At 40.6% G+C, this 144,179-nt stretch overlaps 1 protein-coding gene and 1 pseudogene across 1 annotated transcript; one reads left to right on the top strand and one right to left on the bottom strand.

The window, feature by feature from the left end:
* Window positions 1–23,245: 23,245 nt before the first annotated feature.
* Window positions 23,246–23,363, top strand: LOC126320657 (5S ribosomal RNA; annotated as a pseudogene).
* A 4,000-nt stretch (window positions 23,364–27,363) lies between these two features.
* On the bottom strand, window positions 27,364–94,050 carry LOC126320656 (CD82 antigen). The gene is made up of 5 exons (XM_049994084.1): window positions 93,741–94,050; window positions 73,241–73,435; window positions 50,154–50,333; window positions 49,252–49,464; window positions 27,364–31,630 (listed from the first exon to the last, which is right to left on the bottom strand). The coding sequence occupies exons 1-5, from the start codon at window positions 93,804–93,806 to the stop codon at window positions 31,478–31,480; spliced, it is 807 nt and encodes a 268-aa protein (XP_049850041.1). The 5' UTR covers window positions 93,807–94,050; the 3' UTR covers window positions 27,364–31,477.
* Between the last annotated feature and the right edge of the window lie 50,129 nt (window positions 94,051–144,179).

Below are 144,179 nucleotides of genomic sequence, written 5' to 3' on the forward strand. Positions count from 1 at the left end.
TACAACGAAACCTTCAAAGGCGATGGTGCAGATTGCTGTACACACAGTTATCTCTAACACCTGGTGGCACTTCCTCTTGCATTGATGAATGCCTGTATTCCTTGTGGCATACTATCCACAAGTTCATTACGGCACTGTTGGTCCAGATTGTCCCATTCCTCAATGCCAATTCGGCCTAGATCCCTGAGAATGGTTGGTGAGTCACATCGTCCATAAACAGCCCTTTTCAGTCTATCCCAGGCTTGTCGATAGGGTTCATGTCTGGAGAATATGCTGGCCACTCTAGTCGAGCGATGTCGTTATCCTGAAGGAAGTCATTTACAAGATGTGCACGATGGGGGCGTGAATTATCGTCCATGAAGACGAAGGCCTCACCAATGTGCTGCTGATATGGTTGTATTATCGGACAGAGGATGGCATTCACGTATCGTACAGCTGTGATGGCGCCTTCCATGACCACCAGCGGCGTACGTTGGACCCACATAATGCCACCCCATAACACCGGGGAACTTCCATCTTGCTGCACTCGCTGGTTAGTGTGTCTAAGGCGTTCAACCTGACTGGGTTGCCCCCAAACACGTCTCCAACGATTGTCTGGTTGATGGCATATGTGACACTCATCGGTGAAGAGAACGTGATGCCAATCCTGAGCGGTCCATTTAGCATGTTGTTGGGCCCATCTGCACCGCATTGTATGGTGTTGTGGTTGAAAAAATGGACCTCGCCAGGGGATGTCGGGAGTGAAGTTAGGCATCATGCAGCATATTACGCCCAGTTTGAGTCATAGCACGTCGTCCTGTGGCTGCACGAAAACCATTATTCAACATAATGGCGTTGCTTTCAGGGTTCCTCTGAGCCATAATCCGTAGGTAACGGTCATCCACTGCAGTAATAGCACTTGGTCGGCCCGAGCGAGGCATGTCATCGACAGTTCCTGTCTCTCTGTATCTCCTCCATGTCCAAACAACATCGCTTTGGTTCACCCCGAGATTCCTGGACACTTCCCTTGTTGAGAGCCCTTAATGGCACAAAGTAACAATGCGGACACGATCGAACCGCGTGTCAGCGGCTTGGTTGCAATGGAAAAGCCGTCCGCGGCAGGGCGCGGTGGCTCTGCGTCGCGGTTTGCCCATGTCGAACCGCTTTCGCTGCCGCGTGCCGCGCTCCAGGTCCGCGCCGCCAATCACAGAACGCGCTGAGGTACGGAACCCCGGGCCACACGAACTTTTCGCCGAACCGTTGGCGCGGACGCGGCGGCAGCTATGAAATACATATCATCCGATTCCCAGGAAACTATTCGGTAAAAAATTTGATTCTTGGGCATGTTACAGCCTGATATCTTCTATCGATAAAGGACCGAATTTCTTTTCGTTATTCTTCGTGGTTACTTGCAGTATAGCATTTACGTAAACCTTTACACGAAATTTTAATGAGTGTGCAGAGGTAAAAACGCATTGCGTGGACTTTGCGTACAGTTCATTTTAGGTAATACATTATTGCGTATGAAGTTGAGTCAACATATCGAAATTGTTTTTAAAGCTCAGAGCAGAACGATAGCTATCACCGTTCTAGAGATATTGAATGATATGTCGGCGGACGGGCTGTGCGGTGACCGCGCGCGGGTCGCTCGCGACGCCACCGATACTTCGTCCTGCTCGTCCTGCAACCATGTGGTTGTATCAACTGCAAATTTCGTAAACGGTTCAGGAAATCGAAACGTATTTCTTTTTTTTTTGCAAAGGGTAACTCGTAAAAAGTCATGTATTTCGTCGTATGATAAATATCCAAAATTTGTTTATGTACCGAGATATGAAAGTAACTACAGTTTTTCAGAAGGGATAGATGAATTTTTTTAAACGGCATTTAATAGCATGTGGAATGAGAAGTTAAACCGGGACTAATTTGCTGGTATGTCATAAGATGTAATTTGCTAAGTATCTCCAGCTATTGATTATTTCCTTTGGTAAGTAACAAACATTGTTTTCTTTATCCAGTGTACTTTATTGGTTCAAAACCCGTTTCGCCTTTTACTTTAAGGCATCTCGGTGGAATCTAGAATGATTCAGTTTTGTTTTGATATGTGATACTTACAGATCATAAAACAGTTCACATCATTTTTTAGGTGAATAACTGATTACTTACAGTGAATCGAGTTTTTGGCGGACATCTGCGTTTCCCCTCACCTAGTCACATGCTGGAGGTTGAACTAAAACTTAGATTATGGAACATAAGCACATTTTCATGTTCGCTCTTTTTTCTTCTGACACTAGATGTAGACGTTTTACCGAAAACACTGATTTGAAGTCGTAACTACAGTGTGTTCAAAAAATGGTTCAAATGGCTCTGAGCACTATGGGACTCAACATCTTAGATCATAAGTCCCCTAGAACTACTTAAACCTAACTAACCTAAGGACATCACGCACACCCATGCCCGAGGCAGGATTCGAACCTGCGACCGAAGCAGTCCCGCAGTTCCGGACTGCAGCGCCAGAACCGCACGGCCATCACAGCCGGCTACCATGTGTTCACCTCATGTCCCTTCCTCTATGATTTGATTGTGTACATGTTGCCAACCTAAAGAATTGTATGCTAAAAACTAATGTTTGTTTATTCTGTTCTCCTTATATCTGTATGTGTGTGTGGCTAGTCAGTGATAGTTATAGAACGTTGAAAGTGTCTGCAATAGTTGTCAGACAGTGGTTCAAAGATATGGTGTTCAGCTGATTTCAGTCTTGGTTTAAATGTTTTGTGGAGGAGTGCATGGAAGAGTAAATTCACTGCTTACATTAATAGATAAAAAGGTAGAATAGCATTTCAACAGATGATTGTTATCAGAATACTATCACATTTTAAATTTTTGTCTCGCTTAACAATCTGAATAATCTCTTTTGCCGTACATTGTTTCAATTTGTTAAGAGATAGTGAACAACCATGAACAGTAGTCATGAAATCTCTTTATGGAGAAATGAGAAAATATGAATAATGGAATATGTGAAAGAGTAGGCGTAAGATATAGTTAATCAAACGCACCGGGCATTTCAGTGGGCCCCGCCCCGTACCTCAGTGGCTGTCCGTCATTGGCTACCGCTAGCGTCTGCCGTTTCAAATGGGAACGCCAATTCCGCGAGCCGCCGCGTCAAAGCGGAAAACGCTTGCCCCTGCCGTTGCTGCACGACGCGCTGCCGCGCTCTAGTGTGAACCGGCCTTAATAGGCGCTGCTCATGCATGGTTGTTTACATCTCTGAAAAGTCAAAGCGACTGTGTCTGTGATACAGTATCCACAGTCACCATCTATCTTCAGGAGTTCTGGGAATCGGGGTGATGCAAAGCTTTTTTTGATTTGTATAATTCATGAATTAGGAATCTTGTTCATTTGTCTGAAAAAATAAAAAAGCATGTAAACTTCCACTTTCACAAAAATGCGGATCAGAGAGTAGTGAAAGCTGAAACATTATTTCGTTCTGGCCATAAACTGTACTTAATTGTGTAAAGAACAATATAATCTCACAAAAACAATTATTTCTTTTTTCAGACAAGCTATGCATATTATTACTATTACTGTTATTACTGTTATTATTATTATTATTATTATTATTATTATTGACAGTGCTTATAGTTGCATAAACACATTGATAAGTATAACTGTAATACAACAGATGCTATTAATTTTGCACTCTCCTATTTATCTAAATTTAAAAATTTGTGAACACTCAGGATGTATACCTACTAACAGCAACTGTAAACAGTCTCTATTTATTCCCTTATAAATATTGTTTGATGTGTTTGTATGTACTGTATATAATTTCGCTATCAATTAAATGTCTAACTTTTAAAATGTTGTTTCACTTCTCAGCACTATACCACACAAAACTGACCAAGAACATACGTTATAGTGTTCGCTTTGATCCTGTATAATCTTTATCATTGTTAGTTCCACAGTTCTGGTACTATAATTCGATATTTTGTATCATGGCTAGTGTCTCGTAACCTCACTTTCATCCTTCAGTAAGGTATGATGCTAACCAAACTGACGTGACATGATGTGATAGAGAGCGTGAATACACTCTGACATGATGGTGCGTTGATGTTACACGATTTCCAGTGTGGATTGGCCTTAATGAAGCAATTTTTATTGAATTATATTTTTTAAATGTCGACAAAGGCAGCTCTAATGAAACAGAAAAATTGACCTTTTTTGACATATTAGTTCCCTTTTAGTGCATTATATGTATATTGTATATTATGTTGCATATGTAAAAAAGGTTTGCATGTAGAAATCTACAAAACTTCGTGTATGCAACACATATATCGTAATATTTGTGTATAATTCACGAAAAGCATTCACACTGGCCGTCAGGTCACCTCCCATCCTGTCCCATCAAAACATTCTGCAACGCATTTCAAATGGCAGCATCCACAATGGTCATCCCATCTCATTGTATCATGGCACCTGGCGGAAAGTTTTGATGATTGACGTTATCCAGCCATTGCTGATCATGTAACTCTCGAGCTCATTTCCTCCTAATACACAGCCATGGGGAGAGCTCTCATTTCGTTTTGTCGTGGTTCAAATGGTTCAAATGGCTCTGAGCACTATGGGACTTAACATCTATGGTCATCAGTCCCCTAGAACTTAGAACTACGTAAACCTAACTAACCTAAGGACATCACACAACACCCAGTCATCACGAGGCAGAGAAAATCCCTGACCCCACCAGGAATCGAACTCAGGAACCCGGGTGTGGGAAGCGAGAACGCTACCGCACGACCACGAGCTGCGGACTTTTGTCATGGTTTTTGTGGCCCACACCAGTTGTTCTTTGTTCGTTACTTGCTAAAAATTGTGTTGTTTCGTTATTTCTTTTGTTAAAATATATTACAAATGACGAAGGTTAACTGAAGTAGTGAGACAGTAGTCTGAATTGTACAACATGAGTGTACTAACATTACTTGCCCTCTACTACATTTATAAAGTGGATTTTTATGGATACTAGTGTGCATTTAATATTTTACAGTGAAATAAATTGCATCATGGCTGCAATTTGAAGTGAAAAAAGTACTGTGGTTAGAATCAGATCGATAAGTAGGTGGAATTTATTTGAATGTTGTCAGGCATTTTTAGTGTTACATAAAGAAATGCACTGAAACGTTAAGGCACTGGAAGTTATTTGTTTAAACTTGTATTTGTGGCAGGCCTATTTATTGTTAAGCAGCTCTCTGAGCTGTGTGTGAAACGGTTTTGCAAGCATCAGTGGTCAATATATATGTGGTTTCACTAGCCAATCCCCATACAAATAAGGCAATTGAACTATTAAAAGTTAAACGCAACATGTGAAGAAAACCTGTACATCTTGATGGGAATGGTATTGAGGGAGATATGACTAATTCACAAAAAATTGCACTGGACTAGCAACTACAGTTAACATTAAACCAAATTTTCATGCGATGTGATAGCAGCCATATCACAGTGTTCCTTTTAGTAATTATTGGTGTGGTTTGACTTAACGTATGAAAAAAATAATGCTTCTACTTTCCAAAATATAAAATACAGATTCCTGTTCTTCAAGCTCCTTGTACAGTCTGTGAATTTCCCCCTGTACCACGTAATGAAATTTTTCTGGCCCACACATTAGATTTGTGGTTTTTTGTACATCTGTCTCCCTCCTCTTACATACAAGTTATCCCTGCAAACAGCAAACCATTTGAGTCCAATAAATGTCATTTTCGCACAAATGTGGACTACAGCATCCCTGCCGGCCGCGGTGGTCTCGCGGTTCTAGGCGCTCAGTCCGGAGCCGCGCGACTGCTACGTCGCAGGTTCGAATCCTGCCTCGGGCATGGATGTGTGTGATGTCCTTAGGTTAGTTAGGTTTAATTAGTTCTAAGTTCTAGGCGACTGATGACCACAGATGTTAAGTCGCATAGTGCTCAGAGCCATTTGAACCATTTTACAGCATCCCTGCATATACACTATCGCATTGTGTATGTGCACAATGCATGTAAAACAGTTGAAAATCATATCACTAAAATCGTAATTCCCGCAAAAATAGCAGCCGAGGAGAGCATAGCGAGTTGAGATTATGTGACATGCATTGACTTGATGTGCCATGATGTGACGGACAGTGTGAATACACCTTGACGTGGTGGTTGCATGACGCGATGGTGCCATGACAGACAGTGTGAACTGGCATTAATAAATATATTTGAGACTTACAAGAAAGGAAACACAATAGGTAATATAAACAAGCTTTGTTTATTATCTTATAAATATTTCCTCAGGTGAGTTTGGGTGTAATTTTTCAGCGAGAAAATAAATGTGAGTGTTTTGAAATGTTTTTTTACACTTTGTCTGTTGTTTCACTTCTCAGCAATTAAATTTTATCATTCCTAGTTTATTAATTTTGATACTACAGTCAGAATTTTAATATATGAATGCTATCTTTAAAACTTACTTCAGTGTTCCACACTGGTCTAAGCAAAGTAACATTGTGGTGACGTTTTGTCTAATGTGAACAGACCACCATTTAACGTCGTTCCATTTACGTCTAGTGTGGATAGGCCAGTCCACACCAAATAATATGTCTGCATAGATGCCTGTGCATCCAAAAAAAATTCCCACAAATCTCGCGCTTTTTTTTTAACGTGTCATGGTAAGTTCCCACCTCTCTGTTGGGGTTCTATTTCTTAAATGTATAGTTGAAGATTGAGGATTTACTTTTTTAATTAAACGCTTGACAGGGTGCTTGAGGGACAGTATTTTAGCTCTGCCTAAGTTTAACATTGTAAGCCACCATTATGTATCTATGTGAGGATAAAATTTAAAATATTGGAAGCTTTTAAAATTCAGTCAATTAATGATCTCAGCACATTGAAGTGGTGCCTTGGACGTAGGATCGTAGTGCCTGACATAGTGTGTGAAATGACGGATACTGTCTATTTTCTCATGGTCTGCCATAATCTCGTCTTGATTTGGTCCAGTACCTTCAGCTATCGATGTAGTTCATCATTCCTGGTGAACATGGGTGTTAGTTCTATACACTAGACGCATTTATTTTACACAATCTGGATCTGGTGTAATGTGTAGTTATTGGTTAATCCTGATAGTGAGCTTCCATATAAGATCGTGGGTGGAACTATCGCTTTGCAGAAAATACTTTAGTGTTTGCCTATAACACTCGGCTTTGGAAACATAATAGCTGTGATTTTGCCATGCCCATAGATATTTGATGCTCCTCTTGGACACACTGTTAGAAAGTAAGATTCATGTCAAAAGTTAAGCCAAGGTACGTGGCTGTTCTCCTGTTTGATGGGCATTTAGCTAGAGACATGTTCCATTCGTGGAACGTTTCTCGTTGCAATAGAAAACAGTGAATTTTTGCAGACTGAGTTTAATTTTATTGTTGCTGCACTATCCTTCCGTATCTGTTAACTGATCTTGCAGCTAACTGCATGACAGTAACATTGTTTGTCATGATATCACTTACATAAACATTGATGTACACGAATTTTTGGATGTAGTCAGTATTGGAAAGCAGTGTGTGCTGTTAATTAATATGTGGAAGTTATGTTCATAAAAACAAACCGTATCGGTCTATTTGGTTAGAGAGAGAGAGAGAGAGAGAGAGAGAGAGAGAGAGAGAGAGAGAGAGAGAGAGAGAGAGAGGAAGGGGTCGAGTTTGGAGGGGGGGGGGGGGTTAATGGTGAGAACTGCCAGAGGGACCAGAGAAGGTAGCTCCAGTAGCCCCAGAACTATCTCAGAGAAGAAGGGAAAGGGAAATGCAAAGGTAATAAAGACAAAGCCATTTAGCGCCTACTATGGCAGAAGCTTGGAACAGAAGAGAGAGACTTTCGCAGCTGCTGTTCCTAAGGCCCTCAGTCTCAGAAGTCAGGTGATCCTGGGGCGTGATTTGACTGGCAGGGCGGCTTTGCTGACGACGATTTAGCTATTGCTGCGTGAACCAGTCTATTGCTGTCGTGTCTGTGAAAAGTGGATGGACGAAAAGCTACAAAAAGTTCTAGGTCCACCCTGTTAAAACTCTGCATAATATCGACTTTCTAATCATTTTCTGCAAAGAAAGACACCTGACTATGTTTTTTTCCTTTTCCTACGAACTAGGTGGGGGCCACGCATCCCATTGCCCCAGGTATGATTGAGCTTCACATAGCCTCCCCTCTTCCTGAAAAAAATTCAGCATAGATTAGTTCGATAACCTCAGTGAGGCCCTAAATCTAAGGATAAGAATAAATTATTTTCATTTAACAATGCAAATCTTGAAATGCGAATACAATTGTTACATCTCCATGCAGTGACTACACTTGGTGACACAGGAATGATGGTGGCAACATTACAAGCATAGCCACAGCTGATTTCAGAAATAGTTTTAAGGACTGCAAGAAACTGAAACTCTTGTATGAAAAGGATTAAAACACAATATGAAAATAATCTACTCTTATTTACAGGTCGGTTTTTTAGGATCATTAAATGAAGTTTTATTAAAAGAGGTAACAGACTGGTGTTATTCATAATAGTATAGGGGATGCATGACTTGTAAGATCTCCCTGTGAGATTGTAGTATCCAACGTCCTTAAGGCGACTGGATAATCACCAGACTGGCACCATATGGATGCCAATCTGATCATAAGTCAGATCGAAACCACGGAACATAATTTTGAAGCACCAAACATGGTTTTAACTGGGGAAGCACCACCGATTACATCTTCTAAGTAATGTTGTAACTATTTAGAAACGAATGAAAGATTGTAAAACTGAAAATATATTAATGTGTGGCAGGAACCAAATCATCTACTTCAGTAAATTTTTACGAGCATCAACTTCAACAACATATTAAATTAAATAGACTAGTAACAGAAGTATAAAATCATAAACTGAAAAAAATGACGCTCATCATTGCACAAAGGCATGTTAGAAATTAATAACAAATCATATGCAATAAACACCTGAAGAATGATTGCTCTGACCCAAATTTATGTGACTGTGTTATCAAGGTAATTAAACTCAATTAGACTGAAAAGAAAAAGTGTAAAAAACAACTCTTGGCAATGAAACAGCTTCAAATGAAAAAATAAGCATAACAATAAAGAACTATTGTTTGAAACATTCACAACGGTAAGTAGTTCATGAGTTAAGTACAAAATAATAGTTTTAATTAAAGAACTGCAATTCACGACAGTAGAAAAATTAAAGTTGTCATTAACTTCACACTTTATGTTGGTAGATTCGTTATGAGCTAGGTCAATGCTTGTGATCAGCTGGAATGGCTATTTGTGTTCTACACTCATACAGTACTTGTGGGTGTAATACCAATAATAGCTCACACTCTGTATCAGAGTAGCAAGGAGGCCACAAAGTCATTGTAGGCACAGTTACATTGAGTTAGATATCGTGCTAGTCGAGTACTGTAATATGCTTGTACTGCTGAAGGCTCCTCCCACACCAACTCGATATAGTGTGAATTGTTGCTGCTCCTGTGCCATCGGCTGATCCAAGGACACGAGCAATCCCATGGTTTTTTTAAGATCCAAAAGAACAGATAAAACAATATGTGCACTGAGAGAGAACATACAGTCTGGAATGAGTAACAATAGTGATTCGATTATGCCATTCAAAGCTTCTTTCATTTGTGCATGGAACCAAAAACCAGGTAGCAGGATATCACAAGAGGTTCCTTTGAATAGAAGTCCAATATTATTAAGCGATACTCAGTATGTCAGTGGAGTGAAATTCTGAACTAACACATGGGTGAAACTAGAATGGCCTATGGGGCAGTATATAACTGGCTGGTTCTACAAGCAAAGCAAAACAAAACTCTGTGTTCTGGCCCAGACGGGCCTATCAGGGCTGACTGACCACCATGTCATCTGTCATCCTTTGTCAATAGCTTCAGTTGGTTGTGATATGCAGATGGATCGGAGTGTAGGAAGGGTATCTAAATTTCACTGTTATTAGCAGAACCAAAGAACTGCCTTGTCTCTGACTGATAGTCGAACATAACCTTTCTGGAGGCAGCTCATAATCAGCATACATGGCTGATATATGGAGCGCTGATGCTAGATTTTACTCAGTATCACATCTACACTTATTGTAAAAAGTCGGATCATATGGGGAATTAAGTAAAATTTGTGACTGGATTGAAGACTTTTTGGTAGGAGGACACAGCATATTATCTTATAGACTCATCATTAGATGTAGAAGTGACTTTGGGTGTACCATTAGGAAATGTGTCTGGACCCTTGCTGATCATGTTGTATATGAAGGAAGTTGGAACGCCCTGTCCCGACAATGTTAAATTTAGTGACTTGGCTTCCCTGTATTTCAGTAACCACTGTAGCCATTGACATGAAACTTTTAATCGTGTGTTCTGATTCTACTGAACTACAATAATTGTATTTCAGCCACTGCTTTCGGAAATAAATTTTCAATTACACAGTTAAAATTTTGTATACATTTTTGTACATTATCCTAAATAATTTTAATTACATATAACATTATGTTCTTCTTTTAGTTCCGTAGACTCAAGATATGCTATTACACCCTGAAAATTTGAATACTCCACTCGAAGTGGTTTCTGAGATTTAGGGAAAAATACAACAGAAAATTTAAATTTTCACCAATGGCTTCTAAAGTTTCAAAAGACTGTAACTCAATAAATATATGCTTAATTTTATATTTTTAGTCACTCAGAAGCACCCGGCACCATACTGTATATCGTCCTCTTGATCTTTTTACAAGTTTTATCTTCTTTGTTTCTTTCTGGACTCCTTAGTGGCCAACTCTGCTTTATGAATGCGAACCTTGTTCATCCATTCAAGTTCACTGATGCAGTTTGCTCCAGGATTAATTCCCATATGCTGTAGCACTTTCACCCTACCGATGTTGCCATCATTAAAACAATAACAGGATCACTGATCCCCCCACTTTAATGTCTTCATTCCAACAAAAACATTTTTTGGTAAGCGAGTCCATGTAAGATATTGAATGACTCATTGGGATCCTGTGTCTGACTATGCAGACACCTCTTCAGTAACTCACGATTTGCTAGGTCTCTGTAAATAGGTTTTATGAGACCCATGACTGCTGCTGGGATGGAATGTTTATGGCTATATGAATTGTTTGAGTACTGGGCATTGCAAAAAAAAAAAAAAAGGTTCAAATGGCTCTGAGCACTATGGGACTCAACTTCCGAGGTCATCAGTCCCCTAGAACTTAGAACTACCTAAACCTAACTAACCTAAGTACATCACACACATCCATGCCTGAGGCAAGATTCGAACCTGCGACCATAGCGGTCTCGCGGTTCCAAACTGTAGCGCCTAGAACCGCACGGATACTCCGACCTGCCTGGGATTGCGGTAATGGCACCATGAATCATGTCCAGGAGGGTAAAGGTGGTGTACTGGTTTTTCATCAGTTGACAGTCTGTGGAAGAAGGTAGCCCATACTGCCTGCTTCATTTTCAACTGATCCTCAGTATTATTTCTAATGGCCATAATACTGCTGTGTGTGTGTGTGTGTGTCCAAGATTAAAGCAACAAACGGAAATTTTTCAAGGACGCACTTATTTTATCACAAAATAGTCGATATTAAAGTAGAAACAGTGTGAATAATACATAACATAAAGAAATGCAGCATACACAACGGTAAGCGAAAATGTTCTTCGTTTTTTCAAGCTTAACGGATTTGCACAAACATTCTGACAACTGGTTAATGTGCTCAGTATGAGGTGTGAGCACCTATGGCAGCAATACAGGTCTGACAACGTCGGGGCATGTTGTGAATGATGTCATCAATCTCATATTGACTCAGTAATGCCCATTCTACCTGCATAGTTGCTAGCAAGTCTTGGAGAGTGGCTGGTGGTCGTAATCCGCGTCCCTAGTGCATCTCACATATGCCCTATCGGATTCAAATCGGAAGTGCGAGCAGGACACGCCATCTGTACAATATCTTTCATCCCAAGAAAACATCAACCACCTGTGCTCATGAGTTCAAGCATTGTAGTCTATCGATACAAAGTCTGGGCCCACAGCACCTCGCTACAAACACACATGATGTCCCAAGATCTCTTCACGATACGTGACGGCAGTTAAACCTTGCCAGTTCAGCCATACAATTTCAAGAAGAGATTTTCGAGTAGTCAGCACAATCCCAGCCAACACCATTAGGCATCCTCGTAGATAGTGATTTCTTTCCATAATGTTTGGATCCCGAAATCGTGTTCCATGTTCCCTCCAGACGCGAATCCATAGATAATCACTCTCCGAACGAAATTGGCACTCATCTATGAAAAGAACATTGGCCCATTGTTCGACCATTAATGTGGCATGTTGACAGCCCCACTCTAGAAGTTTCCTTTTGTGAGAACGCCTCAAAGACACACATACAGCAGGTCTCCGACAATGAAGGGCACTCTGCTGAAGCCTTCTGTACACTTCTTGCCTCGATACAATGTTTCCAGTGAATGCTGCAAGGTCAGATGTCAGTTGCTATGCAGTACTAAGGGGGTACCATCCTGCCTTTACATCCAAGCAACAGTACTCTCTTTCTGCGCTACACGTGGTCAGTCCTGACCTGGTCTTCAAGATACTTTCTCGGTCTCTATAAACTAGCGCCACACCTGAGAAACAACAGAAAGATTCACATTAAGCCAGTGGGCCATACCAGCTTGTGACTATCCTGCTTCCATTCTTCCTAGGCCATCCATTGCAGAGAGTCTCGTAGGTGTGTTCTCTGTGTCATGATCACTGTCTAAGACTGTGTACATAGCAACGGTGGACATGGAACTAATTGGCAAGCACTACCATGATTGATAGGTGCCCTGACATCACTGTTGGTGTGGTTGCCCATATCCCAAATGCCATCTTCCATGCAGAACATGATCATATACACATCTGTCGAGAGTTTGTATGATTATATCGTTCATAAGACACAGAATGGGGAAATAGCAGTTTGTTGCTTTAATTTTGAACACCAGTGTATATATCTGTAAGATTTACTTTAAAGTTCTTGGAAAATTTACTTCAAATTTCTACATTCAGATGAAATGATGAACAAAAGTAATGACAAATTAAATGCCTAGCAAACGAAAAATATTGTGGAAAACTGACAGTAATTCCCATTGTGACTAACTGAACAGCAAGCTATGTAACTCTTTAATGCATCAGCATCCAAACTTAATAAAACTCATAGTAATTAGTTGAGCCTTTGTAAAATCTATCATCTTCTTGGATGACTCAATTTAATTTAATAATCAAAATAATTATTATTACTAACCACTTATTTACTAAATCTAGATATAAAGATGATACATTGTTAATCATCTCTTGCTTCACAATGGATCCTGTCGTATAAAAATATGAATTCTGGCTTAACTAAAATACTTTTCAATTCTATGTGAGCATAGACTCCTATTATTTTCTTCTGTTGTTCGTCCTCTAGAAGGTAACTTCCAGCGTGTGGTATTTTCACAACTCGGTATGGTCCATTACATAGACTACAACATTTTCAGTTTAGTTTCTTTTTCTTTGATGATTTCGGATGATTTTTTTACAATACAGAGTCACCAACTTTATAACTAATTACGACACCTAATTTCTTATCAAATTGGATGTTTCGTGTATTATCCTTATGTTTTAACTGTAAATAAGCTTTACGTATACCCTCATTGTGATCCCTTTCCTTATTATGTATATATGGTAAATTACCAAGCCATTCGTCACCATTCGCGAAAACGAGCATCTGAGGTCCAGGGAGGTCAGGAACTTCACCCCATGAAATTTCTGGACGAGTTCTTCTATATTTTCTGGTCGAGTCCTAATAGGCTTAATATTTTTTTTGATATTTCGAGCGTATAAGACTAATTGTATATCACCATTAGGCTTAGTTACTGCTAATATTGGGCTAGAATATCCGAACGTCGAGGTCTCGATAATTCCCCAGTCCAACATCTTTTTTATTTCCTTAGTTACCGCTTCCCTTTTTGACCAAGGAACTGAATATGTTGTATTACAAAATGTGGTATGTGGGTAAGTTTCGATATTATACTCGAATATTTTAATCACACCTGGTTTTTTTATTGAATACTGGTAAATAAAATTGTTGTGTAGATAAATATTCCGATTTCCGGACTTTCTCGTCGATGCTCGACATATCAGCCTCAGTATCAATTGGCTTAACACGGTCATTATTCAGACAATGTAGAGCATTTACCAGAAAACAATTAACAATTAAATGCTGACAATATTTCCTTACATAACTCTTTTCTTCATTAATGTTACCTTCAATGGTTTGTCTTTAACAATCAAAGTACAAACACCTTCTTTCATATCAAGGATTGCACTATAATCATACAAAAAATCCATCCCCCACAAGCACGGTGTAGAAATTCTGGATACTATCAAGAAAGTACATTCCATTTCGACTCCTTGTAGCTCTACTGCTACCCACACCTGCTTAGTTATCCTTTGCGCCTTAGCGCTAAATGCCCCTGTTACTGTGTATCCTGATACTGGCAAACTGGGTAATTTCTGCTTTCAGCTAACCACACTTAGGCAATTAATTGTCATTACACTGACTGTTGACCCCACATCAGTTAGTATATTTACTGGTATTTTATTGATTTTTGCTACCACAATAGCTTGTAAAGTATACCCTCTCTTATTTAATGCAGCCCTTGGTTCATTCATTAAATCTTCTCTTATATCTGATTTATTATTATGCCTAAGGATGTTTACAGACTCGCGAAGCTTGCCTCCTTCCTCATTACCAGTCATCCGAGGAAGGCTTAAAATGACTGGTTCTCGTTTGACAGTCCGTCATACAGTTTCCTGGGTGGTTCATGCACTTCTACCGAATGTTCTTCATTCACCTTTCGGGGATATGCACTGTCTATCACCACACTTCCTCCATTCGTTAATAGTATAGATCTACTAGATTCAAAGGAATTGCCTGTAGTGTTGGTATTTGTCCAACCTACGTTATTCATTTCACATGTCCCTCAACTGGATTTATTTGACGGTTCCATGGGAGCACAGTTGTTTCTTTAGCCATCGTCACAGCATTGATGGTTTGGCTATTGTTACCCCCCCCCCCCAAACTTTTGCTATTCGTTGATACCAAATTCACCCTTTGAAAACCACTAGGTCCTGCCGTGTGATTATCATTTTCTGCGAAAGACCTTTTAAAATAATTGTAGTTCGCCTTCCAATTCTGGTTATTCTTTGGCACGCGATCTATCTGTCCACCACCGTTTTGAGGATTATTGTTATTGCGGTTGAATTCTGGAGAGTGGTTATTATTCTGCTTATTCTGGCTCCATTAACAGTTACCTCCATTATTCCTAGAATAATAATTATTGCTGTTGTTTTGCCATTGTCTCGCATCCTCCATTAGCATATCAATTGAATCTATCAAAGATAGAAATTGCTCTACATCACTATCAGACACGTGAATAAGTTTCTCTCTTATATTGAGCGGTAACCTGACTTTTAATATTCTAATGACTTAACGACTCGAAATTGGGTCAGTCTAACATCTTGTCTTGTTAAAATAACGCTCAAAATGTTGTCTTAAGGTCGATTTCTTTGGATTGTAGAACTCAGGCTGATAAACCTCATTACGTAAACGCCCTTGTCGACTTAATGACCAATATTTTGCTAAGAATAGTTTCTCAAACTCGGAGGATGTATTGCAGGTTTCGCTTATTTCAGCAGCCCACAATGCAGCCTCTCCTATAATTTTAGATACTATGAATGGGATCTTGTCAAACTCGGTCCAACTATGCGGAAATATTCTCTTAAAATAACTGATAAATACCTTTGGGTTAATGTTACTCTTTTCACTAGAGAAAACTGAATTGTCTACTCTAGAAAATACTGTGTTCAACCTTTAATGAAGAAATACGAGTCCGTTGTACATAGGGATCATTCTCTATATCCATTGTGTCTTTATTTCCCACGGTTCACTGGAATACACGCTACGTTGTATTCGTGGACATTTCCTCTCGCAGTTAGATTTTGACTGGCTATATATATTCATTTTCTGGTTTAGAGTCACTACCATATTGTTGCTCGGATGTTCGAGCAAAACTACCCTATGAGTTATGTCTCTGGACAAAATCTTCAAAAGTTTTATTTTTAGTTTGTTTAAATTCATTTAAAAAAGTATTTAACTCTTTACTCTTCTGGGCTTGTTCTTTAACTACTTGCTGTGCGGTCCGAAGTGTGGATCTCACCTTATTGTCAATCTCTACGGACTTAAGCTCTATCCACTGAGAGAGGTCTTCCTCGAACTTTTTTGCTTTGACCTAATAGGTAATTATCTATCTTCTTAGCTGAGTTAATCTCTATTTCACTTAAAGGATCTGCAATATTACTATTAGTTTCTGCCAATGAACTAACCCTTTCTGATACTATTCCAAATTGCTCTGATAAATTACCGACACTTTCCTGTATTTTATTTACAGGGTCGATAATTTTTACTTCCTCGTTTTCCCGTTTACTTAGTCCAGATTCTACATCCTCAATTTTGTTAGCTACATTACCCTGCTGTTCGGCAAATTTATTTTCAAAGATTTGTAGTTGTTCCCTAAAATTTGCTTCAATAGCAGCTTGCTACTGCACTATCTTAGCATCTATGTTAGATAATCTAGTTTCTAAATTTGCTTGTTGTTCAGTTAACCTTTTATCTACGTCATAAGATAAATGGTGGCTGAACAACTGGCTCGTCAAAATACGCCAGTCACTACTGTTGATGAACTGTGGTATCGTGTTGAAGCTGAATGGGCAGCTGTACCTGTATACGCCATCCAAGCTCTGTTTGACTCAATGCCCAGGCGTATCAAGGCCATTATTACGGCCAGAGGTGGTGGTTCTGGGTACTGATTTCTCAGGATCTATGCACCCAAACTGCGTGAAAATGTAGTCACATGTTAGTTCTAGTATAATATATTAGTCAAATGAATACCCGTTTATCATCTGCATTTCTTCTTGGTGTAGCATTTTTAATAGCCAGTAGTGTATCAGTGATTACTCGAATCGAATACGGAGTTTAGTGACTAGCAGTGAATTCACTGTGCAGTAAGTTCCTGGAAGTGGAAGTATTTTTGAGTTGTTTCTCTCCGCTGCCAGATGGTTTGGCAACTGATGTACGAATTGTGAAAGTACTGGCCAGCATCAGTCATGTTCTGTTGTCAGTAGGTTTGAGTTTATTTCCTGCTGAATGCACAGACAAACTGTTCTCTGAGCAGTTCTGCTGTGAGGGTGCATATGCCCTGTCAATCACGTATCACCTCTTAGGAAGCTAGTTTTGGCTTACTCGTGAGTGTTTCCACAGTGACATGTGGTTGTTTATTTGGAACTGTTACATTCCGCCTCCCCCCTCGCGCACAAACCAAGTGGAAAATCAGTCACTAATAGTTTACCTGTTTGGTGTTTTGTACTAGTTATGCTGTTTTGATACTGTTGATTTTGTGGAATCCAGCTGAAATCTAACCTTGGCTCTGTTTATTGTATGCACAGACAGATATTTAAGTGGTTCCCTTGTGTTACTTGTAAGGAACAGTGTACCTGCATTCGTTATCAAGGCTGCCTGGTTTCCTCAGTGGGTGTCCTGAGTTCTCAACAGCAAAATCCTACAGTGAGAGCTGTTCTATTTACTAGCAAGGCTATGGCACCATTTGTGTGTCCTTTTCCAGGAATTTATCAGACTAGTGTCTAATTAACTTCCAGGCAGGTTAAAACTTTGCCTTTCGTGGGCGAGTGCTCATTCTGGAAATATCCCCCAGGCTGTGGCTAAGTCATCACTCTGCAGTATCCTTTCTTCCAGGAGTGCTAGTTCTGCCAGGAGAGCTTCTGTGGAGATTGGAAGGCAGGAAATAAGGCTGCAAGATTGGGCTGAGAGTCGTGCTTGGGTAGCCCAGGTGGTAGAGCACTTGGTCACGAAAGGCAAAGATCCCGAGGTCAAGTCTCGGTCCAGCACATGGTTTTAATCTGCCAGGAAGTTTTGTATCGGTGCACACTCCACTGTAGAGTAAAAATTTCATTCTAGTGTGTATCTAGTTGTGAAGGGGCGCACTCTCTAGTCTATACTGAAAACCTAGATTAAAATATGGCTTGTGCCAATTAGCATAAGAGGGTATACATTCAATACATGAGTAATATTGTATGACTTTCTTCTGTTGACTCTTCTAATCTCACTTGAAGGGCATATTGAAAATCCTTTCTTCTTTCATTTAATCTATCCATACCTATAATTTATTTTCTCGGTGTTACTAGTTTTCTTCATTCTTATGGAGCATTAATGTTTGTTTTTTCCCTTACCAGTCTATGGTAAGCCTGTTTTTTTTTATACCAACCTTGGCTTTTAAGTCCCCAATTACCAGTTTAAAGCGGCAGTCTTGTCCTTTGTTATGTGCATTTTCTATTTCTTTGTAAAATGCTTCTACTTCATCATCTGAATAGCTTGCTGCTATAAGGTGTGAAATGATGGCATTGTTGGGATTGCTGTATCTCATCAAGACTAAGAAAACAAATCACACAAGCATTATTGAACTGTGTACAGCAGATGGTACTGGTATGGAGATTACAAGAGCTGTGATCAGCCACAGAAGATTTATGTTCCTTTTACAATGTATCTGTTTTGACGACAAGAGTACAAGGCAAGAAAGAAGAGTAACTGATAAACTTGCTGCAATAAAGCAAATTTTGGATGTCTTTGTGGTGAACTGCAAGAACACTTAGAGTGTGGAACAATTTGTGACAGTAGACGAAAAGTTGCAAGTTTTCCGGGGTCGCTATTCTTTTGTTCAGTATATCGCGAACAAACCAGCAAAGTACAGGATAAAGATTTTGTTTTAGCAGATGCTAAAACATTCATCATTAGTAATAATGAAGTATATTGTGGAAAACAACCGAAAGGACAATACTATGTTTCTAATTCTCCCTATGATATTGTAGGCAGGCTAGTTACTCACATTGAAGGCTCGGGAAGAAACATTACAATGGATAATTGGTACACTAGCGATTCCTTAGCCAACATCCTTTTTTAAATGCATCGGCATGTTGAGGGGGGGGGGGGGGGGGAAATGCGAGATCCCACAAGAATTTTTACCTAGAAAATGTAGGGCTATCCACTCCCGTTTATTTGGTTTTCAGAATGATATGATGCTAGTTTCGTATGTGCCAAAACAAAACAAGGCAGTTACATTATTTTCAACTATTCCCAATTTGGAAACGTTGACGAAGTTACAGGTAAATGGGAGATAGTTTTGGATTACAATATAGCAAAGGGAGGAGTTGACACAGTCAATCAATTGGGAGGTGTGTATTCTGTCGCAAGGGTGGTAAGAAGATGGTCATTGGTTGTATTTTATGCTCTAATGGATATAGCAGGAACCACAATGCCGGTCCAGGCACATGTGTTTGGGAACACATATTCAGCGCATGTTGCTGAATGTGGACCCTCCACACCAGATGATGTGTGCATGTACCCATGTTGACCGAATGGTATTGGCAACTGTAATTGCAGTGTGCACGAATCATTGAGACTGTTCCATGGATATGTGTCACATGGTCAGACGAATCATGTTTCTTGTTACACAAGATCAATGACCATGTCCAGATACACTGCCATCCAGGTGTACGGTTGCTCAAAACATGTACCACGCCAAGGGTGCAGTCTACCAAGGGCAGGAAGTTTCATATCAGAGCACACTCCCCTGCAGAGTGAAAATCTCATTCTGGAAGAAATGAATGTAAGGTATATATACCTTCCTGGCAGATTAGGGAGAGCTTCTGTGAAGTTTGGAAAGTAGGAGACGAGGTACTGGTGGAAGTAGAGTTGTGAGGACGGGGCATGAGTCGTGCTTGGGTAGCTCAGATGGTAGAGCACTTGCTTGCGAAAGGCAATATAGAAAGAAACTTCCATATGGGAAAAATATATTAAAAACAAAGATTCCTGACTTCCTGAAGAAGCAACCGTCAGTTGCGAAAGCTAGAAATTTTGTGTGTGTGTTTTATTTATTGGGCCTGTCTACCGGCGCTTCCCCGCTTGGTAAGTCTTGGAACCTTTGTTTTTAATATATTTTTCCCATGTGGCAGTTTCTTTCTATTTTAATTACATCACTAATTTGAACCCAACAATTACGTTTGTTATTGTCTCTGTTGGATTTCGAAATCTTTTCTATCATCTTACTTTCTCTTTTTGTTTGTACAAGTAGTTTCACTTCGTATTCATCTTCCCTTTTTCCATAATCTCCCATAGCTATGGCGTCTTCCAGCAATGTAATTGTCCTTGTCATGAGACCAGAATAGTGCTGCAGTGATTTGAGAAGCATAATAGTGAAACCAGATTGAGGTCTTTGACATTACACATACACGATCTGAACCCAACGAAACACATCCAAGGTGCTACCTGGTGCCAACTCTAAGCCCATGAACTGACTTGTAATTTGCAGGGATTACACAATCTGCGCATAGACATCTTGTACTACGTACTTCTGGAAACCTACCACGGACTTGTCGAAAATATGCCATGCAGAATCGACACAGTATTGCATTCCGAAGATGGACCGACACATTATTAAGTAGGTGGTCACAACGTTCTAACTCATCGGTGTGTCTGTTTGTATGTATTATTGGCCTGTTGCTGTTGTGCTTATACTTACAGATACACACAAAAAAAAGTCTACCAGTCACAACTTTCTACACTATATAACTACACAGGTATATAAACTTAACAGAATTCAAACCTGTGTTAAACCAAATTAATAACTTAATTTTGAGGCAGTATGGAAACAGTCTGACTATAACCAAAACTATTAGAAGGAGACACGGAGAACTTTATCATTGATAAATGTAGAAGTAACTTGTACACAGTAGCTCTGGGAAGTGTGGTGGGACTCAGGGTGTTGAGGTATAACAATCACCTGGCAGACAATATTAATAGTAACATCACACTTTTAAGAGATGATGTAGTTAGGTATACTGAAGTACAGTCTCAAGAAAGCTGCACAAATATTCAGTCAGATCTTGATACGATTTTACAGTAATTCAAATACTGGAAACTTGCTTCAATTGTATGGAAATACACAGTTGCACATGTCTCAAAATGCAAAAACACAGTGTTGTATGACTACAATACAGATTGCTTCCAAAAATACATTACAACTTCAATGTATTACAGTATCCAAACTAATCAAGATATTCACATCACAATTGGCTTATGTGACAGACGTACTCACAAAGTTTTCTTTGTGTGCGTTCCCGATTGTTGTGAGTGAAGTGTAATGGCACTGGTTCAAGAAAGGTCTCAGGGTGTGGAATGGTTTGTTCAGACCAAATTGGACATGCAGGTTCAAACGAACTCCCAAACAACAGTACAGATGTCGATGCGCTGCTGGTACAGGAATTTTATGTAGACAAGAAGCATCAATGTGATGTATCCATGCTGGATGACCTGGAACAAGTGAAGCTGACACACAGTCGATACGGTTGACTTTTCAACATTCACCACAGAAGTCTGTCTGGATGACATCATAGGAGCTGTGAATCCCTGAGGCGGCCGTGCACTGGGTCCGTCGGAAACTTTTACAAATGAATCTGACCAATTGCAACAAGACAACAAGTCACAATGTATACAATTTGCTGCAGATGTTTTTTACCATTTAGGGAGGATGGGAATTTTCTAAATAACCTAACTTTTCTGACAAAGCAACATTCCACATGTGTGGTAAGGTAAACAAACGCAATGTTCCCACCTGGACACAACCAATCCACATACTGTGACAGAAGGTGAACAAGACAGCTTGAAAGTGAATGTGCAGTGTAGTTTGATGATTGATCTAATTGTGGAACCATTCTTTTCTCAGAAGAATCAGTTAATTCTAATAGTTACCTTGATATGTTGTTGATGTTTATGTTACCACATCTGGCTGACTGCCAGGACAGTCTTTTCCAACAAGATTGTGCCCTGTGTTTGCTAAGACATGGTGCAAGTATCTTAATTAGTTTGGATGCTATAACACATTCAATTTGCATCGAAACTTTTGAGAAACCCTGTATATTAATAAGTCACAACTAGAATCCACCAACTTTTGTTAACTGGTAGGATACTGTGAAAATAAAGTTGGGTTACAAATGAGATTGCTCACAAAACAGTGCTGCAATCCATCCCATAATATTTCTAAAGAGTGTGGGATCCATACTAGATAGGATTAACAGGGTACATTGAATGAATACAAAGAAGGGCAGCATAATGGACACATGTCTCAATGGAGGACATCATGGAAAACCTTAAAGACGTGAACTGGTAGGCCCCTGAAGACTGACACCAACTAACCTGCAAAATGCTACTTTCAAAGTTCAAGCCCCAGCATTAATAGTGGAATCTAAGAATATTCTACCATCCCCAACATATTTACCCTGTTACAGAGATAGGAACAGAAAAAAACAATTCCAAATAATCATTACACCAATCTGTCTGAAAGTACTAACCAAGCTTATCAATTTGCCTTCCAGAGGTGAGATACGAGGTTATTTAAAAAGGTGCAACAGATTTCAAAAATTTGCATCTGATAAACCACAAAGGACACACCTGCAACTCGAGTGTCCTGTTACAAAGTTATAAGTTTGGAATGGTTCATGTATAATTTCAACTCAAAGCTGTGTTGCTGTTTGTTTGTAGGAAAACGATGATACCATAGGAATGAATGTTTTACGTGCAGCAATTAGTAAAATTTGAGTCCATTGTTAACATGCAACATACATTTTGTTGAGAATTCCAGAAAGAGCCCCTTTTTACGAGCAAATTTAGGAGTAGCATAAAAAATTCATAGATGGCTGCACCTTCAAATGGAAAAGCATAGTTTGTCCAGTCACAACAGAAAATGTTGAATGTATATGTGCAACTCACACAAGGAAACCTTGGGAATCCACAACACAAGCAAGCAATGAATTTAAAATCCATTAACTTATGGTATGGCCAGATATGGAAAACCATCTGAATCAGATGCCATACAAACTGCAGTTTCTTCAAGCATCGTATCCTGATGACCACACAAAAGGTACAAATTTTGCACTGCAGTTCTAGAGAACAACTATTCTGAATGGACGAGTGAAAATCACATGGTAGTTTTTCAACATGAAAGAGAGAAGCCAAAAGGTAACACTTAACACCTTCTGTATCATTTCTGTAAACAAATTTTATGGCCCATTCTTTTTTTTTTACTGCCAATGGCCTTGCTGCAGTGGTAACACCAGTTCCCGTTAGATCACCAAAGTTAAGCGCTGTTGGGCTGGACTAGCACCTGGATGGGTGACCACCCGGTCTGCCGAGCACTGTTGGCTAGCAAGGTGCACTCAGCCCTTGTGAGGCAAACTGAGAAGCTACTCGACTGTGAAGTAGTGGCTCCGATCTCGTAAACTGACATACAGCTGGGAGAGTGGTGTGCTTACCACATGCCCCTCCATATCTGTATCCAGTGACCCCTTCCAAGGCATATTCAGACAAGAGTTTAGTTTTTTATTGTTTTTTACTGATATTGTTCTGACATCATTGTTCTGACTTTGCTGAGTTTCAAAGTAATTGCCCAACCACATCTGATGTTACCTGCATCAAACCACTGCAAAACGTCCAATTGGAGGAGGAGAAAAAGAAAATTAGTTTTATTGTTGGTGTTTGAAACTGCTCTTTTATAATAATAATAATAATAATAATAATAATAATAATAATAATAATAATAATAATAATAATAACAACAACAATAACAATAACAACCCTTCAGTCAGTACTGCCGATACACACATCTAGAAATGAAAGTACAGTACACTATCTTAGGTTTTGGAACTAATAGTTTCTTTCTCTGGTAGGAGAGAGAGATAGGTTGAGGAAGATTAAAAAGGAGGGCATGACACTGATACCAGAATGAAAGTGAATCACCTGTAGTGATGACAAGGCCAGACAGAGATGAAGGGTGGGACACCACATAGCACATTGGTAAGCACTGTGCTAGCTTCAGTTCAATGGGATATTGTGAAGTAAAGATTGATTACAAGAAGAAAAAATACAGCAATTAAAAACTAAGAGGAGAAAATGAAAAAGAGAAGAAGCAGGAGAATGAAAATGAAAAGTAAAAGCAAAGAAGAAAATAGTTAAGTGAAAAAGAGAAAAAAATATACATGTATAAAAATATTAATGAAAAATGAGAGTGGAGTTCTTTTAATGGAGATAAATTCGAGGCAGGTTCACCAGTCCCTAGAGTCATACTGTAAAGTATGTTCAGCTACTGGGTACTGGAGATCCACATGGCACAGTGTTCTATATCCATTCATGCACTCTGACATTATATAGGTTATTTTAACATAAAACACCACACAATGCACACAAGTTTGTTCAGATACAACATGTTGGTTCATTTTTTGCTCTGCCTGTGATACTAGATGTGTGCATGCGTGGTCTATAGGCACTCAATGGTGAACTCATCAGCACCCATACAAAAATTAGCACGAATGAATGTGCTTAAAACGTCTAAAGTATTATAAAACAGTTAAGGGTAAGTCTGACACTCACTCATGGATATCTTCACAATGCAACTGATCACCTACAAAAACATGGATGAGCCTGATAACTCATTGAAAACATCTTCCTAAAATTATAGGGAACAAGTCTGCCATGTTACAAAAACTTAAAAAGTTGTACCCCATCTGTTGGATCATCAGTTAAAACAGAGGGCAAATCTTCCTGTGATATTACAGGAGCAGGTGGCATTGGGTGGGTGCATGGAGGTGGTTGTACAACAGGGATGATTCTGGTGGTAGCAACCTAGTGTGGTAAGCATAATGGTTTGGGAATGTCATATGGTTTGACTAGAATGTTACACAAGTTATTAGGGTGATAAAATTGGGTGATGTTGAGAAAATATTAAGGGGAGAGGATCTCATTTCAGGGCTCAAGGCTAACCATATGTCTCTCTCCCATATAGACACAGTGTCTGATAGGTACAAAAGAAAGGTGCAAGTAGAGGTCAATGAAACAAATAGGCCTTTAAAACAACAGTTTTCACTGTGCGATGTATTATGACTGAGTACGTGAACATCTTTTACCACATTTCCCAAGGATCCAAACGGCAGAAATGCGCTTAAGGAAAAAACATTACAAGTGCCACATGACCACTATTCATGCTAAGGTAGGCTTCAGTACATCTCCTTAATGACACCTGCACACATTAAAAAATCCCACACATTTTTAGACTGAATTGAGAACTACACACAATGTGTTCCCAGTGTTCACTGACAATTTTGACAGGGATGGAATACACAAAAGTTATTATAATAGGAAAAAAAAAACCCGACCATTGGGTTCAAGTTGGGGGTTCTGGGAGACCACAGTATTGGCAAGCAATAGCCCATATGGTTGTTGTCAAAGATTTGTACAATGTATTTCTTAACAGCCACACAAAATTATGCCAGTGCCATCGTGCACATACCATATATGCATCCTTTCCCCATAAGCTGGAGCGTAACTGTAGCCTTAGACATTAACAGTGCTCCAACATTGGCAAGACTGCACTTTTGCATACATCGTTTGGGGAAAACACTGGTTTCTGGAATTATGTTTATTAGGATTATTTGCTTGTTTCACTGTCCTCTACTTGCCCCTTCAATTTGCATCTATAAAGTCAAACACCATGTACATTAAAAAATTCTCTGCGCATAAAGAGTGCAAGTAATGTAAAAGAAAATTACATAAACAGTCAGTATGTTGATAAATGATTACGACAACATGTCCAGCATGAAGATAACATAAATAAAGTTTGAGCATAAATATCTCGGGACAGTATCAGGCTAAGATCAAAAGCTCTCAGCTTGGTGGAGAAATATCGTTTTAGGGTAAAACAGTCGAAATTTTTTTCAACAAATAATTGGTTTGGTTGTTTGGAGAAGGAGACCAGACAGCGTGGTCATCGGTCTCATCGGATTAGGGAAGGAAGTCGGCTGGGCCCTTTCAGAGGAACCACCCCGGCATTTGCCTGGAGTGATTTAGGGAAAACACGGAAAACCTAAATCAGAATGGCCGGATGCAGAATTGAAACGTCATCCTCCCAAATGCGAGTCCAGTGTCTAACCACTGCGCCACCTTGCTCAGTCAACAAATAATTATTTTAGTTCTATGAACTATATCAGACATAACATCTTAAGTGCACTGAAGAAAGTTTTCAGACCTGAAATTTCTTTAGATGTTGGAGTAAATGGAAGTTGGATCTCGATCTGGTGAAGAGTGTGGGTGATCAAACTACTTTTACTTCAGATCCTCCTATTTTCACACTGCCAAAACACCTCTTCGGCAGTTGCAGTGGTCTTTTTAAAAGATTATTACTTTCTTTTGCAACATGTAAGTCATGTAGTTGGTGCAAAAAGACTTTCAAATTATTTTCTTAATCATGCTTTTATCTTTTGGCATACGGTCACAGGATTCCACCTTCTCGCTGAGAAATTAGGTTTCATACTCTTTTGCCAGCATCAAAAAAAAAAAAACACCTATATCTAAAACCTGTCATCTTTAAAAATATACCATATTGTACACTTTCTCAATGTTTGTATCTAAGGGTTACACTTTCATATGGTTCTATTCTCTGCAATTTCTGTATTTTTTTTTTTTTTTTTTTTTGGGCCTCTTGAGAAGAAAAATTTCTTTTAATAAGTTATTAAAACTTGTCAGAATCTAAAGCTGTTTCTTTATATGTGTTATATCGTTAAGATTTTATGAACTGTGCAAATATATAATGTAGCTGAAAAATTTAGCACTCTTTGAGATACTCAGTTGTTAACTAGTCCCAGGTTTGTAAGTGTGTACATGTTGGGTTGTCTAAGAAAACATGTGGTCTGAAAAGCATTCTATGCAGATTCAACTGTCACTGCATCTCCTAACAAATTAGTTTACTTAAAGAAAAACCAACAGACACAGAAAATTCACCACTGAATTGCTCGATAGTAAGACAAATCTCACTGTTCTAGTGCAGGTAGGGAAATATTCACCATTTTGAAATTCCACTTTTAAATGCTGTATCTCTTTTCCTTCTTTGCCATTTTCAGACACACAAACCTATTTCTTTTACTATTTAGAATCTTACAGTTTAAGGTAAAGAAATCTTGCCCACAACTACAGAACATGACTTCTGGTCATACTGCCTGCTGACAGAACAATCCAACCCAAGTTCCTATAAACTCTGTAACAATTTTGCAGTTTCCTTAGCATAAATGTTATAAGGTATAAGGGGTTCTTAATAACTGCACCTTCTGGCAGCTTAAAACCTATATTTGGGCTTAGGATGTTACATCATAAGCAATGTAAGTTAAAATGTTTTATTAAAAAAAAGTCAGGAGGATGACAGGAATTAGCATTTTAATACATTCTTTAAATAATTACACTTAACTACTAATTGATCTTTACTACGTTATTTGGTAACTGTTACAACATGGCGACATTAAAGTTCAACCAGGGCTTAAGCGAATTCGTGAGAGTTTTAATATACAAATAAAGAAAATTAGTCTTCACAATATGCTCAGTATTGCATTTGTGTCTCTAAACAATTAACAATATGCTGATAATTTATGATGTTATTCCTTTTTTCAGTTACTTTTAGCATACTACTTTAGATAAATTAGTTCAAGAAGCTACAAAGTCAATATGAAAGTTACTGTTGATCAAGCAACAGTTTCGGCACGTGACAGCTTTATGACTAGATAGTTACATGAAATGTCATCGACAGTAACTTACAATACATAATAGCATAAAAACACTAATATTTGGCTTAATGGTAACTTGTGAGGAGATTCAGATTATCTGTGTAAGCTGTGTATCATTCCACCATTATGTTTTACATACTTCCATTTCAGTTACCAAGAAATGAGGGGGGAAACAAAACCTGTGCCATTAAAGCTTAAACCCTGGTTTCAAAAGACAAGAATGAATCAATCTCATTCTAAATGGTAATACTAAAAATCTATATTAACAATGCATAAATTTATTTATTAACTTCAGTCTAAGATAGTTTTTCATTGGCATATACTCTGCACATACATGTATTTAACAACACTGCAAAGAAATATGACCAGTGATACAAACACACAGGCAAGGCAGAGCTGTCACTCAGTATTTCCAAATTAAAAGTAAACTTTTTGAGCGTAAGTTTTTAATTTGTAATCTTACAACAACTGATAAATTTGAAAATGTGTGTTATAACAGTGAATTTATATTCAGATTGTTCTCTTATATACTAAAACACACAGAATAAATTACAACCTTCACTGATTTGTGTGCTGCACAATTACTGAAATTATGCCAGTAGACTGGATTTCTAATGTCATTATTGTCTATTTTCTCATTTATATGTTAATAATGCTGTACATTCCTTAGAAGCTTCTTTACCAAAAGTCTTCCAATGTTCCTGGACTTTCAGGGCACTAGATATTGCATTTTCGCCCATATTTCTGCGTAACATAAAAAGTGTTTGGCAAAAGTATTTTGGTTGGAATACTTTAAGAAGTATAAACATAAAATTCTTAACTTGCATATAGAAAGATGGTTTCTGAACACATTAGAGGGGCATTACTGACTAGCAATACAAATAAGACTCAACATTTATGTAATGATTACTTCCCAATCTTTATGTTCACTTAATTAACTACCATTAGCATTCCAGTATTCCATCCGTTTCCTTTAATATGAAGTACAACTTAATTCTTTTTTTTTAAAAGATGTTTTCTATTTGAGTGAAAATATTTGGCACATCTTTGTGAATCAAGAGAGCAATAAATTATGAATTTTTTTTTTACAAAAATATCATTCACATTTGTAATTAAACAAATATAATTGAACTAATCGAGTGAGGATGTAACAAACAAAATTACAGTTGGAAAAATACAATCATGATTGAATCCAAAGCTACTCTTCACTTTAACAAATTGGCTTTAGATACACTCTCTTTTATAAATGTCAAGAGATTACCATTGTCAACTTAAGAGAGCATATCATGCATAGCCTTATGAGTATCTAGAGCAAAAAACCCTTAACAGTTTGACAGTTAAGTACTTCTAGAATTTTGATTTGAAGGGTATTCAAAGTAGGTACCTGTAAGTTCAGCACATGAGAGCACCACCATATAAAAATAGAATATATTGGAAAAAACTGGTCCCAAGCCAAATTTGTAACTTGGCATAACATAGTAGTCCAAACTGCACAAAATTAATTTTCTTTGGAAATAGGAGTGACAAAAAAATAGCTCCCTAAGAATGAAGAACTACATATATGGCATTACACTTAAGTGTTCTCATTGAAAATTTTAAAGGAAGTCATGACTTATTCACAGCTATATTAATGAAAATGCATTAGTATTATAGCAAAATTTCTCATGACAAGCCCTAACTGCAATTTCATTGTTTGGTACTCCACAAGTACAAAGAACTGTTAAACTGCAGTGGTGCACAAGTCTTTCAAAATTATAAAGATTAAACTAATGTCCATAAATTACAAAACTGTACAAACTATGTTACTTATGCAGATAAGTATTAGAGTGCTTTATGGCACTTATACTGGATACGTCCAAGAAATAAAAAAACTTTTTAAAAATATAAAATAATCATGACAATCATCTTATGAGAATAAAACTTTTATCAAATGTATTTGGTCATAATATTTAAGCAGTCATATTCATAGCTGTATACATTACTGCCACCCACATACTTCAGTAACTCTCATATACTGAAGATTTTTGAGTACTGTTTGAAAAAATACAATAAAGCTTTTGAGTATTTTATGTCAAATGAAACATACAGAGAGTGTGTGTGAGAGAGTGTGAGAGAGAGAGAGAGAGAGAGAGAGAGAGAGAGAGAGAGAGAGAGAGAGAGAGAGAGAGGGGGGGGGGGAATGATAAAAGACGAAATAACTTTTATTAAAACAGCCTCCCCCCCCCCTCTCCTCCCCCCCCCCCCCCCACCCCCAGTTGAAAGTTGCTGAACTTCCAACAAGCACTCATCGTACACAGAAATATAGTTTCCTGTGCTTTGTATGTCAATGAACTTTAAAATTATATTTGCAATTCATCACACACAAAATGTTGTACTAACAAATTATGGCATTACAAAATTGTGCTGTATTTTTTCACAACGGCTTCCACTTCATCTACAATTTTTTGTCTCTCAATGACTTGCTACTGAACAATTGATACTGATACGTATAAATTAAATGACTAACATCAGCATATTAAGCTACCTTTTTTTTTCATCTCTTCCAACTAACTCAGAGAATAGGGCCGAAAACTGAATTACAGATAACCTGTGACATTGACTGCTAGCAAATTCCTTGCTTGAGTGCTCTTAAGTTTTGTGACAAATTTTAAAGCCTGAAAAAGTTTAAAACTTAAAATTTCTAGTTACACATTTACTGCTAGATACTTTAAATTCTTAAATATAGTACATCACTACAACAGATTTTGATTCTAACCAAACAACTCAACTTTATCTAGTGTTACAAGCAGTGAGACCTCTTCCTGTAAGTGCCACAATTTTAAGACATTTTGCTTCAACCAATAAGTCATTTCAAAAATAATAAAAATAGACTTATATCAACTATGCTACAGTGCATTAGTTGTTAAAAACAGTGTGAAATTAAAATGCAAGTTACTGTGCATTAATGACTGACAGATTTTTCTTTTCTAGTGCAAATATGTTATGAAACTTTACTAATCCACAGATCTTTGCAGGAAGAAGACTGCAGGCCACAAATATCAAGCTGCTAGGAGGAAAAAGGTTCAGACATTAACCAAAGACAAAATTATGGCTACCCTTAAAAAAAATAAAGACTTCAAATATTTATGAATGTCGAAAACTAAACCCATATAAGAAATACTGTGTGAGTGTGTGTGTGTGTGTGTGTGTGTGTGTGTGTGTGTGTGTGTGTGTGTGAAGTAGTTGACAGACAACATGTAACAGCTAAGTACTACTGTTCTGGGAACAAAAAGAACATTCCCAACCCAGCTATCAACTTTAAACTTGTATAAGGTGAACTTGCCTATTAATCTATGACAATACTTCATCACAACATACAAATAAATTAGATTGTCATGACTTATTCAAGCAAATAACAAAAAATCTGAACATTTGCACATATAAAAAGTTTATGAAATTCTATAAACAATGATTTAAAAATCTTACAGCAGAAGTGAGAAGTAATTATAAATGATTCAATGCTACCTCCAGATCTAACAAATAAGACAACATGCCAAAAAACAGGCAGGCTGAGAGATTCAAACTTCTTGCACAGTATAAGTTTCATAAAAATATTCTGTATAAATGTACCATGAAGTATGTAAGCGCATTATGGTCCTTTATGTTAATTGTGTGCATTGAGAAAGAAGTTGTTTTATATCTCATTTAACAAATAAAATAGCTGTAGAGGAAAAAATTTAAGCTTTGTATCTGTCCTCTGAACGAACAGCACAGCACAGTATGAGTGAGAATATAAGACCCAGAACTTCAACTGTGGCAAGTGCCAGGCCAACACCCATCAAAATATTTGCATACTGCTGAAGGAGTTCAATCAGTTTGTCGACACAGCCCTGCAAGAAAATAAACACAAATCAATTTGCACAGAATGCATAGCAATTTCTACAAATGTCTGACTGCAGCTCAAACAAAACACCATTCTGCAAACCTGTAAAACAATAGTAAAATATACTAGCTGTGGCATTTCATTCTTAAATCTCTAATGCTTGGAAGTTACACAAATACACTAACTGTATTGAATTAGAGCGGTTGTGTTTGAGATAGAGCACTCCTGTCACAAGGGGTGGTGCCAGCGGTTGGGCCAGGTCCCGCCCAAATAAGATGGACCAATTTCAGAATCAAAGTCCTAAGTAAAATTTAATTTTATAAAATTGAAATAAAATATATACAGTTATAGGCATATGGCAAACCACTGTCAGTTTGGTAAACAATTCTGTATTGTCTCATATTAAAACTGTAAAATAAAACAAATACATTTTAAATAGATTTCATTACAAAGTTAACATTGCCTTATCCAGTGATCTGCTCATGTTGAACAAACAAACAAATGAAGCAGTCTATCAATCTATTGAATGAACAGTTCTTCCCCAGTTTCTTGTGGGTGTTCACATGTGTTTTATTGTTTCTACTGATGCTAAACGATAAAAGAATATTATCACTGTGGTCTTTTGTATTGAACTGTACATTTTCTTTAAAGTGAACTTGGTAATTTGGCAATACTGCCCAGCATCTCATTTCTTCAGTTCACAGCAAACAGTTATTAAAATGAACGAGTACATTACATCTCTGTCTGTAACTGCAGAGGTTAGTTTCCACGATTCAGGAAGTGAAGTAGAAAATATTGTGTTTGGTGGTGTTGGTGATGAAACAGAAGTAGGAAAAGAATTAAAACAGTCTGAAAATAACATCTCAATGAAAATAAAGGTAAAGATTTATTTTCTATTTTCAGCACTAGCACCAGCAGTACTAATCGGTCTGCTTCAGTTCGTGATATATCTATCAAACTGACTGTTGAATCTGAACAACCTGTATTAAGGACTTTTCCTTTTCGCTTGTTTGGGGACAAAGAAAAATTTCCACCCAGGTTGGTACAACATTTATCTGTGGCTAGAATATACTACTACAAATGATGATGCATTCTGTTTTGTCCCCAACTAAAGTGATAAGAAGCCAACAACTAAGTTTTGTATGTGGTGGTTCCACTAACTGGAAAAGTGCAACAGAACCTAATTCCAACTTTAATCATTGTGAGAGCAGCTCCACATACAAACTCCATATTTGTCTCAGAGTCTCTCAAAAACTTGAAAAATAAGTTTGGTGAGAACACATCTGTTGCTACTCCACTACATGAAACATGCTCTAGAAATTCAAGAAAACACAGAATAAATACAAATGACTGCAATATGCTTTGATACATAGTTTTTCAAGGATTAGTTGAAAGAGGTCATAATGAATCTAACGATAATGTAAATAAGGGAATATTTTTTAGAGTTAATGAAAATTATGTGGGAAAAAGATCCAAGTGTTAGGAAAAAACTTTAAAAGGGAAAAAACACACACAACATAATATACAGAAAAAAATCTTAGCACCATGCGCAATATCATGCTATAATGTATCTCCAATGCAGTGAAAGAAGAGCACTATTTTGCTCTACTTATTGATGAGTGAAAAAGGATGTTCAAAAACTGAGCAACTATCAACTATGGTTCAATACTGTTTAGATGATGACACACAAGAAGGTCTAAACTCTGAAACTTCAAAAACAAATTGGATGCTGCTGTGGAGTTAATTTAAAAAACTGTTGCCCAAACATATTATGTAACTTCAGTTATGAGTGGTGCTTGTGTAGGTGTTCAAGGTCTTTGAAGAAGGGAACCCCCACACAAGTTATATAAACCATAAGTTTAGTATTGTCATAGTAACAACATGTAAAGGAATCAAATTGACTACAATTTTTTTTATGGCACAGCAGGGGGGCCTTGCTTTTTGGCAGTGCATCAAATGTTTACTAATACACAAATAAAAATGAAAATTGGAAAACTGCGATTAAAAAAGTTAAGTGACAGCAGATGGGTCTGTCTGTATGCTTCATGTTTTGCTGTGAAGAAGATAACTGATGCTATTGTTGAAAACCCAGTAAATATTCAAAGCAGGAAATTCAGAACAAGCTGCAGATGCACCAGGATGATTTAATGCAAAGTATAACTTTCTTTTATTTTTTACTTATACCTTTTCATATACAGAGTGTTACAAAAAGGTACGGCCAAACTTTCAGGAAACATTCCTCACACACAAATAAAGAAAAGATGTTATGTGGACATGTGTCCAGAAACGCTTAATTTCCATGTTAAAGCTCATTTTAGTTTCGTCAGTATGTACTGTACTTCCTCAATTCACCGTCAGTTGTCCCAATTGAAGGAAGGTAATGTTGACTTCGGTGCTTGTGTTGACATCTGAACGTTTGGGCAGGCATTGTTGGTGATGTCTTGATTAGGCCCCATGTTCTTCCACCTACGCTCAATGGAGCACGTTATCATGATTTCATATGGGATAATCTACCTGTGCTACTAGAGCATGTGCCTTTACAAGTACAACAGGTGGTTCATGCACGATGGAGCTCCTGCACATTCAAGTCAAAATGTTCGTACGCTTCTCAACAACAGATACGGTGACCGATGTATTGCTAGAGGCGGACCAATTCCATGGCCTCCACACTCTCCTGACCTCAACCCTCTTGACTTTCATTTATAGGGGTATTTGAAAGCTCTAGTCTACGCAACCCCGGCACCAAATGTAGAGACTCTTCATGCTCGTATTGTGGACGGCTGTGATACAATACGCCATTCTCCAGGGCTGCATCAGCGCATCAGGGATTCCATGCGACGGAGGGTGGATGCATGTATCCTCGCTAATGGAGGACATTTCGAACATTTCTTGTAACAAAGTGTTTGAAGTCACGCTGGTACGTTCTGTTGCTGTGTGTTTCCATTCAATGATTAATGTGATTTGATGAGAAGTAATAAAATGAGCTCTAACATGGAAAGTAAGCGTTTCCGGACACATGTCCACATAACATATTTTCTTTCTTTGTGTGTGGGGAATTTTTCCTGAAGGTTTGGCTGTACCTTTTTGTAACACCCTGTATATGCTAGGAAAGTGCAAATCTATCTGATTTCCTTCCGAGCAAAGATCGTTGCTGCAATCAACTCAGATGCTCAAAGGGATCATTTCACCCAAATAGTGTGGCTCAGACTATTTTCACTGAATGGAATGAATGTGTAGATATGGCAACAAAAACAGGTGCTGATACTTCTGCGGACTTCTTGCTTCTTCATAGAATTTTAAATTTCCAAAACACACTGGGGAATATGTTTGTGACTTGCCAAATAAATATAGCCTGGAACATGTACAATCAACCAGTTTCAAATCTTGAGCATTTTATAAAGTTTTACATATAATGAAGAGCAAACTTTAGAGACTTGGTGCAAAAACTACAATAATTAAAGAAATCACTGCTTAAACCAAAAAGTGAAACTTGTGGACCAACAAATGTTACTGCTACTGGCAGAAAATTATTCATCCAATACTGAATCGCTGGAAGCAAAAATTCAAGCTATTAAAAAAATGTTATCACACGACATGAACAGCAAACCAGAGTAACTGACAATTTACATGCATTGCTCAAGTTGTTAAACAAGATAAACTTGTTTTACATTATTTGTAGAATTTAAGTCAAATAGCTCTGACTATTCAACCTTCCTCTGCATTACATGACAAAGCTTAATGTATACAACATGTGAAATGTTATTTAAGGAACCCATTGAGTGTGAGGTCTCATGTTTAGTCTTTAGTAAGTATCATTTGGAAGTGTTACATAAACAGTCATGACAGGAAAAATATTAGCTGCTAATGGCTCACCATGTGCGCCAGGAGGGCAACAGAAAATGAGTGTCCGGGTGGTGCTGAGATCAACCTTCTATGGAGTGAGTGTGTGTGTGTGTGTGTGTGTGTGTGTGTTACACGTCACTAAACTGAATCGCCGATATTCAAAAAATGTTCAGAACAAACCATTAACTTTATGATGAACACCAAATGAGAAATTGTGTGCCATGGTGATAAAAGAGGTACGACCCATCAATATCAAATCAGAAACTCCTTAGGCATTATGTACCAAACTGGACCATCAGCTAGGTATCCACTCAAAGAATGCTTTTAAGAATCATATTGGTGTAATGAAGTGACAAGAACTTATGGAATGTGACAGCATGCAACCAAATACGAAACAGTCTGTTCTGTTTTGTGGAGCTCATCATGAAACTATCCTTTAAGGCACACCTGCAGATAGTTTAATGTTTTATAGGCTCGGGGGGGGGGGGGGGGGGGGGGTTTGGGGGGACAACCAGTTTTTGTGGTATGAACTGCAATGTACACTTTTACAGGAGAGAACGTTTGCTCTACAGGATTATGATTTTTATATGCCGACCCGGAATCGGGCATCAATAGTTTTAGTTCTCTTCTGCCCGTTTTTCCCCACTCTTGATTGCTGTGAAAAAAATTCCCTTCTACAGTTGCAAGGTTATGCACACGAGAAAGAATCATACAAGCAGAGCACCTCCAATTTCTTGCAACACAATAACTTTCCAACCAATTTGCGATCCATATTAACAGTTGGCATAATTGTATATGAATGCATTAAGGCACTGATGTTAGCTAATCTTGATACACCTCTCTTATACCTCTCATTTCCAGGATTCTTTCCGAATGGATTTCCTCTTCAAATCCCAATTGGTCAGAGTTGAAAACAAATTTTGAGGCCAATTCCACAGTTGGCTGTGCATAGTCAAGTTGACACTTTGTTTGAAATTTCATTATCTTACGTCTTGTAGTTCTATAACACTGTCTGAAGTTCTGCAACCATCCACTACTTCCCTTTAAATCACTGTAATCTAGGTCGCTCACAGTTTCATGTACATAACACAGTACGTCACTATAATGCACATCTTGAAAATTGTATCCAGTATCCTTGAAACACGCTAACACCAATTTTTGTAACAAGTGCGTCTTGTCCTCCCTCAAATATCCACATTTTTTTATTCATTGCATGATCATATTGCTGCAGAAGTATTCAAAATCTGTATGTAATTATGTTTAGTACCTGCTCCTTGGACAATGATTGTCCTTTACTACATTTCAGTGGAAATGGGATTTGTGGCTCCCTGGATAATGAACTATATGGCTTGACACCTGTTTTAGTATAACTTTCACTTAAGCACATATCGTTATCATTGCACTCCTCATGTACATTGTCTGCAAAGTAAGACTGTATATGACACCATACATTCCACGGACTCATCTTGCAGAAACACTAATATTTCATCTGCCACTTCTTTCTCACTCTATGAAATTCTTTAGGTTTCTTTCTGGTAAAATGTTAACTTCAGCAATTGTTGTTGTAGATATACTGCAATGTTTTCTATGTTTATTGTTGCCACTGCCCTGCTTTGTAACACCACCACTAACACTGTTATGAGTTATTCATCGACTTAGCAGTTCAACTACAATAATGTTGGAAGGTGAAGATATGAATTAAAATTTGTGCCGCAGTCAGGACTCTAACCCAGGTCTTCTCAGTGCAAAACGTGTTTACTCTTTGATGCAGTGCATAATGTGCTCTGTTGTTGTTGTACTGCATCTGCCTAAATATCTAAAATTCAGATAGCAAACACATGTTAAAACAAACAGTTATAAAAGCAGCACTGGAGCAGAAAATGGCACACTGTCAATGGTTGGCTGTGGTAAGCACAGAGAAGTGCAGGGTCTCCACTTAAATAATGGTAACTGAAACGACAGCACCCAATATGCAGTCAAGCTAAAGTAGCTCCTAGTAATGAGAAGGGTGAGAGGAAGTTCTCCCAACTGTTGGGAGGCATTTAATTTCCTGGAGTTCGTTCCCATATAAATATGACCAGTGTTCATGCCAAAGGGACGCTATGCTCCTATGTGCAGCAACACAGAGATCTGAAGGGAAAGAATAGCTAAAAGGCCTGGGTAGTCTGACTGCAGCCTCGGCAGCAACATCAGAAGCTTCATTCCTCAACACTTCAATATGACCAGGGACTCATATGACCATCACGGTGGCTCTATCATCAGTGAGTGAGTGAGTGAGTGAGTGAGTGAGTGAGTGGAGGCATTCATGGATTCGTTGCACTAAGGGACGGTGCACGTATAATACACACGGTCTCTGGAGGGCACTAAGTGAATCTGAACATAATACTCAATTGAGAAGCCTGTGTACAAAGGGTGTACAAAAAGTTTTGCACAGTCGTCTATTTTTTTTATTTTTTGCACGAGGAGAATGAAATTTTTTGTGAACATACTGGGAACATTTCACTGTACATTGAGCATACTCAATGTAGACCCCATCAGCTGTGATGCATCTGGCCCAACGTTCTTTCCATGATCTAAATGCACTTTGGTAATATTCTGGGGATTGACTTTTACACCATCGCTTGACACAGGAAATAAGGTCTTTCTTACTATCAAAAGTTTTGCCACAGAGGTGGGCCTTCACACGATCAAAATACTTATATGTACCAACTTCTAGATGAATGTTCCAAGTGTGTTCACACAGTGGTCTGCAAAGTTTGAGAAACTTACAGTGATAGGTTGAATCCAGGGTAGTGTCCTTGGGAAGCAAGCTAAGTCCAAGTTGAATGGGAATCTCTACACACAGCCAAGGCGGTGAAGGGCTCTCACACATCAGCCATGTGGCAGGGAACATAAGGTTAAGTTTCCGAAGCAGTATATGAAAGCAAACTTCAGAAGGCAACAAAGGAGTTGTGCTTACCCTATATTGGTGGTCAAGGGAGTTATCAAGAAAGGATGCAGAGGATGGATGGTTGGGTATAGAGAACAAAAAGCACACTTATGTGCAAAGGAGAAAAACATGCCAGTATGACAGCCGTAGTTCAGCAGCGTTTACGTCGAGACTCATAACTGGGGTAGTGCAGAAAGCTCCAGTGACCAAACGTATGCCTCAATGGTGGATTGTGTTGAGAAGGCAGAAAATAGATGGTCATGCAGATGAGTAAATAAGACATCCATAGTCCATTTTTGATTGCACAAAGAACAGCTCTACGCAGGAGGATTTTTTGATCCGTTTGCCCATGAAATGGGGTTTATAACACAGGTACATCACACTGCCGGATAAGATATGTGGGAGACCAACAGAGTTTCCTATCAAGTGGGAGGCCACAAATTTTGTGGTTTCAACAAACATAAGAGCAACAGAACAGAGACGTAAGGATGGTGGAAGTAACTCCTTATTTTGCCAGAAGTTCAGACAGATTTTTCTATGGAAAAGGAAAGCTGTTGTAAATGGTCCATGAGACAAGATGATTAAGACACCACTGAAGTCATCACTTGAATAAAAAGGTCCATTGAGGGCTGCAGTAGATCACAAAGTCGTTGACAAAAACAGAGCCCGAGATGCCTGGTGGGAGACAATCCAAGATAGGGTTAATTGCTATGGCAAATAGGTCTACGATCAGCACAGAGCCCTGTGGCACCCCACTCTCCTGAATAAAAGTATTCAACGAAGCTGAACCCATACATACCCCGAAAACCCGGTCTTTTTAAAACTTCCTAATAAAATGGGGCAAGTGGACTCTGAAGCCCCACATGTGCATTGCATGGAGGATACTTACTCCAACAGGTATCAAAAGCCTTATCCAAATCAAAAAAAATGCAGCTACAGTCTTATTTCCACAGCAAATTGTTCATAATATCAGAATGACAAGGTGATCAACTGCAGAGTGGTGCTCACGAAATTCACATTGTGCATTTGTTAGCAAATTCCAAGACTCAAGTCACCATACCAGCTGACCATTGATCATGCATTTCATCATCTTACAGACACTGCTGGTGAGGGAAATTGGGTGGTAGCTGGATGGAAGATGTTTGCCCTTACCAGGCTTAGGGCTTAGTGTGGGGATTTCAGTGACTTCAGACCAACGACTGGGAAACGCGCCACCCAACCAGATGAGATTATACATACGAAGGAGAAAGTGCTTTCCATCGAGAGATGTGCTACAACACCTGAACGAGTATTGTCCAGTCCTAGAATGGAGGATTGTGATGAGGTGAGAGCACATTTGAGCTCCCTTACAATAAAAACAATGTTGTATCATTCATGATTCGAGAGAGGAAAGGTATCTTCCAAGCTTCCTCTGCTCATTTCCGACATAGAAATGAGAGATGGTAATGGGCAGTGCTCCAGGGCTCTTCACCCCAAGTATCGACCAACGTATTGGAAATATCAATAGGGTCCACAATGACATCATTCACTTCGGTCAGGCCAGGTATCAGGAGATATACCTTGTTTTCAGAAAACTGACGTAGGTTATCCCAAACAATGTATGAGAGAGTATAACAGCGAAAAGCATTAATAAAAGAGATCCAACTAGTTTTTTGCTACCTCTGATAATGTGTTGGCACTTTGTGAAAAACTGTTTATAACAAAAACAGATCTCCTTTGTGGGATGGTGTTTAATGACACAGAGAGCATATTGCACACAAACTGTACCATAACATTCCTCAGTCCACCATGGGACTATGACATGTTGCAGTAGGGAAGATGTTTGGGGGTTGGAACACTGCAGCAGTAAGGATAACATTCATAAGGTACTCTACCTGGTCTTCACTACCATGGACATGTTGTTCGTTGAAGTTGCCAGTGAATGGAAGAGCCTTCAGTCAGCTTTAGATAGCTGTCAGGTGGTCTTGTGCACAGATGGGACACACGTTAGAAGACAAATTATGCATGGGAAATGATCACTCACATATGTGTCCAAGAGGATGGACCACACTAGATGGCGGGTAAACTGTGTAGAACATAAGCAGAGATTCAGATGCGAAGAAGTGTTTGTGGAATCCGAAAGAAATTTGGGTTCATCAGTGCCAAATGAAATGACAGTAACCTGCTTGAGAATATCTGCCAGGAGAGAGCCTCTTGGGCAGGTTCTGAGAGAGCCCCAAATGGGATGGTGGGTGTTGAAGTCACCAAGTAGCAGAAAGAGTTGAGGAAATTCAGCAATATGCTGCAGTATGTCTGCCCTGGTGAGATCAGAGGATGGCGGGTGTAGGTATTACAAAGAGAAGAGACATAACTGGGAAGAGAGATACTGCAAGCGACAGGGCCGAGTGGGGGGGTACGGGGGACTCTTGCACTTTCTGACAAATTTCCCTTTTAAATACTTAATAAGCATTGCTTACTGCACACCATATACTCATACTTAGAGATATACTCAAAATAAACTACAATTTCTCTTATTTCAAGACGTAAAATCCATGTCAACTTACCATCAGAATTTTTATTCATAAATGCCACACTTATGGTGCTAGTTTTAAGTAATTGATGCAGCCTGGTTCACAGATAAATCAGGTGTATAAGAAAACAGAATATCTTTCAGTGCTAATCTTTTCTTCTCCTCTCAGATTACATGGCTAGAACCTAATTCCAGTGGAATATTGTCAGTATTTTTCATAAAAAAACAAAACTGCATGCATGTAAACTAACCCACTAACGCACTACTGTTTTTTCTTTTAACAACCCGAAGTTCAAATAGAAGGTGGATCAGTAAGTATAATTTTTCACTGTTTAATGAAGAAAAAAAATCAGAGAGATTAGGTGTGATTCACTTGCAATATTTTGGGACTGAGTAACAGGTGTCAACATGCCTTGCTATGCAGTAGTTTATGTGGGTCACTACGCGTGATGCCACACAGCTGCTGGCAGGCCTTGTATTCTCTGACATATCTAAGCAGCCCACGGAATAATCTCCAATGGCTTAACTACAAAAAGTGTTATTGGCAAATGCAACACCCCCTCTCATAAAGAGTTCCAAGTCTTCAGTTTCTGTCAATCCCTATCCTTTAGGAACTAGAGAAATTTTAATGGTACAGAACCCCTGAACTACCTCCGTTACCACCCTGAATTACTCCTACTATGCAGTACCAATTTCTAACATTCCATCTTCCAAATAGAAGTCCCTGCTGGCTGTCCAACAACTGAAAGATCATTTCAAACACCACCTCAAGAAGTCATCCAATCTATTGTCTTCCTAGTTCTCCTGCTCTCTGATGAAAACCACTATTCAACAAGACAACGCTACTCTCACAGGCACTCCCTCACCTTCACACCAGTCTCTTATAAGGCCCAGACTGTCTTTTCACATTCCCTCAGACTCACCCGTCAACATCTTGCAAGATGCAAAAGGCAAACAAACCTGCACCATGACTGCTAACATAACCACTAAGTACCTTAACTTGTAAAGCTTCAGTCCATTCCAAAGCCATCACCTTCAGTCCTATGCCCAAATTCAATCATGCAGTACTTGAGAAGGAAAAAACACTTTTCTCCCACTAAAAACAAAAACAATGAACAAAACCTCTCTCAAACTATGCCTTCATGTAACTGTGGCACTCCTCCATTCCCAGTCCAACCACTGCCCGATTACTTCCCACGATTTCCTCTCCTCTGACACAACCTTGCTTTCCTTTCCTAGCTTATTCCAAAACACACAAACCCAGCAACAGCAGAAAGAGCACTGATCCACAATCTTAAAACATACCCTACAAATAACCTATATCGTCTCGTGGTTAGTGTTGTGGGCTATTAACAAAGGAGGTCCCAAGTTCAGTTTTGAAAAGGATCTTCGAGTTGTGCCATAGGGTATTTGGGTTTCAGGTTCCGCTGAATGGATTAGGAGTCCACTACAAGCAGGAAGCAGCTACATGGGTAGCAGGGGCCCTGTGGCATGGACTGGGCAGTTTTTAGGTTAGAGGGGCTCGGGGAAATACAAGAAGGGCTTCAGTCACAAAGGGTACAGGTCAAACATAGGAAAAACAGAAACAGAACCATTGGTATAACATTTTTAAATTATTGTTGCTGTGTTGGCGAAGTACCAGAGCTCCAAGCACTAATAGAAAGCACTGATACTCAAATCATTATAGGCACTGAAAGCTGGTTAAAGATGGAGAAGTTCAGCTGAAATTTTTGCAAAGAACCTAACAGCATTCCGAAAGGATAAGCTAAACATAGTTGCGATGGCATGTTTGTTGCTGTTAGGCGTAGGTTATTTTGTGGCGAAACTGAAGTACACAGTTTCTGTGAGTTAGCATGGGCTGAAATCATTTTTGGCAACCGGAATAAAATAATAATTGGACCCTTTTACTGATCTCCAAACTCAGGTGATGTAATTGCTCTAAGGTTCAAAGAAAACTTGAGTTTAATTTCAAGTACGTACATGATTCATACAATTATAGTTGGTGGTGATTTTAATTTACGCTCGACATGTTCACGAAAATACATTTTTAACCCCAGGGTACACATAAAACATAATCCAGAATAGTGCTAAATTCATTCTCTGAAAATTATTTAGACCAATTAGTTTAAGATCCCGTGCAAATAGTAAATGGTTGTGAAAACACATTTGATCTCTTAGCAACAAATAATCCTAACTTAATAATGAACATCAAAATAGATACAGGGATTAGTGAACAGAGGGTTGTCATAGCAAGACTGATTATTGTAACTCCCAAAATCCTCCAAAAATAAATGAAAAGTATACCTATTCAATACAGCAGATAAAAATTCACTTGATGCTTTCCCGAGAGACAATGTGCACTCCTTTCAAATTAACAAAATAAGTGAAGACCAGATTTTGTTTCAATTCAAAGAAACAGTATTGACAACAGTTGAGAGATTTATACCAAACAGACTAGCAAACAATAGAGCTGATCCCCCTTGGTACACAAAATGGGTCAGAACTCTTGCAGATACAATGGAAAAAGTATGCCCAATTTAAATGAACACTAAGTCTCCAAGACTGGCGACCTTTTACAGAAGCTTGAAATTTAGCGTGAACATCAATGGGAGAAGCTTATAAAGGTTTCCACAGCAAAACTATATTGAAACCTGGCAGAAAATCCACAGATATACTGGTTGTATGTAAAGTATGCTAGCAGCAAGACACAGTCAATGCCTTCTCTGCACAATGGCAATAGGAATACTATCGACAACAGTGTTGAGAAAGCAAATTTACTAAACATAGCCTCTCAAAATTCCTTCACCAACGAAGATTAAGCAAATATTCCAGAATTCGAACCAAGAACAACTGCCAACATAACTTAGAAGTAGATACCCTCCGAGTAGTGAAGCAACTTAAATCACTTAATAAAAGCAAGCATTCAGGCCCAGGCAGTATATCAGTTGGGTTCCTTTCAGAGTATGTTGATGCAATAGCTGCATATTTAACAATCACATACAACTGCTCACTCGACAAAAGATCTGTAGCCAAATATAGGAAAGTTACACTGGTTGTGCCAATATTCAAGAGAGGTAGTCAGAATAATTCACTAAATTACAGGCCCATATCACTGTCAATATGCAGCAGGATTTTGAAACATTTAGTGTGTTTGTACATTATGAATTACCTCGAAGAGTATGACCTATTGAAACACAGTCAATACGGTTTAGAAAACACTGTTCTTGTGAAAGACAACTACTGCTTTACTCACATGAAGTTTTGAGTAGTACTGACAAAGGATTTCAAATTGATTCCGGATTTTTAGATTTCCAAAAAGCTTTTGACACTGTATACCACACATACAGCTTGCAGTGAAATTGTGCGCTTGTGGAATATCGTCTTAGTTGTACTGGATTCACACTTTCCTGTCAGAGGGGTCACAGTTCGTAGTAACTCATGGAAAGTGACAGAGCAAAATGGAAGTGATTTCTGGCGTTCTCCAGGGTAGTGTTATAGGCCATATCCTGTTCCTTGTCTATAGGAACAAGGAAAGACACAATATGAGCAACCGTCTTAGGTAGTTTGCAGTTCATGTTAACATCTATTGTCTAGTAAACTTATCAGAGGAGCAAAAATATTCGCACCAAGATTCAGGAAAGATATCTGAATGGTGCAAAAATTGGCAATAAACAATAATGAAAAGCACGAGGTCATCCACGTGAGTGATAAATGCAATCCGTTAAACTTCAATTACACAATAAATCATGTCTAATCTAAAGGCCTTAAATTAACATAAGTATCTAGGAATTACAGTCACCAACAACTTAAATTGGAACGAACATGCAGAAAATGTTGTGAGGAAGGCAAACCAAAGATCATTTTATTGCCGGAACACTTGGAAAATGTAACAGATCTACTAAAGAGACTGCCTACACTTGTCTGACCTCTGACCTCTGTTGGCGTGCAGTCTGGGGTCATTACTAGATAGGATTAATGGAGTACACCAACGCAGAGGAGGGGGCGGGCAGGAGGGGGGGGTGACAGCACGTTTTGTATTATCGTGAAATAGGTGAGAGTGTCACAGACATTATACAGGATTTAGGATGTACAGCATTAAAACAAAGGCGTTTTTCGCTGTGGCAGAATGTTCGCATGAAATTTCAATCACCAGGTTTATCCTCCAAATGTGAGAACATTTTGTTGATGTTGGTCTACACAGGGAGAAGCAATCATCATAATAAAATAAGGCAGACCAGAGCTCACACAGAAAGATATGGGTGTTCGTTTGTTCCGCACACTGTTCACAAGCGAAATTATTGTGAAGGTTGTTCAATGAGCCCTCTGCCAGGCACTTGGGTGGGATTTGTAGAATATCCATGTAGATGCAGATGAAGGCCTGGAGTGGGGTCCAGTCAACCTTGTTAGACCAAATGACAGGCTGATTGTTGAAACAAACTGGACATGCAAAGCACTGAAGTGGAGTCAGATCTGTGGACTAGACCCTAGACCCACATGACATTCACTTCACCTGTTCACCTGCAGATGAAGGCTCCACCACTATACTGATGATTCACTGTTGCTACCTCACATGAGATTTCTGCTATCTGACTTTTTCCGCCCTCTAGCTTTGCCATAGCAAAGCTATTCCCCCCCCCCCCCCCCCAACCCCCACCCCGATGTGAAACATATCAACAAACACCCCCCCCCCCCCAAAAAAAAAGAAACTCCTAACTCAAACCCACATGTTTATCCCAGAACACAGCCCCCCCTCCTGCAAACAAACAAACAAAACCCACCCTCCTCTCCCCAGCAACTTGCTACTCACTCATCTTTATTGTTTACCACACATCTTCCTACATGTCTACACAGCATCCTACTGGCCAATGTTCACACTACTAACACTATCGCTCCCAATGACCTGCTAACTGAAAAACCACTGTCTCCTTCCTATATCCCCACTCCCAAGAGATGAAGCTGTGTGAACCAATCCTCAACATGGCCTTGGGCACTGAAATGGCACCCTTATATGCCAAACTATTTATGGGGCAACTAGATGTATCTTTTCATGGCATCCAACCCCTTCTCTGGTCCCAGGTTCATTGACAATATCTTCAAAATTTGTACTCTGGTACCATGACACACTTCTCATTTCTCTCATCTATTCCAGCTGGTCCTACAACATCCTTCCCAGATGCTGACCTCCACCCTCTACATTAATACGAAGGTTGGAATTTTAATAGTGACAACTATTTATTTACTGCTCATACAAAATAGAAACATGTTTCACCTTCAAAGTAGTCACCAGCACAGTGTATAACCCGTTGCCAGCGATATGGATGTTGTAGGTTCAAGGGGCACAATCTATTGCCCGATGAATTTGTAGCAGTTCTGAAGCGAATGTCGTGAAGTGTTTCCTTCAGTTTAGAAATAGAGTTGTACTCACAAGGGCTTAAGTCAGGGGAGTGCAGAAGGTGGTATAGCACTTAGCAGCCCATAAGTCAAACAAATCAGTAACAGCTGGCACTGTAAGTGCTTGAGCATTAACCTGCAGAAAGTGTTATCACTTTCCCGGATGAACAGCGTCACTCCCCATGAGATGGAATGCCATTCGCAGCGGGGGAGGGGATGGAGGTCAAAGTGGACCAGGAAGAAGTGGGAGAGCCCAAAGTGGTCATGAGGACGCAATTTTGTTTTTGAAGGCAGATAACTAGCAGATGCTGTGCTTCCAAGAGCAGCTGTGAGTCCTCTTTGTTGGATTGAAGGCCATGAATGTTCCATTGGAGGACAATCATGAAAAGGAAAGTGGAGGATGGAAAAAATGAAGGGGTGTCACTTCGGCAGCTGCCGAGAGCCACTCTTCGAAGACTCACTATTACAGGGCGCAGAGGCTGGAGGATCCTGCTCCACAAGATCTACAGAGGCTTCAGCATTCTCCTTCTGTGAGTCTGCAGAGTCCAAGTCAGAAAAAGGGTTCGCTGCATGCACTGGTGACACGGAGGTCAGCTAGGTTGAGGGTATATCATATGGAGACACCGTTTAAGAGGAGCTCCGACTCAGCGAAGGAAAAGATCATTTGCCTTTGATTCATTTCTTGGAGGCTTTCTGGTTGGCGAAGGAAGACTCTGATGTTTGTTGGCTGGAGGGATGTAAGAAGTCTTCACAGGAGTATTCCTTCTGTCCTTTCCAGCATGCTGGTTATGTAGCAAGTGACTTTGCCCTGCGAGGCAAATGTTTGATGGCCTGTTGCACAGGTAGAGTAAGAGACAGAGGCACTATGATGACACTGGATCATTTTACAACTGCAGTGGTGAATTTGATGTTGCATGTCTGCATGGCCATGTCCTTCATGGAATTAGACGTAGCAAGAATAGTGCCGTTAGTGCCAGATGGTAGAACACCCGGTTTCCAACTAGCCAACAACTTGTGAGCAACCAGTTAAGGAATGCACTTTTTCCTTCATCTGGATCTCCAGGACAGCCCCCTCATCAAGCTACATGGAAAATCTTGGGAGGAGGCAGCACGATCACCATTGCAATTGATACAGCATGGAGAAGGAGGCAGACAATCACCCACATGATCATCCCTACCACAGGTTACACATTTTGGTGGCTGTCAACAGGATATTCAAGTGTAGCAGCACAGTGTTCAGAATGTATGGTCTGACTGTGATAACTTCATAGCATGCTTTGATCTTTGACGGAAGCACCACTCTGTCCAACATAAGAAACAGAGTGCATGTGGGCACTAAGGATGCATCTACCTTTTTCATCAACTGATTGCACCACCCTGATCAAAGAGGTATGTTTGGATTTCTGCATCGGCCAGACCATCTAGCAGCCTAGTATAAATAACACCACAGGAAGAATTCAGTATTTGATAGGCCTCAACATGAACAGGATAGCCATGGAGGAGCGAAGCAGTAAGCAGTTGTGCTCGAGAATCAGAAGTTGTCTCCACACGCAAAGTACCATTGCGTAACTGTGAGTAGGATTTCACAGGGCCAGCAATTGAGGCTGCTAGCTGGTCTGACCGATGCAGAAATCCAAACATATCTCTCTGATCAGGGTGTCGTTGCAGTCCATCAGTTGATGAAAAAGGTAGATGCATCCTTAGTGCCAACATGCACTCTGTCTGTTACGTTGGACAGAGTGGTGCTTCCGTCAAAGTTGAAGAAAAGGCAGATGCATCCTTAGTGCATCTGTAATTGTCCATGGCAAATACTTCATATTTTCCTTTCATACTTTGCTTCTGAGGGTGTATAAAATGCCTCAAAATTAATCAAGGAAATTTTGAGATGCCTCCATAAATTATTGGGAGAAATTATACTCTACATTGACGATGTACATAGCTGGTAAGTCCCTTAACCACAATATAATCTGGGATTAACGTGCAGATTTCTTAGTTAAGCTTGATCTGAGGTCATTTTCTGTGTTACTCTAAAGGTTTGCTTTACACAATTGGCCCTTAGTATCATGACATGCACAGCCTACCTCTAGCCTATAAGAAGCAAGGTCAACTCCTCTACAGTGTTATTTGGAAAAACCAGGTATCCAACCAAATGAGTAGGCTCCATCAGTGCATGCCACTGAGCAAAATATGTCCTGCTTCAATGGCTGCTGCACAATCCATACTCTCTGGATCAATCCTATCCCTTTACATCAACTTCTGTAAGCTCCATACATGTGATCTGTCTCTACAACAGATTCTTTGAACCCTTATTCCCACTGCCCTCAAGTTCTACTAGCTTCTATCCCATACCCACCTTCAACTCCCTCCACTCATTGTCCCCTCAATGTATACCACACATTCAATTTCCCCAACCTGCAACCAGGACCATTTCACCGGTGCCAGATCCTCATTCTGTTCTCTTGTTGCTCCTCCTTTCCATAACCCTTACTGTTACTTCTCTTTATATGTTCCTTATCTTTCTTTTTGTTCTTCAAACATGCTCCACCCACTCAATGCCTTACCCAGGTCAAAATATATATAGACACACAATGGAAAATCCAGGATGGAATGTAGCAATATTATGAGAAAGATAGCTGCTAATCACCATATAGAGTCGCAGATAGGCACAACAAAACAGCTGTCACGTGATCAGGTTTTGGCCAACAAGGCCTTTGTCAAAAATAGACAACAGATACACACATAGCTGCCAGAGGCTGTGGTCAAGCGTGTGCGTGTATGTGTCTCAATGTATTACTGTATTGTCAATGGTTACTTTGACTTTTCATTACATGTTACTGTATATGTACAACTGTACCAGCAAAGTAAAATTACTCTGAAGGCGAAAACGTTCAATATGAATCATACAAAAATATGTTCAATACTATGCAGAAGCTACATGGTGATTTTTCTTTTTTACCTCAGAATAAATTTGTCTGTTTATGGCAGCAGTTAATACCACTGTGCGCCCTTCTTCACATTCCTTTTTTGTAATTCCATCAATGCAGCAGCTAGCAGGAATGTTGTAAACATTGACAGCCTTCTTAATTGTCAATTCCACTATATTTTTGTCACGCATATTGAATTTACTATTAGCCCAATCACCTGGACCAGATGCCCCGCAGCATTTCAACTGTGGACAGAAATATCACAATCATTATTTGAAGTATGAAAAATTCACATGTGTAGCATATATACATTAGGCTCCAATCTATAAATATCCTGCCTGTTCTACAAAACAGATGTCAAATACAGTTTTTAAAAAAATTTGAATGTATATATTCAAATTTGTTTTTCACTGCATTGAGAAATGTGAACGCCTTCAAAGCTTTGAAAATGCATACGTAAGAGCACTAAAGGAAAGAAAGTAAGTAAGTATATTCCCCAGTTTGGGATCTATTAACACTATGTTCTGAACTGGGTATTATACTTTTTTTTACAAACACAGCAGTAAGTAAATAGCTGACAATTACTTCCTGAACCAAATCAAAACATTGATAAATTAATGACAGAACCTTTTTTGAAAAATTGCTTATTTCATTGGCAATGTACCAACATGTGCAGCAAATCGAGAAATTCCATCCACACAGACAGCTATCATATTTTCAGTTTTGAAACTGATTACTAGAAATTTTGATTTGAGTGAAGTCTGCTCACTTTGTCCCAAGTGATCCTAAAATACAAAAATACGATCTGAACGAAGAAATGTGCATATGTATTTACCTACACACACACACACACACCTCCACACTTTTTTTTAAAAAAAAAGGCAAGAAATTGCTGGAACACTATGTAAAAAAGAAACTACTTTAAAGAACTTACTCCAGACTGTATAGCATCAAATGTAGCTGTGCGTGAATCAGCTCCTGATGTTCCATAATCAGCTTGTACGGTTGCAGTAACACTCTGACTGACTAGTTCCTTTAAGCGGTCACTATTGCTATAAGCCCATGCCCCAGCAGCAATTTCCGCAACCAATATTATGAGAAGGAAACAGAAGAACTGAAAAAGAATGCATACTATCATCTTCACAAGATCTTAAACCATCCTTTCTAATAGAGAAGTATGTCACTAGACAATATGCTGGAGTGTAAAGTAATTAAGAATATTGGCATGTAACATCACAACACACACAAACTGAAATCATAAAATGGGAATTTTGGTGAGAGACTAAGTATAATAAAACTGTAATAATTTTGCAAGTACCTGTTCCCATGGTGGAAAACAGTAAATTAATCACAAACAAGTACAGAACTTTACAAGATTGTCACAACTTGACTACCTACCTGTTTAAAAACAGAAAGATAACTCTTCATAATAACTGAGGAGTGCTTATTAATGACACTGACACACACACACACACACACACACACACACACACACACACACACACACACACACACACCCCTGCAGTACAGTAAAAATAAATTATTGAAGAAGAAAGACAAATACAAACATAATGTCAGACTATGACAAACCAGATGTTTGAGGGCTTTCGAAAAAGTCACGTGACTTTTCAAATTGCAAGCTATGTACATTCGATTATCGATCTTTTTGTTGTTACACATGTACCAAACACATGTTCACAGTTTCAAGTGTACAGCACACTTTGTTTGTTCTTGACAGATAGATAATTTAAATGTGTTTTAGTGTGCTCGACGATTTTTGATTATGACGGTGGTTTGAAAAGTTCTCGGAATCACCACCAGAGGTCAGCGCTAGCACAACGAGTTGTTCACGTGATATTCATTGAACTGTTGCCTGTTAACACATGCCATGTCAGTGCTCTTAGAAGAGAGCTGTGGCGGTGACATGGCTCTGTTGTCTGTTGTTCCCGCATGCTGATTTGCTAAGATGGGGCGGGGGTTTAGATTCGAGCAGTGATTTCAGTACTTCGTAGAGGAAAGTATGAAAGCAAAGGAAATTCGTGCCGATTTCCAGAATACGCTGGGGGACTCTGCTCCTTCATGTTCAACTGTTGCCAAGTGGACAGATGAATTTAAATTTGGTCAAGAGAGCTTAGATGGTCCATGCAGTGGTCGGCTAAGATGTGTCACTACTCCAGAAATCATTGCAGAAGTGCACAAAATGGTCTTTGAGGATCACCAATTGAAAGTGCGTGAAATTGCTCACACTTGCCAGATGTCATCTGAAAGGGTATATCAGATTTTAACTGAAGAATTAGTAATGAAAAAATTATCTGTGAGGTGGGTGTCACGACTAAGCTGGATAAAAATGCATGAGAATGGACATATGTGAACAATGTTTGGCCCGTTTTAGGAGAAATGAACAAGATTTTTGTGACCACAGATGAAACTTGGGTGCACTACTACACCCCAAGAGACAACACACCAGTCAAAGTGGTAGAAACATGCTGATTCTCTGCCACCAAAGAAAGCAAAGGGAATTCCTTCAGCGGGAAAGGTTCTGGTATGCAAAGGGGATTCCGTTTGTAAATTATTTCCCCACTGGGCAAACAATTACTGGAAAACACTATGCTCGCCTCCTGGACAAATTGTAACAAAAGATATGCAGAAAAAGTCCAGGTTTAGCAAGGAAGAAAGTCGTCTTCCATCAAAACAATGCGTGCCCACCCATGTGCCGTCGTCATGGCAAAATTACACAAACTATGGTATGAATTGTTGCCACACCCACCTTATTCACCTGATATGGCTCTGTCACACTTCCATCTCTTCCCAAAACTGAAAAATTTTCGTGGAGGACAAAGATTCACTTCAAATGAAGACTTGATAGCCGGAGTTGACAACTATTTTGCAGGCTTGGAGGAAACTCATTTTCAAGATGGGATCAAGGTGCTGGAACAACATTGGACCAAGTGCATTAATCTACAAGGAGATTACATTGAAAAATAAAAGAAGTTGCAGTGATGTAAGTACTTTTTTCCTATTCCGTTCCGAAAATTTTTTAGACCACCCTCGTATTATAAAAAAATGGAGCAAAGAGTTTGCATCAAATTGTGTGTGAAAAATGGAATCGAGTGCTCTAAAACACTTGAAATGTTGACAGTGGCATACGGCCAGTCTGCTCTAAGTAAAAAAAAAAAAAAAAAAGAAAATTTAGAAATAGTACAAGTTATTACAAAGTGGCTGAGAAGATGAAAATGATGAGCCTCACTCTGGATGCCCCAGCACATCAACAACAAATGATAACATTGAAACTGTGAAGAAAATTGTTTTGGAAGATCGTCAAATTACAGTAAGAGAAGTTGCTGAGGATGTTGAAATATCTATCTGCTTGAGTGCTACAATTTTTTCGGATGTTCTGGTCATGGGATGTGTCAGCAAAGTTTGTTCCAAAGCTTCTCAATTTTGATTAAAAGAACCGTTACATGAGCATCACTCAGGAGGTCTTGAATGATGTCAATGATTATCCCGATTTGCTCAAAAGGGTTATAACTGGTGACAAAACATGGGTTTACAGTTATGATGTCGAAACCAAAGCCCAGTCATCCCAATGGAAGCACCCTGAAGAGCCAAGACCGAAAAAAGTACAATAAGTTCGATCAAATGTCTAAGTTTTGTCTAGTACCTCACGCCGCAGAAGTCTAACACGCTCCAGAACAAATGGACGTGGTCAACCCATAGAGGGCTCCACGTCCGCGGCAGCTACTCCGCGCAGCGAGGGCGCCACCGCTACGTCACATGCAGACAGCGGCCAATAGCCGCTCCCTCTGGTTTCGTATATATGGACCTGCTCTGCCCTAGTCCAGTCAGTCAGGTACTCGCTCTGGATTGAGTTTCTATCTCAGCAGTACTGTGTTCTTGTCGTTGCTCGTTGTTGACTTTTGCCTGGCTCTGGCTCTGAGTGGATTTACTGTTGGTGTTTGGTGTTGTGGTTTCTACAAACCTTCGTTGTTTATCTCTTCCTTGTTGTGTCAGTCATAGTCGGTCATGGTCGGTTGTTGTCTGTTGTCGTTGGTCTGTTATCCGACTCGTCTGTGTTTACCCGGTGGTGCGTGCTCCCCCGCCTGGCGGCTCCGATCCACAGCCCAAGGCATTCCCGCAGTTGGTTGTGGTTACTACATTTTGCTCACTGTTTTTTTTTTTTTTCAATCATTGTGGCATAGTACATAATGAATTTTTGCCTCAAGGTTGTACGGGCTATAAGGAGTAATACCTTGACGTTATGCACCATTTGAGATATGAAATACGAAAAAGTCCGGAATTGTGGGAAAACAATTCATGGCTTTTGCATCCTGACAATGCACCTGCTCATTCATCGTTGCTTGTGAGATTTTTTGGCCAAAAACAACATGAAATCATGCCCCAACCACCATTTTGAATGGATTTGGCCCCCTGTGACTTTTTCCTATTCCCAAAACTGAGTAGACCTATGAAAGGAAGATGATTTTCAATGACTGAGGAAATAAAAACTCTGGAAGTACTCAAGGCTGTACAAAAAAGTGCTTATGAGAAGTGCTCCAAGGATTGGAAGAAGCATTGGCGCAAGTGTATTGTATCTGAGGGGGATTACTTTGAAGTATCTGTGTAGTATCCACCACTATTAAATCTCAGCACCGAGCAACAGCACGCTCCATTACGCACGGCCAAGAAATGCGTCACTGGCTGAACTTCTCCGTGCACCACCCACTGCCAACATCACAGTTCACCTTTGCACGCACACACTTTAGAACAGTGATTGGCCACCTGTAACACTCAGCGATTGGCTGCGCAGAATACACAGTGACCCCAGTCACCAGCTCCGTTAACTATGGAGCCTTATTTAATGCCGCTCCTGACTCTACAAGCCAGTTCTCATCACGCTATGTTTCTACTCCATGCTTTTAGATGTTGATTCGGCTGTACTGGAATTTGGACTTCAACACTTGCAATCACTAGATATTGGTATAACCATCATCAATTTATATAATTTTCCATAAAGTGTTTATCTTCAACTTGGCGCTTGGGAACAGAATTACTTGTATCAGTGTTTTGTCAATAAACCGTAGAATGGTGACATATTTTTTTCTGTTATTTCTAGTTATAACACAAGAAAATGCCGCCAAGCCATCAACCATCTACACTGGAAGCTCTACTCACACAACTTATTCATCAGCAGGACAAGAACCAGATGCTGCAACTGAACACTCTCCAACCAGTTTTTCAAAGCTTCCTACAGATGCAAGCAACACAACAAGTGTCTGCTTTTCCTTCCTTTGCTAAGGCTTTAGAGGACTGGGAAGCCTACAAACCGAGATTATTGGAGCATTCCCCACACATTCCAGGTAATGCCAGACTCATGAAATCTTTGTTTTAGTTGTGGTCAAAATCTGAGATTTACCACCTTGGCTCTCAGAATTATAAGGAGTCATATGCAGAAGGAAAGATCAGAGACATGATCATCCGGGGTACTCCTGACAGATGTCCAGCATGAGGAACTCCAACTCTAAGACTTGTCATTAGACAAAGTTTTCAACTTAGCACAAAGCTTTGAAGTGACCTGAGCAGCAGATAAGAAACAGGAGTCATGAATCAACATAGCAGCCATTAAGGCAAACACATCTGAGCCAGCAGCCAATGCCACACTAACGCAATTTGGATGTAGCAACTGTACAGGCAGACCACTGTACCATAACCATCCACGTCCTCCAGCCTGCTCGTGCCGATCGAACTGGTCTTGGGTACCGAAATGGTTGTTGTCATGTCCGGATTATTTTAAAAAAACATCAATGTGAAGACTGTCCTGACAAATGGACCAGTTGCCAAAACTGTTCTGTTAATGGCCAGTTAGATTCCGTAAGTCCTATCAGGCAAGAGAGCCTCCTACCCAACAGATGAATTTTTATCTAGTAACCACTACAGACCTCCAATACGCTTTTTGTAAAAGTGATAATTACAAAGAAACCAGTTCAATTACAAGTAAACATCGGCGCAGCCATGAGCATTCTCAATTACGGTACATATTTAAAACTTGCAAGAAACAAAGAGACATCTAATGGCTTACGATAATCATATCAGTATGTTATCATCAAGTTAAGCTGCCAGCGACATATCATAAATTCATCAGCCACATTACCTTCTTAGTCGTTAACAGTGATTCTGCTGAGAACTTGTTTGGACCTGACTCTCTTCAGAAATTTGAATTTCAGTAGATGATTATGTGAATTTGTTAGCTGAAGATGTTCTGTACTCTGACTTAAAGACACACTGACAGGATTACGAGAATCTGTTTACCCCAGAACTTGACACCGTAAACAATTTTGAGGCACCCGACACACTGAAACGTAATGCATGGCCTCAGTAATTTCGAGCTCGCGTCATTGTGTTAGCTGTCAGAGACCAAGTAAAGGAAGAATTTGAACATCTAATTGCAATTTCAGTTCTAGAACCTATTCCTTCTAGTCAGTGGGCTACCCCACTAGTCATATTACAAAAGCCATCGGAAAAGATCCACCTGTGCAGCAATTTTAAAAGAACTGTCAACACCCAATCAGAGATTAAGACATATCCTATTCGAAGCCAGAAGAATTATTGTCAAAATTAAAAGGTGGGACCCACTACTTTAAAATAGACCATCAGATTTGTATCTCCAACTTCCCCTTGATGCAGAATCTCAACAGTTTTGTAACACTTAACATCCTGCACAGGCTTTATCGTTTGAAATGCCTAATGTTTGTTATAGCACGTACCCCCGCCATTTTTCAGCGGTATTTGCAACAATTATTATTCAAAGTGAATGGATGCATTAACTATTTAGACGACATCATTGTAACAGGGAGAACCTTCACATTCTGAAATCTTTATCCAGTGTCTTAAGGGAGGCTGGCCTAAAATGCAGAAGAGAAAAAGGTTTTTTTTTTTCCAGCCTGAGGCTGAGTACCTCAATCATCTCATTTCCAGCTTGCGAGCGCACCTTCCACAGGTTGAAATCCTAGTTGTTGATGTCTCTATACCTCAAATGTTCTGATCCAACAAAGAAGACAGTTATTGCAGCGGATGCATCTGATACAGGTGTCTGAACAGTCCTGGCACACACGGAGGTGGATGGCTCTGAGCAACCTGTGGCCTATGGATCGAAAGCATTGATTGACATCCAACACAGATAGTCACAAATAGAAAAAGAAGCACTGGCTATCATCTTTGCATTAAAAAAATTCCATGTGTTTGTTTATGCCACTAAGTTTTACCTGAACACAGATGATAAACCACTGATCTTATTCAATCTAGCAGTGAAGATTCCAGACAGGACTGCTAACCACCTCCAGTGCTGGGCTTCACTTTTGGCGCACTACCAGTATGAGATTCACTTCTACAGCACAACTGAGCACTGATGCCCTCTCCCACCTTCCATGGAGACCCAAACCAGAGTTGGGCAAAGAAGAAATTCAGTGTTTTCACATTGAACAAGCAGATGCCGCCGTAGATTCTTTACTCATAACCAGCTCCCGAGTTGCAGACACAACCAGTACTGATGAGGTACTCCAACAAGCCCGGAAACACATACTTCATGGATGGTCTAGACAACAACCTCCCAAGGCTTAGATGGCATTCCATCAGCTTTTTAATGCCCACCATCAACTCATGCTGATCGATGGAGTAATTCTACATTCTACTCGTTTCCAATGACTAACACCCACGAGTAATCATTCCTTATTCTTTACGTAAGCACATCCTGCAACTATCGTACCAAGGTCACTGAACTCTTTGCTCGCAGTTTCACTTACTGGCTGGGCATGAACCAGGAGATTGAATGACTCACCTAAACATGTCCATCCTGCCAAAACCAGCAGGCAGCCCCAAGACACTCATTTGCTTCTTCGTCACCATGTGCTCGCCCTAGGGAGTGGGTACACACTGATTTTGCAGGGCCAGTGTTTAACACCATGTTCTTGATAGTGGTCAACGCTTACTCCTGATTTCTGAACATTGTCTGATGCAATGCCATATCAACCACCAACACCATCACAGCCTTGGGGGAAAAAAAATTTTGTAATTGAAGGTCAGCCAGAAGTACTTTTAACTGACAACGATTGGTAGGTTGGTTGGATGGATGGATGGGGGGGGGGGGGGGGGAGACCAAACTGTGAGGTCATTGGTCCCTTGTTCCCAGTAACAATTACACAACAGGAAAAGAAGAAAAGAAAGGAGACATACAGCACAATAACAGGAGAAATGAAGAACCAGAAGAATGACAGAAGGACAACCAACACTACTATGGTCACAACAGGAAAAGAAAACCACAGAGAGAAGCAAGAAACATGTAGAATGGGTAAAAACAATAGAGCAGATGACCATGGCTGGCCGACCACGAGAATAAAAAGGAAAAGCCAGCCACTCTGCGACACATTAAAACATCCACACTAAAAGTATTGTGTGTGAAAACTTATCTAGAATGATAAAACACACCGTCACGTATAAAAGGTAAAACTAAATTAGCCGACGAGGCATTGTCAGCTAAAATTAATGGCAATGAGTCCGGTAACTGAAGAGTTCGTTGCAAGGCAGCCAAAGGAGGACAGTTCGCCAAGATATGGGACACTGTCAGCCAGGTGCGACACCGAAACTGAGGTGGATGACCATGGCACAGGAGGTAGCCATGTGTCACCCAAGCATGGCCAATGCGGAGCTGGTAGAGAACCACAGAGTCCCTGCAAGAGGCCCGCATGGAGGACAAACACATTCGTAGTCTCCTTACTGGCACACAGTTTGTTGTGCGTACTAAGGTTATGCCATTTCATCTCCCAAAGCCACAAAACCCTGCAGCATAGTACTGAACACAGGTCAGATGCAGAGAAGCCAATCTCAGCAAGCAGTTTCCATGTAACTTGTTTGGGCAGCCTGTCGGCAAGTTCGTTGCCTGGGATTCCGACATGACCTGGGATCCAGACAAACACCACTGAACGACTGCACAGTTTCAGGGGAATAGATGGACACCTGGATGGTCGCTACAAAATGATGACAAGGGTAGCACTGGTTGATAGCTTGTAGGCTGCTCAAGGAGTCATTACACAGAAGAAACAACTCCAGAGGGCATGAATGGATGTGCTCAAGAGCAGAGTAAACCACAGATGGCCTCGGTGTATGTTGAGAATCGAGAGGAAGTGGCACTGGAGTGTTGCGTTGTTAAGCGAGTCCTTAGCGCCATGTGAAAGGTCCAGGAAAAGCCGCGGCTTAGGTGTACACAATGGAGGTGTACGTGGATGGACCTCAAGTATAGGTGGTAATGCAAGGACTCCAGTTTGGAAAGAAGGGATCGGACACAAACTGCAATTGGAAGCACTGACTTGGGCCGCCGATGCAGGAGACGAACCGGCGTGGGTGGGAAAAGGAGACGGTAATTCGAATGTGTAGGAGAACTACAAATGTGAGCAATGTAACTGGCCAGCAGTTGTGCATGCATAACCTGCAACAGAGGGACTATGGCTTCCACAAGGATGCTGGTCACCGAACTCGTTCTAAAAGCTCCTGTCACTAGGCAATCACCGTAGTGGTGCACTGGGTAGAGAAAACGCAAAGCTGAGGGCGCCGCCAAACCATAAACCAGACTCCCATAGTCAAGGTGGGATTGAACAAGGGCTCTGTAGAGCTGCAACAGCGGAGAGCGATCAGCGCTCCAATTATTATTGCTCAGGCAGCAGAGAGCATTGAGGTGCTGACAGCACTTCCACTTAAGCAGATGAAGGTGAGGATGCGAAGTCAATTGGGCATCAAAAACCAGTCCTAAGAGTCGATATGTCTCCACTACAGTGCGTGGATCATCATTAAGGTAAAGTTCTGGTTCTGGATGAATGGTACAACACCGACAGAAGTGCATAACACATGACTTTGCAGCCAAAAACTGAAAACCGTGGGATAGAGCCCTTGACTGCACCTTGGGGACAGCTCCCTGTAGGCGCTGCTCAGCAACACCAATACTGGTGGAGCAGTTGAACATGCAGAAGTACTCTGCTTACGGAGAAGGTGAGACAGATGACGCAACAGCTGCTGCTAGACCATTAATGACCACTAAAAAATCAAGAGACTCAATACAGAGCCCTGCAGGACCACATTCTCCTGGATATGAAGGGGGAACTACGGGAGGCACTAACTTTGACGCAGAAAGTACAAAGCAACAGGAAATTTTGGATAAAAATTGGGAGCAGGCATCAGACCCCACTGCTATAATGTGGCACAGATAGTGGTGTATTACACTTTTCATAACTCAAAGAAGATGGCAGCAAGGTGTTTGTGTCTGGGAAAGGCTGTACACATGGCGACCCAAGATTATTAGTGGTAGATCAACCCTGGCGGAAGCTGCCCTGACATTGAACCAGTAGGCCATGTGACTCCAGGACACGACCCAACCCAACCGCTGACACCACATGTTCCAGCAGCTTGTGAGGCTGATGGGACAATAGCTATCCACATCAAGTGGGTTTTTACCAGGTTTGAGCACCGGAATGATGGTGCTCTCCTGCCATTGTGATGGAAAGATGCCATCACAACAGATCCCGTTGAAGATGATGAGGAGATGTGGCTTGTAGACTGTAGATCCGATCTGGCCCAGGAACTGTGTCGGGGCAATGTGCAAGGGCACTGAGGAGCTCTCATTCTGTAATGGGGAATTTTTGGGTTCACTGTGGTGTGTAATAAATGAAAGGACTGTCCCTTCCAGTCACCATTTGAGAGTGCAAAAGGTTGGGAGGTAATTCTCCGATGCAGAGGGTCAACCGTAGTGCTCAGCAAAGTGCTCAGGAATCACATTTACGTTGCTTGATAACACGTGATTTATGTTAACACCAGGAGCACCTGTTGGGGTCTGGTACCCGAACACATGTTTGACCTCTGCCCAGACTTGGAAAGGTGACATGTGGCACCCAATGGTGGACACACATCTGTCCCAACACTCCTGCTTCCATTGTTTCATAAGTTGGTGAACGCAGGTATGGAGCCATTTAAAGGCTACGAGTTGCTCCAGGGACGGGTGTCACTTATGCCGCTTTAGAGATCACCAATGCTCCATAATTGCTTCAGCTACTTTCGGCAACCACCAAGAGACTGCCTTTTGTCAGGGGCACCCTAAAGAGCAAGGGACTTTGGGCAGGTGACGTCAACAATTGTTTGTGGCACAAAACAACCATTATGTCGATGTTACCGTGTGGGGGGTGGGGGGGATTCAACAGTAACTGCAGAGGTTAAAGTTTCCCAGTCCGCCTTGTTTAAAGCCCATCTGGTCAGGCGTCTGGGAGTCTGATGCCGGGGCAGTGACTGGAAGATGGGGAAGTGGTCACTACCACACAGATCGTCATGTGCTCTCCAGTGGATAGATGGGCGAAGTCCTGGGCTGCAAATTCAGAAATCAATGGGTGAGTAGCTACCATGACACACACTGAAATGTGTAGCAGCCCCAGTATTTAAGAGGCAGAGGTTGAACTGAGAAAGTAAAGTTGTGACATCTCTGCCCTGGCCAGTAAGCATGGTGCCACCCCTCACGGGGTTATGAGCATTAAAACCTCTCGAAAGTACAAAAGGCTTAGGGAGTTGATCAATCACTGCAGTTAATACATTCAGGGATACTGCTCCAGCTGGAGGAAGATATACATTGCAGACAGTTATTTCCTGTGACATTCTTATTCTGACAGCCACAGCTTCAAGAGGGGTTTGAAGGGGCACAGTTTCATTACAGACTGAGTTTAGGACAAAAACTCAAACTCCACCTGACAGTCAATTATAGTCACTACGGTTCCTGTAGTATCCCTTATGGCCACAGAGGGCCATGCAGAAAGCAGGCGTAAATCTTAACAGTTGCCATAGCTCAGCCAGGTGGTGGAAAAAACTGCCCCAATTCCACTGGAGGATGACGTCATTGTGAGACTGAGAAGGCATGGAACATTCAATGAGGCAGTTTACTCCTCAGGGTCACCTGTTGCCATCTACTTTATACCTGAGCAGTCTATATCCATTGTGTCTGAGGGTCTAGCGAGATATAGGTCCTCAGCGGACACCAGACTCTCCACCTCGTCCGCAGACTCAGAGCTTATAGGTAGCGGTCGTGTGGGTGCTACTGCAATTCCCTTGGTCTTAGGGACCTCCTTTCTGGATTTCTCTCACTACTCCTTGTGTTTCCTTGGCTGGGAGGACTTCACTGATTCAGTCTCCAGGACAGAGGATGAGCGTGAAGCCCTACAACCAGCTGCTTTTGGGCTCTTCAGCAAACTTGGTGGGGGATGAGGGGGCACTCCCGAAGTAGGTGGTGCGGGAGCAACAGGAGGGAAGTGCCCCCCACCATCAAGGGGACAGAAGTAGTCTTCTGGTTCTGAGAGGCAACAGGAATGTGGGGAACTGATGGGGCAACAACTGTTCCCATAGCGGCGGCGTAAGAGGATGTCATAGCCACAGAATGTAGGCACGCAAAATTCCTCAGTGTAGGTCAATTGGTCCAGTATCTTTTATTCCACGATTTTCCTCTCTTTCTGTAAAATCCTACTGTCTAGCGAGCAAGGTGAATGATGCTCTCCTTGCAGTTGACATAGATGGGAGATGGGGAACACTGAGTGTTTGGATGTGACGGATGCCCACAATCTCAACATGTGACGCTGGAAGTACAGCAGGAAGACATATGGCCGAACTTCCGGCACTTAAAGCACCGAATCGGGGTAGGGATATATGGCTTGACATCACAGTGGTAGACCATCACCTTGACCTTCACAGGCATTGTGTCATCCTCGAAGGCCAAGATGAAGGCACCGGTGGCAACCTGATTACCCCTCAGACCCGATGGATGCACTGGACGAAATGGACACCTCACTGCTCTAAATCAGCATGCAGCTCGTCGTCAGACTGCAAAAGAAGGTCCCTGTGGAATGTAATACACTGGACCATATTTAGGCTCTTCTGGGAGTGTGATGGTTACAGAAACATCCCTCAACTTGTCACAAGCGAGTAATGCCCTTGACTGGGCAGAGGATGCTGCTTTGATCAAGATTGACCCCGACTGCATTTCAGACAAGGCCTCCAGCTTCCCAAACTTGTCTTCCAAATGCTCCACAAAAAAACAAACTTCACTGACATAAAAGATTCCCCATCAAGTCTCGTACGTACGAAGTACCAGGGCGAATAAGCTGCACTGCCATCCTTAGCCTGGCATTCCTCCCATGGTGTGGCCTGGGATGGTAACGATTTGGGGTTATATTTCTTAGCACTGAAGTTGGACACTGCATGCTTAGAGACTGCTAGCGGCAGACCACCAGCAAGAGATGACGTACTACGCTTCATGGCGTGTCATCCGCCCTGATGCCACCCACTCTGACCACCCAGCCTCAGCAAGGTTCACCTGACACGATTGCCATTTTCGGGTGTTCCGATGCCCAGGGAGATGGGCATCCACTCCATGGCATACGTGGGGAGTTAGCCGTGCAGCCATCAGCAGAGTGATCACTGTGTGGTCAGGGGCTACAACCAACAGGGTACATGGCAGCCCCACAACAACATACTGGCTACCGTGCTGGATATGAGGTGCAAAGAATTCCATGGTCCTCGTAGGCACACAAAATGACACTGCATAGTGGGTGGAGGAAAACACAGTTAGGAAAATGTCCTCACTCAAGAGATGAAGGATGAGCGGGACTGCAATGCCACAACGAGAAGTGGGCTAAAGATCCCAGTGCACGATGGACACACTGCACCATGTAAGGCATACTTCCCCAATTGACTCGCTCTTCGGGAAAATATTGAAAAATGGAGGTCAATACCTACAGGGGACCACCACATAAAGGCCGAAAGGTGAGAGACTCCTTTTAGCCGCCTCTTACAACAGGCCTATTCTAACCCCCATGCCCGCAGGGGACAACGGTCCACTATTTTGCAGCAAGGAGTATGGTAGTTTCTGTATCCAGCATGGCATTTGCCACATTCCAACACCCCCCTTCCATTCACAATCAAATGGAGAAGCCAAGAGAATGGTTCACACTTTCAAAACTTAGATGAAGAAATACCTCCAGGATCACTCCACCAATGCATCATTAATTAAATTTTTATTTATTTATTTATTTTTTTGAGCAGTTACAGGTCCACACCCATCTGAGACAATAGCCCTGCAGTGCTTCTCCACGGATGGCAGCCCGGACCATCTTCAGCTTGTTCATATCAACACCACAGCCAAGCATCACTGCTGCCTGCACCCAAGTTCAGCCCTGGGACCTTGGTTTGGGGGAAAGGATTTCACCAGCGACCAGCCTGGATTCCGCGAACAATCATCCAGCACCAGGGCTAGAAGGTTTTTGGGGTGCAGTTTCCAGACCAGGAGGGTCTGTGACATGCTAATCAACTATGTCCCTGACTAGTTTCCCTAACAGTCATTTCCGTCCCCCACCATTACCAGTCACCTAGTTCCTGTCCTATCCCAAACCATACAGCCACAGAACACCAGACTTATACATGCCTTTTGCCCACAGCCAGCTGATCAACACCTCACCCCAACAAGAGCGACTAACCCAGATGTCGTCCTACCCCAGAAGCTGCCCTTCCCGGACCACAATTAATTCCAGATGAAGATGAAGACATGCCACTGGTTCCTCCTGCTCCAACAGCTCCACTGTCAAGGCCCACACCATACAACCTTTGCCCCGGCCAGGGCACTTTTGTCCATATGCTCCTGTGCCTCAAGTCACCAACGCCACTGAGGAGGATCCCATTAATGTGCCGTTCATTTGCAGCAGATGCTTCCCCAAGGGGGAAGGGGTGTGATATCCACCACTATCACATCTCTGTACTGAGCAGCGGCACACTCCATTGCATGCGGCCGAGAAATACATCGTTGGCCACACTTTTCACTGCGCGGCCCGCTGCTAACATCCCTGGCTGCCTTTTTGTGCACACACTTCAGAACACAGCGACTTACCACTAAAGATATACAGCGACCTCAGCCGCCAGCTCCATTAACTATGGAATCTTACTTAACACTGCTCCTGATGCCTACAAGCCAGTTCTCATCATGCTATGTTTCTACTCTACAACTCTGAAGCGCTACTCTGTAGTGGACCTGCTATTTGATGTTGATTCAGCTGTGCTCTGGACTTTGAATCCAAGTGCTCTACTGGAACTTTCATTTCAACATTCCCTTGGCTTAGTATGTCAATGGACTTCTTATTTCTGCCACTTCCTGGACATTTGTATAACCACCATCAATTTATATAATTTTCCATAAAGTGTTCATCTATAACTGACACTTGGTAACAGAATTATTTTTATCAGAGTTGTGTCAATAAACCATAGAACTGTGATGTATTTATTGTGCTATTCCTAGTTATAACACACTGGTTACAAGCTGTTTAAAAGAAAGAATTTGATAACGATATGGTATTCTGGTTAATTTAAAATAGGCACTAGCAAAATAATTACTTTAAGTAACCGTGTAAACAAATTATTCTGAGAATCAAGTTGACACCAGTATAGTTCCTCCCCCCCCCCCCCCCCCCCCCCGAGTAAGACTTACTTTACACTTTGCTCGTACAGGAAAGACAGCCGTCATGCAGGTTCTACTTGAGTTAGATTATAAGAGTACCTACTGAACTCACTTTGGAAACAGATGATTACTCTCCTACTTCCAAGAAACCAAACCAGATTTCCAATTCAACATCAGGCTACACTGTGGTAACTTACTGAAGCAGTAAAAATCTTCCCTGATAATTGAAGGACACTAAGATTACTCTCTTTGAGGATTTTTGTACAATGGCAGAAACTGGAATTCTGTGCACCACTAAATGTTAGTCATCAAATGTCTCAATTATCAGAGCTGCTTTACTGGGATAGGTAAACAACACTCTCCCTTTGGTAAAGCAGTAACCATCAGTTACCTGGCTTTGCCGAATATCCATCCAGTTGACTCATGCGTTGTGGTTGTTGAAATGAAAAGACCAAATGAACTCCAGAACTTCTGCCACTATCTCCAAATGATAACTTACAACAACAAATCCTTTTCCCTTGCTGCAATATTCCCATTTTGCAGAGGCTCCTGAACTTACACATTTTACTTGCCATTTGACTTTGGTTTCATTGCCGGCAGTCTGTAAAAATTTTCTGGCACCTCCATGTGTTAATTTGTGGGTACTTGTGTAGGAGCAGACAGCATTTGCTGCAGCAGCACCGTATCTCTGTTGGGCTATATAACTTTACAATAAGTTTATTCATGACTGAGGAAAACACTGCAGCTAAAAGTGGAAATATATTGCTATAATTATCTTCACTGCTTCATCATGATACATTTGCTTGTTAACCTTTGGTTCTTATTTTTACCTCTTAAGTAAACTCAGGACATCCACTACTCCACACAGTTTGGCTGTAAGGGGAATTGAAGGCTAGCAGATTGGAGGAACAATTTCCTTAGCTGGTGTGCAGCTGATTCATCAAACAACCAACTATGATGTGATGCATGTAAATACACTGACTGTCACCAAGTTACCTCTGATGACTCTTTAATCAGTCGTCTATCTAAAGCAGTGTAACTCTGTATTATTTGAAAAATACAATTCTGGGGAAGTCATATCAGAATGAGACCTACTGGAAAATTGCCAAGAAAATTAAATTTATCAGTGATGGTTGATTTGTGGGATTAAAGGGACCAGACTACTATGGTCATCGGTCCCTGGTTCCATAAAAACTAAAACCACCCGAAGAGAATAAAAAACGAACAACAGGAAAGACAGCAGACGAAACAGGACATGAAATACTCCGACAGAGACCAGACAAAACAAATTAAAACACACTGTGTGACGGTGGTTGGCCGACTGTAGAGAAAAAGAGGAAAAGCCAACCACCAAGAACACTTTAAAAACTCAGTTTAAAATCAGAAGCTAAGAGCCAGAATCAACACTAAAAAAAACCACTCAGATTAAAGGATAAAAAAACCCCTGCCTGAATAAAACAAAACCAAGTCCACCATGGCAGAGTCATCTGATAAAAGAGCAGAGAGCATGTCAGGCATTGCAAAACTCTGCCTGAGCACGGTTAAAAGGGCGCACTCTGACAGAATATGGACCACCGTCAAGGACACCCCACAACGAAAAAGAGGAGGATCCTCACGACACAGTAAATAACTGTGCGTGAGTCGGGTGTGGCCAAAGTGGAGCCGACAAGGGACGTCTGAGTCCCTGCGGTTGGCTTGCATGGATGACCGCGGCACAGTCGCCGTGTCCTTGACGGCACGGAGTTTGTTAGGGATGGTCAGACCGCGCCATTCAGCATCCCAAAACGAGAGAACTTTGCGGCGTAAGAGTGCCCGCAAATCAGCCGCCAGGAGGCCAATCTCCAGAGATGGCGCACTGGTGGCCTCTTTCGCCAGGCGGTCAACAGTTTCATTGCCGGGTATACCAACATGGCCTGGAGTCCAAACAAAGACCAGACCTGCCGCTACGGGCGAGAGTATGCAGGGACTCCTGGATAGCCATCACCAGACGAGAACGAGGGAAACACTGGTCAAGAGCTCATAAACCGGTCAGGGAATCGCTACAGATAATGAAGGACTCACCTGAGCAGGAGCGGATATACTCTAGGGCACGAAAGATGGCGACCAGCTCAGCAGTGTAAACACTGCAGCCAGCCAGCAACGAACGTTGTTCAGAATGGTCCCCTAGAGTTAGTGCATAACCGACTAGACCAGCAACCATCGAACTGTCGGTGTAGACAATGCCAGAGCCCTGATACGTGGCCAGGATGGAATAAAAGCGGCGGCAGAAGGCCTCCGGAGGGGCTGAGTCCTTTGGGCCACGTGCCAAGTCGAGCCGAAGGCAAGGGCGAGGCACACACCACGGGGGTGCCAGGAAAGAAACTGTTTGACACGTACAGCGATCGGAAAACCCAACTGGGGCCGACGTTCTGGAAAATGAACGACTGACTGCGGGAAGAGGACACGATAATTTGGATGCCCGAGCAAGCTAAAAACATGGGCAGCATAATCAGCCAGTAATTGTTGGCGTTGTAACCGCAGTGGAGGGACACCTGCCTGCACAAGTATGCTGTCCACAGGGCTGGTTCGGAAGGCACCAGTGGCATGGTGTATCCCGCTGTGGACGATTGGGTCCAGCACCCGCAACACAGATGGAGATGCTGAGCCATAAGCCAGACTCCCATAGTCCAGACGGGACTGGATTAACGCCTGGTAAAGCTGTAGGAGAGTAGATCGGTCGGCGCCCCACCTGGTGTGGCTCAGGCATCGCATAGCATTTAGATGCCACCAACACGCCTGTTTAAGCTGCCGAATATGAGGCAGCCAAGTCAACCGGGCATCAAAAACCATCCCCAAAAACCTATGTGACTCCACCACTGTAAGAAGCTCGCCGTCAAGATAAAGCCGTGGCTCCGGGTGAACTGTGCGTCACCGGCAGAAATGCCTAACGCAGGTCTTGGCTGCCGAAAACTGAAAACCATGCGCTACAGCCCAAGACTGCGCCTTGCGGATTGCGCCCTGTAGCTGGCGTTCAGCAGCTGCAATGCCAATAGAGCTGTAGTAAAGGCAGAAGTCGTCAGCATACAGGGAAGCGGAGACAGTATTTCCCACGGCCGCAGCGAGCCCGTTAATAGCTATTAAAAACAGACACACACTGAGAACAGAACCCTGTGGCACGCCGTTCTCCTGGACTTGGGAGGAACTATATGAGGCCGCGACGTGCACGCGGAAGGTACGACATGACAGAAAATTGCGGATGTAGATCGGCAGAGGGCCCCGAAGAACCCATCCATGAAGCGTAGAAAGGATGTGATGACGCCATGTCGTATCATACGCCTTCCGCATGTCGAAAGAGACAGCGACCAGATGCTGACGGCGGGCAAAGGCAGTACGGATGGCCAACTCCAGGCTCACCAGATTGTCGGCGGCGGAGCGGCCTTTACGGAACCCACCCTGAGACGGAGCCAAAAGGCATTGAGACTCCAGTACCCAATTCAAGCACCGGCTCACCATCCGTTCAAGCAACTTGCAAAGAACGTTGGTGAGGCTAATGGGACGGTAGCTGTCCACCTCCAAAGGGTTCTTCCCTGGTTTCAGAATGGGGACAAGACTTTCCCGCCATTGCGACGGAAACTCACCCTCGACTCAAATGCGTTTGTGAAGATTGAGGAGGCGTCGCTAGCAGTCCACTGAAAGGTGTTTCAGCATCTGAGAGTGGAAGCTATCTGGCCCAGGAGCAGCATCAGGACAAGCGGCGAGGGCACTTCGAAATTCCCACTCACTGAATGGAACATTGTACAATTCAGGATGGTGAGTGCGAAAAGAAAGACTCCAATGTTCTATCCGCTCCTTAATGGAGCGGAAGCCCAAGGGGTAGTTGGCAGAAGCGGAATTCAGAGCAAAGTGCTCTGTCAAGCGATTTGAAATGACGTCGGAGTCAGTACAAACTGCTCCATTCAGTGAGAGCGCAGGGACACTGACAGGGGTCCGATAGCCATAGAGGCGGCGAATCTTGGCCCAGACCTGCGATGGAGTGACATGGAGGCCAATGGTGGACACATACCGCTTCCAGCACTCCTGCTTGCGTTGGCGGATAATGCGGCGGGCTCGCGCACACAGCCGTTTGGAGGCGACAAGGTGTTCAATTGACGGATGTCGCTTGTGACGCTGGAGCGCCCACCGGCGAGCTTTAATCGCTTCAGCGATCTCAGGCGACCACCAAGGCACAGTCCGCCGCCGAAGGGACCCAGAAGAACGGGCAATGACAGATTCGGCGGCAGTAACGATGCCGGTGGTGACCAATTGAACCACTGCATCAATTGCATCGTTAGAGAGAGGCTTAATAGCGGCAGTGGAGGAGAACAAGTCCCAGTCAGCCTGATTCATAGCCCATCTGCTAGGGCGCCCAGAAGACTGACGCTGTGGCAGTGACAGAAAGACCGGAAAGTGGTCACTACCACACAGGTCGTCATGCACTCTCCATTGGACAGACGGTAAGAGGCTAGGACTACAGATGGAAAGGTCAATGGCGGAGTATGTGCCATGCGCCACACTGAAGTGTGTGAAGGCGGCACCATCATTTAAGATCGAGAGATCGATCTGCGCCAATAAATGCTCAACGATGGCACCTCGACCTGTTGCCACTGACCCACCCCACAGATGGTTATGGGCGTTAAAGTCGCCCAGTAACAGGAAAGGTGGAGGCAATTGAGCTATCCGAGCAGCCAGGACATGCTGCGCGACGTCACCATCCGGTGGAAGGTAAAGACTGCAGACGGTAACAGCCTGTGGCGTCCACACCCGAACAGTGACAGCCTCTAAAGGTGTGTGGAGAGGCACAGACTCGCTGTGAAGAGAGTTCAGGACATATATGCAGACGCCACCAGACACCCTTTCATAAGCTGCCCGGTTCTTATAATAAGCCCAATAGCCACGGACCAAGTTTCCTGCAGAGCAATGCAGAGGAAAGTGTGAAGGCTGATAAGTTGGCGGAGCTCAGCTAGATGGTGGAAGAAACCACTGCAGTTCCACTGGAGGATGGTGTTGTCCATGGCTGAGAAAGACGTGACGGGACTGGGAAGGGAGATAACGCTGCTGGGTCACCTGCTGCCTCCGATTTAGCACCTGTGATAGTGCTTTCCATGGCGTCTGATGGACCGGCGAGATCAAGGTCCTCAGCAGACGCCAGAATCTCCACCGCATCCTCAGACGCAGAGCTGGAAGTTTGCGGTGGGATGGCTGCCAACGCGAGTTCCTTGGGCTGAGAGCTCTTCTTGGGTTTCTCACGCCGTTCCTTGGGTCGCACCGGCTGGGAGGGCTTCACCGATTCAGTCTCCGGGACGGAGGAGGATCGTGAAGCCCTATGACCAGCTGATTGCGGGCACTTACGCCATTGTCGGTCGTCAGGCTTCTCGCTGGCGGAAACCTGGGAAGGGAGGGACCCAAGGGGCCCCTTGCGAGAGTGAGAAGCCGAAGAAGTTGGACACTTCTCCGGCTTAGAAGTGGGGACGGACGTCCCCGATGGGTGGGATGGTGTTGCTCCTGAGGTAGGTGGCGCAGGAGCAACCCGGTGGGTAAAGCCCCCCACTGGCGAGGGGGCAGGAGGAGTTTTACTACTCGTCGATCCGGCCACAATTGGAGAAACAGACGGGGCTAGCACAAGTGTTGTTGCAGCAGTGTAGGAATATGTCATTCTCACAGGATGGAGTCTGTCGTATTTCCTTTTGGCCTCAGTATAGGTTAGTCGATCCAGGGTCTTTTATTCCATGATTTTACGCTCTTTCTGGAAAATTCGGCAGTCTGGCAAGCAAGGTGAATGGTGCTCCCCGCAGTTGACACAGATGGGAGGCGGGGCACATGGAGTATTGGGATGTGATGAGCGTCCGCAATCTCGACATGTGAGGCTGGAAGTACAGCGGGAAGACATATGGCCGAACTTCCAGCACATAAAGCACCGCATCGGGGGAGGGATATAGGGCTTAACGTCACATCAGTAGACCATCACCTTGACTTTTTCCGGTAACGTATCCCCTTCGAAGGCCAAGATGAAGGCACCAGTAGCAATCTGATTTTCCTTCAGAACCCGATGAACGCGCCGGACGAAATGTACACCTCGGCACTCTAAATTGGCACGTAGCTCTTCATCAGACTGCAAAAAAAGATCCCTATGGTAAATAACTCCCTGGACCATATTTAAACTCTCATGGGGTGTGATCGTAACGGCAACATCCCCCAACTTGTCACAAGCGGGTAACCATTGTGACTGGGCAGAGGATGCCGTTTGTATCAGGACTGACCCAGAGCGCATTTGTGACAAGCCCTCCACCTCCCCAAACTTGTCCTCTAAATGCTCGACGAAGAACTGAGGCTTTGTGGAGAGAAAAGACTCCCCATCAACCCTTGTACAAACTAAGAAGCGGGACGAATAACTGCTACTGCCATCCTGAGACTTACGTTCCTCCCACGGTGTGGCCAGGGAGGGGAACGTTTTCGGATCGTACTTCTGAGCGTTAAACTGAGCCCGAGAACGCTTAGAGACTGCTGGCGGCTGGCCACCAGCGAGAGACGATGTACCACGCTTCATTGCGGGTCATCCGCCCTGATGGCACCTACTCCAACAAAGGGCCCTCCCCACGGGCCCCACCCAGCCACGGCAAGAGCCACCTGGCAGGATGGCCGTTGCCGGGAGTCCCGATACCCCAGGAGGATAGGCATCTACTCCTTGGCATACCTGGGGAGTTAACGGCGCTGGCATCAGTAGAGCGATCCCTGTGTTGTCAGGGGGATACAACCAACAGGGTACATGGCGGCCCCACCACAACAGACTGGCTACCGTGCTGGATGTTAGGTAACATGTGGTCCATGGTCGCCGTCGGTGCAGAAAGAGGCACTGCACAGTGCAAGGTGTTATCTGCACGCAGAAAAAGAGTCATGCCCAAGAGATGGAGAGCGGACAGGACTGCAGTTCAACGGTGTATAAGCTGGCGAAAGGTCTGATCGCAAGATGGACACAATGCACCAAGTAAGGCGCCCTTCCCCAATCGGCTCGCTCTTCGGAAAATTTTGAGAGATGGATGTCAAACCCAACAGGGGACCATCATACAAAACCGAAAAGTTTGAGACTCCTTGTAGTCGCCTCTTACGACAGGCAGGAATACCGCGGGCCTATTCTAACCTCCGAACCCGCAGGGGGAAAATTTATCGGTGAAGGTCAGATTCTCAACTTCTATCCCACCATCTTTCACAGCACCTGGAGACTTGTCCACTTGGCTACGGTGTGCATCAGAGCCAGTTTCTGCTATTCGAGAGAAAGGGGCTTTGTAAAACCTGGAGACAATGGATAGCTTTTTCTGTAATCCTGTTGAATGAATTGTAGTGACTGCCTATTTTCCTGGCTTAATAGATTCCTCATGCTGGCACGTTTTGCAGCACCTATTGAAAATAAACTTATCAAAAGTTCAGGCCGTAAGCTCCACTTTAAAAAGAATTCAGTGGAACTACAGCGAACTCACAAAACTGAGGATCCTGTGCAAAGCTGTTTGGAATGAATGAAGCAAGTAGTGGGGTGTTTGGGGAACAAGTGATGCTTCAAAAGTGATGAGCTTATAAAGTTCATCGTGAGTGATCAATAAAGTTGTTCTCCCAGTACGGGAAGCTTTCAAGAAGTTCTAATACATTACTCTGTGCGAGTGTGAAGTTCTGCTTAATCTGCCAGTTTTCCAGGCAAGTCTTGCAGTTTAGTGGGCGTGCAAGTGCTCAATAGGAAGAGGACACGCTGCAGAGCATAGAGCCGTTAGGTAGCTGAAGATAGGGTTTCTGTGGATACTTTAAGTGTGGCTTTTTTCTTGTCCTTATGCACTTTTTACTTTTGAACTTATCTTGTTTTGTTTTTGGAGTCTATTATTGAGTTGATAAAATCAGTTGTGTGTAGTACAGAGTTACTTCGCAGTGTATGTTTCCCAAACTAGGCAGATGGAGGAGAGTGTCTCAAAATAGTTTGACTGCTAAAGGGCATTTAGTAGGAGTGACAACTTTAACCCAGTCTCGTGGATCGAAGCAAAGTTCGTAACCCTTATTTAGACTGACTTAATAGTGTAGCAGAGCAGAGGATTAGTCAGGTCCACCAATAAATGTTACCAAGTTAATCTACGAAGTAACACATCACACACTGTTTAATAGTAAATGGATTCTGGCCAAAGCCATGAGTAGGACTTAGCATGAAGCCGTGGAAATTCTGTACTAACCAACTATTGAGAATTGCCTGTCAAACTCTGATCAATCAAAGGGGAGACATACGTTAACAAGTATATTTGTTATAGATTTGTTTTATTTATCAATGTGAGCATCATAGCGATGTTTAATATACTCCGCCAACAAGAAACTAGTTTTTATTTTTAAATTTCATTATATTAGCATAATCAACTGTGACTTATGGGAGAATATCCAGCAGATCACATTATAGTGAAACAAAAAGGGAGGGAGGGAGAGAGAAAGAGAGAGAGAGATGATCAAAAACAGATCTAACTTACCGATACAAGCATACAAGGAGATTCCCTGTATGCTCCACAACAGCCCAAAAATGCAACTATAAATATTAGTGCACCAGCTGCAAGTAGAATGTATAAGCCTGTATAATAATTTCCATCATCTTCAGTTATGCTCAGGTATGATGTCTTGTCAGTGAGCAGTAAAATAGTAAAAACCAAAACTGTCAGTCCCACCAACTGGAAACAAAATCAAATTACACTCTTTACAATAATAAAATGACATTCATAAGTACACTGTACATACTACTTTACATTAGCACAATGATAACTGTCAGCTTCCTTTCCGTACAGTTCTATAAAATCTGAAACTTTTTCCCACAGTTAACATACTGAGCTGAAAGTCTGTTACTACATTATATTGTATTGCATTAAAATATATTACATTATATATAATATTATACTACATACTGAGGTTCAAAAAACACTCGTTTAGAATTTTTCTGGCTCACTAACAGAACAGATTATCATTCTCAATAGTCTTTAAAAAGGTAACACTATTTTTCTATGACTGGAGCATAAAAAGAGAAATTTCCTTAAAAGGGTCTAATCTAATCCCATCTCAGTCATTAAATAAGAAAAAAATTCAACATATCTTACCTTTCTTGGGGACAGGAATTCTAATAAAAGAGCAGATGTCAGAATAGTAAAGAAAGCACCAGAATTCCACACATTATGCCTACTCTGCCATGTACTGCAAAGTAGGAGTATAAAGACTAAATTTCTTACAATATGAAGCATTATATTCAGCTTCTGGCACATAGTACTGCTATTAGTGATATCTTCCCCCCTAAAATATTTACTTGGGATACTTTGATTTTCCCAGCACATTATTTCTGATCCACTGCCTCTCAACTATCACATTCGTAAGATGAATGCCACTATTCTTGCAGTAAAAAGTTCGGACATTTCATGAAAGTGGTAGGCAAATATTACATTGCTCCCAGTCTAATGTCATGAGATACATTCATGAGAAATTCATTTCAATCATTCACAACAATTTTTGAAAAAAAGCATCAAAGCTTCATACAATAAAACTTTGCTAAGGTTGCGTTCTAACAGACATCCCCACATATTCATTCCCTCATGTAATTTTCTGGTATAAAAAATTCATAAAAGTTTGCAGTCATGAGGAGTAAATGAATATTATGAATCTATTAAGGGTTTATGCTGCCCTAACCATGTAGAAAAGAGTAAATTACTAGAAATCATTGTTTTTTACTTTAGTGGTTGTAAGAAGTAACAGGACATTATGATATGTTGTCTTTACTCTATTGCTTTTAAATTTACTCTTTCATTCTACAGATTAACAAGTACAATGATTTCATGTAAGTATATTGAACACTTTTGCAACTCAGCCTGAGTGTCTCACATACTGGCTACGAGTCAGTGGGATCCAGGCTCCATCACAAAAGTGTTATGTTGTGATACTCCTATGGCAAGTGCTGACAGGCAGGAGTATTACTAAATTATCAGTTAATAAGTCATGGCTGCAAAATACTAACACAACTGGCTACAAAAGTATGGAGCAACTGGTGTTAGCCAACCTAGGGGATGATTGCTCCAAGTTCTAGAAAAATTTCAGAACACAGAAAGAAATACTGACTTATCGAAGAAAATAGGTTGATGAAAAGTGAACTCTCATTTATAGCATTTGTAGATTTAGAAAAAGACCTGACAACGCTGAATACACTCTACAATTCTCAAGTTATCAGGGATAAAAGGCAAGTAGTAAAATGTTATTTACAACTTGTATGGAAACCAGATACTATTTCTAAGAGTCAAAAGACATGAAAATAAACTAAGGAAAAATTTGGAAAGAATTCCAGTTCAGGGAGAATAAATAAAACTAAGGTTAACCAATGACATTGTAATCATGTCAGAAATGGCAAAGGACATCAAAGATCAATTGAACAAAATGGATAACGTCTTGAAAAGAAGTTATAAGATGGACATCAGTACCAAAAGTAATAGCAGCTTTTTGTTATTTGAACGGCAAGATAGCTGACAATAGCAGAAGAAGAGTGGACACAAAATTTAGATTGAAAATATTAATCTTTTTCAAGAAATTTTTCTTACTATGTTAATAATGAATACAAATATTTTAGGAAGTCTTTTCTATAGGTATTTGTTTGGAGTGCTTCATTATATGAAAATGAAAAGTAGACAATAAATAGTACAGACTAGAAGAATAGAATTGTTTCAAATATCTCAAAAGAATGCAAATAATTAGATATATTAAAAACAAAGATTCCAAGACTTACCAAGCGGGAAAGCGCTGGTAGATAGGCACAATAAAAAACACACAAAATTTCGAGCTTTCGCAACCGGCGGTTGCTTCGTCAGGAAAGAGGGAAGGAGAAGGGAAGATGAAAGGATGTGGGTTTTAAGGGAGAGGCTAAGGAGTCATTCCAATCCCAGGAGCGGAAAGACTTACCTTAGGGGGAAAAAAGGATAGGTATGCACACGCACACACACAGGAAGTATCCTGTCACAAATGGGGCACTTTTGGGGTTCTTCTGTGAGAGGATGAGGAAGTGGCTCTGGTTATTTGCTTCCGTACCAGGTCGGGAGGGTAGTTGCGGGATGCGAAAGCTGTTTTCAGGTTGTTGGTGTAAGGGTTCGGGGATTCAGGACTGGGGCAGATTAGTTTGCCACGAAGGCCTAGGCTGTAGGGAAGAGACCGTTTGATAGGGAATGGGTGGCAGCTGTCATAATGGAGGTACTGTTGCTTGTTGGTGGGTTTGATGTGGACCGATGTGTGAAGCTGGCCATTGGGCAGATGGCAGTCAACGTCAAGGAAAGTGGCATGGGATTTGGAGTAGGACCAGGTGAATCTGATGGAACCAAAGGAGTTGAGGTTGGAGAGGAAATTCTGGAGTTGTTCTTCACTGTGAGTCCAGATCATGAAGATGTCATCAATAAATCTGTACCAAACTTTGAGTTGGCAGGCTTGGGTAACCAAGAAGGCTTCCTCTAAGCGACCCACAAATAGGTTGGCATACGAGGGGGCCATCCTGGTACCCATGGCTGTTCCCTTTAATTGTTGGTATGTCTGGCCTTCAAAAGTGAAGAAGTTGTGGGTTAGGATGAAGCTGGCTAAGGTGATGAGGAAAGAGGTTTTAAGTAGGGTGGCAGGTGATCGGCGTGAAAGGAAGTGCTCCATTGCAGCGAGGCCCTAGACGTGCGGGATATTTGTGTATAGGGAAGTGGCATCAATAGTTACAAGGATGGTTTCCAGGGGTAACAGACTCGGTAAGGATTCCAGGCGTTCGAGAAAGTGGTTGGTGTCTTTGATGAAGGATGGGAGATTGCATGTAATGGGTTGAATGTGCTGATCTACGTAGGCAGAGATACATTCTGTGGGGGCTTGGTGACCAGCTACAATGGGGCGGCCAGGATGTTTGGGTTTGTGAATTTTAGGAAGTAGGTAGAAGGTAGGAGTGCGAGGTGTTGGTGGGGTCAGGAGTTTGGTGGAGTGACGTGAAAGGTCTTGTAGGTGGCCTAAGGTTCTGAGGATTCCTTGAAGCTCCGACTGGACATCATGAATGGGATTACCTTGGCAAACTTTGTATGTAGAGTTGTCTTAAAGCTGACGCAGTCCCTCAGCCACACACTCCCGACGATAAAGTACCACAGTCGTGGAACCCTTGTCAGCCGGAAGAATGATGGATCGGTCAGCTTTCAGATCACGAATAGCCTGGGCTTCGGCTGTGGTGATGTTGGGAGTAGGATTAAGGTATTTCAAGAAAGATTGAGAGGCAAGGCTGGAAGTGAGAAATTCCTGGAAGGTTTGGAGAGGGTGATTTTGAGGAAGAGGAGGTGGGTCCCGCTGTGATGGAGGACGGAACTGTTCCAGGCAGGGTTCAATTTGGATAGTGTCTTGGGGAGTTGGATCATTAGGAGTGGGATCAGGATTATTTTTCTTCGTGGTAAAGTGATATTTCCAGCAGAGACTACAAGTGTAGGACAGTAAATCTTTGACAAGGGCAGTTTGGTTGAATCTGGGAGTGGGGCTGAAGGTGAGGCCTTTGGATAAGACAGAGGTTTCGGAATGGGAGAGAGATTTGGAAGTTAACCTTTCCTCCAATAGTAATAGTTATAGCCTTCATCCTAAAACAAGTAGATGTAACAGGTTGCAAGTCCAGTTTTGTTTAAGAGTCTACAGTGAATTAACAGCTCAAAACAGTAAAGAAAAGCTTGTAAAAATAAGGCAACATGTGATTAGAGTGAAGAAGTGTTGCATAAAGCCTTCCTCTGGGGTGTGTTAGGGCAAGTAAGCATCAAAATGATATTTTATATCCACCATCAAATATAGCAGTCAGAATTTGAGGTTAAAGTGAAATTACAATGAAATGAATGCCCTTAGCTGCATACAGGTGTTTATATAATTTAACGGGGACAGTTGAAAATGTGTGCCCTGAGTGGGACTCGAACCCAGGATCTCCTGCTTACAAGGCAGACACTATCCATCTGAGCCACCGAGGACACAGAGGATAGTGCGACTGCAGGGACTTAGCTCTGGCATGCCTCTCATGTGACCCACATTCCCAAGTGTCGTCAATCGAGTTTCAAGTAGGGTACAACCATCCGAGTTGAGTTTAGAAACAACGACAGCCGAGTTTAAAGGTTAAAAGATTTGTATTCAGTACGTAACTTTATGCCACATACTGCACTCAGATGAAGTTCTGAGTTCAGCAGAAATGGATATGTCAAAGAATATTAAACCACTGACTGGAGAAGTGGACTGGCAAATTTAAAGAGGAAAATACGAGATCGGCTGGATTACCATGAAGGTGTATTCAATGTCATTGAGAGGAGATCAGTGAAGCCCAAACCACTAGAACACAGGGCAACAGTGATTTGTATTGAAAGGCCAACAGTTACGTAAACTGCATAACTAGTGCAACTAGTGATTAAGTATATCAGAAGGTGAGGGACAAGGAGACAGTGATACATGGGATACCTTAAAGCAGCAGTTTGAAAATCATTGAAGAATCAGTTGTTCAAAATCTGTACAGACTATTTCTCCTTTAGCTGGAACCAAAATGAAAATGTTTCTACCCACATAGGGAAACATAAAAGTATGTGGAACAAGTGAAACATGCTGAAATCTAGAGACAAAAGTGTTTTACCAGATCTTATGCTAGTCTGCAGAGCCTTGCATATTTTAGCAAGTGAATTCGAAACTTTTCAATCAAGATGGATGTTGCTGACAGTGGCTGAAAAATAACATCTGATGCACTGTCAGTGCAGTTATGTATGCTCAAAAGGAATCTCACGAAGAATCCAAACAGTGACAAAAATCCGAAGGAAGCATTAATGGTAAATGTTAGTAAACAAAAACCAGATGGTAAAGGCAAGTTTGTTAAGAATGATTCAAGAAAATGTGACAATTATTGTAAACAAATGGGCCACTTATGGGAAGGGCTGCAGAAAGTGGATTTCCAATCGAAAAATAAATAAAAATCACAACAGAAGGCAGGAAATTGTGCACTTTCAGGTTCTCTGCTTATGCCTGTCTGAAGAGGGCCATTCAGGGGAAGTAGATTGAGCATTCTGGTGGGTGGACAATGAAACTACAAGGGATGTGACAAACCTTTCAGAGCATTTCACAGATTTTCTGAAATCTGACAGACTACGTGATGTAAAGGCAGCAGGAAAGAACACTAATGGAAGTAGGAAAAGGTAATACTGAGTTGTCATCTTTGACTGATGGGCAGAATATGATGCTGCTGGATGTGTAGTATGTTGCACAGATGTCTAGGAACTTTTTTTCAGTGTTAGCTGCTCAGGACCAGAATCTTAATAGCGAAATTAAGTAATCAGCAACAGAGTGTTGGCTTAAAATTGATGACGAGGTGTGTTGCAAGGAACCAGCTGAGCTCTTTGGAACCTTATACAAGGCAGCCATTCAACCAACTTTGCTCAAAGATAGTGCTGTAGTAAATGTCACTGAAGAGACTTCATTACTGCACCAGTATCATGTGACATGGGGACATCAGGATAAACACCATGCCAAATGAATATTAGAAGGTATGTCAGAAAGGAAATTAGGCATAAGCATTCCCATGGAAAATTCATTTTGTGAGCCCTGCATTTATGGCAAAGCGCATCACTTTCCATTTGGTCAGAGAGAAAAGACAACCAAACCATGTGAACTAATGTCAGCTGACACGTATGTAGACCTTGTAGAACTTCCAATGTGTCTTTCTAGAAAAAGAGCAATAAGGTTGCTTTCGAAGACAGTTACATAAAATTCAGTATTGCTCCAGCATACAGCAAAAATTTGAAGGCAAGAATGCTTTGAAATTTGTTCTTCAACAGTCAAAGAGCTACTAAGTGACAGTGGTGGAGAACTCCATAGTACGGAAGTCCAGGCCTTACTGCATACAGAATGTGTTACTCAACAATCTGACAGCACCCTACACAACACAGTAAAATGGTGGAAGTGAGCAAGAGACGTGAACTACAGTTGAAATGGCAAGAACCTTCAAGAACTCAAAGCAGCTTATATCCCAGTAGCCATGTGGGCAGAATCGGTTGGAGCATCAGTGTACATTCTATATCTAACTGCATAATCATCTGGGAAGGAACCACTCCTTTTGAGTTGAGTTCAGTAAGAAGCAGAGAATAAAACCTTTACGTATGGATGAGAAAGCTGTCCAGGATCATCTCATGGGGTATGATGGAGATCAGCATTACAGAATTTGGATGAAAGAAGAAAATAAAGTCACTCTTAGCAGAGATGTTATCTTCCACGAAAGGCCTGCAAGTTGTGAAGAACAAGCCAAATTACTGCTGCAGGATGTTGAGCAAAGTAATCAGGGAAAGTACGCAGCTGAGGAAGAAGGTGAGGCAAACACCAACAAAGAAGAGAATGAGATTTTCACTCTGCAGCGGAGTGTGCACCGATACGAAACCTTCTGGCAGATTAAAACTGTGTGCTGGATCGAGACTCGAACTCGGAACCTTTGCCTTTCACGGGCAAGTGCTCTACCAACTGAGCTACCAAAGCACAACCCACACCCCATCCTCACAGCTTTACTTCCACCAGTACGTCGTCTCCTACCTTCCAAACTTTACAGAAGCTCTCCTGCAAGATGGTAGGGCCGCGAGGAGGTCGCCCAAGCCGCTGAGAGAGCGAGCCGAAGCTTATTCCTGTGAAGGGAGGACCATTGGCAATGCTAAAGGGACACCACCTCCTGACAGACAGAAACACAGGGATCATCGGAGGGAATATAGGAACTCACGGGCTGAGCTATGAAGACTGCAGCCTTGGCAGCAGTGTCAGCAGCCTCATTTCCTGACAGACTGACATGACCAAGATACTACATAAACATCATACTGGCTCAACCAAGAGTGAGCAAGTGACAGTTTTCCTGGACCCGCTGCCCTAAGGGATGAGCAGTGTACAGTGCACATAGACTGAAGGGTGCGAAGTGAGTCTGAGCAGAGGACACAATTAAAAAGTCTATGTCACCGGATGTACTCTGTGGCATGATACAGGGTGAAGATCTCTGCTGTAAATACTGACAGTGTGCCAGAAGCCAATGCCAGGTGCCAATGACGAAGGCACATTTGACCCCATGGTCAGTGCGAGAGTCATCAGTGTATATAAAGGTACTATCGCGAAGTGCCATGAGATGGTTGTGAAACTGAAGGCGATAGAGCAAGGCTGGAGTAGTATCCTTAGGAAGCAAATGAAGGCCAAGGTTAACATGGGTCGCTTCACAAAGCCAAGGTGGTGAAGGGTTCACATCCACTGGGAAAGTTGGAGGTAGTGTGAAGTTAAGCCGCCGTAGCAAATACCAAAAGTGGACTCCAGGATGTCACAGAAGAGGGGGCGCAACCCATACTGGTGATCAAAAAAATCGTCGAAGAAGGAGGCACAGGATGGGTGGCCACACATGGCAGACAAATGGGATGCATACCTGCTGAGAAGAAAGTCATGGCGGTAGGACAGTGGCAGTTCAACAAACGGATGCCACGATGGTGGATAATGTTGAGACAGCGTAAGAGGGATGGACATGCAGATGCATGAACAAAGCACCCATAGTCGAGTTACAAACAGACAAGGGACTGGTACAAACAGAGGAGGGTGGTCCCAGAAATTTCGTAGTTCCAAGGAACAGAAGGGAGACAGGTCCATGGAGAACTGCAATAGATCACAAAATCGTCAACAAAAAGGGAGCCGCAGATGCTCAGAGGAAGACAGGCCATTATACGGTTAATGGCGATACCAAAGATCATGACACTCAGGACAGAATCCTGAGGCACACTGTTTTCCTGTATAACGATGTCCAACAAGGCAGAACCCACATGCACTTTGAAAACTGTCTTAAAAATTCTTGAAGGAAACAGTAGGTGGCCACGGAAGCCCTATGTGTACAGAGTATGGAGGATAGCAGTTCTCCAGAAGGTGTCTTAGGCCTTCTCCAAATCGAAAAACACAGCCACAATCTGCAATTTTCACAGAAAACCATTCATGACACGAGTTGACAAAGTAATGAGATGGTCAACTGCAGAACGCCGCACTCAGAATCCGCACTGTGCATTTGTCAATTAATTGCGAGACTCTAGCCACCATACCAGCTGGGTATGAATCATATGTTCATCACCTTGCAAAGACAGCTAGTGAGAGAGATGGGGTGATAGCTAGAAGAGTTTTTGGTCCTTACCAGCCTTGGGTATGGTTATGACGGTGGCTTCATCCAATGTCCAGGAAATGTGTCCTCTGTCCAGATGCAGTTTTACATGTTAGCAGAAAGTGCTCGGCCACAAGACAAAGAATCAGCAACATCTGAATGCGGATGGCACCTGGCCCTTGGTGGAGGATCGGGATGAACAAAGCACGATCTAGCTTCCTCACTTACAATTCTGAGAAGAGAACTGTATTGCCCGAGCCGCCTCCGCTCGTTTCCGATGGAGGAAGACAGGGTGATAGTGGGAATAACTCAAAATGTCCTCAAAATGGCGGCCCAAGGTGTTGGAGATAGTAATAGGGTCCACGATGACATAGTCCACTACTGCCAGGCTGGAAATTGGTGAATGGACCTTGGTGCTAGAGAGCAGTTGGAGGTTGCCCACACAACAGAGGAAGAGGTCGAACTGTTAAAAGAAATAGTGAATGAAATCCAGCTAGCTGTCCTGCTATCCTGAAGAATGTGGAAACAGTTTGCATGCATCTGTTTATAATGAATGCAGTTTGCCATTGTAGGAGGACAGTTAAAAAACACACAAGAGCACATCTCCGGGCACAAATTGCACTGTGGAATGCCTCCGCCCACCAAGGCACCAGGACATGACACTGTAAAGAGGTGCGAAGAATGGAACATTCTGCAACAGTAAGGATAATGTTTGTGACATATTCCACCTGGTAATCGCAACTGGGGAAATCTTGTTCTTCGAAGGTCACCAGGGAGGAGTAAAGCTGCCAGTCAGCTTTAGTAAGCTGCCATTTGGGTGTGCACGTCGATGGGGTAGGAGTCAGCAAACTGATAGCACACGAGAAATGGTCACTCAAGCTTTAAGACAGAAGAGGTTAAGTTGGTTAAGAAGATCAGCCAAGAGGGCACCTCCCTGATAGATCTTGGGAGAACCCCAAAGGGGATGATGGGCATTAAAGTCACCAAGTAGCAAAAATGGGGGGGAGGTTGCTGCCCAGTAAACTGAAGGAAGTTTGCCATGTTGACATTGAATAATGGAGGGACATAAATGGTACAGAGGGAAAAAGTCAGGTGGGGAAGGAAAAGGCAAACTGCAACAGCTTCAAGATGGATAGTCAGGAAGATGCGTTGACTGTAAACCTCATCCCGTATGAGCAGCATGATGCCCCCATGAGATGGAATGCCGACCTCAGGGGGAAGGTCAAACTGAACTGGGAAAAAAATGTGAAAGTTCAAAGCGGTGGTGAGGATGAATTTTTGTTTCCTGAAGGCAGAGTACAAGGAGGTGCTGTGATGCTAAAAGCAGCCATAAACCCTCTTTCTGGGACTGAAGGCCACAAACATTCCATTGGAGGAGAGTCATGATGAGGAAAAAATGAAGAGGTGTCATCTTAACAGCTCCCGAGTGACAGCCTGTGAGGAGTCGCTGCTACAGCACACAGAAGCAGGGCGATCCTGCTCCACGTGATCCATAGAAGCATCGGCTTGTGCATGCTGTCTGTCTGTCTGTCGAGCCCAACACTTAAACACAGTTGGTGGTGCACATCGGCAACATGGAGGCCAGCCGAGGTAAGGTATCATGTGGCAACACCGTCAAAGGGGATCTTCGAGTTGGCGAAGGAGAAGACCATTTGCCTTTAGTGGACTTCTTCGAGACTTTCCAGTTAGCACAGGAAGACTTAGTCTTCACGAGAGTACTCTTCCTGTCCTTTCCAGTCTACTGGTTGTGTAGCTGGTGGTTTCACCTTCTGAGGTGAGAGTTTGAGGGCTTGTTGCACAGCTGGACGGGGATGGTGATGCTACCTTGACACTGGGCGATTTTACAACCTCAGAGCTGAATTTGAGGTCGCATGTCTGCACGATATATCCTTCATGAAGTGCGATGTAAGAAGAACAGTTGTATAGGTGCCAGACGGGAGAACGCAGCATTTGTGACTAGCCAATAACTTGCGAGTGACTGGGTAAGGCAATTTTTCCTTTACCCGGATCTCTTTGACAGCCCACTCATCAAGATAAATGGGACAATCCCGAGAAGATGCAACATTTGCACACTTGCAGTTGATACAGCATGGAGGAGGAGGCGGACAATCGCCCTCATGTACATCCCTACCACATGTTACACGTTTGGCTGGGTGTCAACAAGACAGTCTAGTGTAATTGTAACACTGACACTGGTAGCAGTGCATCGGACTTGGAATGTACAGTAGGACTGTGATAATTTCATAGCCTGCTTTGATCTTGGATGGAAGCACGAGCCTATGAAAGGTGAGAAAAAGAGGGCAGGTGGGCACTAAGGAGGAATCTACCTTTTCCATCACCCGATGGATGGGATTGACACCCTGATCAGAGAGGTAAGATTGGATTTTGGCCTCTGTTAGACTGTCAAGCAGCCTAGTGTAAATAACACCATGGGAAGAATTCAGAGTTCTATGGGCCTCGACACTAACAGTGTAGCCGTGGAGAAGCAAGGTGGCAAGCAGTTGAGCTTGAGAATCAGAAGTAGTCTCCAAAAGCAAAGAGCCATTCCGTAAATGAGAGCAGTATTTCACAGGGTCACCAATTGCATCAACAACTTTCTGAATAATAAACGGATTTGCTGTGGTGAAAGACTGACCATCTACAGTATGTAAGACCACAAGGAACCGCGGTGCAGCATGAAGGGTCTTTGAATCGTTAGCCTCATTACGTTTACATTTCGTAGACACTGATTGGGAAATAATTGGCTCATCGCAAGAAAATCCCCCGTAATTGCGAGCATCTCCAATGGCGCGTTCCTTGGCAGGGCCTTTACGGTTCTTATTGTTATTTATTATCAAAAAGTAAAGTCTTATAGTGCTGGTATGCCAACTGCATTGTCTAATTCGATTAGTGATGTTGCTAGTTTAATTTCAATTGCTTGATTGTTATATTTTGGTGGTTGGAATTATATTTATTATTATAATTTTATGTCAAGTTCTTTTGAAATAAAGTTTATTACTGTATTAAGTGTTTTAGCTGCTATAACTAAGATAGCTCTAATTCCTTTTTTTTCTTGACTTCCCGCTGCTATAGCTGCCCCTGGGGCACACCCACCTTAGGTGATTGTTCACACATCCCAAACACCTGACAGGGACCAATTGACAATTTGGGAAGGTTGCAGCTCAGGCAGTCGCCCCTCCCTGTGCCTGGCCTGTACCAGGGGGTACGTGCAAACCCTACCTGTCAACCTGGGGCTGGGAATTTTGCACTACCCAGTCACCTGTTATGCATCATATGCGTGGGCCGACCTACAGGAGCACACAAGGAAGAAGAAGAAAAAGAGGAACCTCAAATGCCGAAGCAAAGGAATGAGAGGAACGAGAAACAGTGGTGAGACCTTTCTTGTGTCAACGACAGACAACGCAAAACATTTCCAATAACACCACAGACAAGTTCCCCAAGGGAGGGGGAAAAAGAATAGCAAGAAGCTCAACATGCAGTACAGAAGGGAAAAGATGCTGCTAAGGCTGGAGCCCCGTGGCAGCCAAGCATGAACCCGCCAACGAGTGGAGAGCCCTCTGGGAGAACAAGTCAATGTAACAGTGTAAAGGCATCCTGTGAACAAACTTGTGGGTGGGCATACCCACATGTTGCCAAGGTTGCTTAGACTATGCTGCAGAAGTTTCACTGGGAAGCCCTTAGGCATCCTTCACATACCCCCAATACCACCCAGTGCGATTTCGATATTTTTTGAAGCCCCGAAAGAGAGATCTGTGCCATCAATTTGCTTAGGACAAAGAGGTGCAAGCCTGGGTACAATTACGGTTCTGTAGGTAACTGTAAACATTTTGTAAACAGTTTACTTTTTCCCCACATGTCTCATCTTCATTTGACTGCTGCTTATATCATCGATAAGTTGCTGAGCTACATGATCATCTGCCAGAATCTGTAATAATTTGTTTACCAACTTTATCAAAGTATCGTCTGATGTCAACAAAGGCAATGCGTGTTTCTGAATTGAATTTTCAGTTTTTCTATCAGCAATTTCAATGAAAAATAGTCATCACAACACCTGCTTGTACAATTTGATGATGTTCGCAGAAATGTTACATGCAGACTTCAATAAGCTTATTCCTTGGTTGTTATTACAATTTTGCATACATCCTTTTTTGGAGCTAGGACCAACAATTGATTTATTCCAGCTCTCAGGTGTATCATTTCTTGGCCAAACCACTTTCTAAGAGGTTTAGGAATCTGTCTATAAATGACTTGCTTGAATAGACAAACTGGTCTACATTAATTGAATCATCTCCTTGGGTTTTATTAGTTAGTTTGTTGGATTTGGGGAAGTCATGGAAAACCTAAATCAGTATGGCCAAACAAAGGTTTGAACCATTGTTCTCCAAAATAGAAGTCCAGTGTGCTAACCACTGTGCCACCTCACCCTGTATTAGTTAGTTCCATGTTATTTTTTAGTGTGTTTAATACATCCTTAGAGATGATTTCTCTTGTATAGCTTCCTGGGAGCTGAACTGCTAGAGGCTCTGAAGTCTGAGCAAGCTGTGAAGAAAGCAAGAAGAAATTTGGAAAGGAAATTAGAAGTTCAGGGAGAAGAAATAAAAACTTTGAGGTTTACTGATAACATTGTAATTCTGTCCGAGACAGTAAAGGACTTAACAGAATGGACAGAGTTTCAAAAGCAGTTACAACATTAATATAATTTTTTTTTTAATTGCAGGGGTAGAGGAATTAGTCACATTAAACCAGGCAATGCTGAGGGAATTAGATTAGGAAATGACACTCTAGGTAGTAAACGAGTTCTGTTATTTGGGCAGTAAAATAAGTGACAACATCTGAAGGGGAGAGGATATGAAATGCAGATTAGCAGTAACAAGAAAATCATTTCTGAAAGAGAAAAATATTATAACATCTAATACAAATTTAACTGCAGCCTTTAACACAACTGAAATGTGGAAGGCATGAAGTTCAAACAAGAAGAGAATTGAAGCTTTTAAAATGAGGTGCTAAAGAAGAACACTGATTAGCATAGTTTAATAGATGGGTAGATTATAGAACTAATGAGAAAGTAAGGAACTGATCTGGGAGAGAAAAGATAGTGATTGAACATCTTGACAAAATTAAGCAATCTGCTTATAGGACACAGCCTCAAACATCAACAAATTGTTTACTTGGTAACAGAGGTAAGTTAGCAGATAAAAATGGGAGACTGAGATAAAGGTTGGGGTGTAGCAGACCAATTCAAATGGATGTGGGCAGCTGTAGTTAGGGAGAAATGAAGTTGCTCGAACAGGATACACTAGCATGGAGAGCTGCATAAGAACATTTATCAGACGGAAGATGGTAACAAGTCACATAAGGAGAAGGGCTGTCACCAATCCTGTACAATATGGCAATGGCTGAAGTGACCAGACAGTGAAGTGTGACAAACAACAAACTGATTATAAAGACACACATGAGGCTCAAGGAGGTCAGTAGGTCAAAAGTGGATTACTCTTTTTTTTTTTTTTACCGTAACGAAGTCTAACTGAAGAAAATGCGCAACCTGAGCAAAACTGCTACAAGAATAGGACCTTTTTACCCTACTTAACAACATACATAGACGCACGGGTTGGATTGCTTGTAAGGCACTTCAAGAATTGCTGCAGAAGTGGAACTTCCTACCATCTGGAAATATCGTTGACTAGTGCCTTCTTGATCCCACACAGCTCAGCATAAATACATCGAGTGGCAGATCAGTAAGCAAATTCTAATGATAAAATGAGGTGGAAATACAACAGAACAACCTGCCTTAGATTAAGTTTTCGTTCCATAGACCCAAAAAATGAGATCATTCTTGTGGGCGTGGAACATGAAAAGTCTGAAAAACATAAAACATTCGAATATAATACTTACTAGCTTGATCATTTGTCAGGAGATAGTCTAAAATAAGCTAATACAATGCAGTAAACTGGAACAGCTAATATTTACAGAATTAACACACAGACAGAATGAAACACTGTTATCCGCTATTAATAAATTTATCACATGCAAAATACCTAATCTTGACTGTTGTGACGAAGTGTTGTCAAAACTGAAATCTAACTGATATTTTTACTTAAGCTGACTTAAAAGTCTCTGTTAAGATATTCATCTATGGAGTAGAAGGAGTTGCCTATCAAAAAGGCTTTCAAATTCTGTTTAAACCGTGCTCTATCTGAAACCAAGTTTTTAATGGTTACTGACAATTTATTAAAAATGTGTGTTCCTGAATATTGGACATCTTTTTGGACCAAGTTACATGATTTTAGACATTTATGTAGATTCTTCTTATTCTTATTATTGATAATGTGTACTGAGCTATTAGTTGGAAACAGACGTATTGTTCAAACAAATTTCGGGCTTGCAGCCGGTCGTCATTCAATACACACAATAGTGTGGTTCAACTATCAAGTTTTCGACGCATGCGCAGAATAGTTACAGTACGTTATATATTGTGTAACGGAGGACATTTTCGCCAGTCTGCGACGGCTCACCTGAATATGTCTGGCAGGTGCCCAGTATTGGACGACGACCGGCTGCAAGCCCGAAATTTGTTTGAACAGTCAATTCGCCAGGAAAATTGTAAAATTAATAACAGGTGTATTACTTGCAACAAATTTCATTAAGGAATAATATACTGAGAAGCAGTGGTTAGAATACAAAGTTCCTTAAACAGATTTCTAGAAGATGTTCTAGAATTTACACCACAAATGATTCTTATGACACGCTTTTGCACCCTAAAAACTTGAGCTCAGTTTGACGAGTTGCTCCAGAATAATGATCCCATATGACATAACAGAATGAAAGTAAGCAAAGTATGCAAGTTTTTTTAAATATTTATATCTCCTACATCTGACATCATTCTCACAGCAAGTACAGACTTGTTTAGGCGCTTTAGCAATTCTGTGGTATGCCCTTCCCAACTGAATTTATTATTGAGTTGTAATCCCAGAAATTTAATACTGTCAACCTCATCGATCTGCATGTCTTCATACATTATACTCACACTGGAAGGAAATCTCTTACAGGTTCTGAACTGCATATAGCGGGTCTTCTCAAAGTTTAATGACAATGAATTAGCTTTAAACCACTTATTAATGTCAGTGAAAATTTGATTAGCAGCTATTTCTAAATCTGTACTTGACTTGCTACTTATTGCAATGTTTGTATCATCTGCAAACAACACAGACTTAGCATCTGGAAATGTGACAGAAAATATACACAAGAAAAGGCAATAGTCCGAAAATGGAACCTTGAGGAACACAACATGTAATTCCCAGTCAGATGAAGACTTACTGCTTACTGCACAGGTATTTCGCAATGACACCCATCAGTATACAGAACTAAGTTTGTTTTGTGTTCAGATAAAATGCTTTTAAAAACCTCCTTACAAACAGAACACAGGTTACTTCTCAAGCTGTACCCCACCATGTCTAAGTCTACTCTTAAGGTACTTTGTTATAATAGTGTTTTTGACCCAATAGAAGGAGTACCATCTGGCAAACAAGGCTCGCAACAACATGGGGAAATGACTGTACCGTTTTCATTTTTATATCTGATAGATGTTATGTTACCAGAAGCTACTACATGTTTTTGTTAGTTAAATAGGCAAAGTGAATATATGGTACAATTACATTCACTACACGCTCAAATCAGCAGACCAGCTATCACTGACAGGGAAGCATCAATTAAGATAGAAAGCTTATTTTGTAAATACTGATTCATGTGTTCAGCAATTCTGCTGTCATTGACATGACAGAACAACATGCTAAAATCAATTTCTGTTCACTGTCAGGATAATCCGTAGCAGACACCTCCACACTACTTTGGCAGGCATACAGGGAGGAAATGTTGCACCTTGTGCTTCACCACTATGACTGGAGAAAGCAAACCAGGTGAGAATCGACACGAAAACCATGTAAAGTTGTCTTTCCGAAAGTTTCTTCGGAAAGAAAACTGAGGGATTAAATGCAACAACAAGACAATCAGACAAAATAAAGCCTTTGTAAGATATGGATGGGGAAGAAAATGGAATGCATTCTTTTCCAAGGAACCCTCCCCAGTTTCACCTTTATCGGTTTAGGGAGAACTACAAAGAACCTAAATTGGAATTAACAGACCTACCATGATTTGAACTCCACTCTTCCCAAATGAGAGTATGGTGCACAATCACTTCAACATCACATTCCATTTCTTGACCCAGTGTCATGCAGTTCACTGCTGGAAACAAAATGAGGATGGTTTCACACCTATCCTATTCACCAGACCCGGCCAATGTGACTCTCGTGTTCACCAGAACAAAAACTAACATGAAAATATCTTCTAGTACATAGAGAATGCTAAGCCACTATTGTGTGAGATGTATTAGGTCTTACAGATACTACTTTGAAGGCAAGGCAATTATGTAAATGTGTTAAATACAAGATGTGTCTAAACAATTCTATTTAACGTCCCACCAAAGTTTCATACTATTAATCATAATGGCTCATACTGATTAAACAAATGAAACACGATATCTTGCATTACTAAAGAACTATTTGTCATGATGTATTAGGGGGAAGATTTCTCATATTTGCAACTATGTCCATATGTGTGACAAGTTTAATCAAAATCTTGAGAGACAATGGCAGCAGATGAGCAGTTTACTCCAAGACTTTTGTTGCATACAGCCAACAAATTGAATGAATGTGATCCAACATACAAGAAACTCTACTGATTGTGCAAATTTATGCACTTATCATATATGATCAATTAAGAGTGATCACTTTCAAAGCAGGGCCCCCTCTGAGTCCACAAAATATCTGCTGTGGTTCTTTTCTATATTGAAAACATTTCTTCTTCAATGGCATTATTCAAGAGTTCCACCGTCTTTGCCTTTTTGCAGGATATTTCGGTACCTGACTATTCACCCATGGTCAGCAAGTCTACCAATTTCAATTAGTCACAGCATCATGACATCCTTCAAGGATTAACAGATACCTTCAATATCATTTCACCAACTCATACCCAAACCGTTCCCTTTGAATGTGATTGAGCTACAGCACTAGTCAAAATGTCATCACACCTAAGATTTCATATTCACATTCATTTTCTTTTCCAACTTTCAACCAAATTTTCAACTTCCAACCTGACCTATAACTTGGGTTATGTTACAAATCAGTCTAGTCACAACCTACAATACAAAAAATACACACAAAAAGTCAGTGCTCTGTTTTCTTCCCATTAGCATGTGTACGACACCAAATGCCACATCATTATTACATCACAAGATGAAGCAGACATCCGCTATTGGTAGGCTCAGTTCACCCAGTTCAAGGTATCTAAAATGTTGCAGACTAGTACTTTAAAATGTTGTGGATCTCTGGAATGTGAGCAGCTTCACATATTTTGGTTGAAACTGTGTACTGCAATTGCTGCTGTTTATGACTTGGTGGTGACAGTGATGTGTGAATAGATAATGAACACAGTCAACACTACCATCTGCTCATTGCAGTGTAATCATACTACTTTGCATATATAATTGTTTCTCTAGAAATAACATAATTGCACCACAGCATTATATGTAGGCCTAAACTGAAATTATGTCTACCTGAAGGCAAGTGGGCATAGGAGTTTCAAGTACTAATAATGTCAATTTGTGCTTGGTGCATGCTAAAAATATGCAAAAAGTTGTGTGTTAATCATTTTGTGCCTCTATCATCACCAGAAGATACACTTTCAGTACCTATGTTCAAATTAGTACACACCATATGACTGGAGTCCACTTGGCAGTTTCTGTCTGACTCGTCACATGTGAATAAAACTTGTATAACTTAACTGCTTTTAACAGTCTTCTTTAAGCAACGTTTATAATGTTGAATTTCATAAATAGTTATCATGGAGGTCAAAAAGAGATTTTACCAAATTTTCTGTGGAGGGTACAGACTATTCTCTCACTAATGTTTCTTCATTCAACTGTTTTTTTTTTTTTCAAATTCGTATTCATACTCAGGCAATCAAGAGCTGTGATGAATGTGATACACCACTAAGAATACATTGAGCTAATGTATTTAATGTTTTTCTTTATTTATTTGCTAACAATTTTGAATCAACTATGGCTTTATCTTAAACTTTAGCTCAGTGAACACTGCAATGTACAATGACTAGTATATCCTGTTAATGTTCTTGCTGAGAATGAAGCCACTGTTTTGAAATCTATACAACTAAAAAAAACAGCTAAATGGAGTACAAATTAGTAACAGAGAGGCCTTCATTCACCACAAGACACATTGACTCTCTCTTATCATCGGCACCCCAAAACGTCCAGATAATATACTAATCCACTGTGAAACAAATATGTCACTGACGAAATAAATCTCGGGTGAACAGCCTGGTGTGAGTGTGCATAGGACACACTACTTTGGCAATCAACCATGTTGCCATCATCAGATGCGCTGGTGTACTGTACATCAGCACACCTGATGATGGCAATATGGTCTATTGCTGAAATATTGTGTCCTACGCACACTCACACCAGGCTGTTCACCCGAGATTTATTTCATCATAAATTACTCCTGGAGAAATTGAAGAATCACAAATACGTCACTGATGGAGCACCTTAAAGAAGTACCACTAATAGTCACAATCACCAAACATCTGTTTGTAATACTGCTAGCCAAACTTAGTGATATAATGAAAAAATGTATGTATAAACTTCAGTGGCACTGGAAAGAGTACCTTTTATCCTTTTCAGAAAAACTATGACAACTCTAAAACATGAGAGTTAATAATACAACAACAAAGCATGAAACTTAGCATACTAGAAGTCCCTCTCTGTAACATCAGGAACATGTGAAGAAGCTACATTAATAGCAGTAATTTCTTTGAATACATTGCAATATCCGGCTGTTACAGTTATACACAAACAGAAATGCCACAGACATCCCCTATTAAACAATGGTACTATACTTCTGTAAGGCACTCCACAAAATGTGTCTTTTAAAGTATAAATGACTTCCATCTTATCCCTAGGGTAAAAACGAAGACCAAAACCGATGCTTACAGTTTAGGACAGAATGCATAATTTGAACAGTAAACTGTTTCTGATGATGTGTATTAATGCTACATCAGTTTAAAAACTGTGATTTCTGTTTACATGAATTATGTCTCACTGTCTCTGCTGTACGCCACTGATTTATAACTTCAGTACAGTCTGCTTGCCGTACTGGTTATTACTGCTTACCTGTACAAACATATTACTCTAGTAATTAACTTTTTTTTTAATTTTCTGTATTGTGGTAAATTTTTAAGCAATTTCTGTTTAAAAACCCAGTGTAATCATTATGTACATAATATCATTAAAGTCATGATTCATTAATCAAAAACTGTTATTATTATTATTAATTATTATTTAATAATATCACTACCGAACATGTCAAACGCCGTAAGCATTTGTATCATTTATGTTTATTAACAATATGACAAGTAACCAATTATCCAAGAAACGTGGTTAACAGCACCATGTAGAACGCTATTTACATACCGTATCTTGTAATTGGATGTTGTCCTCGAGATAAAATAGGTACAGTCTCCGATTTTACCTCCCACGCTATTAGCCTGCCTATCCTGGATGACGTATGTCTAAAAATGGTGTCTGTCATGCTACCTTTTCCCAATTCTCCCCAAATTTTAATTTTTCCTATAGGCATAGTTCCTACTTGCCAGATACCAAGTACTATATATTACCAAAAATCGAATATAAAAAAAAGCTTAATTTGAGAGTTACCACATACTGTATATAAATACTACCTTACTTTCGAATGTCAACAAACTAAACTCACCCAGAATACGAAGTTAAAGATAAACAAAAGGAACTTCAAAACGGCGTAACATCCCGTTAACGCCATTTCTGAATGTTATGCGTGGACTGCCTACACAAAACACAACCACACAATTGTCTCCTTTAACTGTTCTACCAAACAGTAACCCTCTGCATCAATTCTGATAACTACGCCCCCACTTCAGATCTCTGCGTTTCGCACACCTCTGTTCACAGTTCCTATTTAGGAATTGCCTATACTACATTCGTAGGAACTGTCGTTCTTGTAGTACCAACTTCTAAACGAAAACTGTCTATTACCAAGGAATATCACGATATTTCTGATTATATTTTGCCTAAATACGTTGCATCCTTCCTGAGAGGATCTTCCCTCATCTATAAAATGTAAATATACATCTTAAAATAATAAATAAAGATGGATCACATATTTTAAATAGCATAAAGTGATAAAGGAAAATTTAAAGGGGACAACTAAAACGTACTGTAGACCTGTCCACACGCTAGTGTTGTAAAATTAACAACTGCAACATTCTCTTAGGGCTAGATGGTAGAAAGCAGCATAATGAAATAAAGCTAATGCTCTCCAAGTGCTATGACGTGTTAACTAACACTGGAATTACATGCAGAACGACACAAGCATCTGTACCATTCATGTTGATTAAAACGCTGAAAAATTAATAATTATCAAGAAACATATTTAAGCCCCATACCAAAAGCAAAAAAACACCGGCGAAGCAGGTAACGTACATAAAAAAACAATGAACATGCATTCAAGTGGAATGTCAAGAATGGTGCAGACAATTGTCACAGCAAGCAAAGTCTTCCATCCACGTAACAAGATTTTGGTGGCAGTGCGCACTCTTTGATCTGGCATCTAGTCTCTTACACCCTTCCAGCTGCGCTATACTCCTCAAATATAACAGGTGTGTACACAATATGTTTCTCAGAATTAGTAGGTGTTACATCTTACATATTTCCAAAATATTTAATTTTACCCTCTGCTGTGACATTTTCACTGCAGTGAACAGTTTTTAATGGTCACTTCTCTGGCGTTTTCAGTCAGTCATAAGACTGCAAATGCGTGCAGGGCATAACACCAGTAGGGAGCGCTCACTGCAACGGACTGTGTGCATTAGCAGCCTCAGGACTGATGAAAATTGACGAAGAAGCGACCATTAACAGCTGTCCACTCTAGTGGACGCTATACGCCACACGGTTACCAGTTCTTATTCTCAAACTTCCAGGCAGATTAAAACTATACACCACAGCCAACTGCGACAGTTGCCTTTCGTGGGCAAGTGCTCAATCGACTAAGCTATCCAAGCACAACTCAAGAGCCCTTCCTGCTAAAGGCAAAGGTCTTAGGTACAAGTCTGGTGCATAATTGTAATCTGCCACGGAGTTTGAATTTAGTGCACACACCAATGCAGAGCAACTATTGTTGTAGGTGGTTGAGAAGGGGTTCAGGGTGGGAAATCAGTGAGATAAATAACTTCATATAAGCCGACATCTCCTGTAATTTCTTCTACCTGTCAATCTCTCTGCTAGTATGAAGCATGTATATTCCTGCAGACTGAGAGAGTAGGGAAAATGGAGAGATTATGCACATCCACAATTTTCAAGTAGTGTGTTAACTGCAAGTATGCCTTTTCTATTGAAATTTACGAGCTCACAAATTTGTTTTCATTTGCATTCGAAGTAAGATCGTGCATTTAAACACATTATCTCAAGATTTTTTTCTTTTCTTTACCAGTAATACACCTCAGTAAAGATCGTGACAATGATGAGACTTTTGATTATTTTGAATGAATATTGCAACAGAGCACTGAGCACTAGCGTGATTATTTGTGAATAATATGTGTAATACGATAAATTATAAATTAAATAAAGCAGTATTTGCTGTTACTGGTAAATTTTGCTTAGTGCATCATGTTGGAGTAAAATAAAATACTGGACAAATCATTAAATAAATGTTAGTATTATGGAAACACTGTAGACAATAAGAGTTGTACCTTTGCTTAAGAAAGGTAATGCAGAAGACATAGAAAATTACTGGCCCATTTCCCTGCTGTCAGCATTCTCAAAAATAATAGAAGCAATTATGAAAGACAGATTAATGAATTATCTGAATAAATACAATCTTTTAAGCAAATCACAGTTTGGTTTTCGAAGTGGCAAAAATACGGAGTCAGCCATAGTAGAATTCACAAAAGTTGTACTTAATGCTCTTGATAAAGATGAGTGTGTCACAGGCATATTTTTGGATCTTTCTAAGGCTTTTGATACAGTCGACCACAAGATTCTATTAAATAAATTAGAAGCATTAGGAATAAGAGGGGTAGCTAATGACTGGTTTCGATCATACCTAACAGATAGGGTACAAAGAGTAGAGATAACACATACTTCAAATAGATCTAAACATTTAGTAAAATACTTATCAGAACCAAAACATATTAATATAGGGGTTCCACAATGTAGCATATTAGGACCAATACTATTCCTGATATACATCAATGACTTTCCCAGTAGTGTTACTCATGGTGAGAAAATTCTCTTCGCTGATGACAGCAATATTATAGTCACTGAGAGAACAAGAGAACTCCTTACCGAGAAAGCAAATGAAACTCTCAAGGAAGTTTACGATTGGTCAATAAGCAACAAATTGACATTAAACATAAAGAAAACTAATGCCATGAACTTCAGTTTGAAGAGGAAAAATGACAATGTTAAATTAAATGTAGATGGCACCTCTATAGACTGTGTAACAAATGCAAAATTTCTAGGAATGAATATTGACTCTCAGCTGAAGTGGTGCGAACACACAAAGGTACTTGCAAACAGAATGTCATCAGCATGTTATGCCCTTAGAATTCTATCATCTGTGTGTAACATGCAGTGTCTTTTAGTTACATATTATTCATATGTACACTCAATTCTTAGCTATGGCATTCTATTTTGGGGAACAAATCCACAAAATATGAACACAATTTTCAAACTCCAGAAAAGAGCCATAAGAATAATAACCAGAAATAGTAGTCGAGCTCATTGTAAAGATCTGTTCAAAACACTGGGAATTTTAACTGCTCTATGTGAACACATTTACCAGTCAGTTGTACACATCAAAAGTAACATTGGCAATTACTGCACAAACAGCTCTGTCCATGACCATGCAACAAGAGATAGACTCAACTTACATTTACCAAGAAAAAATAAACATAAAACTCAAAACAGCATTTTCTACCAAGGAATAAAACTGTACAATAAATTACCAAAAGAGATTAAAGAAATTTCAAAAATACACTTATTTAAGAAGGCAGCTAAAAAGTACCTGTTATCCAATACATTTTATACATTGAAGGATTACTTAGATAAAGCAGAGTAGGGGTTTGATAAAAAATGTTATACAAACAAATAATAATAATAATGATGATTATAAAACATCCAATATTCCACATAACACCTTCACTTTATTATTTTTCTTCTTTTTTCATTTCTAGAGACACTCTCCCCTCAAGCTATGCATAGCACAATACTAACACCTCTTCCTCTTTCTGAGCTCAACATCTCACTCATTATGAAGGGATGCTGACTCAGTTTTTCAGGATAGCAAATGGGAACTTGCAGTACAGAAAATGGCCCAAGGATCACCTGTGTGTGTGTGTGTGTGTGTGTGTGTGTGTGTGTGTGTGTGTGTATGTAGTGAGTGAAGTGTTATGAAACAATGTGTGTATAGTGTGTGCAGTGACTGATAGTGAAATATGAGTGAATAGTGTGGCATTACATTATTTAATGAGTTATTTGTAAATAAATTATTGTATACCAGGAGTAAAATCTAATGATTGTCTCTAACTAGAAGTCTGTAAATATATGTGTATACGAATTAGCTTATTGTAAATTGATCTAAGCTTGTAAATACTTTGACATGTCCTATATCCTTGTAAAAAGAGATCTATGGATGAATAAAACTACTACTACTACTACTACTACAATATGTTTAGGCGCCTATTATGAAGCCACCATATTTTGTCACATGTATGGTATACACTCTGTGTTTGTGAAAGTGGAATAGTAATCTATACTAATCAGAATTTAGTGCCATCTACAGTTGGTGGCTAGTGAAATCAACCATTACTTAAAAAAACTTCTAAAACTGCGAGTTCCAGTTTTTTACACACCTTTTCTTGAATATTGGGTGGAATAACGGAAGCTGCTCCACAAATTGCTCACAACACTATCATCAAATTCAGCGCATTTTATTCTGAATATAGTTATTTTATTGTACTAAATTGTAGTATGTAGTAAGAAATCAAACCGTTTTACATTTTGCTCCCAAAATATAGCACCACAGAACAAACGAAAATTACATTTTAATGTTTTAGCTTCTCTCAGTGTACTTCTTGAGCAAATAGTTCGCAGGTGAACTGCCAGATGTCAGTGTCCAACAGGAACAATATTTTTCAGAGTGAAAATCTCATTCTGGAAACATCCCTCAGGCTGTGGCTAAGCCATGTCTTCTCAGTATCCTTTCTTTCAGGAGTGCTAGTTTTGCAAGGTTCGCAGAAGAGCTTCTGTAAAGTTTGGAAGGTAGGAGACGGATACTGGCAGAAGTAAAGCTGTGAGGATCGGACGTGAGTCGTGCATCGGTTGCTCAGTTGGTAGAGCACTTGCCCGCGAAAGGCAAAGGTCCCGAGTTCGAGTCTCGGTCAGGCACACGGTTTTAATCTGCCAGGAAGTTTCATATCAGCGCACACTCCGCTGCAGAGTGAAAATCTCATTCTGGAAACATCCCCCAGGCTGTGGCTAAGCCATGTCTCCGCAGTATCCTTTCTTTCAGGAGTGCTAGTTCTGCAAGGTTCGCAGAAGAGCTTCTGTAAAGTTTGGAAGGTAGGAGACAGATACTGGCAGAAGTAAAGCTGTGAGTACCGGACGTGAGTCGTGCTTCGGTAGCTCAGTTGGTAGAGCACTTGCCCGCGAAAGGCAAAGGTCCCAAGTTCGAGTCTCGGTCAGGCACACGGTTTTAATCTGCCAGGAAGTTTCATATCAGCGCACACTCCGCTGCAGAGTGAAAATCTCATTCTGGAAACATCCCCCAGGCTGTGGCTAAGCCATCTCTCCGCAGTATCCTTTCTTTCAGGAGTGCTAGTTCTGCAAGGTTCGCAGAAGAGCTTCTGTAAAGTTTGGAAGGTAGGAGACGGATACTGGCAGAAGTAAAGCTGTGAGTACCGGACGTGAGTCGTGCTTCGGTAGCTCAGTTGGTAGAGCACTTGCCCGCGAAAGGCAAAGGTCCCGAGTTCGAGTCTCGGTCGGGCACACAGTTTTAATCTGCCAGGAAGTTTTATATCAGCGCACACTCCGCTGCAGAGTGAAAATCTCATTCTATATACAGGAGCGTTAATCTAAGAAGAGGACCTTATGGACGGGCTATGTTCGCATTCCTTTACTCATATATCTAGGATTTGATAGTCTGTTCCCAGACATCAATTCCCTAAAGCATTGCAACAAAATTTAAAGAAAAGCATAACCTTAAAAAGTTGCATTTAAAAGTGAAATGATTTCCAACCACTCTTAACTGCTAAATATTTTACACATGCTTCATAGATGTTTGTAACTGAATACACAGGGCCGACGATTTGTGATGAAAGACTCTCAGGTTTGAATCTCTTTTGCACATTTTTTTTTTATATATAAACTCCATATTTTTGTCAAATGGAAATGATAATAAAGAAAGGCTGAATCATAATTTTCTAATGCAAATAACATCATTTTATATTCTGTTATGGGTTACATGAAACAAATTAAAATTTGATGCAATCTTATATATATTAATAACACTGCAGAATGAATTTCAGTCTATATCTCCACTCTTTCTACTAATGTACACTAATTACTTCTTTTTTAAAATTTATTTATTGTTCTGTGGGACCACATTAAGGAGAAGTCTCCATGGTCATGGAACAAGTCAGGCGATAAGTCGTTAGTTTAAATAAAGAAAATCAAGAATGTAACACTGGAATTTGCTTAACTTTTTAGTTGTTGCAGGAGCTCCTTGACAGAATAGAAGGAGCGAGCCACGAGGAAACTCTTCAGTTTAGACTTAAAAGTGTTTGGGCTACTGCTAAGATTTTTGAGTTCTTGTGGTAGCTTATTGAAAATGGATGCAGCAGAATACTGCACTCCTTTCTGCACAAAAGTCAAGGAAGTGCATTCCACATTCAGACTGGATTTCTGCCTAGTATTAATTGAGTGAAAGCTGCTAACTCTTGGGAATAAGCTAAAATTGCTAACAACAAACGACATTAAAGAAAATATATACTGTGAGGGCAATGTCAAAATTCCCAGACTATTGAATAGGGGTTGACAAGAAGTTTTCGAACTTACACCACACATAGCTCGAACAGCAACCGTTTTTGAGCCAAAAATAACCTTTTTTAATCAGAAGAATTACCCCAAAAAATAATACCATATAACATAAGCGTATGAAAATATGCGAAGTAGACTACTTTTCGTGTTGAAATGTCACTTATTTCAGATACTGTTCTAATGGTAAATAAGGCGGCATTTAGTTTCTGAACAAGATCCTGAACATGGGCTTTCCACAACAGCTTACTATCTATCTGAACGCCTAGGAACTTGTACTGTTCCGCCTCGCTTATAATATGCCCATTCTGTCTGATTAAAATACCAGTTCTTGTTGAATTGTGAGTTAGAAACTGTAAAAACTGAGTCTTACTGTGATTTAGCATCAAATTATTTTTCACAAGCCACGAACTTATTTCATGAACTACGTTATTTGATACTGTTTCAATATTACACACAAGATCCTTCACTACCAAGCTGGTGTCATCAGCAAACAGAAATATTTTTGAATCACCTGTAATACTAGAAGATATATCATTTATATAAATAAGAAACAGAAGTGGCCCCAGCACCGACCCTTGGGGAACGCCCCATTTAACAGTGCCCCACTGGAACTGAACAGATTAGATTAGATTAGATTAGATTAATACTTGTTCCATAGATCATGAATACGACACTTCGTAATGATGTGGAACATCACTACCACTCTCAATATTGCGGAGAATTACCTTCTGATTTCTGTTCTTAAAGTAAGAGGCGAACCAATTGTAAGCTACTCCCCTTACTCTATAATGGTCCAACTTCTGCAGTAATATTTTGTGGTCAACACAGTCAAAAGCCTTCGTTACATCAAAGAAAACACCTAACGTTCGCAACCTTTTATTTAATCCGTCCAAAACCTCACAGAGAAAAGAGAATATAGCATTTTCAGTTGTTAAGCCATTTCTAAATCCAAACTGTACATTTGACAGCAAATTATGTGAATTTAAATGCTCCAGTAACCTTGTATATACAACCCTCTCGATAACCTTAGCAAACACCGATGGCATAGAAATAGGTCTATAATTGTCAACATTATCCCTGTCTCCCTTTTTATAAAGTGGCTTCACTACCGACTACTTTAATCGGTCAGGAAACCGACCACTCCTAAAGGAAAAGTTACAGATATTGCTAAGTACTGGGCTAACATACATGGAACAATACTTCAGTATTCTGCTAGATACCCCGTCATATCCATGAGAGTTCTTGGTCTTTAGTGATTTAATTATTAACTCAATTTCCCTCTTGTCAGTATCATGGAGGAGCATTTCAGGTAACAGTCTCGGAACACTTTTTTCTACGAGCGCTATATGATTCCCTGTTGGGAGTAGGTTTCTATTTAGTTCACCTGCTATATTCAGAAAGTGATTATTAAATACTGTACATACATGTGACTTATCAGTAACACGGACATTCCCACTACGCACTGATTCTATATCCTCGACCTGCCTCTGCAGACCAGCCACTTCCTTTATGACTGACCATATGGTTTTAGTTTTATCCTGAGACTTAGCTATTCTATCTGCATGCCACATACTTTCTGCCTTCTTAATAACTTTTTTAAATACCTTACAATACTGTTTGTAATGGGCTGCTGCATTTAGATTTTGACTGTTTCTAACGTTTTGATATAATTGCCACTTTGTTCTACAAGATTTTCTTACCCCTTTAGTCAGCTGCCTGTTTGTGCTACTACACTGTTTTGAACGTTCTAACAGAAAGCAACTTTCAAAGAGCACGAGAAAAGTCTTGAGGAAAGCATTATATTTATCGTCTACTGTATCAGCACTATAAACATATTGCCACTCTTGTTCCTTGATAAGGTGTACAAAAGTCTCTACAGCAACTGGATCATCTTTCCTGAAAAGTTGGTAACTATATTTAACATGTGTTGCAGCATAAAAATCTTTTTGACTTAAAATTTGTGCATCATAATCTGAAAGTCCATTCACCTTTTTGCTAACAGAATGCCCTTCTAGTAATGAGGAATGAACAAAAATGTTGTCTATGGTTGTTCTACTGTTCCCTTGCACTCTCTTTGGAAAGAATACGGTTTGCATAAGATTATATGAATTAAGGAGGTCTACCAGCATCCTTTTCCTTGCACAATCACTTATACAATTAATATTGAAGTCACCACATATAACTAACTTTTTGTATTTCCTATAAAGTGAACCAAGAACCTCCTCTAGCTTTAGCAAAAATGTTGTGAAATCGGAGTCTGAGGATCTATAAATAACAACAGTAAGAAGTTTAGCTTCACTAAATGTAACCACACCTGCACAACATTCAAACACCTTTTCAGTGCAGTACTTTGAAACATCAATTGACTCAAATGGGATACCGATTTTCACATACAGGGCTACTCCCGCACACCGCAAAGAGCTCCTAGAAAAGCTGCCAGCCAACCTGTATCCTGGTAAAGGAAGCCTCTTCATTCCATTGAGAAACAAGCATATGAAAAGTACTAGTATCACTAATGAAGCTTCCTGTCTGATTAATATGATTTTAAACTGTGAGGAAATTTCATTTATATGCACACTAGGCTAAAGAAAGAAAATTCATCTGCAGTATCATTGATGTATAGAAATCATTTCACATACCTGCATAAAAGTTTAATTTGTTTCATACAACCCACAATGGAAAATAAAATGATTTTATTTTCGTTAGAAAACTGTAATTCAGTATTAATTTAATTTTTACTTTAGAAAAATATAGAATTTAAGTAAAGATAAGAGAAGTCCTTGTAAAGGAGATTCGATCCAGGGGCTCTTCCATCACTTGTCTTGGTCGTTATGATATTCAGTTACAGGGATTTAAAAAACATCTTAAAATGCTTTGCAGTAAACAGTGGTGGCAAATAATCTCGTTTTTAGAGACACTTTTAATGAGTTTTTCGTTTTTGACAGCAAGTGATGATCGAAAGGATCACTGTGTTAAAAAGAAATCAATGGATACCAGTCATTGACCCTGTTTTGACTGCACCAGAGGTGGAATTCCTCCTACACGTCCGTCAGGGACGTGGTTGCTCAACTGAACTAACAACTGTGAGTTTAGATGGCTGTTTCTCTATAATGTATCCTACGGTGAACTAGGGAGATTGTTGGAAGGTTATCCCATTCTTGGAAAATATGAAAATAGCTGGGTAAAACTGGTGAAGTTATTTCCACACCCTCCAGTGAAAAATGATTTAATTTAGTTCAAATGGATCAAATGGCTCTGAGCACTATGGGACTTAACATTTATGGTCATCAGTCCCCTAGAACTTAGAACTACTTAAACCTAACTAACCTAGGGACATCACACAACACTCAGTCATCACAAGGCAGAAAAAATCCCTCACCCCGCAGGGGATCGAACCTGGGAACCCGGGCGTGGGAAGCGAGAACGCTACCGCACGACCACGAGCTGCGGACCTTTAATTTAGTAAGCAGCTCTTGTTCGATTTTGTTCGAGTGCTTCGTCAGTTGATTTCTTCACACTGTCATTAGGTGGACAATAATTTACTACCCACACGTCTTGCTTCTTGGGGGGTACTTCCATCATATCCTGTGGAGCTATGTTCAACACTGGTGCAACAATAGTTCCTCACAGCAGTGCATTACTGATGTTTCTCTATTTTCCACTTGTTTCTTTTTACTGACACTGACAGTTCTCGCAACATAGGAATGCCTGTGGTCTAGCAAGCCACCATTTGCTGTAGGCTCTGAAAACAAATTACTCCCCTGGTACATTGGCATCAGCACGTAGATATACATAGTTTTTCCTGTTCCTGGCGGGATGTGCTCGCATTCAGTCAAATATTTGTTGCAACCAGTGTTCACTCAGGTACGAGCAGCCCTTAGCGTCTCGCCATCTTATCTTATTTGCAACTTTTCATGACGTCTCCTTTCCGGCTTAGATTTTTTTTTTAGAATGTGACTTGTAAGTACTGCATCTCTTTCCAGTCAGTACACACTTTAGTTATTAATGTCTTATATGCCTATAATGTTTCGAATGGCGTAATTGCGACACTACTCAGCATGCATATTACCTTAGTGGCGCTAGCATTCCCTTGAGTCTGACCTCTAGAGTTCCCAATGTAGTCATAATCGTTATAACCGAACCAGATTTCTCTTCCTACAACAATGATCTGAGCATGGTTAGCTGTCAGGAAATCTAACCTCAATATAGCTTTGTAGCGTTCTCTCTGCTTCTTATCACTTGCATTTTTACTACGTATCCATCTTGGCTTATTGCGATGTTATTCAACACTTTTCTGTAATTGTGCACCCCATTGCCACTTAAACCTTTATTTGTACACCTCGGATGTCACATACTTTCTACCTTAACTATATGGCACCATGTCAAAGAAATTTGAGGCCTGGTATCGAATACGAAATGGACATTTTGTTCATGGTAAATTGTGTTCACGAGCACACCTTTGGAACTGTCATCAGTTGAGTTCGCAATAACTAGCGCTTCTTGGGGGGGAAGTAGTGATGGCCCTTCCATCTCCTCTGTCATATTTTAATGTATTCTTCTCAGAGCTCTCCACCTTAGGACTTGGATTCCCCTTCTTACAGTTTCGCGCAATGTGATCTTCAACTCCAGAGGTGAAACATCAAATATTTTTCCTACAAGAAGTTGTGTTTTGTTGCCTGTTCTCATGAAGCCTGGTTTCCAAGCAAACTTCGTACATATGATGATCCGGTTTGCCGATCAGTCTGACGTCTCTGTAGCTCTTTAACAAATCGAACTGTCGTTTGTAATGCTTATTCAGATGTCTCGCTGCGCACCGGTCTTACTGCTCTGCCAGCTTCACTCTGTAGCCATTTCAAAGACGTATCTAGTACCCTTTGTCCAGCTTGAAACAATGTTGCCTCATGTGAAAATCGTTCTCACTGAGCTAATGTGTATTAGAATTATCTTTCCAATGTGATCTGCAAAATGCTCGATGGATTCTCTGCCGGAAATATGCATGCTGTGTAGTTGCTCTCTGTTAAACCTTGCTGTGTTTTTGGTCTTGTACTTTTATACAAAAGTCGTTTTAAAGTCGTTGTAAGTAGCTGCACGACTGCATGAGGTATCACACTTGACGAAATCGAGTGCATCATCTTGGATGCACAGTTCTGCCACATTACTTTGTCCGAGTCACACCAGGATTGTAAACTTGCTATATTTTTCAGCTTACTAAAAAAACATGTGAACATTCTCGTCAGATCTACGGTGGAAGACTGGAACTGTAGGGATCAAAGAGCAGTTCCTAACTACCGCTGAGTCCATTGTATTCTCATCGGTTATACTCTGAGGGCTGCTATGCACTTCACCTACGTTCTTCATACGTTCTACATTTACATTTAAAAGACGAATTTCTGTTTGTAATTGCGTTATAACAGTCTGCAAATCCACACACTGCTGTGTGTCCATCATGATTGATTAACCAGTTACTCCAGTAATTAAAATTCGCCATCTTTGTCATTTGCGTGCTCATCAAGCAGAGCCAGCATCTGCAGCAATCTTACCTTCAGTGCTGGGTCTCGCTCCACTGCATCGCCGGAGAGACGTTGTCTGACAGAAGAATAGTGTCTGCATCAGCCTTGTGTCTGTTCCATTGCTCCACACACGGATACCACACACTAACTTCCATGAATAATGCCGATCACTGATACATCTCATGAAAGACTGTAGGTTTTTTCCCTCCTCTCTGAGTAAAGGAACACTGAGGATCCCACTGCTGACCATACATTTTAAGGTATCTAGTCCAGGATGAGTGATAGCGAGGTATGGGTTCATCAGGGCGAGGAGGTAATCAGTATATACATACACTCTAGTGGTCAGTGCCCTGGTGACCTTCTGACAACAACCCAGCACAGATGAACTGCAAATTGTGATGACACAACCTCCAGCTGACCCAAAAGTCCCACATTCATTCTGCATGCCAAGATGTATCTGTGGTCAACGACCCATGTATCCAGAATCATCAGATGCGGGAATAGGTGTACAGCACTGGGAGGTGAATGTTCGAGTATCCTACATCTATGCTCTTACAAAAGAAACAGATGAAGATAAGTAATGCCATATCGAAAATGTTTTGACATATTTTTAATATTTTCAAAGATGTCAAAGATATAGTATAGAATTGCCTAAAAATTACAAAAAAAATGGAGGTAGAAAACAATGGTGAACATTGTTGTCTGATAATTGACTTTTTGCTGATACCTTCAAAACTTATCGTGATAAGGCAAAACGCTTTACATATTAGAAATCACTATAAAAAGCTACAGTAGAGAAAGTAAAGATCATGCCAGATATCTATAGCAGTTAATGAGGGTAGAAAGAAATTACGAACACAAAAAGGCACGAAACCATACTGATTGATGACAATGTGTTTCAAGAAGAAGAAGAATTTAAATATCTGGGGGTTGGCGTATCTAAAAGAAAGGATGAGAAACAAGAAATAGAAGCGAGGATAAAAGTGGCATCCAGAGCATCATATTCACTCGACAAACTACTGTCATTCAAAATTTTATCAAAGTAAGGACATATAAAAGTACATGGTCTAGTCACATTAATGTGACCACCACTTATGTTTGATGTCAACATGCAATAATAATTCACAGACTGGAGATGGCAGCAGTAGCAGTGAAGGTATATAATGTGTGCCAGGGGGAATAAGAAAATCGTGTAGTCGTTGACATAACACAAAAACAGAGCGATTTATCTGACATTATCCAAAACTGAAGCTGAGGCAGCTGTGGTGCACCATGGGCCATAGGTGACAGGAGTGAATGATGGTTGTGGACATGTGTATGGATGAATAGATGTGCAACTACTGAGAAACTGACTGCCCAAATGAACCAAGGAGCTTATCAATTACAGTTCAGTACAAATTGCTGCATATGGGACTCTGCAGCAGTCAGGTGACTCATGCACCCATCCTGAGTGCTGTTCATCAGCTACGAAGGCTGGAATTTGCACGCCAACACCGCAACTGGAAGTCCACTTGTGGCGACAGATGGACTTCTCAGATGAATCACGTTTTATGCTCCATCGGACACATGGCCGTTGTCGTGTACAGTGGTGCAACTATCTTTGGAATGTGCTATGCTGGAGGAGGGGGTGTTATGGTGTGGGGAATGTTTTCGAGACATTCCCTAGGTGATTGCATGTTTGTTGAATGCACAATGAATCAGCACAAGTATGTACCTATACTTGGGGACCACGCCCACCCTTACATGCACCTTGTTTTTTCTTGGCACAACGGCATCTATCAGGAGGACAACACACAGCTTGTGGTGTACGTGTGTGGTTCAAAGAGCGCCAGGATGAGTTTACTGTACTCCTCTGGCCACCAGACGCCCCAGATCAATACCTAATAGAGAATCTGTGGGACCACCTCAGTTGGGTTGTTTGTGCCATGGATCCTAAACCAAAAAACCTAGCACAGCTGGCCATGGCACTGTAGTGAGCTTGGGCCCACATCCCTGTCAGTACCTTCCAGAATCTCACTGACTCTCTTCCTACACGTCTAGCAGCGTCCTACACTGCAAAAGGTGGTTATTCGGACTTTTGACAGGTGGTCATATTGATAAGAGTGGACACTGTACAATCAAATCAGTATTATTATAGGGGCAAAAATATGGAGAGCAGATAAGTACACAAGGATGAAGATAAAATTTTTCGAAAACAAAATCCTGCAGAAGATATTTGGACCAATTTGTGAGGGAGGAGAATAGCGAAGAAAAAGAAACAGGCAACTCAGGGTGGTATATAATGAACCAAATATCGCTGCAGAAGCCAGGACAAGGAGGCTGAGATTGACCAGGTACATCTATAGAATAGAGGAAAGACCACAATTGAGATAAGTGTCGGAGAAGAAACTTAATGGGCGAAGATATTTAGGCAAACCAAAAAATAAGATGGAGAGGCCAGGGGGGCCAAGGACCTTCACATACTTGGAGCAAGGGAAGACGATACCAAGGACAGAATGCAGTGGAGGAGGCTACTTGCGGAGGCCAAAAGCCGACTGTGGTTGGTGGAGCCAAGAGAGTGAGAGTAAGTACGATATTTATTAGTAACTACATAGGATGAGTCAAGAGGAGACGTACATGCTTTGAGGGCTGATAGCATTAGTGATTCTGAACAAAAAACGTGTAGGAATATATGTCCTACTCTTAGCAGTTTCTGAGGAAACTAATGAAGACAATGGAGAGCAGGATAAATGCAGGGGATAGCAAATGAAACATTGTGATTTGATCTTAAACCAACTCCACAAAAAGTAGATTAATGAAATAAGATTGGGTGACCTCGGTGGCCAAGAAATGGCTACACGGTGACCGATCCAACATCCAGGATACGTTCAGTGAAGTGCTGTGCCACCGAGCGAGGTGGCGCAGTGGTTACACACTGGACTTGCATTCGTGAGGACGACGGTTCAATCCCGCGTCTGGCCATCCTCATTTAGGTTTTCCGTGATTCCCTAAATCACTCCAGGCAAATGCCGGGATGGTTTCTTTCAAAGGGCACGGCCGACTTCCTTCCTCGTCCTTTCCTAATCCGATGAGACCGATGACCTCGCTGTCTGCTCTCCTTCCCCCCCCCCCCCCCCCCCAAAAAAACAAACAAACAAAACAAAGTGCTGTGCCACTGGCCACACAGAATGTGCACATATCAAACCCTCCTAACAAGGCAGATTATAAGAACGGATTATGGGTAGGCGTCTGATAACAGTAGAAAGTAATGAAGCAGGATAACAAAAGCTTGTTCCCAAGAGATAAGTGGGAGTCTTTGCCACATATGGAATAGCTCTCTGAAGCAGGGTATTTTCCCAGATAGTCTGAAGTATGCCATTGTTAAACCACTGCATAGAAAAGGGGAAACGTCTGATGTCAACAACTACTGCCCAATCTCTCTTCTGACTGCCTTATCCAAAATTCTTGAAAAAGTAATGTGTTGTGGAGTAGCTTCACACTTTTGTAAAAATAAAGTTTTAACAAAATGTCAGTTTGGTGTCCAGAAAGGTTTTTGAACGGAAAATGCTATATATCATTTCACTAATGAAATATTAAATGCACTGAGTAAGTGGAAGTCACCCGTTGGGATTTTTTGTGATCTCTCAAACACTTTTGATTGTGTAAATCTTGGAATACTTCTAGATAAGCTCAAGTACTGTGGTATGAATGGGACAGCACTCAAATGGTTTAAACCATTTCTAACGGGAAGAGTGCAGAAAGATGAAATAAGCAGTTCACATAATATGCAAAAAACTGGTGATTTCTCAAACTGAGAAACAATCAAGAATGAGGTGCCGCAAGGTTCGGTTCATTCTCTGCTTTCGTATGGCATCATATTCTGGGGTAACTCATCATTGAGTAGAAGAGTGTTCATTGCGCAAAAGCGTGTAATCAGAATAATATTAAGTGTCATGTAATATTTTGTGTAATGTAATATCTTGTATAGACATCTTTTATTAACCTGGCACGTTCCACATGATTACGAAGTGTCGTATTCATGATCTATGCAACAAGTTCGAATCGAATCGGACGCGATCAAATGCTGTCTGTGTAAGAAACATCCAGGAGGAGGAGGAGGGACACCAAAAGAGTGAGGAATTTCTGGCGAAAAATGAGCAGTAAGTACCATAGAACAGAACATGCGACAAAGACTGAAGTAAAGCAACATGCACCTACAAAAAGCAGGAACGAAGTTTTTGGCGAAAATTGATAAATATGTGGTATAACAGAGAAAAAAGGTAAGAGACGGATTTAGGAGTGACATATGATATAGGCGAACAGGATTTGGTGACACAAACTGCGACAGCACACGTCCTGAGAAACACACTGCACTACCTACAGAATTAAAAGAAGATCAACAATTCAGGAAGTGAATCTACAATATAAACAGTACGAGACTCAACGCCAGCTCGTACAGGAAACAAACATGTGCTACAAATAAGTAAATAATGAAACACAGACTAGAAAAGATCCGAGACAGATTTCTGAAAGCATACAGAACATTATACAGTTCACTGTGCTGGAAGAGCCGATGACGCTTACTACAGCGTTAAGACATCTAGTAAGGTAGAAGCATCCTTGATTTCGTAGTAAGTATCCATCTCAGAGAGAACAGCATCCCAACAGAAGTGGGAAACCTTGAGAAGTTACTGAAGCAGGTTTCTGCCAGAAGAAATGAATAGTTCTCCTTAGATACCTTGTACAATCACTTTGTGATGACACATGGTCGTATAGCATTCGATCACAGGCGAGTAGGGCAAGACTGTTGAATATATACTCGTCACCCCTATGTCACTTAACAAGACCATAACAGTGACAAAAAGATCACAACACTGCTCAGAACACTGTGTGGAACTGTTAGATCGACGAGTACCTGCTAAGACAATAGGATATTAGTCATCTAGGATAAACTAACGTGTACTCCATCGATGCAACTGCAAAGTCCGTATTGTGGCATATCCGCCTTACTAATGACGTGAAAGACAACAAGAAGAAGCCATTATGGAACTCAGCCTATGGGTATTGAATGCACCCTACAACCTGCAATCTACAAACAGAAGGTTGGACCAACGTCAAATACTGATGTCACTTGAGCAAATACGGCAGCGGCGCGGAGTGTGAATGGCTGGAAGGTTGCGACTAGAATGACATCGAGTGACTACAGTATCACACACTATACCACTACTGCAAGGGTTTTCCAAGATGACACAGAAAACGTGATATATAACTGGGAAGAACTAAGCAGAGTGTTTCACTGTCCAGGAAGTCCATCGCTATGTGATAATGTAGCCGTTGCTGGATGATAATATAGATGCTAAAGGGCAAGAAGCGACAGTGGCAATACATAGAGCTATGGAGGCATCGATAAATATCATCAGATGTCACTCTAAAGCAGTATTTTGCATCGAGCAGGGCACAGATAAAATTAAGATGCAAAACATGAAGAGCCAAGAAACTATACCAGAGCCACGTGACCCAATGAATCTATCTTGCAAGGAAGGATTCCTGCAGCGTGGAAGAATGCTGAAGTGGTAATAATTAGTTACGGGCAAGATAAAGATACAGTGATACACAAATCCTACCGACCGGTTTGTGTTTTCAATTTCTTGGGTAGATATTTGTGTGCCTATTATTCAAAAGATTACAAGATCACAAACTGCTACACAGGATAAGCCCTCACTAGTATGGATTTAGAAAACGGAAATCAACTAGACGCAATTAATAAGCCAATTTCACTAGCGACAAATACTTATTCTAGGTACACTCTAGCGATGATGATTGATATTGCTGGTGCCTTCTATAATCTATGGTGGCTACCTTTCTTTGGTTGCCTTAGGGATTTGGAGTGTCTAGAAGTGCTGCATAATTGCCTGAGAGACTGTTGTCATGCACGACATGCTTCTTTATCATACCCAGGAAAGAAAATAACGAAGACAATAACACATGGCTGTCCACAGGGATTGGTGTGTGATCTGGAGTTTTCGGATGTAGCACTGGAACCCATACTATAGAAGTTAGGTGACAGCAGTAACATAAGTGGTGGCATTTGCAGATGATGTGCTGTTCATTGTAAGTGGTGACTCCAGAAGAATTATAGAACACAAATGTAATGCACCTCTCCTCGAACCTGAGGGCTGGTGTTGAAGTGTTAAATTGTCATTAGCACTTCACAAAACAGCGTATTTCCTGCTGAAAAGTAACCTAATAAGAAACCCTAAAATAAAATTAAGTGATATAATGGTTAGGAGAAGCGCAATAATGAGATATCCAGGCGCATTTCTGGACGAACGACGTAACTTTGCACATCACGTGGAGGAAGCAGGCATAAAAGGTACCATAGTAATGAATAAAAGTATAAAGATTGCAAATAGCCTATTTTGGCTTCCCTTGAAGACAGCCAGAGTATACCAACAATCTATGTTAGCATCAGTCGTAGTATTTGGTGCAAGCGTCTGGGCTCATAGACTGTAACCAGTGAAGGCAGCCTCAATAGTGAGAAGAGTCGAATGAGGCGTGCTACTAAGGTCGGAGTGTCTCCCGACAGTATGCACTTGCCTGTTTTGACGTTTACTGACCGGAAGTTGGTTTAACGTGACAAGGCATCCTGTTCAAAGGCGTCATTCATGTTGATATTTGCCTTGTGCTCCATTTAACTGCTTCCGTTGTTTGTTGCTGCTTCTTGTTATTTCGTTGCTGCTGTTAAGTTTTGTTATCGTTTCTTGTTATTGTTTAGTGTGTTTTAGTAAACATGAGTGATTCCCACGAAACGCTCTATAAGTGTGAGGAATGCAGTTCAGAGTTTCAAATGCGAAAGAACCGCTAGGCCCATATGAGGAAAGTTCATGAACTTGATATCCATGTGTCTAAAAAAGGAAAAGGCAGTGAATTGTGTCCCCAGTGCGGAATTGCATTTATGAGATGCAGTTCATTAAAACGTCATCAAATAACTGTGCATGACATGAATTCGGAGGAAAACAGTCGGAAATGCCGCATTATTTGCCCACAGTACTCTCTCTCGTTTCACACCTATGACACACTGAGAACACATATTCAAGAAAACCATGACGTTAGTTTTGAGTGCCAGGAGATAGAATTTGGTTGTCTTGCAGGTTTGTTTTTATATTTATTGTGTTAGTCACGTTTTAGTAAATTTTGTTGGTCCCAAGTACATGAATTAAAAATACTGCCTTAACATTTTTTTCAGACTTTGAAGAGTGGAAAATTTCTTACGAAAAAGTAAATCATGTTCGTTATGTAATGAATTGTTCGGAGCAGGAGCGACTAGAAAAACGTGTTCGATATTTCCACTGCCATCGCTCTTTCAATTTCAATTCTAAAAGAAGAGGTGCCAGGTGTGTCAAAAGTATGGGCACGAATAAAATAGGCAGTTCTTGTCCGTCCAACATGCAAGTGACAATAACAGAGGACAAATGCCGCTTAAAATTTTTTTCAAAACATATGGGACACACCCAAGATGTTGGAAGAACATTTCTGCATAGGAACCATAGGGCAAAGTTGGCAGGTAAAATGGATTATGTTATACTTATGTACATGAAACATGAAATTATCAAATCTATTTGTGTGAACAGGCGTAGGGTCTATCAATGTTCTTCATTTTTATTTCCTTTTTTTCTTTTTCAGGGCGGCTGTCACAGGGTGTTCCTGTTGGACGAGTTTTACAAGATGTCCAAAGTGCACCAATCGCTGCAAGTGTAGAGAGAATCCATCTCCTTGAGAAAAAAGATTTGCATAATATAAAAAGGGATTTTGATATTGGTTATGCAACGAAGAAGCATGAAAATGACGCAGTGAGTATGAAATTGTGGGTTGAAGAAATGAAGAGACAAAGCGACAACCCAGTAATGTATTTCAAGCACCAAAAACAAGTGGATCCTAATTTTCAAGCTGAAGACTTCATTCTTATTATAATGACAGACTTTCAGGCCGAACAGCTTCTAAAGTATGGAGAAGATAAAATATGTATGGATGGCACTCATGGCATGACTGCATACGATTTTCAACTTTTTACTATTGTCGTTGTTGATAGATATGGTGCTGGAATGCCAGTTGCATTTTGTTTTTCAAATAGGGGAGACATGTGCTTACTGTATTTTTATTTCAAATGTGTGAGAGAAAGGGTGGGCACTGTAAAGTCCAATGTGTTTATATCTGATGATGCACCAGCATTTTATAATGCATGGTCAGCAGTAATGGGACCTGTGCCAAACCAGTTGCTGTGTTCTTGACATATACAACGGAACTGGTCTCAGAATTTAAGGAGAATTTCTGGGGGTAGTGAGAAAAAAATCAGCAGTGTTTTGTTCACAAAAAGCGATTCAGACTGAACTGGATATAGATGTTTTTATTTGTAGTCTGGAGAAAGTGGTGGAAGACTTATTGAATGATCCAGATACTGCAGAATTTGGCAGGTACTTTCTTAAGTTGTACTGCCAGTGAGTGGAAAAGTGGGCGTATTGTTTTAGGCACCGATTGAGCATTAATACAAACAATTACTTGGAGTCCCTACATAAAGTTATTAAATACAGTTATCTAGAAGGGAAAAAGTGCAGAAGGCTGGACAAGTCATTAAATGCTTTGTTATGCTTAGTGAGAGACAAAGTATATGAGGACTTAGTGAAGCTCTCGCCGGCCGCGGTGGTCTCGCGGTTCTAGGCGCGCAGTTCGGAACTGTGCGACTGCTACGGTCGCAGGTTCGAATCCTGCGTCGGGCATGGATGTGTGTGATGGCCTTAGGTTAGTTAGGTTTTAGTAGTTCTAAGTTCTAGGGGACTAATGACCACAGCAGTTGAGTCCCATAGTGCTCAGAGCCATTTGAACCATTTTAGTGAAGCTCTCAAAACGTAAACAGTGCTCTAGGGCGTCAAGAGTGAAAGCAAGCCACAACGATAGCTCAGATATAACAAATGGGATGATTTTATGCAGGGGTGAAGGGTTGTGGGAAGTGCTTTCTTCCACTGGTTGTGACATGTATGTTGCTGTAAAAAATTCAGAACTGATATGCGAAAGAAAATGTTCACCTAAGTGTATCATCTGCAACATATATGTGCATTCGTATAAATGCAGCTGTTTAGACAATATTTTAAATTTTAACATACGTAAGCATATACATGCATGTGCCAAATCATTGTTTGGTGCTGTCCAGGAGAGTGAACAGTGTTCCTTGCCCTCTAGTGCAGACAATGAATATGTGTCGGCATTGCTTTCTGGCAATTCAGAAAAATCTGCTGACACATTTGAAAAGGATGTGACGTCTCACTGTGAAACTATAGTTGCACTCAGCAAAGGAACACAGTGTGGACAGGAGACTAAGGCCAAAATACTGAAGGATCTGAAGAAAATCATTGGCAATCTCACAAGAAAACACAGTAAATGTGAATGCCAAGATTGAATCTCAGGATAGATTTTTTTCCGCAATGTAGAGAAGGATTTTGTGAGGGGTGATTAACTGTTAAAAAAAGTAAACTCCAGGTTGGAATATCAACAATATTAGGAAAAAAATAGTTTGCCACTCACTGTAAAGGTGACATGTTGAGCTGCAGACAGGCACAATGTAAAAAATGTTACATATTTAGCTTTTGTCCAAAGCCTTCTCCAGAAAACAAAACACAAACAGATTAACACTAGCAAGCACACACAACTAACATCTCCCACTGCAGATAGTGGAGATGTGTGCAGGGAGTGTGCTTGCATGTGTTAATCTTTTTGTGTTTTTTTTCTGAAGAAAGCTTTGGCCAAAAGCTAAATGTGTAACAGTCTTTACATTGTGCCTGTTTGCAACTCAGCTTGTCACCTTTACAGTGAATAGGAAACTATCCTTTTCCTAATATTGTTCATGCACATAAAGGTGGTCTTGTACATTATGGCAATTTGTGTGTGTGAGTGATAGAGAGATTCCATGTAGTTGAAGGTGAATAAAAATTTAAATTTACTTGTGCATTTTTTGAGTTTTGTTAATCATGGTGTACTAAAATAATGCTGTCCCACCATCTTGGCTCATTCAAACTGTATTGTATAATTCAGCGATATCTAATTGTGTAAATAAAACTGAATTGCACAATGAAACATTATAATTGGTCTGAATCAGTGTTTGGTAAAGGATTTGAGTTAACAAAAGACAACAAAGAAAGTAATGGAATTTGTCATGATTTTACTACTGTGTTTGAGCACAAAAATCAAGAATTTAGTGTCATGCTACAGCAAGTCTGAGTTGCTATGTAAAAGAAAACTGGCTGAAATTCTCAAAAGTGCTTAAATGTCATGTCTGCTATGACAAAATACTTTACCATACACAGAGTTTGCCTGTGTTGCGACATTTTTTGGTCTTATGTGGATAGCTATAATCAAATGTGGTTTTGATGGTCTGAAATAACTCTTTAAATGCATTAATCACAGCCATTTCTTGTAATACCACCTGTGAGTCTACTGCAGATGGTGCTCTTTGAAAATAGTTTAATGTTTCCTTGTTAATGATCCTTTTTGTGAATACATAATTAGAATGCTAGGAAACAGCTGGTTGATTATTAGTTCTCTTTGTATAAAGTCCCATGACTAGTGCTCTGTTGGCAGATGTCATTGGGTCAACTAAAGTCATCTCATAGTCCGATGTATTTAGATTTGGGATAACAGTGTCAAGGCAGGCATCACCTCTGGTTGGTAAATGACATGCTACAAATGGTCCACAAATTGTTAATAGATTCATAAATTTTCCTCCTTAGAACTCTCCTTGCAAAAGTGTACATTGAAATAAACACCCAGTGCAATTTATGATTTCAAGTGCATAAAATAATACAGCCAAGATTCTATTTAGATGAGAAAATTTTCAAAGTTGCCATCTGGAGAATGGTATACTAGACAACAATTATTATAATAAGGTTTAATAAGTCCCAAGCAGCCAACTCAAAATCTAGGTCCACACAGTAGCTTCTTAAGTAAATTTCTTTAACACTAGATTTTCTGTTGGTATATTTAGATACACCACCGAAGGAAGCAGGTTTTCTGCACCATGCTCTTATTGAATTTAGACATTCAATTCAGTTATACTACCCTGCTTCTTGTGCTGATAACCAATCTTTACACAGACATAGTAAAATTGGCTTCACTTCTATAAAATGTGATAACACATTTAGTTCTAAGACACAGGCATTATGAAAGTAACTTTCTGAGCAGTATGTGACCCGTTTACACTTAATTATTCTTTCTGTTTGTCACAGAAAAGATTATTTCACAGCAATATTGGCGACACTCTGGAATAAAAAAACGATACATCACAATATTTTGCGCCATGTAGCATTATCCATTACATTATATCTAAGCTCAGGTTAAACACTTTCAAGATTTTCAGCTGTTATGTTGTTATGTTTAGGGAAGTTCTTTTTTTTCGCTGGAAGCTAATGACGTTTTCTAGAGCTGTACAAATTATGACTCTGTTCAGGTGTAGTCATGATCTTTTTTCACTATACAGCAATCCTTATGCAGGTTTTCAACAGGGCTGGAACTGTACTATGGCTACTTATAAGCCGCTTTTCGTCGTCCAAAATATTAAAAATACTTCATATTTCCCAGTTTGGTCCCCCTACATGTTAATGCGAAATAAACCGAGGCAGCAGACTTATGAGCAGTATAGCCCTGTGTTAACCTTTTAACCACATTTATTTCCCATATTTTACGCACATTTCGTTATAACAACTAAGATCCACAAAAAGGAAGAAAGAAAGAAAAAAACCTGACACTAATCGGCAGAATATTTCGGCGTATCTGTACGCACATATATCAATTACGTAAATTTCAGTATGGGCCTACTGCGGAACTTTTACACTATTCTGTTTATTGAACATGAAGGACTAAAACATAAGATGGAAATTATTTCGTGCTTAACTAATTCCTTCACTATCCACGTGAGCAACTCAGTGATCTCCATACTGATGCAACTGTATGAAAATTGAAAACCGTCCTCGCAGCAAAGTGTTTACTGAAGGTACAGTCACGTGACTTCCGGCAGCCAAACGTCAAAACAGCCAAGTGCGTAGTGTCGGGAGACACTCCCCTACTAAGGTGCCTATCACACTACCCCGAACGATGCTTTGTTTGTATTTCTAAGAATATGCCCACCAGACCTGGAAATTAGGAAAAGGGGAGCCTTGTACTGTTTAAAGAAGGGCAATCAAATGGAAGTACCAAGGTTCCGTGGAACTGAGGCCAATTCGAAAACGGCAATAAAAGATGCATATTTTATTTATTTTATTTATTTATGCATTTATTTTACCTGGCAAGATTAGGGCCTTCAGGCCCTCTCTTACACCTAACCAGGCATACTCAGATTGAACGAGTTACAGTTTCTAAATAACATTAAGAACATTTAACGTATTATGCAGTATTGATGTCAAACGAAAAAAAATTTGAGATTATAACAGTAGTACAATGATAGTTATAACAATAAAAATAATTATAACAATCAACAATAATAATGATAATAATAATGATAATAGTAATAATAATAATAATAATAATAGTGACTAAGTATATGAAAGTAAACATACATTTCTTTTGTGAATGTCAGTTAGTTGGGAATTTTCTCGTTATATTCTTGCAGCTTGTGAGTTATTCTCATCGAGCAGAGACATAAGACGATAAAATGGGGTGAAAGAGATATATAAGAGGTAGATAGGTTAGAGGAAGAGAAAAAGAATGGTAAAATTCGAAGCTGTGATGGAGAGAAGAAAGAAAGAGATGTTAGGGGCACAACAATGGTGGCTATACCGTCCCTAATATGTAAGTTTTGAGTTCCCTCTTGAATGTTGAGTAGTTCTGGATAAGACGCAGATCACAGGGGAGTGCGTTCCATAGTCGTATGGCTGAGATGGAGAATGACACGGAGAAAGATTTTGTGTTATGTAAAGGTACAGCCAAGATGATAGACGTATCCGATCTGGTATTGCGATTGTGGAATGATGATAGATGTTTAATGTGAGAAGATAAGTATTGGGGGCACCGGTGGCTAAGAAATCGATGAAGTAAGCACATCGTGTGGAGATCGCGTGCCTTATGTGGGCGTATCCAACCTAGCTGGGAGTATGAAGGACTGATATGATCATACAACCGAATATTGCACACGTATCTGACGCAAGCATTCATCACTAGCTCGAGGCATCTAGAATTTTCACTATTTGTGCCGTGTTGAACTACATCGCAGTAGTAAAGATTAGGCAAGACTAGTGTTTGGACTAATTTTTGTTTAACATGGGTTGGAAATATTTTTCTAAATTTTTTAATTGCATGTAGGGAGGAGAGCGATTTCCGGCAAGCTGTGACTGTTTGTTCTTCCCAGTTTAGGTGTTCATCCAAGATTATTCCAAGGTCTTTTACTGTTTTTTGGTATGGTAGTTGGGTACCATTGAGGAGTATTTTAGGGACCGTTTCGCGAAAGTACCGGCTGATTAACTTTGGATGAGATATAAGTGTGACCTGGGATTTCTTGGGGTTTAGTTTCAGACCTAGGTTCTGTGCCCATCGAGAAACAGAGCAAAGATCTGCGTTCATACTCGCTACTGCGCCAGCAATGTTTTTGGGGCTTGCACTTATGTACAGTTGGATGTCGTCAGCATATAGATGGTATCTGCAGGAGTGAATCACTGAAGAAATATCATTAATATACAGTGAGAAGAGTAGTGGACCAAGGACGGAGCCTTGGGGAACTCCAGAGTGCACGCTTTTCCATGATGACTTTTCCGACCCACAAACGACTTGTTGACTTCTGTTTTTGAGGTAGCTGTCGAACCAGTGTATTGCGCTGATTGAGAAATTCAGCTGTTTCATTTTAATTAGTAATATATCGAAGTCAACTGTGTCAAAAGCCTTGCTAAAGTCAAGCAGTGTTAGGATAGTAGCTTCATGTCTGTCCATAGCATGTTTAATGTCATCAGTTACTTTGATTAATGCAGTTGCTGTACTATGTTGCTTTCGAAAGCCTGACTGATATTCGTCATGGATGTTATGAGTTTTGAGGTAATCCGTCAGCTGTTCATGGACGATGTATTCTAGGGCTTTAGATATTGCAGGTAGTATGCTTATCGGCCTGTAGTCACCTGGCGACTTAGGGTTGTCAGTCTTGGGTATAGGCTGAATTAAACTTTGCTTCCACTCAGTAGGATATATACTACTGACAAGAGACAGGTTGAAGATGTCTGTGATAACTGGAATAATAGTGGCTACGACGTTTTTAATCATGCCAATGCTCACTCCATCATTTCCTACTGCCTCGGAAGAGATTCTCATAATTGCCTTGTGTACTGTGCCGGTAGTGACATGTTTTAGGAAAAACTTGTCTCTCAAGAGATTGATATCTTGGGGCTGGTAATTTGTCGCTGCGTGGCAGATTACAGCTGTTGAGAAGAAATCGTTTAATTCTTCTGCAGACGCTTGATAAACAGCGTCATATCTTCGCTTCCCTATACCGAAACTGCGCAGCTTTTTCCACAGTGCAGCAGGTTTTGATATGCCGCATACGACAGAGCGGGCATGTCTGATTTTGGCATTTCTCACGCTTTGCTTCGTTCTGTTTCGGAGTTTCCTATAAGCTTCGTACGCCTCGGGAGTTGGGTTACGCTTGAAGGCCCTGTGTGCAGCATCACGTTTATTCATTAACTGGCGTAATGCAGTGGTGAGCCATGGAGCAGGAGCTCTCTTTACCTTGGCAGTGCGTTGAGGAGCATGTTTATCATACAGTGCAATAATTTTGCTACATAATTGCCGAATTTTTCCGTCTAAAGTCGGTTCATTGCTTATATCATGCCAAGGGATGTCTGAGCAATCCTTTTGAAGAGCGTCATGGTTAACATTTTTTAAGTTTCTGTAGGTTACCAAGTGAGATTTTTCTTTGGTAGTATGCACTGAGTAATTTAAGAATATCACGTCATGAGCAGAGAGTCCCGGAGCGGATGTCTGATTGGCGCGGATTATTTTATCTGGTCGCTTTGTTGCTATTATATCTATGAGTGTGTGGCTGTGTGACGTGTGATGAGTTGGGTCCAGCGGTGTTAAACTCATATCATTGGAGTGGAACAGTCGCCTTAGTTTTTCGGCAGAGGGAGATTTTAACTGTAAGTCGATGTTTGTGTCGCCCATAATGATTATGTGTTCATACTGTGTCACGAGTGAGGACAGGGCAGACTGAAAGGAGGACATGGCACCGACGTTATGAGGTTTATAGATTACTCCAATTAGCAGTTTCTGATTTGATGTATTTATTTCGAAAAATAAGAACTCTGCTTCTCCTTCGCCCTTTGCATCCGATGTGCATAGTACAGTAGGTGTCAGATCAGAGCGAACATAGGCACCCACACCACCCCCGCGTCGTGTTTCACGATCTGCCCTTAGGAGAGAGTAACCAGCGATTCGGATAGCGTCGGAAGAAATGTTTGGTTTCAACCAAGTTTCAGAGACGAGGATAATGTGGAACAGCGATTGGCAGAACAGGTCACAGAACTCGTCGAAGTGAGCCGTTAGCGACTGCGCGTTCGCGTGGGCAACAAAGAGCCCGCCGCCTGAACCGGTCCGTCCCATTGTGGCCGCCTGTAGGACCGAGCGTGCTCCGTTTACCTGCTGGCCGGAAGAGGGACAAAAGCTGGATTTTGTGGGGGAAAACATGTTGACAGGTGTCCAAGGTCGTGACTGACTCAAGCGTCTGTGAACTAAAGGTGAAAAACACGCTGGAAGTATCGGAGAAGGGAGCGAAAAGAAAGATGGAAAGTGGCAGTAGTGGTTACGAAAAAGATAATAGTAGTAGTAGTGGTAGTGGCGAAGATGAAAATAACAGATATAGAAAGGCGGTTGTAAAGAGATTCCTGTTAATGGAGAATGTTAATTCCCATTTAACTGACAATATGAGTATACATGAGCACTTATGATAGACAAATAAAGAAGCAATATTTATGTGAAATAATTGACTGATTTTAAATAGAGTACTTATGGTACTTATAGAAATAACGGAGCTATATTTAAGCTAAAACATGAAAAGAAAGAATAAAAATTAACTTATATTAGACAGATTACAATATGAGACTTTGTGTCTCGCGAGATTTCGCTCAGTCTTTCAGTTCGAACATGTTCGTCACCGTTTTCCTCCCTCCTTCCGTCTTGACTACGATCCTGCCGTCCTGGGTCCATACATTTTGAAGGCCGAACTGTGTGATCGCAGCGTTCAAAACTTTTAGTCTTTCGCGCGTCAGATCTTCCCTCAGGGTAACCCCACTCTTGGCGAGTTTTCTTTTCTGAGCAAACACTTCAGCTCTTTTCCGGTACGACACAAATTTAATTATTATAGGCCTGGGTTTCGTGGCGCCTGGTATCCTGCGCCCAACACGATGGCTTCTGTCAATATCGGCCACGTCGATCTGCACGCCAAGTTTCTCACGCACGAGGCTAATGGCCAGGTCGTCGGTGTTTTCGCGATCCTTTTCAGCTACCCCGAACAAGCGCAAGCTGTTCCTTCGCTGATACTGCTCAATTTCATCGGTGGCAGCAGACAGTTTAGCTTCTAGCTCGGCGGCTTTCTTCTCTTGTGCGGCCAGGGACTTTCTAAGAGACTGGATTTCGGTGCTGTTGCGCCCGACAGACTCTTGTAGTTTGTCCATGACCGCGGCCGTCACGGAGTCCGTGATGGATTGGACGATTACGTCTAGCGTGTCTTTGCTGTGCAGCGCCGCACTCACCTGGGACCGGACGAGCTCCCCGATGTCGGGAAGCGGGGCCTCACCTGCCGCCGGAGACCGGGCGCCCGCGCTGCCTGCGCCCCTGTAGCCTCGCCTGCTGCCGCTTACTCGTGCTCTTCCCATTTTTCACTCACTTATCACTTATCACATGTGTTAATCGACGGAGAACAATACACCACGGCAAGTAACACTTGTTTAGTCAGATGCACACGTTGTGGACTGTCGCACTTCTCTGTAACACCTTCAATGAGCGCAAAAACTCGCGAGCCGAAGAAACGCGCGTCACTCAGTGGCCGCCATGTGCATATTACAAATATGGCAAAATTAATGGAACACTTCAGCCACTGGCCAGAGAACATTTCTTGCTAACATCAGGGAGGGATTAAAAATGAAATTTCTTAACTCATCGAGTGGATTGATACGTTACCTGGCTGGCCATGATGCTTACGCCATACGTCTATACAAAATCAGAACACAGATGAACGATAGCTGCGCCTGTGGCAGTGTGGGCACACCAGAAGACACATTGTGGGACAGCACACTCTATGAAGATGCAGCAGTTAATGGACGTCAAGTATTAAGAATGTGAGATACCAAAGCAGAACTAAGGAGCATGTCGACTTGGGGCGTCTTGGCCGATACTGCAGCAACAGTATCCAGGAAGGCCATGGAAGACTTCACGTGGCATTCAACTATAAGTCATCATGCTGCCTTCCAGGCTAGACACCATACTCTGTAGATGGAGAGAAGATGAATGAGTGAAATACTGCCACAAGAATCTCTACTACGTTGGTGCAAGTGATCATGGAAATGTGGATTTTAAGAAGCGACAGTAACGGGTGGAATTACTCGTTAAAGTGGAATCGCTACTGATGTGCTGGCCGACGCCAAAGGAATCCAGCAGACTATGGCTGCTGACCAGGGTACCATGACAGAAAATCCAGTAATGAAAACAACAATCTACAAGTTAAATGCACCAAAATAAAATGAACAAGCAAAAGAATATATTATGTAGTGTTCATAATAGATTAGTAGCTGAGTAATTGTTGTCGTGGTGGTCTTCAGTCCTGTGACTGACTTGCTGCAGCTCTCCATGCTACTCTATCCTGTGCAAGTTCCTTCATCTCCGAGTACTTACTGTAAACTACATCCTTCTGAATCTGCTTAGTGTATTCATCTCTTGTCTCCCTCTACGATTTTTACCCTCCACGGTGCCCTCTAATGCTAATTTTATGATCCCTTGATGCCTCAGAACATGTCCTACCAACCGGTCCCTTCTTCTTGTCAAGTTGTGCCACGAACTCTTCTTCTCCCCAATTCTATTCAATACTTCCTCATTAGTTATGGGGACTGATGACTTTAGCTGTTTAGTCCCCCCTTAAATATCCCCCCCCATTAGTTATGTGATCTACCCAGGGCGGATCCAGGATCTCGGTCGGGGGGGGGGGGGGGCAATTTTTTTGGTACCTGCCTTCAAAAAAATTAATTCCAAATAAAACCATTAATACTCCATGCGCGCGCGAAAACACATAAAACACACACACACACACACACACACACACACACACACACACACACACATATGCAGCAATGTTGACTGTGTTAAGGAAATCATCTTATATTGTTAATTACGTCATTTTATGCGCATAATAAGCTGTTTTTCCTCATGAATGTAAATATTAACAATAAGAATTTTCTTTCTTTCTTCTTGTAAAAAAAATAAGAAATAAAATAAAAATTCAGAAGTATAAAAAATGAAATTTAATATTAAATATGTATATTCACAATACTGCTCTTAAATATTAAATTCTAATCTTCTTCTATGCCCACTTTTTAAAAAATCTTGTAATTACTTTTTCTACATCTACAGGAATCTGGTAATGAAAATGCATAAGTGTAAGACCAAGGAGGCGGTTTTCATTCATCGATGTTCTTAAATAAGTTTTCAGGCAGGGCAACGACGAAAACGATCTTTGAGCAGATGCAGTTGTCACTGGAAGCGTTGCTAGGACCAATAAAAGCTTATGTATTATAGGACATGCATCCTTATTACATATAGCCAATATGTCAAGAGCGATGTGAATTTTAATACCTACTCCGAACGTTTCTTTTGTTTCCTTTACTGCTTGCTCAATATACAGATTGAATAGCATCAGGTAGAGACTACAACTCTGTCTCACTCCCTTCCCAACCACTGCTTCCCTTTCATGCCCCTCGACTCTTATTATTGCCATCTGGTTTCTGTACAAATTGTAAACAACCTTTTGCTCCCTGTATTTTACCCCTGCCACCTTTGGAATTTGAAAGAGAGTATTCCAGTCAACATTGTCAAAAGCTTTCTCTAAGTCTACAAATGCTAGAAACATAGGTTTGGCTTTCCTTAATCTTTCTTCTAAGATAAGTCATAAGGTCAGTATTGCCTCACGTGTTCCTATATTTCTACAGAATCCAAAATGATCTTCCCCAAGGTCGGCTCCTACTAGTTTTTCCATTCGTCTGTAAAGAATTCGTGTTAGTATTTTGCAGCTGTGGCTTATTTAACTGATTGTTAGGTAGTTTTCACCTCTGTCAACACCTGATTTTTTTGGGATTGGAATTATTATATTCTTCTTGAAGTCTGAGGGTATTTCGTCCATCTCATACATCTTCCTCACCAGATGGTAGAGTTTTGTCAGGACTGGATCTCCCAAAGCCGTCAGTAGTTCTAATGGAATGTTGTCTACTCCCGGGGCCTTGTTTCGATTCAGGTCTTTCAATGTTCTATCAAACTCTTCACACAGTATCATATCTCCCATTTCATCTTCATCTACATCTTCAAGTACATCGCCCTTGTATAGATCCTCTATATACTCCTTCCACCTTTCTGCTTTCCCTTCTTTGTTTAGAACTGGGTTTCCATATGAGCTCTTGATATTCATACAAGTGGTCCTCTTTTCTCCAAAGGTCTCTCTGATTTTCCTGTAGGCAGTATCTATCTTACCCCTAGTGAGATAAGCTTCTACATCCTTACATTTATCCTCTAGCCATCCCTGATTAGCCATTTTGCACTTCCGGTAGATCTCATTTTTGAGACATTTGTATTTCTTTTTGCTGCTTCATTTACTGCATTTTTATATTTTCTCCTTTCATCAATTAAATTCAATATTTCTTCTGATACCCAAGGATTTCTAATAGCCCTCATCTTTTTACCTACTTGGTCCTCTACTGTCTTCACTACTTCATCCCTCAGAGCTACCCATTCTTCTTCTACTGTATTTCTTTCCCCAATTTGTGACAATTGTTCCATTATGCTGTCCCTGAATCTCTGTATAACCTCTGGTTTAATCAGTTTGTCCAGGTCCCATCTCCTTAAATTTTCGCCTTTTTTGCAGTTTCTTAAGTTTTAATCTACAGTTGAGGTCAGAATCCACATCTGCCCCTGGAAATGTCTTACAATTTAATACCTGGTTCCTAAATCTCTGTCTTACCATTGTATAGTCTATCTGATACCTTCTAGTATTTCCAAGATTCTCCCATGTATACAACAATCTTTTATGATTCTTGAACCATGTGTTAGCTATGATTAAATTATGGTCTGTGCAAAATTCTACCAGATGGCTTCCTCTTTGGTTTCTTTCCCCCAATCCATATTCACCTACTAAGTTTCCTTCTCTCCCTTTTACTACTCTCGAATTCCAGTCACCCATGATTACTAAATTTTCATCTCCCTTCACTACCTGAATAATTTCTTTCATCTCATCATACATTTCATCAATTTCTTCATCATCTGCAGAGCTAGTTGGCATATAAACTTGTACTACTGCAGTAGATGTGGGCTTCGTGTCTATCTTGGCTACAATAATGCGTTCACTATGCTGTTTGTAGTAGCTTACCTTGCACTCCTATTTTTTATTGATTATTAAACCTACTCCTGGATTCTTGTTCCTCCTGCCACCGAACTTCACTAATTCCCACTATATCTATCTTTAACCTATCCATTTCCCTTTTTAAGTTTTCTAACTTACTTGCCCGATTAAGGGATCTGACATTCCACACTCTGATCTGCAGAACGCCAGTTTTCTTTCTTCTGATAATGACGTCCTCTTGAGTAGTCCCCACCCGGAGAGCCAAATGGGGGACTATTTTACCTCCAGAATGTTTTACCCAAGAGGACGCCATCATCATTTAACGACACAGTATAGCTGCATGCCCTCAGGAAAAATTACGGCTGTGGTTTCCCTTGCTTTCAGCCGTTCACAGTACCAGCACAGCAAGTCCATTTTGGTTAGTGTTACAAGGCCGGATCAGTCAATCATCCAGACTGTTTCCCCTGCAATTACTGAAAAGGCTGCTGTCCCTCTTCAGGAACCACACGTTTGTCTGGCCTCTCAACAGCTACCACTCTGTTGTGTTTGCACCTATGGTATGGCCATCTGTATCGCTGAGGCACGCAAGCCTCCCCACCAACTGAAAGGTCCATGGTTCATAGGAGTAATTAGTTAACTGTAATTAGTAACTGTCTGATGTAGTTTTGTAGTAGTAGAAGGAGTTGTAGTTTTTTTAATCTCTTTCTTTTTTAAGAGTTAATTATCAGAAATAAAGAATTATTACATAACTTATAACTAACCAAGGAAGTGTGAGTTGTATGGACTATTTTAGCTGTTTAGAAAATATACTGTAATAATGAAGAATAAATAAATAAGCTCCATCATACTGAAAGTATGTATGACATCGTATTGCCAAAGGAATACCCTCCATGTATTCTGGTAACTCATTTTGAAGGAAGTCATGATGCCATTCTCCATTAAGACAGTTATCTAAAACAGCTGGATGAAAGAGTTGGTCATCAGTAATATCCATCAGACATGGCCCATAAAGACAATACTACACAGGTTAATGTCGCTTTGGTTATATCTTCATGTAAGTGTTGGTGAACTATGATGTGTGACTCATGCCCATGATTTTCCAAAACCTGTTGGTATATAAATAACTTTAAGAACTAATGATAAGAATAGAGATAAAAGCATACTATGCAAATGGAAGGTGAAGGGGGTAGGGGAAGAAGGAAATGAAATGGAGGGAATTATTGATGTCAGCTGCATAGGGACATCATGCAGAATCAGTGGAGACAAGTGAAAATGTGTGTCAGATTGAGACTCGAACCCAGCGTCTCCTGCTTGTTAGGCAGTTATGTTAACCACTGCGCTGTCTGCACACAGTGTTTATTGCAACTGTATCCGCTATTTTGGGATGGCTCCCAGTTGACCAAACACCCTCAACAAGCGCCACCTATCCCCAGGTTCCATCCATGTCCTCCATGCTTGTTACTTCGCGATTCCCGCAGGAGGTCGAGTGTAATTGTGCTTATGCAATGAAGGTGCATATACAACATTACTGTTACGTCTGTCTTTTGTTGTTTTAGATTTTAATTTAAACTAAATGTTTTTAGACATTAGATTAAGCTAAATTTTCCTGTGTTGCAAGTACAGTGTGTGTATTTGATGTGACCAAATAACATTCAATAAGTCTATGGAAACATAGCACATTTATATCAAGAAAGTTCTAGAATGAAGTTTGTTACAGAATTTTCGTGTATGTAGTGTTGCCTGTAGAATGTATACATAAGTAGAGGAGAAGAGTTGGCATGTCAGACTGTTGAGAGTATTCACTGTTTAAAGATTTATGTATCTGAATTATTATTAATAAATTCTTAACATGGCAGCAGCCAGCAGCTATTCACTGAAAGAAGATTGTATTTCAATAAAATAGTGATTTATAAAATTGGATGTGGCTGACTTCACAGTACCAGTGTTTGATGGAGAGGACTGTGGCAATTGGAAAAGGCGAATGGAAATGTATTCTGAAAAGGAAAAAATGCCATATAGTGGCTGCAAGAACAAAAACGAGCACTGACATGGTGGGTAGAAAATCTAATTGCAATCAACTATGTATACAGAGAGATTATGAACAAGCAACTGGAATTTGCGAATAATAAGGAAACTGTGTCGGAGATAATGAAAATGATTGACAAATTATACTCCAAGGAATCGACAGTACTATAAATTATTTGCAGAGACATGTTGGAAAAAGAGGTTAAAATACTATAGTGACATGGCAACATTCCTCTGTGTTTTTTTAAAGAACATGAATAAATTAAAGTCAGAAAATGAGAAGCTAAACTAAAAATTGGATTGCTGCAAGACTGTGAGCTTTATCAGATATTTCGTCGATATTTGCAAGAAGAAGAACCAACAGTAGAATACATTAAAAGTAAAAATCGAATGATGGGTTTGAAAAACAAGGATGGAAGTCGAAGTGTAAAATCCAATGCATTCCATATTGCAAAGAAAAATAGTATTAGCTACCAAGTACAAGCAGTGTAACAGATATAGCAGATGAGGGCATTTCAAGAATGAATATCACTAGTTAGGAATATGCAGAAGTTAATGGAATTGTGGTAGGCATCACCAAGGAAGCAGCCAGGGTAGCTGGCAACATGGGTAAAACGATCAATATAGCGGCAACAATAAGTGGTCACATGTCAAAGTTAACAGTATAGTTCAAGAGATGTTCAGCAAGGAGAAGGCAGAGACTATAAATGAAACCCAATCAGAAAGAGCAATTTTGCAATGGAAATATAATCCACAATGGCATGAAATAATCTTGAGTCACCTAACAACAAACAGAATTGCAAACTGGAGAGATGTTACATAGGTCATGAAAATATTTCCCTGATTGCATAACTTTTAAAAGCCTGTAATCGAAAAAAATCGTGGATGTTAAAGTATTGGGAACTACAAAAATTGAAAATATAATTAGTTGTTTTCTTTTTTACAACGAAATGATTCCAGTTGAACGAAAAATGTATTTTATGTCAACAGTATGGACAGAACTTTGATTAGTTATTCTAAAGTAACAGAAAATGTGAACTTGTATTTGTTGGCAATATCTCAAAAGTTTTTGATACAAATAGTAACTTTATTGTGATTGCTTTGAAAGAAAATAAGATGTATAAAACGACAATCCGATTTTATAAGAAAGCGCTTAATATAAATAGTGTGAGTAATAAGAATACATGACAGGAATAGAGATGTGGCACCATACACTGAGACATACAAATTTTAATGATTTGAATGTGTTGTGTAAACATCAGTTAGGAGATGGATTGCAAACAAATTTAATTTCTTTGTGGAACAGTTTGAAATGCACGCATTGGGCTTGGCACCTTGTAAACCTAAGGTGTGGTACAGATATATCGATGACACTTTTGTTGTGTGGTGCCGTGGTGAGGAACAGCTCAGTGACTTCCTAAGACACTTGAACAGCCTCCACTCCAATATAAACTTTAGCATGGAAGTAGAAAAGGACAAACAGCTGTCCTTTCTAAATGTGCTGGTCACAAGGGATGGTGAAAACCTCGTACACAGTGTGTATCGAAAACCGACACACAAGGACCGATACGAGCACAAACTGTCAAATTACCACCCAAGCCACAAAAGAGACGTGATTAATACGCTCGTAACGCAACCAAAAAGAATATGTGAGCCACAGCACCGCAGACGCGAGATGCTACATGTGGGAAGCGTTCTGAAGAGCGGTGGGTACTTTATTAGTTAATAAGAAGTGTAACAGAGACAAACATTCAGCGAAGTGACACACCGGGGAAAAAAATATCGGTACGGCCTTTGTGACATACATTCCAAGAGTGACGGACAGAATCAGCCATATACTGCGCTAACACGTCGTTAAGATTATTTATAAACCGAGAAAAAAGATTAATAAGTATCTCAGATTCGCAAAGGAGAAAAGGGAGCCACTTGCAATGACGGTAGTATACCGCATATCAAACACATGCGGAAAAGTTTATGTTGGAATGTCTGTACGATCAACAACACCAGGGTTACAGAACATAAGCGGCATTGCAGGTTGGGGCAGGTGGAGAAATAGACCATGGCAGAGCACGCAATGTGTGAGGCCGATCACTGAGCACTGATTTCTCATATTGGTGATGCATATTGCACCAAGGTGGGCGATCACTGTTTCTGTGTCCTAGGTGCTCGTCATTATGACCTCCACATTTTGGACCGTACACTTTCATTTTTATGGCTTACAGTGCATAACCACATGTGAAACAAAGGGGTATTCTGCAGCACTTAAACACATAGAGCATGGATAGTATGCACCATCAGTTGTCAATGACACAGGTGGAGAAATGGAATGATTTTCATACACCCAGGCAGGCAAATAATGCGTGGTGCAGCTGGAGATGAGCACGACAGTGTCAGTGTGACCGATGCATGTGTGAGCCCCTCCCAACTAGCCCCCATGTGAAGAACAGTGCCATAATGGGTGCGGCTTCCTGCACACTTGTACTTGGCGCGCATTTCACTATTGCAAGTGTGTGCGATAGAAGGTTTTTTCCCCAAATTTGTTTAGCATAAGATAGAAGTGTTCGGGTGGAGTGAAATATGCTTCTAAATTCTTCAATTTATCTTTTAGCCACTCCTGTTCAGCCATTTCGCACTTCTTATCAACCTCATTTTTAGATGTTTGTATTCCTTTTAGCCTGCTTCATTTGCTACATTTTTATATGTTCTCCTTTCATCAATGAAATTCAATGTCTCTTACGATATCCAAGGATTTCTACTAGGCCTTGTCTTTTTACGTATCTGATCCTCTGCAGCTTTCACTATTTCATTTCTTAAAGCCACTCATTTGTCTTCTACTGTATTCCATTCCTGTGTTGTAGTCAACTGCTGCCTAATGCTCCCTCTGAAACTCTCAACAACCTGTGGACCTTTCAACTTATCCAGGTGCCTCTCCTTTATTTCCTACCATTTTACAATTTCTTGAGTTTTAATAGGTCATAAAACAATAAATTGAGGTCAGAGTCCAGATCTACTCCTAGAATGTCTTAAAATTTAAAATCTGGTTCTGAAATCTCTGCCTTACCAGTATAAAATCAATATGGACCCTTCCGGTACCTCCAGGTCTCTTCCACATGCCAGCCATGGTGGCCGAGCAGTTCTAGGCTCGTCATTCCAGAATCGTGTGACTGCTATGGTTGCAGGTTCGAATCCTGCCTTGGACATGGATGTGTGCGATGTTCTTAGGTTAGTGAGGTTTAAGCAGTTCTAAGTTATAGGGGACTGATGACCTGAGATGTTAAGTCCCATAGTGCTCAAAGCCATTTGAACCATTTCTCTTCCACATATACAACTTAGTGTGACAATTTTTTAACAATGATTAAACTATGAACTCATAAATATTTCTAACAGACAGCTTTTTCTCCACAGGAGAGTTTCTGGAAAGTAGGAGGCGAGGTACTGGCAGAAGTAAAGCTGTAAGGATGGGGCGTGATTCGTGCTTGGGTAGCTCAGTTGGCAGAGTACTTGCCCACGAAAGGCAAAGGACCCGAGTTTGAGTCTCAGTCTAGCACACAGTTTTAATCTGCCACGAAGTTTCATAATAGTGGATACTCCGCTGCAGAGTGAAAATCTCATTTGGCTTTCTCTTTCATTCATTTCCCCCAACCCATACTTATCTACAATTTTTCTTTCTCTCCATTTTCCTCCTATCGAATTCCAGTCACTGATCACAATTAAATTATTGTCTCCCTTAACCATCTGAAAATTATAGATTAGCCATAGGCGCAATTAAGAATTACCACTAAAATCAAAGACTTATACTTAATGTCAAGTAAACCCTATATTTTTTCTTGTACATGTTTCCATTTTCTAAGAATGTTTAGGTCATTCTACGCACTATAAATTTCATTTGGTAATATTGTGTAATCGAGAATATATATTTCAGTCATGGTTTTAACTTATCATTACCATCAGTAGTTCACATATATTCTGTTAGGAAGTCTGTAAAAAGGAATTTCAACAACAAATGGATTATGCACTTAAATGGTCATTTTATATGCAACAAAACAATACTACTGTGTTTTGTGAAATTGTATCTTTATTTCACTTTCCCAAACAGAACAAAACTGAGGATTGTTGAGCAGTGTACTTCATTACAAATCTTGTTCGCCGTCCTTCAAAGATAATTAGATAACTATAATTCGTAAAATAGTTTCATGTTCCATATATTATTTGTACTACATGCTGAAACTCATGTAAGGGCTTCCAATAGTATGACCTTGGTTCGCTGAGAGGCCATTTGGAGCGCTTCAGTTTTATCTGTCCTTCATCATCTTGTTATCTTACTTGGTGATTTAAAGTACTCCCTATTTTTTGTTTCATAGTAAAAAGAAGCTACTTTCATTGAATTGTGTTTCTGATTACAGCTGCTTGTGTATATTGCATTATAAATATATTACTTGTGTTTTTCTTTCATATGAAATGGAAACCACTTTTGCCACATGTGTTGTGTGGACCCATGTATATTTGTTAGTGCTTTCAAATCCGTGTGTGAAGGATTCAATTTAAATGCATTGTAAGTATATTGTTCATATGATACATTCTACTTTTGAATCCATTTTCCATACTTCTTCACATTTAATGGTGAACTCCACATTAGCAGCTTTTGGCAGAATTGGTATTCACCGTTAATACATGTCTCCAAAAGAGAGTGTAATTGTGCTTCAAATGGTGTTTCTTTTTGCCAGCAAGGGCCATGCATGTTACAGTGATTTGCGAGGGTATGTATGTAGTAGTAGATGAGTATGCTTTGTAGCCTTAGCGTCTTGAGCATTCTACCTTAACAATGCAATGGTAGTTACGGAAATTTATTTACGCATTGTTAACAGGTACTACAGGCAATATGATTTAGCAGAAATCAGCATACTGTGATCATCCTCTAACTCCAATGAAAATTTCTAATTCCTCTGTTATATGCCAGGTAACACAAGAAAATATATGTGAAAAAGTAATGTAGAGTATAACAGTATACTTACAATGGCTTTAAATCGAGCGGTTCACATGGATTCGTTAAAAGTAAGAAATAAACATGAGTCTATAGAATTACTTGCAACGAAACCAGATTATAGTTTATATGAAACAAAAACAAATATGAGGGATGATTTATCCCACTCAACACTGTGTTATGAATGCAAGCAAAAATTATGGAGAATACGAGCAAGATATGTGCAATGGAATTTAAAGAGTGCAATATACACAAGGAAGTGTTAATCAGGAACAGAATGTGATGAAACCAGCTTCTGAATTAAGTTAGTTGATTATCAGGTTTTAACAAGTGCTGAAGGGCAACTATTTTCACTAGACAATGTCCACAAGCAAAAAATGCAATATTGGGTTTTACAAAGAAATAATTTTACAGTGAAAAGGTGACTATGGTAACGTATTGGAGTTAATTTTTGATCAAAGTTTCTCAAATATACTACACTGTAAGGTCAGTAAGCGTTTCCAAGCAGAAACTTTACCACCAGGCTACAATTCATTTTTCTGAGATGTGGCAAGCAAGTATCAAAAAGAATCTGAAATAATCACATGCAATTGAAGAATAAATGTTTAACACTGTAGCAAAATATAAAGCTGAATCACGTTTTTTAAAGATGAAAAAAATGTTGTTTTGGCAAACTGATCTGCCACCTCTTCATTTACACTGAATACACTGTTAAGCACTGACATAGTGTTCTCATACATTGTTCATCTGCTGAAAGGCCTTTTTTCACATGATTCAAATGACTATTTCGTTGAAACTTCCTGGCAGATTGAAACTGTGTGCCTGTCCGAGACTCAAACTTGGCACCTTTGCCTTTAGTCGGCAAGTGGTCTACCATCCGAGCTACCCAATAACGACTCATGCCCCGTCCTCACAGCCTTAATTCTACCAGTACCTCCACTCCTACTTTCCAATATTCACAGAAGCTCTCCTGCAGAACTAGCACTCCTGGAAGAAAGACTATTGCGGAGACATGGCTTAGCCACAGCCTGGGGGATGTTACCAGAATGAGATTTTCACTCTGCAATGGAGTGTGGGCTGATATGAAACTTCCTGGGAGATTAGAACTGTGTGCCGGACCGATACTCGAACTCGGGACCTTTGCACTTCTCGGGCCTTGGTAGAGCACTTTCCTGCGATAGACAAAGGTTCCTAGTTCGATTATTGGTGCAGCACACAGTTTTAATAGGCCATAAAGTTTCATATCAACGCGCACTCCGCTGCAGAGTGAAAATCTCATTCTGACTGTGTCGTTGTTTGAGGCAATAGTTTGATTGCTGAAGACACTTGATTTTCTTCCAGTCTTGCATGTTTCCTTCACATACAGTGTACTAATCTTGATATGAACAACAGCATCATGGGATGGTGCATCTGAATTAAGGGGTATGTTTTTGGGCAACACCAGATAATAAACAGGTGCATGAAATTAGCATTTCATATCAAAGGTTTTGATACACATTTATTTTTATTACGTTCTGGAGCAGCAGTTCCCAAAATAAAGAAAACTCTTCTAACATAATAATTAGAGATTGTCCTAAATGCTTTCTCCGAAAATTATTTCGAACAGTTAGTCCACGAACCCATGCGAATTGTAAATGGTTGCGAAAACACACTTGACCTCTTAGCCACAAACAATCCAGAGCTGATAGAGAGCATCATGACTGATACAGGGATTAGTGACCACAAGGTCATTGTAGCTAGGCTCAATACCATTTCTTCCAAATCCATCAGAAACAAACGCAAAATAATTTTATTTAAAAAAGCGGATAAAGTGTCACTAGAAGCCTTCCTAAAAGACAATTTCCATTCCTTCCGAACTGACTATGCGAATGTAGACGAGATGTGGCTCAAATTCAAAGATATAGTAGCAACAGCAATTGAGATATTCATACCTCATAAATTGGTAAGAGATGGAACGGATCCCCCGTGGTACACAAAAAAGGTCCGAACGCTGTTGCAACGGAAAAAGCATGCGATGTTCAGAAGAACACTAAATCCCGAAGATGGGCTAAAATTTACAGACGCGCGAAATTTGGCACGTACTTCGATGCGAGATGCCTTTAATAGATTCCACAACGAAACATTGTCTCGAAATTTGGTAGAAAATCCGAAGAAATTCTGGTCGTATGTAAAGCACACAAGCGGCAAGACACAGTCAATACCTTCGCTGCGCAGTGCCGATGGTACTGTTATCGACGACTGTGCCACTAAAGCGGAGTTATTGAAAGCAGTTTTCCGAAATTCCTTCACCAGGGAAGACGATTGGAATATTCCAGAATTTGAAACACGAACATCTGCTAGCATGAGTGTCTTAGAAGTTGATATCTTAGGGGTTGCGAAGCAACTCAAATCGCTTGATACGGCTAAGTCTTCAGGTCCAGATTGTATACCGATTAGGTTCCTTTCAGATTACGCTGAAACTATAGCTCCCTACTTAGCACTCATATACAACCGCTCGCTCACTGATAGATCTGTACCTACAGATTGGAAAATTGCGCAGGTCGCACCAGTGTTCAAAAAGGGTAGTAGGAGTAATCCATTTAACTACAGACCTATATCATTGACATCGGTTTGCAGTAGGGTTTTGGAGCATATACTGTATTCAAACATTATGAATCACCTCGAAGGGAACGATCTATTGACACGTAATCAGCATGGCTTCAGGAAACATCGCTCTTGTGTAACGCAGCTAGCTCTTTATTCGCACGAAGTAATGGCCGCTATCGACAGAGGATCTCAAGTTGATTCCGTATTTCTAGATTTCCGGAAAGCTTTTGACACCGTTCCTCATAAGCGACTTCTAATCAAGCTGCGGAGCTATGGGGTATCGTCTCAGTTGTGCGACTGGATTCGTGATTTCCTATCAGGAAGGTCGCAGTTCGTAGTAATAGACTGCAAATCATCGAGTAAAACTGAAGTGATATCAGGTGTTCCCCAGGGAAGCGTCCTGGGACCTCTACTGTTCCTGATCTATATAAATGACCTGGGTGACAATCTGAGCAGTTCTCTTAGACTGTTTGCAGATGATGCTGTAATTTACCGTCTAGTAAGATCATCCGAAGACCAATATCAGTTGCAAAGCGATTTAGAAAAGATTGCTGTATGGTGTGTCAGGTGGCAGTTGACGCTAAATAACGAAAAGTGTGAGATGATCCACATGAGTTCCAAAAGAAATCCGTTGGAATTCGATTACTCGATAAATAGTAAATTCTCAAGGCTGTCAATTCAACTAAGTACCTGGGTGTTAAAATTACGAACAACTTCAGTTGGAAGGACCACATAGATAATATTGTCGGGAAGGCGAGCCAAAGGTTGCGTTTCATTGGCAGGACACTTAGAAGATGCAACAAGTCCACTAAAGAGACAGCTTACACTACACTCGTTCGTCCTGTGTTAGAATATTGCTGTGCGGTGTGGGATCCTTACCAGGTGGGATTGACGGAGGACATCGAAAGGGTGCAAAAAAGGGCAGCTCGTTTTGTATTATCACGTTATAGGGGAGAGAGTGTGGCAGATATGATACACGAGTTGGGATGGAAGTCATTAAAGCATAGACGTTTTTCGGCGCGGTGAGACCTTTTTACGAAATTTCAGTCACCAACTTTCTCTTCTGAATGCGAAAATATTTTGTTGAGCCCAACCTACATAGGTAGGAATGATCATCAAAATAAAATAAGAGAAATCAGAGCTCGAACAGAAAGATTTATGTGTTCGTTTTTCCCGCTCGCTGTTCGGGAGTGGAATAGTAGAGAGATAGTATGATTGTGGTTCGATGAACCCTCTGCCAAGCACTTAAATGTGAATTTCAGGGTAGTCATGTAGATGTAGATGTAGATGTAGATGTAGATGTAGATGTAGATGTAGCACAGTGGAGAAATAACCTTCTTCATGCAAAAAGAATTATGATGTCTAAGATTTTAACTGAATATTTTTTGTGTAGTCACCACATCTCTTGTTGGATTATCTCAAGGTTAAGCATTTAAGGAAAATATACAGTGTACAGGCAGCTGCTGCAGCCTAGCTGCCAATAGCAAAAGAAATCAAATTTAACACCAAATTCTGACAAATAATTATAGACTAAAACATTACAATAATTTATGAAAACTGTAGTGCAACTTACATTCTGCATGCATGAGAGAAACGATGAAAAAACTTTAAGACTCTGATATGGGACCATGATTCTGAACTTCTATCAAATTGTGCTTCACAGAATCAATCTGAAGCACAGAAACACTCTTATTGTTATGTATTCAACTGGTGTGCTGTATTTCGTTGCAAGGCCTTAATACACAATTTTTTCTATGTGGTGTGCTTTTTGAACTTACATATTGTGAACATAAAGGTCACTGACTGAAAACATCGAAACGAACAGTCTGTATTTAAACGTGATTTTGGCTGAACTGTTTTAAGCTAATTTACACAGACCGCCACATCACAGCATTGTCATGTCGGAGTATATTCACACTGTCACGTTACGCCACATCAGTTCCTTTAACTCAGTACCGAAGGTTATTGATTACCACTTTTGATTTAAAAAAATCGCAATATAATACCGGAATTGGGCAGCTAACAACAATAAAATTTATTAATGACCTAAGAAAACTTCTTAATATATGTTTTTGATCAGTTTTGTGTGGTTAAGGGCTGAGAATCAAACAAAATTTCAAAATATTAACGTTTGTTTGCTAGCGAAAATATGTACACACACACACACACACACACACACACACACACACACACACACACACACACACACACACACACACACACACCAAACAATATTTGTAGGAGATTAAATATGTCCTTTCCATTATGGTTTCTTCCTTATGTAACGAATGACATTATAAAACTCTCTGTTTTTCTGCTTCATTAGAGCTCACTTAAAATATTATTTAGAGAATTTTTTTTTATAAACGTACAGTGTTCTTTACAAGGAGCGTACGTGTCAGCTTTTTAAAACATAAATAATTTTTTGCTTTCACATATCTGGTCTCTCTTGTGGAAGACCATTCCATGGAAAAATTATCCATAACGACTTGGAACATTTGGAATTTTACATGAGAACAAAGCACGATTGCAAAATTAAGTTGAAGCAAACACAAAAGCACAATGTCTACAACTTTGGCATGAATGAGCGCAGTGAAAATTGATGAACTTCCGATCTTAATAGACGACGCCAAAGCCAGAATTTTCTTCCTGGGAAATATTGAGCATACTGTTCATTGATGACCTTCCTAAATGCTGTGATTTTAAATGCAATATGGAATCTTTTGATGTGACGTGTCATCACGACCAATGTGAATTGGCAGTCACCTATAGGATGTTCAATAACCACAGGCTTTATATTTCTCTTTGTGAATCCATAGATTAAGTGAGTACTCATTTTGAATTTTAATGAATAACACTGCAATACGCACACGCTATTCACAATGCCTTGGGCGATTGCGTAAGTCGCTGGCTTAACCTTCCCGCGTATTGGCATCTCTTTCGTTTGAACCTTCTTGCCTCCCACAATTTAAAGGCGTTTATGGACCAACGAGTTTAAATTTATGCTGTTGTTAAAATACAGTTGTTTCCACAATTATCTTTTGGGACAACAATCGAGTGGCGCCACTTTTGTTGCATTTGAAAATCATCCTTAACTGAATTAGTCTACTGATTACTGCCAAATCACACATTGAGATTAATATTAGTAAAGTATCCCAAGGATCATTTTTAATAGTTACAGTTGAATGCAAGGAAAAACGTGAGTAATTTACGCATATATCGACTTCTGATTAAGCACGCACATGTGTCATTTTTTTAGATAGTGAAGTTGTTTGGTGGTAGAAGAGGTTCAACTTTGCATTAACTTTGGATGCAACTGTCAGTGATGTTGAGCGGGCGTGTTAGTATTTGAGCTGCGGGTCTGAGCGTGAGTGGTTGTGTATTTAGTTGTTATCGTTGTAGTAAGTACAAGACGCGAAATATGTAGAATGTTTTGGGCATATTTATGTTACAGGAATGTTGTGTTTGATTGTTTCACTTTTGCGAGGGTATTGAAGAGGTGCCGATCAGTGCCAACAAAGGTTTGTTAAACGCAGAACTTATGTTTTAAAAGTATTTCTTTAGTTGCACTTTCCAGCTCTTTATAAACACAAGTTTAACCATTTTAAATGTTTTGTTTAAGTGTAGTTTATTTCCCGGAAAGGTGTAATAGGGGTATGACAAGGGAATTTTTGTGATTGGGTGGTGGGAGGAGGAAACTTTTGTTATATATATATGTTACAGCCATATTGCTATGTTAGATTACTTATCTCTGAACAGGTGGCCCTTGCAGCTCCTGTGTTTATCACTACTGTGATATATTGTGCCTTTAAATAGTAATAACACATCATAGCAATTAAAACGGTGGGTATCATAATGCATAAATAACTGGTAATTAGTAGACGTTTTTGCCTGTCAAATAGCATAACATCATCCAAACGAAGAACTGAAGTGCTCAAATTTCTTTAGCATGCAGTACTATCTGCAACGAAAATAAAAACGAACATTTTGTTAGTCTGCTGAACATAGCCGTTGTAGATGGTTTTATTAGCTGAAACTTTCTGGTAGAGCTCATGATGTGATTTGTGTTAATGTAGAACGCATCATTTGTTAAAGGTGAAGGCATTTTTTAGTACCCTGCTTCATATGGTCGAACTTTAAACTACTTCCAGGGTATCAGTTGGGTAGTTTTGTTCTCTAAGAAAGTGTGTGCGTCATCATTGAAAGAGTGTTTATGATCATCTTTGAAAAAACGATATATTTCCCTCATTATTTGATTCCATAGAATCTGAGTTGTAAGTATTGTTTTGTAGATGTTTTGATTCCTGACATTTACTGCTGTGATAATGTTGCAATCATTTGCACTTACATTGTGGTTATCCGAGCTTTTCTAATGTATGTCTATATGTTGTGATTGTGCTTGTTATGTTAAGAGACCATGGAAGGAAATTAGTTTTTAAAGGATTAAATACTGCCAAAATTTTTATTAATAAGTGAGTCTCTTTCTTGTAATTTTCATTGGCTTATCCCATGAACAGAGTAGATATTTTTAAAAATATGCTGTACCTTAACAGGTAGCTCCTGTGTTTCACATTTGAAAAGTGTAATTGTCTATTTATATCCACAAATGCATGATGAAGTGAGGGATGTAGTGGGTAGCACACTGGTGCACATTTGGGAGGACAGTAATTCAAATCTGCATTGGACCATAAAAATTTAGGTTTAGTGCTGTCCATAACTCACTCCAGCCGAATGCTGGGATGGTTCTTTTGAAAGGACACGAGATATTTCTCTCCCTATCCTTCAAGCTAGGATATTCAATGCTTCATCTGACATTGCCGACCACTGTGGCCAAGCAGTTCTCGGCACTTCAGTCCGGAACTGTGCTTCTCCTATGGCCGCAGGTTCGAATTCTGCCTTGGAGATGGATGTGTGTGATGTCCTTAGGTTAGTTAAGTTTAAGTAGTTCTATGACTAGGTGGCTGATGACCTCCAATGTTGAGTCCCATGGTGCTTAGAGCCATTTGAACCATTTTTCGTCTGACATTGTTGTTGCTGGGATGTTAAACCCTATTTCTCATTAGAGATATATTCCAAGAATAATAAAGTTGCACTTTTCTTCCCACATATGGTAACTATGCTAAAATACTGACAATTTTCCTGAAACCTTATTTACTGTTGCAAGTGGTTCCATCAGTTATTTGCCATTCAAATTTCAGTAGCCTCATTTTAATATGTACCTATTGTTTTCTGAGGATTGATACAGATCACTTCAGCAGGACATTAGCTCAATTTTAGCTGAAGTGTTAGTCTTTTCTTTGAACTTAAGTCACATGTGCAGTACTTCAGTTAATTTTCTCATGGGACTGTATTAAAGACTGATGTTTCAGTTTTAATCCATACTAGTCTAAATTTTTAGTATGTTGCTGAAGAACTCGTTGATCCAAATTATCACAAAGTTTGGCAGATTTCACAGTGAAGTATATTCCTTTTGCACACACCCCTGAGACATGAACTGTCAGTTAAAATAGTTTTTCTGTATACCCTATACTGGTTTCAAATTGCTATAGGCTGTTGGTGAAGTAGTTCATGTTAAATAATTTACCCAGGAATTGTGTGAAGTGATAAACACTTGACGTTTGCAGTGACACCCACAAAAATCCTCATTCAGCCTCTACATCTACATGGATACTCTGCAAATCATTTAAGTGCCTGGCAGAGGATTCATCGAATCACCTTCACAATTCTCTATTATTCCAGTCTCATATAGTGTGCGGAAAGCACAAACACCTATATCTTTCCGTACAAGCTCTGATTTCCCTTATTTTGCTGGGGCGATCATTTCTCCCTGTGTTGGTCAGTCTCAACAAAATATTTTCACATACAGAGGAAAAAGTTTGTGATTGGAATTTCATGAGAAAATTCTGCCTCAACAAAGACTTTGTTTTAGTGATGTCAGCCCAAATCCTGTATCATTTCAGTGCCTCTCTCCCATATTTCGCGATAATACAAAATGTGCTGCCCTTCTTTGAAGTTATTTGGTGTACTCTGTTAACCCTATCTGGTAAGGATCCCACACAGTGCCACATTTCTAAAAGTGGATGGACAAGTGTAATGTAAGAGGTCTCCTTAATAGACCTGTTAAATTTTGTGTGTCTACATCTACACCCATACTCCGCAAGCCACCTGACGGTGTGAGATGGAGGGTACCTCGAGTATCTCTATTGGTTCTCCCTTCTATTCCAGTCTCGTATTGTTCATGGAAAGCACTTTCGATATGCCTCTGTGTGGGCTGTAATCTCTCTGAATTTATCCTCGTGGTCTCTTAGAGATATACGTAGGAGGGAGCAATATATTGCCTAACTCCTCGGTGAAGGTATGTTCTCGAAACTTCAACAAAAGCCCATACTGAGCTTATCTTGTAGAGTCTTCCACCTCTCTCTCTCTCTCTCTCTCTCTCTCTCTCTCTCTCTCTCTCTCTCTCTCTCTCTCTCTCTCTCTCTCTCCCCCCTCTCTCCCCCTCTTGTGAACAGTATTCAAGCGGTGGGCAAACAAGTGACTGTAACCTACTTACTTTGATTTCAGGCTGCATTTCCTTGGGATTCTTCGAATGAATCTCTGCATCTGCTTTACTGAAGATTTTATATGGTCATTCCATTTTAAATCACTCCTAATGCCTATTTCCAGATAATTTATGGAATTAACTGCTTCCAGTTGCTGGCATGCAATATTATAGCTGAATGATAAAGGATCTTTCTTTCTGTGTATTTGCAGCACGTTACACTTATCTACATAGAAATTAAATTGCCATTCCCTGCACCATGTGTCAATTCGTTGCAGATCCTCCTGCATTTCAGTACAATTTTCCATTGTTACAACCTCTAGATATACTACAGTATCATCCATAAAAAACGTCAGTGAACTTTAAATGTTATCCACAAGGTCATTTATGTATATTGTGAATAGCAACCGTCCTACAACGCTCCCCTACGGCACACCTGAGATCACTCTTACTTCGGAAGACTTCTTTCCATTGAGAATGACATGCTGTGTTCTGTTATCTAGGAACTCCTCAATCCAATCACACAGTTGGTCTGATAGTCCATATGCTCTTACTTTGTTCATTAAACGCCTGTGGGGAACTGTATCGAATGCCTTGTGGAAGTCAAGAAACACGGCATCTACCTGGTAACCCATGTCTATGGCCATCTGAGTCTCGTAGATGAATAGTGCGAACTGTGTTTCACACGATCGTCTTTTTCGAAACCCATGCTGATTCCTACAGAGATTTGTAGTCTCCAGAAAAGACATTATACTCGAAAATAATACGTGTTCCAAAATTCTACAACTGATCGACGTTAGAGATATAGGTCTATAGTTCTGCACGTCTCTTTTATGTCTCTTCTTGAAAACAGTGATTACCTGTGCCGTTTTCCAGTATTTTGGAATGCTACGCTCCTCTAGAAAAGTACAGTACACCGCTGCGAGGAGGGGGGGCAAGTTCCTTCGTGTACTGTGTGTAAAATCGAACTGGTATCCCATCAGGTCCAATGGCCTTTCCTCCTTTGAGTGATTTTGTTTCTATATCCCTCTGTCATCTACTTCGATATCTACCATTTTGTCATCTGTGCGACAATCTAGAAAAGAAACTACAGTGCAGTCTTCTGTGAAACAGCTTTTGAAAAAGACATTTAGTATTTTGGCCTGTAGCCTGTCATCCTGTTTCAGTACCATTTTGGTCAGTGTCTGGACATTTTGTTTTGATCCATCTACCACTCTAAGACCAAAATTTCTTAGTATTTTCTGCCAAGTTAGTACATAGAACTTTACTTTCGAATTTGTTGAACGCCTCTCGCATAGCCCCCATCGCACTACATTTTGCTTCCTGTAATTTTTGTCTGCAACGCTTTGGCTATGTTTGTTTGCTGTGAAGTTCCCTTTGCTTCCGCAGCAGTTTTCTAACTCTGTTGTTGTACCATGGTGGCTCTTTCCCAGCTCTTTACAATCTTGCTTGGCACATACTCATCTAATGCATATTGTACAATTGTTTTGAACTTCGTCCATCGATCCTCAATGCTATCTGTACTTGAGATAAAACTTTTGTTGAGCCATAAAGTACTCTGAAATTTGCTCTTTTTGTCACTTTTGCTAAATCGAGAAATCTTCCTACCTTCTTTAATATTTCTGTTTATGGCTGAAATTACCAATGCTGTAACCACTTCATGATTGCTGATTCCCTGTTCTGCATTAACTGTTGCAAATAGTTTGGGTCTATCATCAGGTGTAATGTTATCACCACAGGTCGGTTCTGTTTTTCTCTAGGTAGTTTTCAGGCACTTAAACGTTCACTGGATTCATTGTCCCTGACACCTGTTATAAACGTTTGAGTCTCTCAATCTGTCTGGT

Source organism: Schistocerca gregaria, unplaced genomic scaffold (genome assembly GCF_023897955.1).
Source record: "Schistocerca gregaria isolate iqSchGreg1 unplaced genomic scaffold, iqSchGreg1.2 ptg000737l, whole genome shotgun sequence".
Taxonomy (NCBI): domain Eukaryota; kingdom Metazoa; phylum Arthropoda; class Insecta; order Orthoptera; family Acrididae; genus Schistocerca; species Schistocerca gregaria.

Bases quoted from the DNA above. Each gene is read 5' to 3' on its own strand.
- LOC126320656 (XM_049994084.1), bottom strand. From the start codon at position 93,806: ATGGCGTTAACGGGATGTTACGCCGTTTTGAAGTTCCTTTTGTTTATC. The intron at 49,465-50,153 runs GTAAGTTCTTTA...TTCTGTCCACAG, and splicing joins TTGATGCTATACAGTCTGGA to TTGAAATGCTGCGGGGCATC. The intron at 31,631-49,251 runs GTAAAAAAGAAA...ATTTTCTTGCAG, and splicing joins ACAGACAAATTTATTCTGAG to GGCTGTGTCGACAAACTGAT.